The sequence below is a fragment of the Sander vitreus genome, chromosome 12, assembly GCF_031162955.1.
Source record: "Sander vitreus isolate 19-12246 chromosome 12, sanVit1, whole genome shotgun sequence".
Classification (NCBI taxonomy): domain Eukaryota; kingdom Metazoa; phylum Chordata; class Actinopteri; order Perciformes; family Percidae; genus Sander; species Sander vitreus.
The window spans coordinates 27301324-27414721 of NC_135866.1; the positions used below are offsets into that span (position 1 = coordinate 27301324).

At 41.4% G+C, this 113398-nt stretch overlaps 2 protein-coding genes across 2 annotated transcripts; one reads left to right on the forward strand and one right to left on the reverse strand.

Annotated features, from left to right (window-relative positions):
* Nucleotides 1–9148: 9148 nt before the first annotated feature.
* LOC144527103 (E3 ubiquitin-protein ligase TRIM39-like) lies at nucleotides 9149–12141 on the forward strand. Its single transcript, XM_078264988.1, has 2 exons — nucleotides 9149–9241; nucleotides 9468–12141. The coding sequence occupies exon 2, from the start codon at nucleotides 9477–9479 to the stop codon at nucleotides 11115–11117; it is 1641 nt and encodes a 546-aa protein (XP_078121114.1). The 5' UTR covers nucleotides 9149–9241; nucleotides 9468–9476; the 3' UTR covers nucleotides 11118–12141.
* Nucleotides 12142–18690: 6549 nt separating this feature from the next.
* Nucleotides 18691–105980, reverse strand: LOC144526312 (cadherin-18-like). The gene is made up of 11 exons (XM_078263720.1): nucleotides 105060–105980; nucleotides 79293–79587; nucleotides 74765–74884; nucleotides 51792–51959; nucleotides 50830–51017; nucleotides 45283–45536; nucleotides 41438–41574; nucleotides 29276–29400; nucleotides 21872–21986; nucleotides 20217–20486; nucleotides 18691–19349 (listed from the first exon to the last, which is right to left on the reverse strand). The coding sequence occupies exons 1-11, from the start codon at nucleotides 105978–105980 to the stop codon at nucleotides 18691–18693; spliced, it is 3252 nt and encodes a 1083-aa protein (XP_078119846.1).
* Between the last annotated feature and the right edge of the window lie 7418 nt (nucleotides 105981–113398).

Genomic DNA, 113398 nt, shown 5'->3' on the forward strand with positions numbered 1-113398 from the left:
AATTGTGATGGTTATGTACTGAGCAGGAAGTTTTTTCAGTGCAACTTTCAAATTCATAAACTCTCTAGTATACAGACAATTGTCTACATTTTTACTTCTCCATTGACATATCTGTGATGGGATTACAGTCCCCAGTCAGTCATGCTCTATATGTATGTATTATTGTATGTATATGTACAGTATGGTAATGTATTGGGGCTTCTTCAAAGAAGCAGTGAACAGCAGGGCAGTGGAGTTGTCCTACTGCTGGACTGACACACTGACACTGTAATGGATCACAGTTCATGCATGAACTCTGACAGCATCGCAGCAACGAATCCAGCAGCCTTGCAGCAGCAGCACTTTGAGCACACTGAGGACACACATTAAATCCCTCTCCACTTTTCTAACTGCAGTTTGGAATATGCATATATTAACATTGCTAAGCACATGAGACAGAGTTCATATTTGTCTCCCTAATTTGAGTATTTGTATGTTAAATATATGCCTGAAAAAAAAGGACTAGTCTGAGGCAGGCAGCATGAATAGACAATGTGTAAATGCCAGCCAAGCCCATTATTTCAAATGTCACATGCATTTCACATTTCCTCTGATCATTATGCTGCGTTCACATCATTTCGTACAGACCTTCGCTATGAGCAACCGAGTGGGACACACCGTTCTATCAGCATCTCAGCTTTTGTCAGAGATATCAGCAATAATATATCCCACGCGGCAGAAAGAACTGTGTCAGTAAATCTGTGGCAAAGTGGCTACAAATCCACTATCACTGGCAGTTAACCTACATCTGAATAAAATCCAGTGTTAACACCATCCATCTTATTTTAAAGGAAGCTTTACACTATTAATGTGTATGTGGTTATTGACAGCATCGTCTTACAGGAGTTTCTCCCATTTTTCTGACTTTGCATTAATCTAGCATTAGTCCTGAAAAAACATTTTAACAACGTGCATATCGAAACAGCAGAGAACTTAAACTTCTCTTAAACATGTTTAAGTTCTCTGCTGATGATCTTAGTGTTATTCTGCTGTAAATGGCATGCAGATAAGATACGTTCTGCTGCTCATCGATTTAATTATACAATGTATTGCTTTACTGCCGTGTTTAGCAGTCACTGCGATTAATATATAAATGATAAAACATATCTGCGTTGCAAACAAGCAGAGCCAGTTTGGGTGAAGAATTCGGTCACTTTGTCTGTTTTTCTGAAACATGTCAGAGGCAGTACTGTGTTAGTCGAAAACTACATTTGACTGTTAAGAGTATTTTTATGCTGGGAATTAAGAGGGACTGTTCAAATGTTCCTGACACAGCAGATACTGACACGATAACATTGTTTTCTTTATATGACATAACACTTCAGGTAAGTCCTCTTCTGGGGAACTAAAAAGTCAGTAAAATACTGTAGAAAGCTCTTTGAACAGGAGTAAAGACATTACAGATACAGTATATATCACTGCAACCCAGGTTATGTTACGTTGCCTTTGGTTATCTAACGTAAAGCATTGTTAGGTTAAGTATGTTTTCTTGTTTTTTTTTAAAGAGCTGCATACATGGACCTTACCTTTGCTGGAGCTATTTCCTGTCTGCTCAGGAGGTTTGTCCTCCAGGACTGAAGGTTGTGTCTGTCCACTCAATCCGTGCCCTAATCCATCGGAGGACGCCTGGCTCTGGCTCTGGGCTGGTATGGGTCTATGGACCAGGTTTCCCTCACTGCCTGCCCTCATCAGCCTTTCTCCAATCCGCAGCATGCATGAGCGATTACTCTGCGGATCCTTTCTTGAGCTGGGGCTCTTAGACCCCGCTGATCCGGGTCGACCCAGGCGTGGGGAGGACTTGGACATCTTCCCTGCTGGGCTGAGCAGAGCACCGGTTAGATACTCCAGGGTTAGTCTGGTCCCTCGTTCCCTAGTCCCTCTTTTCTTCTCTGTGTGTTTCTTCTGCTTCTTATTTCTCCTCCTGCTGCTGCTGTTCTTCTTTCTGTCCCTTTTTGTTTCTTGCCTGCTTCTCTTTTGTCTCTTATTTCTTCCTCTTATGTATTGAGGAGTATTGAAGAATTATTTTGCATCTTTCAGGTTTTGTCATCCAACTGGTGAGAGTTTTTTTTAAGAGTCCTTGCAGTTATCGTCTTCTTCTAGCTCCTGCCCCTGTTTCAGTGTGTGGATGTTCTTCTTCTGAAGTGTGTGTGTGTGTGTGTGTGTGTGTGTGTGTGTGTGTGTGTGTGTGTGATGGTATCTTAGTTTCGTCAAGTTGTCAAGTTTGTCTCTTCAGTCTCTCTTCTAACCTCTTAATGTCCTGTGCTCATCTGTTATTTCTGCCTTACATTGCACAATGCTGTTCTCCAGTCAGTCTCTTTCCTTTTGTCCTTTCTTCTTCGTCCCTTTCCAGACCGTGGTACCTCTGTACCACAGGACTGTCCCTCCGTTTGCGGCAGTGATCAGTGTTCACTGTATTATTCCCTGTCTTTCTCCCACTGCCTCTCTGTCAGCAGTAAGCTCCCTCTGTGCCTAAACTCCTCTGGGAGAGCTCTCCGTCTCACTACACACACACACACACACACACACACACACACACACACACACACACGCTCTCACTCACTCACTCTCTCTCTCTCTCTCTGCCACCTCCATTTCTCTCCCTCTCTTTCCCATCCAACTTTGAAATCATCGTTTCCTTTTTTAATTCCCCCTCTGCACTCTGTTCTCTCTAACTTTCACCTCTCTTGACTCAGTTGTATCAACATGAAATGCCGTTCACATGTTGGCTCTGCTGTTGTCAGTTTACACCATGCTAGTCTCACATTGCCAGACCTATCACCACAGTGCTGTGGAGTAAGGTCTGGCTCTTCCACACATACATTTTGGAATAGGAAAAACAATGCTCTGGGTTGTTTGCATTTCTTTAAACCAATCACAGTCGACTTGGGCGGCGCTAAGCTCTGCATGCAGCGACTGTGGCTCTGCTAAATAGTCTTGGGAAGGAACTTGTTTTGGTGGAAAATTTGCACCTCGCAAAAGAAAACGCCACATACAATATTACATGAAGTTAACACAATACAGTAACGTGAGCTATTTAAATTAGCTCGATACATGGTAAAACGTCATTTTCTCTTACCAGTGTATCGCCATGTGTATAACAACTAGTTAGAGTTAGAGTCCCAGTTAGAGAGTAAATGCCGTAAACATATTTCGTGTAAATCTTTACAATCATTCGCCTGGAAGAACCAAGCAGACCGGAGTAACTTAGTATTTGAAGTAATGCAGTAATGCATGAAGTGTGCATTTAGTTTCCATGCTTAGTTAGTGAGTAAATCTACTGAAATGGCCACCACACCATAATAGAGAAGTGTGATGTGTAAGATGAGGATGCAGAGGTTAACTCCTGTACATCATGGCTGTAAAAATCAAATGGAATCTGTACTTCTTTGCTAAGTGAAAACTTGCACGCAAGGGGAGGATCATGCCTCTTTTTCAAATCATTTTGGAGGGTCATAGGAAAATTATTACTGACGAGGGGAGGGTCAAGTCTTTTTAGGTTAGAGGCCACAAAACTCCTTAATTAAATAAGTCCCTTATTGCACAATCCAAATTTTCTTGAAAACTTGCCATTTTCAGCTCGTGATTTGCTAGATTGAAGTTTGTTGTTGTTTTCCGAAGGGATTTTGAGAAAGGCAACACACAGAAAGTGGAAGGTGAGAAGCCTGATCCACTGGGTCAGAAACTGTCAATTTTGCTTTCATCCGGACACCATTTTCTACTTTCTTCCATTCCTCTCTCATTCCTCATTGTCCAATAAGTGATCTTGGTGTTGCCTGGCTGTTGCAGAACGTTGAGAACACAGTTTATAAAAGTTGCAGTTTACTGCTGTGTATTTATATCTATAATTATAGTGTACAAGTTGTTTACATTTGGATTATGCCTTTAAATTGTGTGAGCAAGATTCTTACATTGCGCAAACAATGTGTGTATCCTGTGTGAGAATGTCACCAATAAGAAAACTATGTTCAGAAATGTGTTAGAAGTGATAAGTTCAGATTCAAGTGATCACTTGGATTCAAGTTTAACCTGGGTGACCTGACAATGGAGGAGTTGCTATTTTTTAAGTTTCACTCCTGATTCATAACCACATGCAGTCTGGAATAAAATACAAAGCTAAAACGCTACATCTGACTCCCGTGTTGTTTGTATGGAGTTTGACTGGCTGTCTAGTTGAAGTTACGACACTTTGGGGAGGACAATAGATCAGTTCATACCAACTTCATAGATTGAAGTTGGTAGTTCAGACACAAAGGTTGGAGCCTAACAAGGTTGATTTGCATGTGGTACGTGATCCTGTGATTCTCACGTAGCTGCCATGCAAGGTAAGTGAAAAATACCTAGTGAAAAATATCAGTACATGCCTTGCAAATGTATGCATGAATGGCTGTGTCTCAAACTGCCTACTTGCAGACTTCAAACACTTAGTTTTAAGCATATAGTATAGATAAAGCAAAAAGTCAGTGCACTGAAAGTACGCGGAGGACCCCCTAAAAATGGCAAAAAGTTCAGTGTGGAATGATGGACAGTACGCGCACTAAATGGGCACCATCTTGACTACAAAGCGGAAAGGGGAGGGACCAGGGACGTCAACCGGCAACGGATTGGATGAACGTGTCACGTGGCTCTGGCTTCTCCCGGATTTCACAACCGAGCATAATGGCGGCTCGTTCAGAATACGATCTCATATTTTACGAAAACATTTGGTTACATTCAAGCCATTGCCAAATGGTACAGTTGATACAAAGCTAATTTAGACTATGAGCTCCACACAACTCTCTCTGTATTTCTCAGTATGGCTATGTTCAGAAGATTGTGTTGTCCGACGAATTTTGCATGCAGGAAATCAAGTGAAAACCCTCCGTGTTCTCCTTGGTTACAAGCAACTGCATGGAGGAGAGGTGGGGCGCGATCACTGAAGGCTTGTATCATGTGGACGCGCTGACAGTTCTGTTGTCATTACTTAGAATTCCTCATGGGGGCGACAGAAACTACGCACTATAGCTTTAAGCTATGTGATGGAGCATTTCACCTCAAATACATGTAATGGAGGCTATTCACACACAGACACATAATGGAAATTTCTACCTCACAGACAGGTGTGATGGAGGCTCCTTACACACAGACTCCAGTGACTGCATCTGCCCAACATGCTTCACCTGCCAGAGATGTATGAGTTTGACTAGCTGCACTCTCCAACAACAGCGTTCACAGTGGTCAACTCCCCTGCTGCACTGACTGAAACCCAAACAGCGGAGTCCAACCACTTGGCCTTGTCCGGAGTACTCAATTTCGGTGGTGGAGCTTCTTGATCCCCATACTTTCTCAGAACAGCTTCAGCAGCTCTCCTCTCTAAACACAAAAACGTTCACTTTACTACATTTCAATCAAGGACAATCAAGTCTCAAGTTTGAAGAAAGCAACACAGCAACAAAATATTTTATTTTTTAACGTACCCATCTCAAAATCAGTTCAACTATACACTATTTGTAATATTTACAGCTTCACCTGTTTCTTTTTGCTTTAACCAGAGTAATACAGTGTGCAGCAGGAAGAGATACGCTTATGAATATTCAGGTCTTAGTGGGCTAAAATATTTGGTGTGTTGGTGTCCTGTCCTCAGCAGTAGCCTATATATCTCTGCTTCTACAAACTGGGAAAGTGCTGACTGTTGTCTACTGTTGGTAAAATTGAAGTGTAGTGTTTAACACAATAAAGCCAGCAGTGTTTTACAAAGAATAATTTTTTTTTAAATGCCTAAGTCTTTATCCTCAAATGGAACTAAGTTTAAAGTAAATGTACCAGACTAACAGCTCTCTGTATGTCCTTGGCCTCCCTTTATTGGTAAAATACAGTTACACAAACTGAGGGGGTAAATGAAATAAGGGAGCCATCTAGTGTTGAAATGTAGCATGCATTTGTCTCTAAGTATTGTAGAAAGGGTGGTCCTCACTTTGAATGCACATTTACTCGGTCCTCACCTTGCTGCCGTTACAGGAGCGTGTTTGTTTGTGTGTGTGTTTTTGTTTAAGTGTGTAAAACTACTCTGTTAAAGTTAGAGATTGACACCAGAAGAGCAGAGCCATGGTGGGCAGAGTAGATCTAATAACGTTGCTTGTGAAACAATGCCTGGAAAATGTATTAAATGAGCTGGTTTGACCATGCAGATGGAAGAAGTATTCACTAGTTCAGAACACATGACATTCTTGTATTTACTTTCTTGCTCCCGCCCAGACACATCTGACAAATCATGTGGTTTGTAGCGATGCTACATGTGATGCTATGTTACAGGGTAGAGGGTAATAAGGGCTACTGCAACTATGACAAACTGGAAACCACCTGTGCAAAAAAGGCCAGTATATGTAATGCAGCGCTAATGAGTAAAAGTGAAAACAGGTGAGAGAGTAGGCAGGGATGGCCAGGTAATTGCTGTTGAGGAAAGTGGGAACAGGTGTGTAGATGTCAGGTGACTAGAACTGGTAAAAAAGTCTGAAGCTGGGGGTTTTTAATGTAACTTTTGTTATCCAACCACGCCAGGATGCATTACCCATAGAGTATCATGACACTTTGTACCAGAAAGTTTCAAATCATTAGCTTGGGGTGATATTGGCTACTTAAATAAAATCAGAGGTTTATGCAATCTCCATCTTTATTTGCCCCTGTTATTTGGATGATTACAGAATTAAGGATTAAGTTGAGTGGTTCGAAACATTTAAATATCAATAATGACACAGATTTCATTTGCAGTATCCCACTTACTGTACCCTATCCCATGATATTGCAGGTTTTGACATTTAGGATTTTGTGTCTATTGTGGTCATGACATTAATGTCAATCAATTAACTTGTGTATCTTAACTCTTTACTTTTTTCTACCTGGCCTTTCAGGTATTTTCCATTAATAACCCATAAAGGGACTCTTAAGTTTTTCTTTCACTTACAGTATCAGCACACAATGACAAGATAAACTTTGACATTGAAAATTACACTTTTTCCTCATAAGAATTGGTTGCATCAACATATTTAACTACTTAATTGTTAAATCATAGTTCAAGTTATACAGTTAATTATTCTTAAACTTTTATACATTTTTTTAAATTTTTTTTTTTTTTACTGTTCAGATTTCACAATCCTAGCTGCAGGTTTTGAACATCAATCACCATTGGAACATGTAGTTATGATTGTTTTTTAGCTGATAAATGCAGAAAAGAAACATCCTCCCTTTGAGTATATGTGCAGGGTTATTTCAAAGAAAATCATTGCTCATTTTGTTGCATAACAACTATTGAAGATAACCTTAACCTTTTCGTTCTGACTCCAGTGATGATAGCATACCGATCGTCTGAATCCACCCTTTGTACAGGGGCAGGTATAAAAACCTGACACACACTGCCTGTCATCACTTGAGATTGAACCGGCATTCCTCACACAGGCTGCTTGCACAATTTGCAGTGACAAGCAGTGCATTCATAGTCTCTGGGTTGGAAAACTCCAGGAACCTAGGATAGCATCTTTATTACATATTTAATAATCCTTTTTTTTTCTAAGGCTGTTGACTTAAATGAAGCAGGCAACAGTTAGTTAATAACAGTTCCTGTCAGTGTAATCTGTGTGGACCTTCAGTAGCGTTCAGTGAGCTTCCTGAGGTGGTTGATCTTCCTCTCATCTTCATCATCAACAACATCATGACCATTAGCATCGCTCTGATCTGGGCAGTAGTGGTGGGATTCTGCTGCCTTTTAATGGCTTGCTGTGGGGATACGATGCAGGTAAGACTACACATAGGACACGTAGGATGCAATTAGTCATTCTTTGTAGTTTAAGTTCCTATAATTTACATACACAGTGTGTCTGAAACATTTAACATTAATAGGAATCTCCTTTATTTAAACCAACATGTTTTTTTTCCACACTATACATGATGCACGTGGACACTTATGTAACCATTATTATGTAGCCACTGTGAATGACATACGTATGTATGCAGTGTGCGCTAATCAAACAAAAGCTTTTATACAGATGTTTTTTTTGGAACGCTTTTGATTCACAAATGTGTCAGTGCTCAGCTGCTGTGGTCAAACTGTAGTCAGATTGATTAAATTGGAGATGAGTTTCTAATGTAAAAATATATGTTACAAAGAGTTTTGTTTACAAGAGTGTCATAATGACATTCAGGCTGGCTGGTATAACAACTAAGGGCTGGATTACCAACTGGGCAAAGCAGGCAAATGCCAAGTGGCCCCCAGAAAATTGTATTTTTACTAACATTTTTGATGCTATCATGTCATTCTGTTGATTGTATGAAAAATCATATGAAACATGCATTTGCTGTTTTGCAAACTGAAATATAGTTTGGTGTATGTTTCTCTATTGCCTATGTCAGGCGTTGCCCCTCTCCTTCTGCTCTGTGTGTTACCCTTCGCTTCGGGATGCAACAACAAACTTACTAGCAACTAGCAAGCCACATACTGAAAAGGACTAATTGGAAAGACTTTGGATCGAACAATAAGGCAGGCCTGCTTGGTTCTTTCAGGGAATGATTGTAAAGATTTACAGTTTTTTTTTACAGCATTTACTATCTAACTGGAACGTTTTAGGATGGATTAAGTACACACGGCATTAAGAGCAAATGACATTTAATCATGTATCCAGCTAATTTAAATAGCTCATGTTACTGTATTGTGTGAACAGTTAATATTGTACGTGGTGTTTTCTTTTGCGGCATGCACATTTTCCACCAAAACAAGTTCCTTCCAGAGCCACCTTCGCTGTGATTATACAAAGCGTGTCTTTCTCCTATCCCAGGGACCTTACTCTGCAGCACTGTGGAGATAAGTCTGGCAATGCAAGACTACTTATTGCTAAAAGTGTGCCTTGGAAAATACAAACTGAAACTCTATAAATCCCTGCCCTGCAGTGTTAAGGCACTTGTCCTGTCAAGAACATAGTAATGTGACAAAAACAGAACTAACACAAATGAGGAAGACATAACTGAATGACACATACTCACACTCAGAGTTCAGGGGGAAGGAGAGGCAGCAGTTCCGGAAAGAGTGGGTATGACAAAGAAACTCATTTCCTTGTTTACGATTAAGTAGCTCAGAGCACTTGGTGAACTGCATTCAACATGAGTCTCTGTGTTTGAGGATTTAAAACAAATTCATCAGGATCATCAGGCTTTTCTCCTCCAACATTTACTCATACAGGTAAAGTCAATTGTATTAAATTATATTTATTTAGTGCCATAGCACACCCATGAACTGTACTGACATTAAAATATAGTATGTACTGTTAAAACATTTACATGAAGTCTGCCATGAAAAAGATGTTTATCAAGTATACCAATAATCCGATTTATATTTTAAAGATTGTAAAATAATGGTGTAATGTGTAGTAGATGCGTAGTAATGTTACTTTCACTTTTGTTCTCAGTGTATCGCCATGTCAGGTACCAGCTGTCTGCTGTCTGAGGAGCAGTTTTTGTGCTGCATCTGTCTGGATGTTTTCACTAATCCAGTCACTATACCATGTGGACACAACTTCTGCAAAAACTGTATCACACAGCACTGGACTATTAACAGTTTTCAGTGCCAGTGTCCCATGTGTAAAAAACAATTTAAAACACGACCTGAGCTGTCTGTCAACACTTTCATAAATGAGATGGCTGCTGAGTTCAGGCAATCAGCTGTAAAGAAAAGCAGCGGGGAAGTTGCCAAACCAGGAGAAGTCCCCTGTGACTTCTGTACTGGAACCAAACTGAAGGCTGTGATGTCATGCTTAACGTGTCGCGCCTCCTACTGCAGTGCTCATCTAAGTCCTCATATAACACCTGGCCCACTGAAAAGACATTCCCTGACTCATCCTGTGGAGAACATGGACGCCAGGGTGTGTACGCAGCACAATAAAACACTGGAGCTGTTCTGTAAAACTGACCAGACGTGTGTATGCTCGGACTGCACTGTTTCAGAACACATGGCACACAATATTGCTTCTCTGAAAGACGAATATGAAGCAAAGAAGGCCGACCTGGAGCAGGAAGAGGCTGAAATCCAGCAGATGATTCAGGACAGAAAGCTCAAGATCCAGAAAAACGAACGCTTAAAAATGCACAGTGAGAAAGATGCAGAGAGAGAGATCGCAGACGGTGTTCGTACCTTCACCGTTCTGATCCAGAAGGCCGAGAGAGACTTGAACGAGCTTATTGAGAAGATTCAAGAGAGGCAGAAGACGACAGAAGAACAGGCCGACGGCTATATCAAAGAACTGGAACAAGAAATTCATGCACTTAGGAAGAGAACGGCTGAGGTGCAGCAGCTCTCGCGTATTCAAGACCATCTTCACTTCCTCCAGAGCTTCACATCCATGGACGCTGCTCTGTGCACCAAGAACTGGACAGAAGTCAGCATCCGTCCGCTGTCATACGAGGGGACTGTGTTGAAAGCTGTGGCTGTGCTGGAGGAGGTGATCAGCACAGAGAAGAACCAGCTGCTTCATGGGGCCAGGCTGAAGAGGGTCCAGCATTACGCTGCGGATGTGATTCTTGAACACCGCACAGCTAATCCCTGGCTCATCCTGTCCGATGATGGGAAACAAGTCATGTGTGGTGAGGTGAGGAGAGACCTACCAGACAACCCGGAGAGATTTTCTCTTTACGTCATCGTCTTGGCACGGCAGAGCATCTCCTTTGGAAGATTTTACTACGAGGTTCAGGTTACAGGGAAGACTGACTGGACTCTGGGAGTGGTCAAAGTGTCAGTGGACAGGAAGGGAACAATCCCACTAAGTCCTTTGAGTGGCTACTGGGCTGTGGCTTTGAGGAACGTAAATGATTACCTCAGTCTTTCTACCCCCGTTGTCAGACTCAGTCTAAACTCGAGTCCTCAGAAGGTGGGGGTGTTTGTGAGCTACGAGGAGGGTCTGGTCTCCTTTTATGATGTGGATGCTGCAGTTCATCTCTACTCCTTCACCGACTGCTGCTTCACCGAGGCGCTCTGTCCCTTCTTCAGTCCGGGTCTTCATCACGGTGGCACCAACTCCACCCCTCTGACGATTTCACCTGTCAGCCCTACCGATTTGATCTGATCAGTAATTTAGAAAGAAAAAAAATGATGTCATGTGTCATCAAAGGATCAAAGTGGCATAAACAGACAAACAACAAGAAAACAGAACCAAAATTCACAATCCTCTTTTTAAAATTGTTACGGTGAAGGCGTAACAATACTCACTCATTCAGCAGGCTACTGGAGTCATGTTTTCGTTTAATATTCACTTTGAGTTGGTCTGGTATGGGGGGTGGAGGAGTCTATTTTTTAGGATAGCAAGGAATTGCCCTTTTAAATGTTTCTTGGCCTGGATTTATATTTTATTCCATTCTCCATGCTGTCTCTGTGTGACAGCTTAGCAGGACCACTATGTCAGTTTTAAGGAACAGGATAGATGTGGATCTTAGTTTTTGGTGATTAAACGTCTCTGCAGAGAGTATCGGTTTTCTGTAGCCATTGGCATCTTCTCTTTATTTTGCAGAAATAACAACTACTGTTAAAGATGCTCTAAGCGATGTCACACGTTTTTTAGGCTACAACATTTTTTTGTCACATACAGAAAACATCTCCTCACTATCTGCTAGCTGCCTGTCCCCTGAACACACTGTAAAAAAAACGAGGTCTCTGTAGACAGCCCAGGCTCCACAGACAGCCAACAAAAACAAACTGTGCCAACCTGCACCACCAAACATAACAAACAGGGTTCCAGGCAATAACTGACAAGAAGGATTTGGGGGTAGGGGTTGGGGGGGTTAGTGCGCGGAAGAGAGGGGAAGGGGACGGGATGAAGAGGAGGGAGGGGCGGGCTAGCCTCCGTTTTGTTTGACAATACTTCGAACGTCAACAAGAAGTGACGTCACCCAACATCGCTTAGAGCACCTTAAGTTATATTTTTCATACATCGTTACTAGGGGTAACGTTACTTTACTGTTTTTATCAATGATTAACCCTAAATATTTTTGGATGCGGTATGGATACGGGTTACAGCAAAACAGAGCGAAAGCAAAAAATGCAGAAAATCCATGTTATGTACTTCTTTACAAATAAAATAAATATCAGACTGACTGGCTGACATGTGATGATACTTTTAGAAAATGAGTTTTTTTAAATGTCTCATATATATATATATATATATATATAATTGGTGAAGATTCACGTACAATTTAAATTAAATAAAACATGTTGGTTGTTTACAGTTTGGAATGTTATGATCAGGTCATTAAAGGATAAATTAGTCAGCCAGGTGCCTTAATGTACAGTGGAACCATTTTGGGCTGCTGTAATCATTCCTACTGTTCATGCTGGCTGTTAGGGTATCCTTTTGTGAAAGGGGGACAACATCCACAGTTCTTGTTCTGTACAAAAATGTTCATGGATGCACAGCTGGATCCGGAACTGAACTGCTGCTGCTCTGGGCTTTAATACAAAATACCTCTTGTGCCCATCCTGGGCGTTGCGTTTTAACCCAAACCTAACCCTAACCATAACTTTTCATGACAAAAACCGAATGACACTTATTAAAAGAAGCGTTATGTCATAAATGCTTATGACTTGTTTATGTTTATGACACATTCATTACAGTGTCATGTCACTCTTATTATCAGTCTTAGATACCTTCAAGTAAAGTGTAACCGAATAATTAGTAAGACTAGTTGTAATTTTGTAAAAAGTCACAATATTGAAAAAAGTCATATTTTGAGAATTAAGTGTAATCAAACTGGGATACTACATAATGTGATTATTGTTATCCTGTTCATCAAATGTCCTTAGTAGGACATTCTTACCTGCTGAACTCCGGTCAAGTTGCTGACATTTGTCTGTGTGCATTTGATCTGAAGACACCGTCACACCCTCATAACTACGGTGTCCAAGTGTAAGAATACATCAGGTTGGCATCAAAACCAGTCTAACATGTGGCAGAAGCCCAATTTGTATCAGGATAATTACACAGCAAATGATACAGTTCTACTGTCAGTCAGTGGTGGAAGAAGTATCCAGATCTTTTACTTAAGTAAAAGTACTAATAGCACACTTAATAAAAGATCTTTTTACAAGTAAAAGTCCTGCATTGAAAATGTTACTTAAGTAAAAGTATGTAAGTATCAACAGGAAAATGTACTTAAAGTATTACAAATTAAAAGTGCTCAAATTAAAAGTGCTCAATGACATTTTAGAAACTGGAAAGATAAAAAGCTTAAAGTATCAAAAAGAGCGTTTAAAGTGCCCCCCCCCCCCCAAAAAAAAGAAAAAGAAAAAAAAAGAAGGTTGAAAGTGTCAAGAAAAAGTTCAAAAATGAAAAATCCTCACATTTTAGAAACTGGAAACAATCAAAACAGTTCTTGCAATTAATCAAGTGTTTAATCGGCTAATCATTTCAGCTGGATGTCTAGGCCTATAATATATTGTTGGGTAGTTTAATTTATAATAGTAGTAACTAAAGCTGTCGGATTAAAGTAGCGGAGTAAAAAGTACAATATTTCTCTCTGAAATGTAGTAGATGTAGAAAGTAGCATGGAAAAAAAGGCTCAAGTAAAGTACACGTACCTCAACATTTGTACTTAAGTACAGTACAAGTGAACTTAGTTACATTCCACCACTGCTGTCATTCCACTACACTAATCATGATTCTCATGCAGGCAGACACACAAGATGTTCAAGAGATTTGTTGGACACTGCCACAGTTTTCTTTTCCTGCCGTAGATCACCTTGCTTCTTTATGCTGAAGTATACCTGAAACATGTTGACATGAGACCACGTGATCCTGTTTCTTAGTATTTGCTGCCATCTTGTGGCTGCAGACACCTACAGCTGCAGTAGAACAACATGGTTACATTTGCATTCAACCAAAATGAAAAGCAGCTTTTGTTCGTGTACTGCGGATGTGAATTTGCACCAGGGGATCGATCTATCCATTGATCTGAAAGGCTCTGCAATTTTGTTTTATACGAGGCTATATGTCTCCACTACTGTGAAAAAATAAATAAAATCAATAGTGTGGATAAAACGACTTAAGACAGCCCTTATCCCATATCACGATATCCAAAATGAAGCCTCATATTGCCCAGCCCTAGTGGTAGGGCATCCACACCATCAGCCAATGGGTGAAGAAGAAGAAGCCGGTAGTCGATGTCTGGTTGGTACTGCCGACGGTGCCTACAACAGAAAACAGGTGTTTTGCTCATCTCACCTGGCTGGCAACCAGAACGAAGCTGCAGCTCCAGAACTGAACTGAGTTATTTGTAACTTACTAACAAGCGAGGATTGAATGAAGAGAATTGGGATGTTGCACAGAGAGAGACAGACTAAGTTGGACTTGCTTTGTAAAACAGGCCCAAGAAAACAGAAGGGAATTAACTGATGAATGAACACTCTTATCAGATGCATACTCACATATACATATATCATTTGTAATGAGAACGTTATGGTAGCTCTGGTTTGTGCCTTTGTTCCTTTTTCAAATGGTGAAAACCGAGCAAAATGAAACCCCAGCAGATGCTGGTTGAAAGTGTTGATGAGGATCATTAGTGGCTCCATTTACTGTGTCTGGCAAGGGAACACTGGCTTTTTGCAATCCCATCTGTAAGTGCGATGGTTAAAGCTGGTATTTGCAGTTTACCCTGCGATGCCCTTTAAATGCTGTCTTCACTCAGAACCCCAATTACATTTGCGATGAATTATTCATATTTTTTAGCCCTGCTATTACACCAGCCACGCTGAGCCCTCAGTTTGAGGTCTCTGTTGTTTTTAAAGACAGTAAGAGCATCAATACACCTATTTACTTCTTGAATAAAAAAACAGCACACCCAAGGATGGTGTTCATAATTGGTTGTGTGATGTTCGAACCTTTTTTTTCGCCTTTATCTAAGGAAGTGTAAACCAGCAACCCCCTAAAAATAGGCAAGCGAGCATTCTCCGCTAAACGTGAGATAAAAGAAAATGCTGCATGAAGCCAAATCAGTGAAGAGCTGATGCGGTCATTTTTCATGTTTTACATGCACCAAACATATTTCTAAAAGGCTGAATAGCGCTGTGTTAAATAGCTCAGCTAATTCAAAATAACAACCCCGTAATAGAAACTGTATTAATCATTGGAAAAGCTTTACAAAAGACTCACAGTGATTTATGTATGTCTCTTATTGGACCTCCAGCAATGAGATATGTAGGCACACCGACAGGCAAACAGGAAGTATTTTTCTTGTAATTATTGGCTTCAAATGCCTCGGAGTGCAGCTTTTGCATTGAGGGATTTGAAAATCTGCCGCTCTATGGTGTTTTTTGCCCCCAATGGCTCCTTCCAGGCAGCGCTGCCTGGAAGGCACTAGGATTAGGCACTGGTTATGGTTAGGGTTAAGGTTAAGGTTAGGGTTAGGTGTCTTGAAGTCAACGGTCGCAACGCTGCCTTGAAGTCAATTAGGCAATGGTTATGGTTATGGTTAGGGTTAAGTGCCTTGGAGGCAGCGGTCACAGCGCTGCCTGGAAGGAGCCGTTGGGGGCAAAAAACACCATAGAGCGGCAGATTTACAAATCCCTCAATGCAAAAGCTGCACTCCGAGGCATTTGAAGCCAATAATTACAAGAAAAATACTCCTGTTGCCCTAATTAAAACACTTTTTGGGTTCTTTGTGTGAGGTATTTCTTTCCCTTTGGAAGTTGGAGCACTGGAAAAGAAAGAGAAATGGAAAAAAGCAAGTAGAAGAGTGTTTTGTTTTGGTTGTTTTTTTGTAGAGACAGCGGAGGTTCAGAGAAAAGATATATTAATCACAATACGTAATGAGAATCCCCAAATGGCCATCTGCTGCATCAGACCTAATAAAAGAAACTAAGTCAAAAGTTTGGCACTGTTCAAGGATAGCACATATGTATCTAAAACCAATCAAAGCACATGATCAAACCATTTTCTGAAATCACTGATCTTTTTATTCACCGATAAAAATATACACCAGGGAAAATAGGCTTCATTTCCTCCATCTTCCTGATTATTCCTCAGTCAACTTAGTCATTCATTTCCACTCTGAAAACATCTGAAAAGGTACAGTCCTTTCATTGATTTTAACCCATTGAAAATATGCATACTGAAATAATTTCCATAGATTCACAGAAGTCAGCCAGGTTAAGAAAGAGGAGGGGTGGGAGGGGGGGGGTCATGTCTTGTCTTGCATTTGGCATTAAATGATCTAGATTATAAACTTCACTTGACAGCTACAGTATGTTTCCATCCACTTGTCGATCGAATGATCTGAAGTTTGCTAAAAACAAAGTGTGTTTCAATCCATTTAAACTGAATAAATACCTATTCATAATGACGTCACATGATGTTTTGCGATCAAATTGGTATATCAAATTGATTTGAGACATTTTAAGGTGTTTCCATTCATTTTCGCACTGAATTGCTCAACATTCAAGCAAACATCTGCGAACAAAGTTTTGCTAGCCAAAATGGATCATGCCGTCTACCTACAAATGATTCGGTAACACTTTACTTGAAGGTATCTACATAAGAGTGACATGACACTGTCTAACTCTAACCCTAACCATAACTTGTCATGACAAAAACCGAATGACACTTACTAAAATAAGCGTTATGTCATAAACGTTTATGTTTATGACCCGTTCATTACAGTGTCCTGTCACTCTTATGTAGATACCTTCAAGTAAAGTGTAACCAATGATTCATATTGGGCAAGTTGTAATAGTGCTTATGTGCCAGTTGATAGCAACATATCAAGCTATAATAAGGCGACGACGCTGTCAAAACATTGCTATGATGATGCAGATGCACGTAAAGGCCAGACGACAAAGATTTTTGCCATCTAAAATAGCCGTTATATTTCGTTCGTAAATGCAATTTAAAAAAGTCTCCTCGTTTCGTCCAGTTATATCTGTCTTTGTTGGCAAAGAAAGCGCAAATACGTGGCAGAAATAAATAAAACTTCTTTGTTTTATGGCCGGTTGCAACCATAAAATGACCTAAAACGTAATCGCAACTTATTATTTAGTCCGCAAATAACGTTTCCTCATTTACAGATTAAGAGAAAATCCGATGTGATCAAACGTACAAACTTTGTGTCGATATTCATGAAATTCACTGTTAATTTACTGTTTCCATAAAGCATTCGATATTACATAATTTGCATTAAAACGTGTGGATGGAAACATGGCTAGTGTTACCAATAGCCTTTTTTTCCACTGCAGGGACTTATTAAATAAAACATAATGGGTTCTGCTTAATGTTCTGGCACAGTTCAGACAATCATGTCATCGTTGTCTCTTGAGGGTGTCGCCTGCTGTTCCAATTGTAAAGCCCCTTGACGCAAATTTGTGGTTTGTGATATTACGCTACGTAAATAATATTGCTAGAATTGTCAAGAGTGACAACAACAAACAAAGAATTTCCCCCTCTCTCTCCCCAACTGATCGCACCCAGAGTCAGGTTCTGTTTGAGCTTTCTGTCTGTTAAAAGGAAGTTTTTCCTCGACGCTGTCTCATGCTCTTGGAGAAATTGTTGGGTCTCTGTAAATTATAGTGTGGTCTTAACCTACTCAATATAGAAAGTGTACTGAGACAACTTCTGTTGTGATTTGACAGTATAATATTGTATATCTGAAACGTCCAAGTTTCTAAAACACAGCGGAACGTGAAGGAACCTTGTACCAAAGCCTCAAATGAACCTAACTGATGTGCCCCCTCTTTATTACCTGTTTTAAGTTCGTTGGAGCCTTTCAACTGTGTTTTGGAAGGTTTGTGAATAATGTAGTAGAATAGTTTTAATGACGAATTTCCTGCTGGTGATACAAGATAAGAAGAAAAGCTGCAATAAGACTGTGGTGACAGACAGTGGGTGAGAACTCTGTGGTCAATAGAAAATCTATGCTTGAATTGTGGAGAACGAGTATAGTTTCTGTTTATAATAGTGTAGGTTAGGGGTTGTTAAGCTGCAAACATTTTTAAGGTTCTATGACCTTACAGAATGAGTTAATAATTTAACAATAATCAGGGCAGGGCCTGTAGCTTTCTTTGACCTTTAGAACATCTACAACTTGTGCACCTTCCATTGCAGCCATCAGTTTTCTCTAGATCTTTCTTTGTTATTTTATGAATAAGAAATAAATACAACTCCCCATATGTTCCCATATTTCAAGCCAATGGATGATTGGTGATATGACCCGCGAACAGTGGGTCATCATGTTCCAAGCCAATTTGGTATACAGCCCTGGGTTTTGTAAATGTTTTAGCAACCGTGAAGATCAAGGCTAGAATCCTTTGGGCCACGGAATAGCTGTACCTTTTCAACTAACACACACAACAAGCAGAGCAGGGGGAGAACCCCATTAGCTCACCTGTCATGTTAAAACTCTGGTCTTCTGTCAGAGTGTATTTTGTCCCACACTTTAGCAATGCACTTGAGCTAGGATTTTTTTCTCCCAAAATCTCCCTTCAGCCTCTGTGTTCTTCTCTCCTGTTACAAATAAATGGCTTTTCTTATCCTCTGATTTCACATGATATCACAGTTCCCATTTGCCAGCTTTTTGCGGCAGTCATTTTGCATCCCCGCACCCATGTTTAATCCGTTTCAGCAAATCTGGCCAAAGGAAAAAACCTTCTGATGGAAATCTTTAGGTGGCAGGGTTAGCTTGACCTGCAGCCAGCTGCACTCGTTCCAGTGTTTGCATCTCTGGCTCCCAGTCTTCCAAGAAGGCATAGTTTAGTTCGGGCACTGCCGCATTTAGGCCCAAAGAGCTGACTGAGCCGGCCAAGGACCCACGGCCTTCATAGGCGTACGTTTGAAGCGAGTCATACGGTGGGCCCCGTGTGTCAGAGTCCGCTTCGGCCACCTTCTGTTGGATGATCTGCTGAATGATGTCCTGACCGTCTAGCAGAAGCGAAGGCGCCGACTGGCTGATCTCTCGCGGAACGCAGTCAATGACAAACCAGGTAGTTTCCAACTCCGGGCTGTATTTCCCGCGATCTAACTCCCGTGCTTTCCTCCTCACCACCATAATCCCCTCCTCGCCATCCTCGATCGTGTCCTCCTCGATCTCATCCTCCTCTCCGTATGGGCTTGGCCCATGGCCAAGGTAGGTGTGGAACCTCCTGCGAGGCTCGGAGGCTTTGGGATTTCGAAGTGCGGCAATGTCAAAGGCCTCCGTGTCTTCCTCTCCGCCTCCCTCGTCGTCATAGGTTACCACGTTTTCTCTGATGTCCTCTTCAGAGAGAATCAACGGCTCTTTGCTTGCTTTCTTGTTTCGCAGCTGGGTGAATAGCATCACTATGGCTAGAAGGAAGTGAGAAGGAGAGGTAAAAGGGAAGAAAGAAAGGATAAAGGGCAAAGAGACATACACACAGAGAGTAAGAGAGAAAACCAAGGACATCCAATGTACTTTATTCATGGCAAGCTGTTTGAGAGATATTTCAAGACAATGTGTCACAGTCTACTCAACGTTCTTTCTGTTTGGGAGCTAATGAATCAGCTTTCATGTTTAGGTACTACACACTAATGTACTACTTATTGAAAAGACTGATTGGGAAATCCTCAATACAAGAATAGTTCCATTTAAAACACAAATAGAACAAATAAATGTGTTTTATATCATAACAAAAGTACTAAATCAGATGCATTACGTACTGTGATGGAATCAGGTTTGTCCAATGAGAGGAATACATTTTAACCTTTTTAAAACCGTGATGAACATTGAAGAATTTCCAACTTTGGCAAAGACAACACATAGACTGCACCAATTTTTACTGGGATTGTCTACAACGTCTACACATAGGGCATTAAACCCCTCAAATGAGTAGAATTTTAACAAAAAAATGTATATGTATAGACATATAAACGTAATCCCTCTCAATCATCCCTTATGACCCATTAGAAGAGTGTGTTAGTGTTCCGGACGTTTATGGGCGTCAGGCTTTGGCCAGTGGGTGAGTAGGCCCTAGCCAAAGCGCATAGGGTGGCACAGATTTAAACCTGGGTTGTCACATTTTCATGCAATAAGAATCATTTTTAAATAATAATTTTGTGTTATTATATAACACAAAATTCTACACATAGGGTCTTTAATCAGTGGTACTTCCATTTCCAAGCATTTTATATCTTTATTGGAAATACAAGACACAGACTTTTCACCCACATACTTACCTAATAATATGACAATACAAAGCAATATGGCTACAAAAGCCCCAGTGCTGAGACCAGCCGAAGACAGGAAAGCCTGGGCCTGACAGACATTGTTGCTGTTGCGCTCCCTGGTGTTCCTTTGACACACACACACCCTGAGGGAGAGTGTAGCGGTGCTGCTCAGAGGAGGCTCCCCGCCGTCAGCCACGACCAACACCAGGCTGAAGAATTCCGGGTCTCTGTCCTGGCTGAAGCCCTCACGCCGATGAGATATTATACTGGCAGTGTTGTCTGGGGGACAGTGAGGACAGGGTGGTGCAGGAAGGAGGTAGGTGATAGGGAGGATGGTACGAGAAAGGTGAAGGAGACAAAACAGCACATTAAGCAAGTACAGTAAAACACACTTGTTGAATAAGCTAACTCGGTCTATACAGGTAATATTCTTTATGATCGTGGATCCATCCACATGACAATGTAGAGACAAGGGCCTAGGTTTCATTTTAACATTGGGAGGACACACTAAGGGGTTCCTCCGGGTCCTCAGGAAACTTTGAACGTCATATCTGACTTGATTATCATCGGCCCGAAATCCCTCACAAAGGACACCTATAACTTCGGTCTCCTTGTCAACAACTCCACCCTGTCTCCATCCCCACACATCCGTAACCTCAGAGTCATCTTCGACAGCAACCTCACTTTTGAAAATCACATCCACCAAATAACCAGAACTGTCTCTTCCACCTCAAAAACACTGCCTGTCTCTGCCCATCACTCACCTTCTCTGCTGCCGAAACTTTGATTCACACCTTCATCACTTCCAGAATCGACTACTGCAACAGCATCCTCTACGGTTCACCTGCAACAGCCTTAAATAAACTCCAGTACATCCAAAACTCTGCTGCGGAGCAGAGGAGTGTCTGGCTAGTCCACATAGCATTCCGCGATGGGAGAAAAATGTGCTCTAGTTTATTGGCATTTCTTTAAACCAATCACAATCATCTTGGGCGCTCCGATTGGACAGATAGTCTAGCTAGCTGTCTGGATCTACCCTGCAGAGATCTGAGGAGCAGTTAGCCATAGTCCTCGTAAATCCACCGGAGTTTAGAATTCCAACACAAAGAAAGCGGAAGGAAACGGACATTGGCGAAAAGACATGCATTTGGCGGAATTTCCTTTGGCACCGGAGCAATCCCGGACGTGGAACGTCGAGAATATAGACTAACTGTTCCCCAACGCATCCAGTTTAAAGTCCTCCTCCTCACCCACAAAGCCCTCCATAACCAGGCTCCTTCTCTGACGCAAACCTCCTCTCCCCACCACTCAGGGCCACGCACCGTACCTGGGGTGACAGAGCTTTCACCATCGCAGCCCCCTCCATCAGGAACTCCCTACCCATACACATCTGGGACTGTACTGACCTGGACACTTCAAATCACTCATTCAGATTAGCTTTCCACCTGCATTAGTCACATATTATCTACTGTTAGTTACTGGTTTCATGTGTTGCTTTGATTGCTTCGTCTGTTTTTTAATGTGCTGGTTTTACTGCAAAGTGTCTTTGAGTACCATGTAAAGCGCTATATAAATAAAAATACATGTATTATCAGTTCCTGCATTCTGATGAATTTGTATGCATATTATGGATGTGGATATTTGTGTGCTCGCTAGAGTCTTACCTCCGTTGTCCTTCAGAGTAAAATTTGGATTGGCAGGAAGCTCAGCAGGCACATAGAAGGAAAACCTTCCATTTGCAAAGTTGTCAAGATCTGCTGCTCGGACGGTCTGAATCACCTGATGGAGAAAAACAGAAGAGATGTGAAGGAACAAAAACAAAAACAAAGGGCAACCGAGAAGACAAGAAATGCAAATGGAGATACATGATGGAAACAAAAGCCAGCAAGAAACGAAGAGGCTGAGAATAAATTATTTGTTTGAAATTCTCCAATGCACACAGTCTGAGTTGGCAGGAAACATCATCAGTAACCCTAATCAAATCCCTGATGTTCTCCTTCCTTTTCTCATCCTCATATCCTTTATCCCTTGCAAAACAGATCCTTGATCTAAATAGGTCTTACCTGGTTAAATATAGGTTGAATTAAAAAAAATGATATCCTTCTGAACCGTCACATATTGTTTCATTAATGTGGAATAAAGTTTTTTTTTTTATGGGCGTTGACCTTTAAGGTGCAAACTGCTTATTAATCAGCTGTTGAGTTGAGAGACTGGCAACCTCTGTGAAGTGTTTAATGGCGGGTTGTTTTGCCAAAACAATGCAACTTTTTTTCTAACCGAGAACAAAGAAAAAGGACATTTGTATGCAGTGGCCAAAAATAAAGACGGAGACGATTTAGAACCGAGGCGCCTCAACTCAGAGTAGTTTCCTGTATCTGTGTTGCGTTGGCTCTGCCACTGCCACGCCTCTTTAGGAGACTAGCGGCAGGTCCTGACTGTACTGATTCCAACGGGAGAAGTTAACGTGAACACACATTATGAGCGATTCTTTCGCCCTGTAGTTTTTTTTTTTTTTTAACAAGCCACATATCTGCAGAACATTCTGACACTAAAATGGAACGACAGAAGGACACATCAGGAGAAAATTAACTTTGTTTGAGACCTGTTTCTGTCTCAGGAACAAACTCTCGCCAGATCTGGCAACACAGATAAGCTAACGTCTAACAAGACTAATCTCCGTGATGCTAAATATATTTTTTTTTAGCTGTGTAAACTTCTAAAGTTAGCAAAAGAGAATATTTGTTAATTAAACAAATATATATTTTTATCCATCCACACTTGAAATGCTCTTTCTTTAGTATAGAGGATCTTTGCTTTGGATCAACAGCTCTACTACAAGAGGTTCTCCCGCTGTGTTTGGGGGAGTGTCAGCATCCTTGCTGTTACAGTATACAGCGGTTAAGTTAACATTGCTGTTCATAAGGTGGGACCAGCTATTCTCATTTCAGTGACAAGCCGCTCCTACAAGTTTTGCTTTAGCGATCTCAGCCTCGCTGCATCGACAACCAAACGACAGAGACGGAAATGTGCAGCGGAATGCCAGATGTTTGTGAATGTGTTGCTGCCCATGGTGTTACCAGATCCAGTTGGGACCAGAGCCAGACCTGGAAGATACTTGTTAAAAATCCACCAGAGCCTCAGACCAAAGCAAGAGACTTGGGGCCCTATTTTAACAACCTAAGCGCATGGCGTGTCCAAATCCACTTCCGTTTGATGTTATTATATTCTTCTAATCTATTAAGAAGATGTAGAGTAAACAGATCGCCGGTGCAACACAGATGTCTTCTTAAGTTATAGTTTTTTATTTTTTAAGGTGCATAACAGTGACTAACGTTTCGATGTAAAGTTACATCTTCATCAGAGTCCTTGGAGAGAATGGGCAGTGAAGCCCTTGATAAGAATCATCAACAGTTGTGATTGTGCGTAAAGGGAGCGTTGGCTACCTGAAGATACACCCAGAACAACCAAGGTGCTACACTCATTACATCAGTCACTAAAGGGCAAACGACCACAAACAGGTCAAGAGTGATTAAAAAGAATATTGATAGATAACAAGCATAAAATGTTCACAATACAATGTGAGTAAAGAAATGTTTGTACGCTTATTACTCTTTTGGATCAATATGTTTTGTGTGTTTAGTTAGTAAAATTTGATGAAGACAAGAAATGTATAACAATTTCAATACTTCTATTAATTATTATGGTCTATTGAGTGACATAACCTTTTAGCTTAGGTTGTACTGATTTTTGGTATATGACGCATTTGACGATACTCCAAGAAATGACCAAAAATACCAATTTAGGCACTGGTGGACCATTTCTATTGCAGAGTTTAAAGGGTTAAGGAATAACATATTAAGGAAGTACATGTTATGTCTCCCATGTCCTGGGCTGGGCAGAAACACCTTAAATGGTAATAAAGTTACACACTATGGTACAGCTACAGCCATAGGCGTAGATTTCGGGGGGTGGGGTGGGGTGCAGGGGATTTGTCCCCCTCAAAAAATATTAAAGATAACCCACTGCCCAAAAAGAGGTAAAAAATAACCATTTAGGGGGGCTCAAAACACAATTTATATCCTTCTTAGAGCTGCTTCTTAGGGTTGTGTTTCTCCAAAAGTTGAATCCGTCTTAACGTTTTTACAGCATTGAAGAAAAATACAAAACACGAATATTCGAATCCCAAAATGTAATATCGAACGACTACCCAACAAAGTAATATCTGAATAGTCGGATATTCGGATCCAGCCCTACTTCTTACTATTAAATATTTGTTTTCCAACAATTTCAGACAGGAAATGAAGTGTTTGACACTGCAAAGGTTTTGGGGGACGACCCCCAGACCCCCCCGGTTATAATGTCCTCTCCCCAACGTTGGGACTAAACCTACGCCCTTGGTTAACCAGCTAAAGCTAGAATATTAGTTAAACTCCTTGACAATGACTCTGTGCCATTCCGACAAGCTTTAGGCTTGGGGATAGTTGAGTGTGACTCCACATCATACTCCTATTCAGACTTACAATTTATTTGAGTAGCTTTTTGCAATATCCACTTCATAAAGGATTGACTATAAAGTCCAGCTCTACTGTCTGACACGTTGTTGTATAAACACAATAATTCTCTATGAAATTCAAGTCTGCCGGCAGTGTGGAACACTGGCATGCAACATCACTGCGGTAAGTAATGTCTTGCACTCCCATGAGAGCTGATGCCATATGGTCGACAGCTAGCACAGATGAGTCCATATGTCCTTGACTGAATAACTAAGATGAAGATATTTTCAGATGCCCTATCATTTCTCACATTTTTTACAGTCATGTGTTTTTCACTTATGACTTATATCTAAACTTTACTCAAGCAGCATCCAGCCCTTCTTGTTTGCTGTGCAGGTGAAGACAAAGAGCAATGTCTGTTGTACAATGAGGATGATAGATGTGGTGACGCTTCTCTTCTTAGAGGACAGTTCTGCTAAATGTCTTCAGAAGCAGAACTAAATGACACTTGCTACATTTGCAAGATCACAGCAGGATTCCAATTAATACTATAGCTTTAATGCAGTGTCTTTGTCAGGTGAACATCAATATGAACAAAAAACAGGCTATATATATATATATATATATATACCAAGAGCGGCAGCTCCACCTACAGTTAGGAGATGACTTGATACAAAATAACGTCCCTATCAATACACTGAGAAAACACACAACGAGAACATAAAAGACATGGAATAAACATTTCAGAGGGATGACGCTATTTATGTATTTATTATTTATTTAAGCACCAGTCTGGATATGGATAATTGTCCTTGACTATGTTCTAAGTTTATTTTTTACTGAAGCTTCTGACTTAAACCTGAATATAATACATTCTTTTTGTCTTCTGACTTCATGTGACAGTGGAAAATGGGAGGCTTGCTCACCGAATGCACAGATTGCCTTTATATCATTGTAAATGGTAACATAATCCCTAAACATTTTGATCTATGTTATATACCCAGTGTTCTTTTCAGAAAACAGAAAATCTGCCATTTGTTAACAGTAATCACAGCACAGACTGCATTTAAAATAACACTATCCCACTCCTCTGCAGGTACTACAGACTGTTTCTAACATGCAAGAAGCAAGTAAAAAAACAACAGTGTGCTCTGGGCCCTTAGGGTTGTATCTTCTCCATGCACTTAGCACAGCAAACATGAAATGAGTATACGTTTTGTATGCCCCACAACCTAAATAGCCCGTCTCATCGTTTTGCAATCAATAATGTAAATGTAGCACACATGTAGCAACTCCCCAGAGTCCCCAGATGTAGCAGAAAAAAATTGTCATGCCAGATTGACGTGCCATGCATAGCATCAATCTGTTGCAATGCCAGCAAAAAAAATGAATCCTCCCGCGACATAAACTGTGTTAGCATGTGTTGTCTGTTGCCTGAAGCCAAGTTAAATGATTACTCATTCATGCACAGTCACACACTTACATTTGCATAAAAAGCAGAGAAAGTGGTGGACAGATAATAAGAGAGTGCAATATCTATAATATGACAGATGAGAGTGTGTGATATGTGTGGTTGGTGTGTGTGTGTGTGCGTGCGTGCGTACATGGTGGCAGCCGTTGCTATGATGCAGATCTGTGCCTTCGCGCTTCGCAAAGAAAAAAGTGTTTTATCATACCTGGTTCAGAATTGGTCGTGCTGTGGAGCAGAGAGGGGCTGGCAGTGTGTGTGTGTGTGTGTGTGGGGGGGGATGTTTAACTTTAATATGATCGTCTCTGCTGCTATCTGGCCCAGCAGAGGAAGCATCAGCACGCTCCACAGTCTGAATGATTTATGGGTTCAAGAAGCTGCAAAGTCTGCAGCTCAGCTGATAAATCCCCCACTGATGGTGTCAGACACACAACAAAAAGGCTACAGATCAACATGAATGTAAACGTGTGTGTGTGCGTGCGTGCGTGCGTATGTGTGTATGTGTGTGTGTGTGTGTGTGTGTGTGTGTGAGTGTGTGTGAGAGGATGAATGTGTTAAGTGGTGTATAACATTTGTTTCATGTGCCTGTGTTTGAATGCTGAACATCAGGTTATATTCACATTTTTAGGTTTAATTTGCAATTGGCAATTCAGTTCTGTGGCGATGTCAACATGACCTGTAGTGTTTCTTTCGATTGGTGTATAATGGGCAACAACTCTGTGAGTGATAGGACTAAACAGGGAAGACTTTAAGGTACAGTGGGTAACTTTCATAAAAATAGCTTTTTTTTTTGTCATATTTGCTCAAGCCGTCACTATATCCAATGTACAGTACTACATGAATCACGTTCCTCTGCTCCTAATGGCATAAGGAAAGGATGAGGACGTTTTTGACCAATGGCTGGAGCACACTTTCTCATATTGCAGCTAAACAGTAAAATGGGTTTCAAAAAAACATTTGAGGGGAGAAAGAGACAATGCAGCAACGGAGTCTTGATTCATATTTGAATCAGCGCTGCCTAATTTGACCGCAGTTCACGAGCAGTCACTGACACTGCGTGAGAGACTCCTCGGCTCTGATTGGTTGTTAATCTTTGGGCGCGGTGGAAACTTGCAAATGCCATTAGGAGCACTAGGGGGAGGCAGAGGATCATGATTTTGTTCTTACACAGATTATCTGTCTAATGTGCTACTGTCAGGATAAAGGGTAACTATTTACTTGAAGGTATCTACAGAGTGACATGACACTGTCATGACACAGTCATGACACATGAACCCTAACCCTATGAATTGTTTATAATTTTTATGACACGTTCATGACAGTGTCATGTCACTCTTATGTAGATACCTTCAAGTAAAGTGTAACCGGATAAAGTGACAACAGTTTTAATACAATATTTATTTTTAATACAATATTTAGACCTAAAAGCAAAAGAAGATAAAGATGCTGAACTTTAAAGAGACTGAAACTAGCGGAGAGCAACACTGCCACAGCACTTTGGGTTAGCGCTATTTTATGTCACAGGGATCATTAGCATTTATGTGTGGCTCAAAATAAGATAAGCGTCAAGTTTTATGGATGCCAGCCTTTCGACACGTTCCGTGCTACTAGGGGATTACATGATTCCAGTGGTCCCAGAATTCAGCTGGGGAAAAGGGTCAGAGGAGAAGGGAGAACAGCAGGGAAAAGGAAGAATATAGTGTTTTTGGGCTTCTTTTTGCCTTATAGTCTTCTTTCAAGGGAGTGTGGGGTCTGAGGCTTAATGGTGCTAAACTTCACTCCTGCCATCAATAAAACTCTATTTTCATTCTCTTTTACTGAATGAATACGGCTTGCTTCAACTTATTCTCCCATGTTTGGAAGTTGGGCTCCCTCAGTTGCTGAAAGATACCAAACACCCGACTCATAGATGGCAATCATTTTATAAAAAGCGTCCTATTGTTCCATTACGTTAGTTAAGCATAACCCCTGGAACACACCGCACGATCAAGCACCGCGAAAGCTGTAAAGCGTAGATTCGAGCCTGATCCCCACCTGACTGTTCATACCAGACGATCCTTCGCCTCTCCACTCCACAAAACGCCTCTCTCTCTCTCTCTCTCTCTCTCCCCCAGTGAGTGTTTTGGGTTGATACCGGTACCGATACCAATACTGTGACTTCGATACCGGTTCCTAAACAATACCAATTTTATAAAACAAAAAGAAATTACAACATTATGGCACATATCTTTATTTATTTTTCAGCCCTGTCTCTGTGCGTAACGTAGAGTTTTTCCTGCGGGTCTCTACGACATGTAATGTAAGACAGCCAATCACAAGCATTATTAGATCTTGGTAGAAGCATGCTGCGTGCTTATTGGCTCACTGACGCTGATGAGATTTACTCCTTTAGTATTGAAATTTGGTATTGAATGACGAGGCATTATTAGATACTCGATACTTTAGAGGCAAACCGGTCAGTGCCTTTAAAGTATTAATGTGTGTGTGTGTGTGTCACTCCGTCTGTCTGCCATGTGCCTAATCGCGTGATTTGTCAAAATCACCATAAACCTGGGTGTTTTATTTTGAAATTTGGTTTATTTTGTAAAGTATCCTGCACTGTGGCCTTCCTGTATGTGATTACCGCGGAAGAAACAGACTAGATGCTTAAACAATTGCTGTAGCGCGCAGGCTGGCACGCAGGCTGGCGCGCAGGCTGGCGCGGCCACTCTGGCAGCCGGTGTGGCCGGACAGATTGGATAACATGGGTGCCAAAATGAAAATAGCTCTGCTTCACGGCTATTCGCGGCGCTTCAGCGTGCTGGGTGTGTTTCTGGTGTAACATATCAATACATGTACATTTGATTTTGCACTGAAAACCTTTGTTTGCAAAGTTCGCAGGTCAGTGGAGGTCCTGTGAAATTGTAAATGTAAAATTGAAATCACCATTTCTACAGTATCATGACTTCTTCTCTTGTTTGGTAATGAGATGTCTTCTACTAGTGTACTGCTTTTCTCAAAAGTTTTTTGTTAATCCAATTTTAAGTCCATGACATCATTATCCAGTTGCGACTTAAACACCCACAGACTTTCTTTTGTTCTCCTATGCTGGAGCATTAGCAACCCACCTGTCCATTTTTGGTGCTCTCACACACGATGACGGCACTGTTGCCCCTGGAGATGGCTGGAATGTTGTCATTGACGTCCAGGACCTGGATGGTGACTGGGACGTGACTCACCATACGAGGGTTATCTAAAAATGTTCAAAAGAAACACATTTATTTGCTTCAGTATCTTTGTATTTCCAAAGAAAAGACAGATTCATTGTTTTTCCTACCGACAGAGTAACAACATTACTATATTTGCACTGTCAGAGTCTGTTTGTGCTTCAACCATAAGTAATTAAGTTGGCAACATGGTTAAATGGTTTCTTTTTTTTGGATTGCTTTAATGGTTTATTGCTGTTAATTACCACTATGTTGAGCTGTAGCACATAAAATAGAAATAATAAAAGTCCAGTTAAGAGAGATGGATTAAGGGTCTGTGGCTGTGTTGTAGTCATTAAAAATGCATTTATCCTCAAAATTATTTCATGCCTATATTTCCCATACAGTGTCTACCCAGCTCGATCTGCTCTGTTCAAAGTCGTGGTGCCGTCAAAAATAGACTAGGCTTGTATTTTAGGCGGAGCAGACCGGAGAATTGTTTCTGGGACGCTTCTGAAATGCGCCCGGTGGAATCCCAACCCTGTCTCCAGTGGTTGTGACAGGGTTCCTGAAAAATAATCATCCAACGAGTCATCCAGTGGAGATTTACCGGCGGGTAAACGAGGACCTCCAGGTACTGCCGCCATTCAGTACAGAAAATCGGCAAACTTTCCCTTAACGTTAGCGGTAGCTAGCTAGCTAGCTTGGTTGGCAGAACGCTACACAATTAACTTTGATGACGTAACAGTGAGTGAAACACAATGAGAGGGTCAAAGTTTCAGATGAAAACACGGGAAACACCCAAAAACAAGTTCACAGCTATTTTAACGTACACAGCGCCATGGTTAGCATTGTTTAGACCCTACCATGATTAACAGGTCGGCGTCTAGCCACGCCCTGCTTCATTGTCTATTTTGAAATAAATGGGACCATAATTTACAAAATGAACACCTAAAAACAAGTTTAGGTCTATTTTAATGTAAACAGGGTTAGCATTGCTAAGCCTCTGTCATGATTGAAAGGTCATGAATTTGCTCCTCCCCCCAATATTTAAATATTATTTCAGCTGTAAATAAGCTGAAAGTAAAGAAAAACTGAGGAAATGCCAGACATTATTACAGTTCATTTCCATGAATGTCTGTAGCAAATCTGATATCTGGAGGGGGGGGGGCTTCCCCTTTAAAAAAACTAAAAAACAATTGCAGTACTGGTTCCGTTATCAGAATTGGATAGTCATCATGGAAACGTTAATTGGTCAAAATTGGCAGAACAGGCAGTACAGTACTCTGACAGTATTCTGATCCAATGGAAAGCACTCTAGCCCAATGGAATGGAGGGGGGGGGCTTCTAGCCTTCCTGATGGAATTTATGCTATAGTTTCATTAGCTGTGCAGTTTGCCATAAAGTTCAGCCAACTTTGTGACTCTATAAAGCTGTCCAAGTTAACTCAGCACCTCACTCAGACTGCCTTTACACAATCTGAACATTAAACAGGTGCCAGAAAGAGGGAGTAAAAGTTCAATTAATCAAACCGTATGAATCAATAACTGACAGTTCTCTCCAGCAAAATAACAATAATAACCAAGATCTCATCCGTCAATTTTCTCTTCCTTTCTCATTGTGCTGTTGCATCTCATATTAATTTTTGCTGGCAGAGTTGTGGTTCTGTAACTTCCATTTGTTTGTTCAATAATAATAATAATAATAATAATAATAATTTATATATTATTAATCCCGCAAGGGAAATTACAATGTTTTTACCCTGTTGTTATTATTATACACTAGGGCTGAAACGATTCTTCGAGTAACTCGAATAATTCAATTACTAAAAATCCTCGATGCAAAATTCTTTGCCGCGAAGCTTCGTTTAATCAATGTAACCAACGCTGTACGGCTCACTGTGTTTCTGCACGGATGATTATTACTAGCGCACAATGGGCTGACGCTGGACACAAGACTGACGGCGCAGATTACAAAATGAAGGAAGACAGTGAAAATAGTGAGGGGTTAAGAGAAGAGACAGGCACGAGAAAACGACAGAAAGTTTGGGATCATTTTAAGCTTAAACTTAGCTGCTGCCGGAGACAAACCAGCCCCTCCCCCCTGGAGCGGTTAACCTCATGGCTACTTAATATGCACGTGAATGACGTCACCGGACCATGCTGGCCTGCATTCTTTATTCTTTCTCCTCACTCAGTATTAGCCTTCTTAAAATGTGTCCCCCTGAACAGTGTAGTTGAATAGCCCTGCTGTAAGCTTTGTACAGTCACATTTAGTGCTTAGTGAACAGCTCTTTTGCATATCCAGTGCAAAAAGCCACAGGCAAGAAAGGGAAGGGGGCGAAAAAGATTTACATTTGGGCCACCAAAAATGTACTTTTGCCAACAGAATAAGGGGCTTGGTGGCTCATGCGGCCCGTGCTTAAAAATATTAGCATCTATCCCTGTTATTGTATGCAATTTAGGCAATAAAAAAGGTTGCTTCTTGTATATTTGCTATTGCTGTTCACTGTAAAAGTATTTCTTATCTGATTACTCAATGAAATAATTGGGTAGAATACTTGATTTGATGGGGTGCCCATGGAAAGGCACCCCAAGCAGTGGGGGGTTTGGTGTCTTGCTCAAGAGCACCTTGGCAGTGCGGAGGAAGTGAACTGGCAGCTACCAATCCACCACCATACTTTGGTCTGTATGGGTACTTGAACCAGCAACCCTGCGGGTCTCAACCCAACTCCCTACTGACTGAGCTACTGCTACCCGTTCAGCTGTCACATTCAATATCTCACACACCACAGAACAGATCCTATTGGTGACACACAGTTGAGTAAAACATTTGACCACAACACTGCCACAACAAGGACTTTAATATTGGATATTTGATGCTTGAAAACTCTTTACTTTAGCCTAATTGAATTCTGCAAGTACAGATTTAATTTGATCGTAACCTCTGAAGCGTGTAGGAATGCGTGTTGGATTTTTAAAAAGAGAGATGGACTGGAATTCCCAAAGCCAGATAAAAGAGCTGAATTATCTTTGTATTCCCAGTGGATCGGGATTAGAGTTTGTTCCCTGATTACCATGGCCAGATTAACCTGTCCTGTCCTGTCCTGTCCGGTATTGGGGCACCGGGGACTCCTGTTGCCTGGCCTTTGGTCCTTACCTGAAGATAAAGATATAATAATAGAAGGCTAGTGTCTGTGAACTTCCAAATAGCATTGCCTAAATGCCTAAAGAGCTGTACATAATTTGGGAAAACATGATGGTTAGATAGAAACATGCTATTTTTTTTTTTTTTAGCTTTTTTCAAAGTTTTTGACCTTTTTTAGGCGTGTTTTTTTTTTTAAACAAACTTCGTGGCACTTTGGTCAACGTTTTTGTCGCTTCTTTGGCACTTTTTTTTTCAGTTTTAGATGCTTTTTGTCAGATTTTTTTTCTGCGTTTGACACTTTTTTACGCTTTTGTTAACACTTTTTTTCGACTTTTTTTTACATACTGTTGTGTACCTAATTGTTCTCTATCTGTCTTTCATCTGTCTCTCAATTATCTCAGAATGAGACAGACACAGACACAGAAATGGCACATCCTAAGTAAAGCTCATTGTGGGACTGGCTCTAGTGGCTGTAATTCTGCACCAAGGCTGAATTTCAAGAAAAGAGACTTCAGATCCAGTATTAGGGGACCACTAAGGTCTATATAAAAGAGACTTCAGAGACCCAGGCAGGAATAGCCTGCCTGGGTCTCTAAGATCTGTCACTTCTTTGCACTCCCTTCAAAACATCGCTCTTTACTTACTTGCATAACTACGTACTTGCAAACTGTTGCTGCTCATGTATGACTGGACTTTTGTTTTATATACCCAAATGTTTTGGATACTTTTTGTCCTTTCCTTTTATTTATGTGTATACATGTGAGTATGGGTGTAGGTGTGCGTATGTATATTATGTATGTATGTATATATATGTATGCATATGTGTATGTATGAGCTAAATGTTGTGTGCCTCTTAATACTGCAATATGTTTTATGCACAGATTTGTTTTCAATAAGGAGTCGGTGGGGCAGGTAGAGTAGGCGAGACGGGATGAGAGAGCTTTAGCGATGTGCTGTATTGTCTTTGTCTTATGTCTCGAGGACCCCCTCGAAAACGAGATGCTTCACCTCAAGGGGTTCTCCTCCTAACAATACATTTCAAATTTAAATTTGAAAAAGGAAACATTGGCAGTTCAAAAAAAGTTTGATTCATCTGAAAAGTTTCCAGAATGAATATAACACACTTTTATGTTTTGTGTTCTGATGTGTTTTTTCAATGATTTCATGTCCGTCTTTTTTCAGTGACGTTAGCGAATATGTGTTAGCTAACGTTAGCACTCTGCCAAAGCTCTGTAAAAAAAAAAAGGTCAAGAAATTAGGAGGCTGCCGGCTGGTCACGTGACGACGGGTAGTCATGTGACACCGGCTGGCTACAAGCTCCATGACGCCGAGCAGCAGTTGCTAGTTGTTTAAGCCGTTACCGAGCTTCGCGACGCTACGGACCACAGTTGTATCAGCGGCAGTTAGTAGATGTGTTTAGCCGAAAATGGGTGATATTGAGCCGGGTTCAGAGCACCGCGAGCTGCTGCTCGTTTCGGCAGATATTACGGTTAAATTCAGTCCACAAAATATGAGCAATTTGCCGTAAAGAAAGTTAAGATTAGGCACCAAAACGACTAGTTAATATTAGGAAAAAGGTCGTGGTTTGGATTAAAACACTCTGAAGGAACATGCATTTCCTGGGTGAATCTCTTTGGTTTTCCCTGGGAAGTGAACTCTGCTCCCTGGCTTGAAAGTCCTGTGTTTTAACACCCACCCATCCTTGCCGACCTCCTGCCTACATGGCCAGCTGTATTCCTATACATCAGCCGTCAATGTGGTGCAAACGGCAAAAAAAAACCAACGTGGAATGCATACAAATTACAGTGCTTAACATTTCGTAGCTTTTCGACAAATGGTTCAGAAGAACAGGCTGCTCATGAACAGGCCACTTTTGACCCTTTAGACAACAGGAGGTTTAAACTTACACTCTAAGAAATATCCGTGTATTTACAGTTGTATGACTGTATATTTGAACAGAAATTGTCCGTAGAACATGCTTCACAGTCATATTTCAGTTTATTTACATTTCAAATTGCATTATGGGACCTTTATCTGTGCTCTGACAACTAACGTCGTGAGCTACTCACAGCGCCATTATCGTAAATTATTAACCAGATTAGCGAGAGTCCAAAGCGCCCAAAAAAAGTGTCTAAAGCATAAAAAAGCATCATAGATCAAAATGTTTTAAAGAAAGTGTTGAAAAAAAGCTCTAATAATTGAAGAACGGACTTAATTTCATAAATAACAGAATAACAGAACAGCTTTGTCTCAGAGAATTTTAGATTAATGTTTTGTATTTAAACTGTAGCTACACACTTCTATTTTTAATTACGGGACAAAGTCCAGGTAATGAGCTATTTTACCGATTTATTTCTTAGAGTGTAAGTAATTGGATAGTAAACTTGTTTGAAATCCACGTTTCATAATCTGTCCTATATGTCCATCTCTCGCATCTATTCCCTCCCTGTCATCTCTCTTCGTCGAACTCTCTCTCTGTGCTTTGCTTTGCTGGGCTCCTCTCAGCTCATCCTATTAGAGGAGGCTTATAGAGTGTATCTGGGGAGCTGCTGAAGGATAGGCATTTTCTGATCAGAGCTAAGAGTAATAGGCAGGGGTGAAGGTCAGATACCATATCTGAAAAAATCTTTCTTCTGTCTGCTTTACTTCACCAGAGAGCTGAACTTCTTTTCATCCAGTCTCACCTGCAGACAGAATGACGATGGCCTTTGCTCCGGACCTCCTGCTATAAGCCACTGCAAAGCAGATATATCACTCTGCTAACTTTATTTAATGAGAGAGCAGAGAAGGAGATCTGCAGGTGTAGACTGAGAAATAGACACATCATGGGTGTCGGAGCCAATATATGAGGGTGGAATATATCGCTCTCACTTTTTAAAGCTCCGGCTAGCTCTTATATTAACTTTGGGTACATTGGCAGGACACACACACACACACACACACACATATATATATATATTTATTAGGGCTGTCAAACAATTAATTTTTTCTTAATCGTGATTAATCGCTGAATTTTAAAGTGCTCATATTATGCTAATTTATAGGTTTATAATTGTATTTAGAGGTTATGTCAGACTAGGTTTACATGGTTTAATTTTCAAAAAACACCATATTTGTGTTGTACTGCACAGTGCTGCAGCTCCTCTTTTCACCCTGTGTGTTGAGCTCTCTGTTTTAGCTACAGAGTGAGACATCTCACTGCTGTTCCATCTTGTTGGGAGTCGCACATGCGCAGTACCTAGGTAAGGACTACTAGCCAGTCAGAAGCAGAGTATGAGGGCGTGCCCTGACAGTAGCTAGGTAAGGACTACTAGCCAGTCAGAAGCAGAGTATGAGGGCGTGCCCTGACAGTAGCTAGGTAAGGACTACTAGCCAGTCAGAAGCAGAGTATGAGGGCGTGCCCTGACAGTAGCTAGGTAAGGACTACTAGCCAGTCAGAAGCAGAGTATGAGGGCGTGCCCTGACAGTACCTAGGTAAGGACTACTAGCCAGTCAGAAGCAGAGTATGAGGGCGTGCCCTGACAGTAGCTAGGTAAGGACTACTAGCCAGTCAGAAGCAGAGTATGAGGGCGTGCCCTGACAGTAGCTAGGTAAGGACTACTAGCCAGTCAGAAGTAGAGTATGAGGGCGTGCCCTGACAGTAGCTAGGTAAGGACTACTAGCCAGTCAGAAGCAGAGTATGAGGGCGTGCCATGCTAGCAGCTAGGCGAGCATTATAACGTGTGTTACAAAGTGACCACGTTTGTCTCTGAAGTAAAGGCTGGACTACAATAGAGCTGTTTGGAGCAGTTTGTGAACAGTGTTTTCTGTTGGAGATGGTAAGTCCCTTTGGGGGGGACTTTGGGCTTTTTCACTTTGTAAACCTATAACGTGCACAAAAAAGTTATATAACAAAAGGAGGGAAAAAGCATAATATGAGCACTTTAATAGTTAATCGTGATTAATTGCATGTTTTATCACATGATTAAAATTCAACAACTGTTTTTAAGGCTGTATTATCAATGTAAATCACTTATTACAGTGTATCTTGATTGGGAATCAAATGAATGCAAATAAAGTTACTTTATGAACTTGACTTTTAGATTTATTTGATTATTTCAAATCAAAAGATGTGCAACAAGACTGAGGTAACACAATCAATATCTTCAGAAATATAGCTTGCCTTAAGCTTTCTTTTTTTAAATGTAAAAATAAATTATACAGCAAAAGTGCATGCACAAGATGTCAAGATGGTCTGCAGTTAGTTGCCACCCATTTTGCAAGCGCTTCAGTTAATTCTTTCGATTTGGTTTCATCCACAGGTCTGTGGCGACTTGCATCTCCAAAATAGTGCTTTGCCTGAGTCCGCTAGCATCAACCTGATTAGCCGGACTAGCTGCATGCTTAGCTCGTAGATGGCAGCTTAAACCTGAAGTGCTTCGGTGATATTTTAATTCCATTTCACACAAGGTGCATATTGCTTTTGACTTGTCAACGGAGCCGTCTGGGAGTTTTAAAAAGGGCCATTTAGGACTGTGCTGTTCATCTCCATGGCTGCAGCAGGATGTAGGAAGTGTCTGTGGCAGCTTGACAACAATAAAAGGTGCCTCAAAGGGAAAAAATAGTAGCAGCCAAAGATTCAAGAGCGTAGCAAAGATTATTTGGTAACAGCACCAGTGATGGTGTAAAATAAATAATCTTTAACACAATTATAACGTGTTATGTCTTTAATCTCATCGCGATTCATGTGTTAATGCTGACAGCCCTATGTGTGTGTGTATATATATATATATATATATAAAAAATGTTATGTGTGTATCCTTGTGGGACTGCAATCATGAAAATCATAAATTATACGTTGTGTGTGTCAGATGTTTGTTGGGTGACCATACAGATGTTTTTTTATGTTTGTGTCTTTTAATGTTATCTGTTGTCTGTTGGAGCAGACGATGCAAGAACATTTACTGTGTGAACAGACAATAAAGTGTTATATTATCTTATAATTACTTTATTCTTTGTCACTGACAGCGTCTTACCACTTCCACCTGCCGTTTTGAAACGATAAACCGCTCTGACGACTGGCCCATGGTAGTGAGTGACACAAAGCGCCAGGGGATCGGTTAATGCCACTGTACCACTAGATCACATTAGCGATAATCTGACCTGGACTCACCACACCGACACCATCACAAAGACTGCCAGACAGCGGCTCTTCAACGTGGACCATGGAGAGTATCGTGACCAGCGCTGCGAAGGAAGGTCTGGGAGAAAAACGTGCTCTAGTTTATTGGCATTTCTTTAAACCAATCACAATGCAAGTGCCGGATGGTGCCTCTGCAAAAGTAAGTGTGAGTGTTGCGATTTCGGTTTCATATTGCATATCGTTACAGCCCTGGTGATTATTCATTACAAAAGTACTCGTAGGGACAATATAATCTGCAAGTCGGGCAGCAAGACACTCCACTTCTGAGACGCTGCCGGTGTGGTTTGGCGCGTGGCGGAGGTGGCAACAAAACCAGAACGCAGCACAGACGCACCCAGTGGAAAATCGGGGTAAGAATTTCATTGCCAGCGACTATTTCTGGTATAGCTGGTATGTTCTATAAGAACTGTATAAGAACCTTAAACCTTATATTATGCGTCTTTGCTAGCCTTGCTCTGTCTGCTGGTGAGCCAGCACCTCACTAGAACAGATTTTAGTTTTGCTTCTCTATCTCTAAACATCAACATGTCAAGAAGATTGACTGAAAATAAGGGATGATGGCTTTTTAAGTTCCCACTGACTAACCTCTTCTCTCATTAAGACAAACTTTAGTATTGAGATTAATTTCACACTGGTTCACATGAGGAGAGATACACTGGAGTAACATCTTTGATTCTTAAATGATATGGTAGGTGTCCCTCCCGCACAGGAGGTTTGGATCTTAGATTAATCCCCAAAGACTCAGCATCAGGGTGACTGAGCCGCCTGACATTTATGAATGCCCCCGCTCAGTCCATTACTCACACTATTGCGCAGTAAAGGCCAGGAGAAAGGATAATTGGCAAGATCAGCATTGACGGGAGAGAAATAAGAGCAGAGGATCAAGAATAAATCACTGATGGGAGTATTCCACAGATGCATTCAGCACAATCTCATCTCATCTCATCTATGCAGAGGTCCTCTCAGATCCCTAAATGTGTCTTAAAGTGTATTCCACAGAAATTTACAGAATTAAGTAGCCTTCTAAAATGTCCTTAATCTTCTTTTTATGTAATTTGTTTTTGAGGCCAAGCAAGGCTTCAAAAACAAATGAAAATATAATCTGTGAAGCAATTAATCTGCGCTGGCTGAGTACATATGTAGACTTGTTATTAATATGTTGCATACCGTACATATGGATTATTTTTCTTGCAAATGCGTAAGTGCATTTGAGTTATTTAAGCCTATGTAAAAATATGTACATGTCTGCAGAACAGCACAGTTGGGTATATTTCATTGCCAATATAATGCATAATATATATATATATATATAAATAAATAAAAGAGCTGTCAGTCTTCCTCTATAATACCATTCAACTTTCCTTTGTTATTTCTTTAATATTCCAATAATATTTGAATATTTAATGTTCAAATGCAGCCTGTTAAACATGAATAGTATTGATTGTTTTACTATACAAATTATATTCGACTTTCGGAATTCGTTCCAACAGCCCTAAAACATACACACAAACAGTGGTAGAACCAGTATTCAAATCCTTTACTTCAATAAAAGTAATAGAATAGAATATGTTTCATTATCATTGGACAGCAGCTGTCCAATGAAATTTTTCTGCAACTCACCCTCAGTGATACACAAATAAAATGACAAGTACCCTTATAAGGCATGAGACGCCGAATAAAAATAAATATAATAAATATAAAAAAGTCAGATATTGCACATTTGTATTCGCAGAAAGACGTTATGCATTATGTGTTAGGGTTCAGTTCCTTTATGGCACATGGGTAGAAACTGTTCATAAGTCTAGATGTGCGGGCCTTCATGGACCTGTATCGCTTCCCAGAGGGCAGCAGGGTGAAAAGGTGATTGGCTGGCTGGGAAGAATCCTTTGTGATGCCTTTGGCCCGACGCAAAGATCAAGCCCTGTCACTGTCTTCTAGGGTGGGTAGTTGTGTGTTTATGATGCCCTGTGCAGTTTTAATGACTCTCTGTAGCACCTTCCTGTCAGCCACACTGCAGCTAGCAAACCACACCAGGATGCCATGAGAGAGGATACTCTCCACAGAGCATCGGTAGAAGGACAGCAACAGCTGCTGTGCAAGATTTGCTCACCGCAGGGTCCTCAGGAAATATAGCCGCTTCTGAGCCTTCTTGACCAGAGAGGTGATGTTCATAGTCTATGTCAGGTCCTGGGAGATGTACCCAGGAACTTGAAGCCAGTGACTCTCTCCACCATGTCTCCTTTGATGTAAAGAGGAGCAGGTTCCTCTGTCCTCCTCCTTAAGTCAATAATCAGCTCTTTTGTTTTGGTGGAGTTAAGTGCCAGGTTATTGTCAGTGCAGCCAGTTTTTGAACTTCAATCCTGTAGGAGGACTCGTCGTTGTTCTGTATGAGCCCCACCATAGTCGTATCGTCTGCAAACTTGATGATCCGGTTTGTGCTATGGGTCGGTGTGCAGTCATAGGTGTACAGTGTGTACAGGATGGGACTCAGCACACAACCTTGAGGTGCTCCAGTGTTGAGTGTCAGGAATGGGGAATGATAGGACCCTAACCTGACAGTCTGTGGCCGGTCTGTTAAGAAGTCCCTGATCCATTTGCAGGTGTTGGTCACGCAGTTTGTCCACCATTCTGCTGGGAATGATCACGTTGAATACAGAAGTAAAGTCTGCAAACAGCACCCTCACATATGAGCCGGGGCTCTCCAGGTGAGTCAGAGCAGAATGCAGAGCTGTGTTGATGACGTCCTCTGTCAACCTGTTGGCCCTGTATGCTAACTGATGTTGGTCCAGTGTGGGCGGGAGTGAAGACTTGATGTGGGCCAGGACCAGCCTCTCAAAACATTTCATCACAGTTGAAGTGAGAGCAACAGGTCGATAGTCGTTCAGGCTGGTGATGGATATTTCTTTGGGAAGAGGCACGATGGTGGCAGTCTTGAAGCATCTTGGGACAGTGCATGTTGACAGAGAGAGATTAAAGATATCACTTAATACCTCCGCCAGCTGATCTGCACAGTCCCGCAGCACTCTTCCTGGGATGCCATCTGGGCCAGCAGCTTTCCTGGGGTTAACACTGCGGAGTACTCTCCTGACTTCCTCTGTGCTCACAGGGGGTGCCAGGTCATTGGTGTTCGCTCTGAGTGCAGGCGCAAGCTCCACTTCAGACAACTCAAAGCGGGCAAAAAAGTGGTTGAGCTCCTCAGCTAACGAGTTGCTGCTGTTGCTGGTGGTTGGGCCCTTGTTACCCTTATAGTTGGTGGGTTGCTGAATACCCTGCCAAATGCGAATGGTTTTGTCATTGACTGCATTCTTTGCTGGTCTATGCCAAAAGCATTGCATCTATCAACGTTTTCCCTTCAATATGTTGGACAGGCTTTAAAGAGAGATTACTGAAAGTAGAATGATTAAAGGCTGAAATTGGCTTCTTCGGTCATCATCTGCTTCACATTACATTCATTTGGCAAACACTCTTGTCTAACAGACCATAAAATAAGTGCGTCAACCTCGATCAAGAGCTAGATTTAATGAAACATTGGCAGTGCAACCCTCATCTGAAAACATCTGAGAGCGTGTTCATTGGTATAGTATACGTGCTTAGGTTACCTTAAGGGCACATACAGGGGCGAAGGATGAATGGACAGATATCTTTTGGATGTGTAGCTGGAGGGACAAATAAATGGATGCCATGCTAAAGGATGGATACGCAAAAAAAACAGATGGCGACAGCTTGTATCTGCTCTGCTGTTACTTTGAACTTACCAACCTCTGCAGCCATCACAGTGATGTTATGCCACGCAGTCTCCTCCCGGTCCAGAACCTGAGTAGTCCTGATGATGCCGCTGTTCACCCCGACGGTGAAATGCAATGGTCTTTCCTCTCCGTTTTCTATAAAATACCTGTGATACAGAACATTGGGATTGGTTGTAAATCAGGAGCTGCAGAATTGTTGTTACGGCCGCCGCTGGCACCCTCTCTTTTGTGTAACCCTTTTAGTGTCTTGTATGCAGTATGACAAGGGGGATGTGTGGCTCCCAGCTCTTGGAATGGTTCCAGAGACAGTTTAGAACTGAGACGCCCCAACTCAGAGTAGTTCCCTGTATCTGTGTTGTGTTGGCTCCGCTACTGTCACACCTCTTTAGGAGACTAGCGGCAGGTCCTGACTGTATTGAATCCAATGGGAGAAGTGAACGAGAACACAGGTTATGACCGATTTCTTCACCCCATAGTCAAAGTACATTTTGGACCACATTTTTACAAGCCACATATCTCCTGAACATTCTGACACTAAAATGGCATTTTTCAGACGGACACATCGGGGGAATGTCTTTGTCTGAGACCTGTTTCTGTCTCAGGACCGGACTCCAGCGAGATCTTGCAACACAGATAAGCTAACGCCCTAACAAAACAAATTTGGTAATGCTAAATATTAGGGGTGGGAATCACCAGAGGCCTTATGATACGATACCATCATGATACGATATTATTGTGATTTTAAACATACTGCAATATTCTGCGATATATTGCTATTTAATACCTTTTTTCCAACTTCACATTTTTCACATTATCTGTTTTATCTAAAAAGTACATACATTTCTTTTTGTTCACCTCACTTCAATTTTATTGCTGCAGACCAACACATATATAATAATAGATCGATACTTGGCGCCTGCGTATCGATACAGTATTGCCATGGAAAATATCGCGAAACTATGCTGTATCGAATTTTTTCCCCCCACCCCTACTAAATATGTCTTTTAGCTGTGTAAATACCTAATGTTAGCAAAAGAAAGTATTAATAAATTGAACAAATAGAACTTTCATCCATCTACACGACCGTTCACTACACTTTCAAACGAGGCCACACCCATTTAGGAGAGAGGAAGTGTTTACCGTTTCATACCATTGGCGCGGCTTGAAATACGCTATCTTTAGCATAGAGGATCTTTGATGGCAGCTGTGATTCACCATGATCAGTTTGCCAGCGTGCCACTTGTTACCTGTTATTCAGAACTAGTGAAAGTGAATTGAAACTGAGGTATTCGCAAGCTACCTGGGTACTGGGCTGGGTTTAAAAACTGATACACGTTACACACACACAAGTTCACTTGTTTAACCACACTAGGTGCAGGGCTGCTGATCTTACTGTTCTTTTTTTGTAAGCTTAATTGTGAGGTTTTAGTTCTATGTTTGGTTTCCTTTAGACAAAGTAAATTGTAGCTCTTGTTTTAAGAATTATCTTTTAGTTACAGTAGGGACAGCACCCTCCAGCCCTTTCTCTCTGTAGTCTGCCTCACTTATTTTTGTTTTGTATGCAACTATTTAAACTCTTGTTAAAGGGGAACTATGCATTTTTTTTATTTACAGCTTCGGAGTCATTGGAATGGTTATATGACTTTTTTCAGGTTGAACGGTGGTCGTCTCGCTTCCCCCTAGCGCAGTGGTTCTCAAAACTTTTTTCAATAATGTACCCCATTTGAATTGTGTTTTTGAGCCAAGTACCCCCTGACCAGCGATAAATTTACCAAACAGCCATGTAACTGAAAAACATTTAAATGCTAATGAAAAAAGGCAACAAAAACTTAAAAGAACTCCGTAAAAACTTGGAAAAAGTCGAGTAGGAAGGAAGTAAGGCAAGAATAGGTGGAAAATAGTATCAAAAACTTAGAAAACAGTGACAAAAACTTTGTAAAAAAGACAGAAAAAAAGGAAGGAAGGAAGGAAGGCAAGAACAGGTTGAAAATAGTGACAAAAAGCAACAAAAACGTTTAAAACATTTTACAAAAAAAAAAAAATGCTCACGTACCCCCTGCAGTCCTCCAAAGTACCCCCATTTGAGAAACACTGCCCTAGCGCCTGTGAGCGGTAAAACCACCCTTGCAACTTTGGGCCGGCCAGCCGCCGGCCTCAGTGTCAGGAAGTATCACGTGATATCAGGTCTCGTGATGTAACGAATTGCTTCACTGCACTGCACACATACACGCCACTACACACCCCCATCCAGGAACCGGCTAGCTATGAGAACAAGGTAGTGATGGAGTTTTTCACACTATCGTCATAGCCGAGCCGGCAAAAATGAAGCAGAAAGCTAGGAAAGCATTGTTGGAGGAACAGAGAAAGAGGAAACGGAAGACTGACCGAGGGAGGAGTCAGCTTCTTTGAAAACAAATGCACATGACCAGAGGGAGAAGATGGGAGGGGGGAGAGTCGCCAACGAGTTTTTACGACAGCGTTGCCAAATATCTACTCCGAAGCTGTAGGTGGAGCTCTATAGAGAAACCTGCGAGCACAAAGCGAGAAAACAGTAAAGAAATTGCCAAAACGGCATAGCGCCCCTTTAAATAATTTACCAAAAACACCTGATATTATCAGAACAGTGTGAAAACCAAGGCACTCTTACTGAAGAAAAAGTTTTCAGCAGAACACAGGCCTCCTTCAGGGTGACTCACACCTGGTTTTATGTTGCTTCCTTTTACCATTTCGAGCTGGGTTGCAACAAAGTGCAATAAGAATATAATTCAAAGGGACACTGGGTTGGTCAGTCCACAACCTGCTATCCCAGAATGGTGCTAACCATAGCCCTTGGACATTGAGAGTCTCACTGCTGTCAACGAGCCAGAGCAGTGCTCTTCTTCCTCTATAGCCCAGTTCAGATCTAAGATTCGCGACTAGACGAGTTGAAACTTGCAGCCTGCCGGTTGACCAATGACCAATGCGACGAGACGTGTATCATCTCCATAGCAACAACTCTTTGTACTTCTGCCTAACTTCCGACTTTCAGGCATTTTTGTAGCTGGATATATCATTTGTAGCTCCTAAATATGAATTTGGATAACCCTAGTGATAGTGAGACGCTTGCTACGGTTGCATTTCTAATGATGAATTGGCGAAAAAAAACGTTTTATTTATTTATGTGATTTCCTGCTTAGTTCTAACGCCACTCCCTCTCTTCAGTCACTCTCTTGGCGCACTCGACCACATACTGTGCTCGTGGGCGCTCGTTGAGCCTCCGTCTAAAACTCTGCCCTTTTGTCCAGTTGACAGTTTGTAACATAGAAATAAAATGGATTATGGAAATTAAGCATTTTATTTCTATAGTTTGTTGCTGACTTTACAAGCTGTATTTGCTATCTATTGGCTGTTGAAAGAGGTGACGTCACTTACGTGTTAAAACTGAGACGGGCCGGTTCACGCAACTTTTCCCTGCAACGTTTTAAAACTGTTTTGTCTTGCCGCAAATGTTTGGTCTGAACTTGGCTTAATGGACCGGCTGGAGGTCTGATGGACCTGGGCTAAAAGTGAGAGAAAGCAGCGCTGTGCCCCCGCTGCAGAACATATGCCAAGGGAGACATAAGCAGATAAGTGAGGGAAATGTAGTATTTTCAGAAAAGTGTGGTTTTTGCAAAGCAGTACAATTTTTCAGTGGACCTGCTGTACATGCCGGAGGCACAAACTGTGACAGCTCTAACACAACTGCAAAGTCTCTTTAGTTGTAGAGACACCTGAAGCCCAAAACCTACAGACATACAGTACGCATGCAGGAAAACCTACACACACACACACACACACACACACACACACATCTCCTCACTGACTGTTTCCTTTACCTGACAGCGCTGTTGGTGCTATCAGGGTCCACGGCGGTTACAGTGCCAACCTGGGTGCCGGCAGGTGAGTTCTCATATATGTCCATAATGTAGTAGTCCATGGAGAAGACAGGAGGCTCATCCACATCACCCACAATGACTCGCAGCGATGTAGAATCCTTAAATGGCCCCAGGTGGGAGAAGCGGGGGTCTGGATGAGTGTTGGAGCCTTCGATGTTGAGCGTGTGAACCTTTCTCTTCTCATAGTTTAGAGGCTGGGGAGGAGACAGAACAAACATTTATCTTACTAAAGGACACATTCAGGACAATGCGTTTTTATTTGGGGGATAACGGGCTGTCGGACAAATGCCAATTTGGTCCAGTGTGACATGTTTTTGGACTATTGGGGCTTCGGAATGAGCTGAGCTTGAGCTGTCAGAACAAGGGCTCGGCACCAGTTTCAGATTGTGTTTTGACCACCAACACAATAATAACCAACACCAAAATAACGGATGAATGTTCAAATGAAGCTTAATGAATCATTGGTTGTATTTTGAGATACAAGTTTTACAAATAAGGATGAATTGCACAATGGTTAACATGCTGTCACTCCATGTTTTAGTCTGTTAAGTACAACATATATACATAACACATTTTTCTGACACCAGTTATGAGTCTGTGTGTCCATTTAGCTGGTATAACAACTACTGCATCAAATTATTTTTTATTATATTTTTGAAAGTGATAATTTCAGGCTTTTAATCTGAACGGTGGATGGCATTTCTGGAAGTCTTATTTCCAAATTTCCACTAAACCGTATGCTCAGTTTAGCAATCTATTCACACAGTTGATTAATCTGTGTGCACACTTGGTTTAGCAATTCATGTGCACAGATTTCTGTGCCAATATTGCGCTCTACCATGACCCGTAAAGGCCTTTGTACATTCATGAATGCAAATGGAGGGCCCTGTCTTGCACCCAGCACAGCTCAGCACAAAGCCCGATGCAAGTGTCTTTGCTAGTTTAAGACCGACACAGTTGTCAGCTTCCCGTTGAGCACCCACGTCGTTTAAATAGCAAATGCACCTGCGCCCATGGGCGTGCTGGTCTTACAGGGAGGTGTGTTCAGGTGCATTCTTGGCGTATTGCTATCTTGAGGAAGCAGAAAGTGATCGCGCCATTGACCAACAGAAACCTGGTCTAAAGTCTAACGCATTCATTGTTATTTTAACAGCGCATTAGTAAAATGCACGCACACTCTGCTTGTTAAACACACAGGGACATGCAGCAGCACACAAACATGCAAAAGATTAAAAATAAAAATATTACAATGTGAAATAGTATTATTGTGTATATCTATATATTTTATATTAGATGTTATTCTGGTTACGGTCGATTTTACTTCACGCAAGCAGATCAGTTTCTTCTCCTGAAAATCTCTCCTTCCTGCTCAGCAAATCCACCATCATAACAGCAATGCACCAAGGTCCAAACACGCCTGGCTTTTAAAGGGAATAGGAGATGACACTCTGATTGGTTTATTGCATGTGACGCCCAAAACACAACTATGATTAATTAAGACACTAAGTACAACCCTTTTGAACCATGCGCCTGGCGCACGGACCCTTTTTTTTGCCATTAAACTAGCAAAAGTGGATTTATACACGCTCCAAACGCACCTGCGCCAGGCGCTCCACGGCGTGCGCTTAGATTGTTAAAATACGGCATGGATGTGTGTGTGTGTGTGTGTGTGTGTGTGAGATAGAGGCAATTTGTAAAGCACTTTGGATAAAAGCTGCTATATAAATGCAACCATTCACAATAACCTAAAAAACATCTGCATCTTTGCATTCATATCCTGTTGAAGCATTGAATGTTCTCATAGTGCTTTGGCCATGGGAATCGCCAGCTGTTAATGGTTTCTAACAAAGAAATATCCACAGCAATGAATGCCTAAGAACACACATTGATTACTCTTCCCAAAAAAAGTGAGACATCCCCAGAATACAAAGTCTTACAATATGCTGACAAAAGCAAACTTCAAACATTTGGGGGAAAAGGAGAAAAATAATTCTGGACTTCCCTTCCTCTGTTCTCAAGTTTGTTGCAGCTGGAGAAGAGGTACAAAGAAAAATCAAAACCACTTTTAACTTGTGGCTCCGAAAAAACCCAGCAATGCTCACTCCTGCTGAGCGCAGGTGTCCCTGTTGTCACAGTTTAAAGGCTGCTGGGGCAAATCAGACACACCCGAGCACGTTTGGCTAAAGCTAGGAGTACCGGCCATGCATGCTGGATTTCATCCAATTCCTGTACAGTTCATTACAGCATGTTTGAAAAGAGGCAGAAAACTATTCAAACTGTGAAGGCAAAATATTATTTTGTGACACTTTGCACCTGATAAAACTAGTGCAGGTGCCTGTAGTATGAGTTGCTCAACAACATCAACTCTCTTTTTGTGTGTGCTTAGGATAGTAATTCAATATAATTAAGTTCTGTGCTAAAAAGTGCAGCAATGGTTACACAGACTGTGTAACACAGTCTAGGAAGCACTGCATAGCCAAATCAAACCTGTGACTCTGTGAATCAATAGAGAGCATGGACGTTAGCGTGTTGCTCGCAGCAAAGCTGATTTATTTCTGAAACAATTGCATACAGTTCCCATACATTCACAATGTCTCCATTAGCTCTCTGATAAAAGTGCATGTTAAAATGATAATGAAACGACTCGAAAACTAAAATAAATAAATGGTGTAAGCAAACCGATGATAAATATGAAACAGTCTGACGGAAAATAAATGCACATGAATTCAAATGATTTAATACATCTGTTAAAATGATGAAAACTAAACATGTAGCCTTTTCAACCTACTACACTAGTGGTGTTTTTCATTTTGTTCCCCTGCCTGATTACTGTTGCAAACGATAAAACAGAATACAGCTGTGTCACGATTGACAACTGGAGAGGAGGCTTCTCAAGTTCACAATTTGTCTTTATTAACAAAAATAACACCAAAATATACTCAAACCAAAATACAAAAACAAGATATTAAACTGAGGCAAACAAACACGGCAACCTCACAGCAAGCTGCCGAGATTCTTAAGCCTTCTTCTCCTGAAGCCCTTCTTAACTCGGGCTCCCCTAATTAGAACCTACCACCTGCACAGGTGATTATAGGGAGAGCTATCCTGAGCAAGTTTCTCACAACATCATTACAATTGGATAGATCAGTTACTGCCAACATTACTATTTATACATATATGTGCACCCACTACAATAGGCACCCCAAATATTATAAACATGCCATTTACTGCAGCACTAGCTTACCTATTGTTCTTCACCTTAGGATTGCCCAGCCCCTCCATACAGAAAGGACCCAATGTGGCAAACCTGCATCCACTCTCCCTGATTAAGCTGGTGAGCAGCTGAGCTACCCCCCCCACATCACAGGCAGAACCATAGCAAAACGCTATGAACCCATAAAACCTGCTGAACAGGCCTATGTCAAATAATAAAGTAAGGGACCGTTCGGTATTTATGGAATGGACCAGCCGTGCCGCGATTGGCGATTGATTATTACCCAGTAAGCTTTGCTGAATGGTCTCAATGTTTTATTGTTTTATTTCAGGTGAGTACTAGTTAATTAAAGGAGTAACTTAGTATTTGATGTAATGCAGAAAGTGTGCATTTAGTTTCCATGCTTATTCTGTTTCCACAACAATGTTAGTGAGTAAATCTACTGAAATGGCCCCCACACCATAACAGTGGGGTGTGATGTGTACGATGAGAAAGCAGAGGTTAAGTCACATATCTCTTTGCTGTAAAAAAAACAATGGGCTTCTGTATGTTTGCCAATTGCAAACCAGTACAGAAGTCATCAATAAAATGTTGGGGAGGCTCATGCCTCTTTTCCCATTTATTTTGGAGGGTCATAGAACATGTATTGCTAGCAAAGGGAGGGTCAAGTCTATTTTGACGAAAGATCCCAAAACTCCTCCGGTGGCCCCTTAAATATATAACGAACAGTCCCTAACGAACTAAAACATACCAACATTCCAGTGAAATTAAGAATTAAGCAGACACCAAACAGTATTCATTTTGGGAACAGGGCCTAGTGAAAAGGGAGAAAGGCAGCCTTTTCACAAGCTGTCTCACAGCATAATGCCTCCTGAATTATCATATGACAGGTTGCTGACAAGCAACGTAGCATTTTTTATCAACACAGTGCCTACTTCACAGAAAACGCCACATTGCACCGCTATCCGCCCTGTCTCAAGGTCCGATTCACAAACGATATCGTGCTAATGATATCACAGCGCAAACACATAAAGTTTTGCAGTTGAGTGCAATTTGCCCTTTATTTTTGCGTCTGATCGCAATACTCCATGTGGCAACGTATAAATGTTCCACAAAAAAAACAAAAACAAAGAACACAGTCGGCAGAACAATGGCAGAGAGAAAAAGAAAAATGACATTTTCAGAGCGCGAGCTACAGCTCCTGACCGACAAGCTGCGGAGGAATTCCTCAAAACTTCAGCCAAGGAACTTTAAAGGTTACAGAAAGTATCTCAGTCTGTCAGTGCTGTTGCTGTTACAGTATAGCAGTGCCGTTTAGGGTGTATTACACGATTTTCTTTTTGTCTTGTGCAGGTTTAGCTGTCTATGCTTTTTACAATGCTTTTTGTGAATTCACCTGACAGAGTATGAAAACATCCACTTCATGTGCATGGATTTTTATGCCAACTCTCCTCCTGCCACATCACTCCTGACGGGCTTTGTACATAGATGAGCTCCTGCAACCAGTAAGGGACTCAGCAGGTAATACTTCTCCTCATTTGTCAAGTTTCTACTTGCCATAAGCATAAAGCTATGACTTGAATGGCAGCGATTGCTCGCCGGGGTCGCGGCGCCTCCAGAAAGCAGCGCAGACGTGCCCGGTGGAAAATAAGGGTGAGAACGGAAACAGCAGCGCTCAGCTTTTGAGACAAAGAGGACTGCTGCAACAGGTGAAGGCATGGCTGAAAACCCGAAGAAGCACCCACCAAATGTTTGTTTGAAATGTTCGAAATGTTGTCAGTGATTGTACTGCTAAGAAAAGACCTACACTTTCAGCAGAACGCAGAAAATCGGCTTAGAAATATAGTTACTATTGGATAGGATAGAACAACCCAATGTAATTCTGCTAAATAAAACATAATTTCAGTGTAGTGACGAGCCAATCACAGCCCATCTTGAGACAAAGCAGCGTGTTGAATTGCAAATGCAGTGTGTTCCAAGCACTAATGTCAAGACATAGTTGCATTCTGGCATTTCTGTGGGGAAAAAAACACACCTAGATCTTTGATGATACATCAGTGATACATTAAGGTACACTGGCCAACTGGGCTAACCTTGACAGCATTAGATGACTAAATGAAAGCACAAGCCAGAGAAAAAAGCTTCATCGTGTTCTTGGCCACTACAGTGTCCCTCACAGCCGCTCTTGAAACTGCAGCTCAAACTTGAAACACATTACATAATTGCATAAGCCTCAACGTTGGCCTGTGTGTTGTGATCTCTGACTCATATACCTGCTTGAGGGAAATGATTCCCTCCCTGCGGTCAGCATCGGTGGTGATGGTGAAGAAGGCTGCTGCGTCGGCATTAGTGATGCTGTAGGTCATCTCAGCGTTCTGCTTCTCATCTTCATCGCTGGCTCTGATCCGACCCACGGCCTTCCCTACTGGAGCCAGCTCTGCTACATACAGCTGGTAGCTCTCTGCAACAGCGACGCAACATTTCATTATATGATTTTCATTATACCTTTTAATGATATTCAGTGCTTTTTACATGCAGTTTGAAATGTTCTCTCGTTTGTTTTCTTTAGATTTGGACTTATAACAGACCAGGATAAAAAAAAAAAAGGTGTGTTCTGAAGCATAGAGTGTGAACTGAAGAAGAGTAACTTTTTAGAGAGGGGTAAGCAGCGTACAAACAGATTGTCAACATATGTCAACGCATGCGCAGTGTGCATATCCATTATTTAGAATAATAATCTCAGTCTGTCAGTGGAAAAAAATGTGAGCTCAGGAGTTCTGCTCTAGGAATATCACAGCATCATGAAACTAAATCCAGAATCTATACACCTAGATCATTCAGAAAAAAAATCGGAGCCATTTTCAGAAAATAGTGCTTTTAAGGCATTAGTCAAAATCGCATACATCTCTAATTTATACTGCAATACTGCATATTGGACATATCTGCTTTTCCATAGATAAATATCTGATTTCATTTGTTTTACCACCTCACCTTTGCAGTAATGACCCTGTGGCTAAGCATTAAAGTAAGTTTTCTCAGGACTGTTGGTGTCGTTCTAGTTACATAATTCAGTGTTTCCCTTAACGGTGACGGTCTGAAATGATGTTAAAATGTTAGCACAGTAGAATAACATTTAAAAAAATGACGTTAAAAGGGTGCCAGGCACCCCTAAAGCCCTGATCCCAGAATCGCTGCCTGGTCAGAAACAAACTGGTGTGTGAGAGGGATCTCCTACTCTGTGGAAACTTTGGCGGGTTGTCATTGATGTCGGTGAGGGTGATGTTGACGGTAGTAGATCCAGACAGTCCTCCGACCGAGCCAGCCATATCTTTGGCCTGGATCACCACAACATAGTGGTCCCTGGTCTCACGGTCCAAGTTGGACATCGCTGTACGGATGATACCTGAGGTAGAGATGAGGAGAGAAGAAATATATGTAATGCAGTTTTAATTAAACAGGGACAATGCGTAATTAAACATTAACCATGTATAAGAACAAGTAGATACATTGCACCAGTTTGTAGCACAATTGCTATTTTCCGCCCAAAGTCCCTGGACAGGTAGGTTAAACAATAATAATCAATGCAAGTGAAGCACAAAACATCAGAGCATACAATTTTACAAACACATTTATACCTAATAATACAAAGTTGTACAAAGTTGCATCAATACAATTATCACTGGCTCAATTGTTCCCATTTCCTAAAACCACACACACACACACACACACACACACACACACACACACACACACACACACACACACACACACACACACGCCTATGTTACCAACAGTGGACTATCAGGCTACACTGACCAAGTGTGGACTTCTATTTCTGGTCATTTAAAAAATACAAAAATAGAAAAAAACATTTACTTTAAAGATCTTATTACTGAAAATAGGATTTTTTAAAATGTTTTTTAAAGAAATTGCCAAGAGGGGACTTGCATCCCTAAGCGATGTCTGCATATTAAAGAGGGGAGCTCCATATACTGAAGTGAAACTGTCTGTGCCCATTCTTTCAATGATTGTTTGTTTACAGCAAATACTTAGTTTATTTCAAAACATTGATAAGTCAACTTTATTCAAACATTTCTCTGTTATACAAATATTAAGAAATAATCAGGCCACTTAAAGAGAATAAATTATGTTTTACCTGCAAATCAGAAGTAACTTGACAGCATGCACTTATATCAAGGACAGAAGTATTAGCAACAACATTGATTTTATCAGGTTCATTTATATATAATATACTTTTAACGTTACATTTTAAAGCGCCCATATTATGCTCATTTTCAGGTTCATAATTGTATTTTAAGGTTGTACCAGAATAGGGTTACATGGTTTAATTTTCAAAAATCACCATATTTTTGTTGTACTGCACCGCTCTCTCTCACTGCTGCAGATCCTCTTTTTCACCTGGTCTCTGTTTTAGCTACAGAGTGAGACCTCTTTTCTTCTTCTTCTTCTGTACTATCTTTGATTGCACTTGCACATGTGCAGTAGCTCAGATGTAGATCATGTCAGCTAGCTAGCTCCATAGACAGTAAAAGAAAGGCTGTTTCTCCAACTTCGGTCAGTTACAAGGCAGGATTAGCTGGGAGACTTCTAAATGAGGGCGCACATGGAAGTAGTTCTTTTGTAGATTATGGTGAACTTGTGTGTGTTGTAGCAGTGCTTTGCTATTGAGAACGAGGTAGCATGCTAGCGTTAGCATTAGCTTTAGCATGCTAACGCTAACGCTACGAGCTAACAGTTGCGGCTAGCCAGCTCGTTTCGGCTTGTGACGTCACAAGCCGTGCCGATTTTGAACAGCTCACCCAGAGACTGAAGGCAGGACACATTCAGAAACCGTATCTCACTCTAAACAGCATGGATGGATTTTTTTCAAAGTTTGTATGCATGTGGAAGCACCAGAGACACAAAAGAACACCCCAAATCCCAGAAAAAGTGTTTTTTTCATAATATGGGCACTTTAAAGAGTAGCATACATTTTAAGTTCATTTTTACTTTTTCTTTAGTTATTGAGAAATGAATGTGTAGTGTGCCTTCCACTTCCACTTCCACACAAACTCTCAGTTCCAGTTCCAGTTAAAAAGAGTTAGTTGACCATATTATGAAAACACAAATACAAAAACACCTACAGAATCAATTGTTTCAGTGACTGCCCCAGAACGACATATGGTTATGTTAATAACCCTAACCCTAACCCCACTAACCCTAACCCAAACCAAGGCTTTTTTTTTTTTTTTTCAGGAATTCAACTGTCTGTCATGTAAACCCGAAAATACAAATACAAAATCATTAAAATCATGAACTCAACTGTCATTATGAAAGAAATAAAACAACGTTTTTGCTGTTTAGCTACGTGTTCATCGGGTCCCGGGACATCAGCCTGAGCCTCCATTTCAACAATGAATGAATGAATGAATGAATGAAAAATAGCAATGCGTGTTATCAAAATTCACGCCTAGCCGCCTAAATAGGGCCTACGTACTGTTGCAGCCAATGAGCAGCCGACGGGAGCTGGCTGCAGGACGACTCAATCACCATGAACAGTTTTTAATGTTCTATCAGACTTTGCTCTAATTTTCGGGACAATTAGGGCAGGATTCCGGATTCGGGACAACTGCTTGGATTTCGGACTGTCCCGAATTTTTTGGGACGTCTGGTCACCCTAGTGTAGACTGTAGCCGTGTTGGATGTGCTAGTGCACTATTTCCGTGATAGGGAACGGTTTCGAACACAGCTTGTGATTGATGGACCTCTTCCTGAGTCTCTTGTTAGCTTTGTTGCACTTGTTAGAGCAGGACAGATGACAGATTTACCATTCTCATTGGTAGATGAAGATTTGTGACCTAATAAATTCCCATCTAAGCTCCGGCCCGCTTTCAACCCGCAGAGGTCTAATCAGCCACAATAACTGAAAGCGCCTGTGTGGGTGTTCAGAGCCTTTAAATAAGTGGCTGTAAATGCTACCATGCCAACGAAAGGTCCCCTAACCATAACACATTTTCTTTTTCACCCAAACCATGTTTTAATGTGATGGCAAAACACAAGCATGCGTGCCCACACACACACACACACACACACACACACACACACACACACACACACACACACTCTCTTGCACTCTGAAATAAAATAATCAATCATGTGGTGTAGATTGCATGTTTGCCAGTGTCCTTTCACACTTTCGACACTCTCACAAACTGAAAATCAAATTGATTTGAGACCCATATATTTATGCCAGTCTATTTCTTTCATACATTATTCATACTGTAGTTGTGCTTGCTGTCTGGTTCTTGAAACATGTCTTCCTGCAGGACATCATCAGCTCTCAATTACATACCTTCCTCTCTCTAATTTGATTTACATTTTTTATTTTTGTACAGCAACAAAGAATAGCCTCTGTTCCCTACAGTGTTACTATATTACAGTACATACATGCACATTATTAAAGTGAATAAATAAATACGTGAATGTATAATAAAACTAATTCATCCTCCGTGTGCAATTTTTATTGCAATTTTTATTTCAGAATTATTGTTATTGTTATTATTAGTTTTGCATAATTACCTCATAATAGGCAATATTTTGTGCACTATCCCTTGCTGCTTTGACGTTGTGAATTTCCATGTTGTGGGATTAATGAAGGATTTCGAATCTTGAATATGGCATTATCCAGAAAAAGCTCGAGTCAGAAACCGGCATGATTAAGACATGGCCTATAAACATTTAGAAATTGTATGTAAGCTTTACAGTTGGAATTCAAGATTCAAGATTTCCTTCTGTCTGTTCCACAGGTTAGAACTGAGCTGGGGAAAAAGGTGTTCCCTCTACATGGAACAAGTTCCAGAAATCCATGAAACTTACTGAGCTGGTCTCATTGGTCGCTTTTAAGAGGATGCTGATTGACTTGGAGGCAGCCACATCTGGCTGTAGATGTTTTGCCTGATGTGTTGAGGATTGTGGATGACTCTGAGGGATTTGCTGTTTCAGTTGTTTTATGTTTTTAGTGTTTTTGCAACCCGTTCTCACTCCGAAAACTAATACGGACGTTTGGACAGTGGCTGTCAGCGTTTGTGTTTGTGTATGTAGTTTTCAGTGGAGGAATGTAACTTGGTACATTTACTCAAGTACTGCACAAATTTGAGGTATTTACGTAAATAAGGGTTGTACAGTCTATTGCTGCTGGAACAACCTCTGGGAGCGTTTCTCGGGGAAGGACAGTCTCAATGTGACCTTATCTGACTGCAGGCCTCTGGATCACCAGGCTACGGTGAACTGAAACTTTACTGAAGTAAAATCTGTCGTGTTTTGGTAATACAGGATGGTAAGGTTCCCACAAAAAGTGTAGCATGGGGGGGGTGGTCATGGCCACCTTAATCTAGCACTGTTCCCACCCATTTCTAAAGCAAAGTGAACCAAGAAGCCCGAACCATTAAAATAAACAAACATTTGCCGGTGAAAACAACACATTCTCACTCCCATCGCCTCAAAAAGAGATGCTTGGTCAGGCGCCTTTGGCATTTGTTATTGAAGCAAAATGTCTCCTTTGGCGTCATATTTAGACGCGCTTGGTCGGGACGTACATTTAACTGACATGTGGCACAAGAACGGGACAGTTAAGTTTAGGAAAAAATCGTGGGTGGGGTTACAAAATGTACATTTTCAGTGACATGCGGGACAAGAACGGGACATAAATACCGGTCTCCTGGGTGAAAGTCTTGTGTTGTTTGACCCATCCACCACCCCAACTTACCTCCTTACGCGAATTTTCGGTCTTCCATACTACTACCGTTGTCGCTTTTAATACTATGTCATGTTACAGCGCCTATGCCATTGACCAAGCGTCAGTATTTCACAAGTTGGAAGTGAGAAAAAAAGCAAATTAAATGGATACTTAAAACTATTTAATCTGGGCGCCTGGGTAGCTCTCCTGGTAGAGCGTGCGCCCATTTATAGAGGTTCACTCCTCTCTCTCCCCTTTCCATGTCTGCAGCTGTCCTATAAACCTAAAGGTCTAAATGCCCAAAAAATAATCTTTAAAACTATTTAATCCTTCCTTTTCTCTTTCTCTTGGATTATTTCCAGTCAGAGGCCTGCACAGAGTGTGTAACAGCCTTGTTCCACATACAGTCACCTGTTTTTAGGCCTTGGGCGTTGCCCTATGGACCCTGGCGTGATCCAGAGAGTCTGGTGTGCAGATGGTGTCTGGTGTGCACCATTTGTCACTGATGGCCTTGTGGCTATTGGCTAATGCTACTGTTGTTTTTGCCTCACAAGGTAAGGTACTTAGAGGACCATTCTGGTGGTTGCACTTTGCTATAGTGATGTCAGCCTGTTACTATGGTGGGTATAATGTTATTATAACTGATAGAAATGATTGTCATATATTAGTTCAACGTTGTAATAAACAGGAAGTATTCTTTAATGACAATTTTTAAGTGGAATCCACAATATGATTTACTACAATAAGGCCTCCTCCTTAACACCAACTGAGCTTGAGATTGAGAGCAAAATACACACATTCATATCCAACTCCATTCCTGTTTTGTTTTAATTTTGGTGTGTGTGATTTTGTGGCTATGTGCAGCAATCAGAAGTAACCTCAAGTTAGTGTAAGTCTAGGCCTGCACTGTTAGAAAAGTCCGTAGACATACGGGCTAATATACTGTGTTATTATGAAGGAATTTTTCGAAATGGACTTTTCACACGTGTGTTTCTGTATTTTGATTTTTGGATTAACAGAAATGTCCGTTTAAAAAGGTACAAAGGATACACTGAAAACCTACAGAAGTTTCCATTTTTGGATTAACAGAAATGTCTGTAAACTTAACGGAAAAGGTACTGGTCATTTTTTTGCCAAGACATTATCTGTTTACAGATTTTTATTCTTATAGTGTGAAGGAGTGAAGACTGGTCAAAATGACTTCACTTTGCAAACTGTCCACACTTAGAAGGTCTGAACCTAAACTGGTACTAACAAGGACAGAATTCCCACAACACACACACACACACACACACACACACACACACATACACACAGCGCTCCCGCATGAGATGCAGACAGCCTGGGGGCTCTGCTCCACTGCATTACTCGCTTCAGAGGCTAACAAAGCAGAGAGCCATCTGGCCTTATCAGCCCCTTTAGACTGAGCAGGGAGATACAGCGCAGGCTGGACAGGACAGCACACATTATGCACCTGTATCAAAGAGAGTGACCGGAGGAGAGACACATATAGACTAACTGAGTGTGTGTGAGAGAGAGAGAGAGAGAGAGAGAGAGAGCAAAAGGAAGTAGAGAGTTTGAAAATGAGTGGAGGGGACTGGCGTGAGAAAGGGTAAAATATACATTCTTAGAACACTTTCCCATTTGAGTAACAGAACTACACGAAAATATATTGTTAGTTGGTAATAGTAATAGTAGTAGTCGGTACAATGGCAGTCTGGCATTGCCAGACCTTCCTCCACAGCGCTGCGGAGGAAGGTCTGACTAGTCTACACAGCATTCCAGGATGGGAGAAAAACATGCTCTGGTGTATTGGCATTTCTTTAAACCAATCACAATCGTTGTGGGCGCCTCACGGAGCAACGGTGCCTCTCCAAAATAGTCTCGGGGAGGAACTTGTTTTGGTGGAACGTGTGTACGTTCAAAAGTTGTTTGAACTTATCTTCATAAATCCACCGGAGTTTAAAATTCCAACACAAAGGTGGTGTAAAGGAGAGCTTTGCCGTCAGACACCAGTAAAACAGAGGCTGACTCTCATGTCTCTTATTTGATAACTCCTCGCCTGAATCGGAAGTTATTCTGGCCCTCCTTCGTGAAGGCCGTCTCAAAGCTCTTGTTCCTGCCCCGAGGAGCGAGGATGGAGGAGGGATCTCTGAGGAGCTATGACTGAGGATACACAAGAGCAGCCTTCCCAGAAGCCTTGCAGCTGAAGGAGTTACTAACTCTCATCCCTCTAAAAAAAACACATTTCCTCTCTCCTCGCATGATTTCCTTGCATCTCTCCTGTGCTTCCTCGGTGGGATGGACTAAGACGCGACGAAGGGAAGCGAGTGAAGGAAACAGGGATGCAATTTAAAGACATGAGACGTACCTAATGTAAATCCCACATTTGGTTGAGGTTAGATCAAACCATAAGCACAGCTGATAGGGATCTATATCTCTCTGCCATTTATATACCCCCAGTAGATTCACCTTATTTTGAGGAAGACATGTTTGATGAATAGAACAGTACAGAACAGTTGAATTGAACAGAGAGAGAGAGAGGGGACACAATTTTGAAAACAAGTGTTAAAGGGATGGAGGCAGAGATTAACTGTCAGAAACACAATCGTCACAATTTCAGACTCTTGGAATTAGTTTTTTACTTGGTTTTAGTTTTCTTTTGAAGGCCATAACCAAACGTTTCGAGCCACTGTTGAATTTGATTCGAAGGGGCGTGCTGAAACGTAATGTCTTCAGTCTTTTTGACAGAATGACACAAAACTGGACTCCACCAGCAGAAATCCAATGGACCTTGAGCTGTGCACATTCCCCCACTCGCGTCATGCTGAAATGAGAACAGCCCAAATAATACAATGGTTGCTAGTCAGGGAGATCTATTTGATTTTGCATTTTCCCCATTAAAGGTCACTTGGCATTATAAATGCAGCTTTCTTCTGCATGCCCTCGTATCATTTTTCACTGTAACCCCTCGCACACAGACACATGAGAGTAATAGAGGGCAGATAAGAGGATACTTTTTCTCTGCTTTAGCTCGGAGAGAGAGACAGATCAGAAAGCAAAGGGGAGGGAAGCTCAGCATACTTATTAGGGTTCAACTGATGTTTCTGCATTCAAGCTCAAGCTATCGTCTGCACTAGTCTTTAGTATCACATTTTTACAGTGATCCTTCAGCTTCTTTTCACCTGGTTATTTTTTCATGAAATTTAGGCCACTGCTAGTGATACGAGAAAAATAAAATGAATAATCAAGGATATTTTGTGTAGAGTGTAACAGGAAGTAGTCAAGAAACAGAAGGCTGGGTGTGATCAAATGATTATTAGCAAAAGTATGTAGTTGTAACAAATATAACACTATATTACATTGCATTGTATTAATTCTATCACTATATAATCATATTAGTGTGTACATAATTTACAGTATACTGCACGCCAAATCATACACTAAATATATACTCTAATATATGGATATAAGCGTGGGTGGGTGGTATCGAACTTGGCCACACACGTGACACCAAATGAATAATAATGTTACTCCGTAACAGATGGATGTGTAAACAAGCAACTGTTGGCAAACAAGTTCACCATAGCAACTCAAAAGATAAATTCTAATGTGTTGTTTACAACTTGTTTCCGTTGCCACAACAATAAAGTATTGCAGCTTCATTCAAACAGTTATTTATCTGTCCTTACTTCTTAGTACGGGGGCCCTAAGAGCTACAATAGACACAACACAAGCAAATAAAGAAAGAGCCAACGTTAGGTAGCAGCACACTGGCATGTGATGACTACTTTCAGCATGCAGCTGCTGAGTGGGCTTACACTACATATATATATATATATATATATATATATATATATATATATATATATATATATATATATATATATATATATAAATCAATGGGTACAGGTGTTATTACATGTCAGACGTCGCTGGGGTGTGTTGCCCTGTAAACCAGTAGTATGCTTCAAATGAAGTGTTTGTCAGTTCAATAGCCATCGTATGAAACTCTTCTCGAACACCTTCTGTCAACTTTAGTAACTCTACCACTTGTGTCCAACTCAAGGCCCGCGGCCCAAATCCGGCCCCTCGCAAACTTTGATCCGGTCCGAGCATCGATATAGGTTCATAATAAATTTTGGCCATACTAGTTTTTGTCGCTTTTTTTACGACATTCTTGGCGCTTTTTTTTTTCTCGAAATGTTTGCCCCTATAGCCAACATTTAGAAGGTTTCTTTTCAGTAAATATGGCAGACTGAGCAGTTTGATCCTCCATACTGTACTGAGGGGACAGGACTGCAGTGCTGAGATTAACTTTCATTGATGTGGTTTCTGCACATGGTCAAGCTAGACATAAACTGTTAAATTCTGTCACATAGTCCAGAGTATATTACAGTCACATGTAATTGGAGTTGTAATAACAAGTTCAGTGCCCGTTCAAAACATGCCACATGTTACATTTAACTGACGTAGCAGATTCCGATTCTACTCGCACGATATCACAATTAAAAAAATGCATTATTATGTATTAACACTATCCAGCATTAAAAAGTAGAGTAGATGTGTGCATGTCCTAAATAAATAAATGTATTTGGCAACCTAAACCACTGATTGGTAGAAGAGGGATTTAACCGGTGGCCAGGGCCTTAGGCCATGGTTTAGAAATGAGTGAGGTCCAGCATTCTTTCTTTCAATTTAGCTTATTTACTGCAATCCTGTGTGTGTGTGTGTGTGTGTGTGTGTGTGTGTGTGTGCGCGTGTGCGTGTGTCAGTTTTGACAGCAAGGCCCGTAGGAGTGAAAGACCATGAGTGAAACAGACTAGACATGAGTGCTCGAGTGTGTGGGTGAGGTGTAAATACCTTATCCATGACCAGGTTTCGTCCCTGGTCTTGCCTGATAGCATAGTGTGCCTATGAAAAGGGATGTGCAGCAAAAGCATCTAGTGGAAGGCTTTCTTTCTGCCATCTTTCTCTTTCCGTAGGAGCTCAGATTTTCTTTGAAGACTGCCCATTCAAGGAAAATCAATCAAATCTCCCCACCACCTGGACTTTATATAATAAAAATATGGTAAAAACATGGTTAAACTCTTACTAGTGTATCGCCGTGTGTTGTGCTACAACAATCCTTTCATATCGGTCCCACACCGTCCCAGTTGGAGAGTAAATGCCATAAACATATTCTTTGTAACTATATACCATATATATCATTCACAGAAAGAACCAAGCGGGCCTGCCTTGTTACACCGTCCAATTATTCTTCAAAACTTTCCATTTTCAGTGTGTTCAGCTTGCTAGCTCGAAGGTTTTTGCTTCCCGTAGGAAAGAGATTTTGAGAACGGCAACACACAGAGAGCCCGGAAACGTAAGACTTGTCAATACAAGCAACATAGTCATTTGAAATAATAATAAAAAAAAAAAAAATTGATTAGCATGGCTTTATGGTAATCTTATCAGAGGTAAACATACTCATTATGCAGAAGGGCCCCTGTTAAATTGACAAATTGTTGTATCTGTTCCAGGTGGTGCTTAGACGACTAAACTACTTTGCTTTGACCTATTATGTAATGTTGGGAAGCTGAATTAAAAGAAATGTTGTACTCGATGAGCTTATCACATTTTGTTGGACACTATTGGAGTAAAAAGGCACAATAATAGCTACGGAAATATAAAGTACATTAACATTCTACTTAAGTACTTGACTTTAGAACTTACCAACTTTCCATCTTTGATTTTTCTAAGCTCAACACTGCATCTACAGAGGAGGAGGACGGACCAGTATATTGCACAATATGTCTGTTTTCTTCCAGCAAAGAGCAGAAGGACGGCAAGAGCGAGGAAGAGAAAAAAAAAAGAGGTACTTTATACTAAAAGGGTCCCCCTACACACACGCACGCACGCACACACGTACGCATACACGCACACAGCCGTTTTGTCACTCTGAATGTTTGGCTTTCATCCTGTGATTCTCTCCACTTCAGAAAAGCCAAGGTTAGCCATCATTTTCTCTCCTGATAATTCATGTGCTCATACAAGCATGAAGGCACCGAGCCGGCGCCTCCGTTCCAAGGCCACCAGAGAGCTGCACAAACAGGAAATGACTGTATGATATCAGCATGGCACAGATAAGCGCAAGAAAGAATGGCTGTTTGGTGCAGCTTATAACAACAATATTCATGGGGTGTCATTGTTTTATTCAAAGAGAGAGAGACACCGAGTCGATGCACCTGCTTGGAGTCTTTTTGTATCCCCTGATTAAATAAGCTATGAGAGAAAACAAGAAATATATAGAGGACGGTTATGAGTTTTTACTTCATACCCAAGGGAGGGTAGAGCCTTTTAATTTTTTTATTTTCATCCACCTAAATATATTATCTTTTTTATTTTTATAAAGTTACATAAAAAAGAAGGCTTTGCGCCATGGGTCATAAAGGTGCGTTTTGCCGAATACCATGTGAGGACAACAATTACTTCCCTGCGTCAGGGCTTGATTTTCCTAGTAACTAATAGGACAAACAAATAGAGTCAGATCTACATGGTTATTAGTGATTGAACATTATCTCTCCACAGACACCGACAGCAGAACTGCAGTGAAGTTGCGTGTCGTAATATGGAAGGTCAGCATAACGCATTGCCAACTAGTTCTTTTTGCTGATGTTTAATAAAACATGTGGACTCAGGCTATTTACAGTCTGGAACATTGATATGATCAGTTCATCGAGCATCAGCATGCATGTGGTCTTCACACACTTTACAAGATAACTGAAATGTTGTGGTGTGTCCCACGTATCCACAGCAAAATGTACGGCTCGGTCTCTTCTCGCAATAAACCTGAACTCCGTTGTCCAGCCGAGCTAACAAGGCTGCAAGATTTGCTCACAATGTTGAGTGCAATTTGGTGTGGTTACTGGTTACGACACCTGCGCTGTTTTACGGGCCACGCAACCTACGGCACTCGTGTCCGGTTATCTGTCTTTGAATGCGGCGACCTGCACGTTTCTGACGCAGCACCCTATGGAAAGCCAAAAGGGTCGCAGTAATTCAATAATTCGTCACAATTCTCACAACGTTTTGAACGCCGTTTTTGGCGCCACCACACGTCTATTAAACACCACCAGGTGTCTAGTAAACGTCACCAGGCGTGTGACGTCACCAGGCGTTTAATAAACGCCACCAGATGCTTATTAGACACCTGGTGGCATTTTGATAATCAACTCCGCCCTGTGGTTTTCACAGCCAATAGATTTGAACTCTAATCACCCAATCAGTAAAGAAGAAGGTCAGGCCACACTAATCAAGCACGGCTCTCCTTTGCAGCTTGTTTGTCAAGCACAAGAAAATGCACAACTTTGTAGTATTTGTTAGTTTTGTATTGCCAGGCATCAGTAGGCACTGGCTGCTCATACTTTATTTAATCAATCCCAATAATCAAAAAGAGTGGAGAGGAGCTATTTTCATTATTACCTGCTTAAATTGAATAAGCACTGTCACACTAAAAACTGACTAAACGCTGTCACACCTAATGGCATCACATTTGCCTTTTATTGTACATTTTATCTGGATCTGTTGTTAAAATGGTTTCAGATATGGTGATATTTGCAATATACTCTTAATTTAACTACTAAGTACCAAAGAGTAGCCTACCAGAAAACTCTGAAAATCTTATTGACAAAAAGGATTAATAGTTTCTGTAAAGTACATGCAACAATACAATCTAAATAGCAGTTTGGCTTATTTATTTACAAACAACAAAATGCTCATTTGGTACAATTTTAGACAGTCACAGCTGTCTTGCATACAGTCAGTTAAAAAAAAAGTAGTTATATCTCAATAAAAACTAAATTAGGATTATAATGGCAGCACAAGGCACTATCACCATTTATTTTAATTCCAGTAAGCTGAGTTGACCCGAAGATGGCTAGATATATGAATTCTTTCCATCTACTTTCATATCTTTATGCAAACAACACCCACCAGCGCACTACATATAGCAACTAAATGAAACACACGTGTCATACTTCATTTGACTTATCACATCACTAGGTGGGATTTAAAAACATGTCACCTTTCAGGAGAGTTACCTTGACACAGGAACAGCAGGTGTCAGATCCCTGAACACATTCAAATACTATGGTTTATGATCTTGACTCAATTGGACATTAAGTTGTAATAATAAATCATTATAAGCATTTTAATTTATATTTATTCCACGCATTACTAAAAATGTCAAGCTGAAAAATGTCCTGACAAACACAAAAGCATGACAGATATAAAAAATGAGATTTATTAAATAACATCAAGAATTCAGCAGCACTAGGGTCCAAGTAGTCCTTTGTGCAAAGTTTCTGGTCCACGCGACGTCACAGTGCTTTACTGTCACCATTTTTGTGTCTGGTCAAAGCTAGGGGACCTACGTCATATCAACCACAATAACTAGAAGAGACGGATACGCGATACACACAAGAGAATACGTGGAACAAATAGTTTTTGATTTAACTCCGTAATGTTAACCAGCCGTTAGCCCTTAACGAACAACTTGCTGGTTAACATTACTAGCATGATCAATCTAGACTTAACCACCACCAAAATAACACGGTTGATAATTGATGACTTGCATGTCCTGTTATTACATACATTTGTTTTTCTTCAAGTGCCATATCTTGGTGTCATTCACCTATCCTGCAACAGCGTATTGATGGGCATCTGTACTCTTGACGTACTCCAGTGTATGGGGATGGACTAATTCGCGTTAAATCAATCCGTGCCAAATTTCGGTACCTGAGCTTCTCTGTCCTCCTTGCCTGTGTCAGAGAGCGGGGTTTAGCGTACACACACACACATACACACACACACATACACACACACACACACACACACACACACACACACACTGCACTGCAGACGGAGTGAAAGCTACGTCGCCTTTGCAGTTTAACACTGAAATGCCAGTAAAGTGGACACAAGTGTGGCTACAGTTTTCAAAATTTAGGCAGACAGCGTTTGTTGCACTATAACTTACTGGCTAGATGGTGATGCAGTCAATGTTACATATTTCAACATATAATGATGTGTAGAAATAAAAACTAAAATAACACCCAATGTGAATACTATTTTCTTTAGGCTACTCAAACAAGCTGCAAAGGAGAGCCGTGCTTGATTAGTGTGGCCTGACCTTCTTCTTTACTGATTGGGTGATTAGAGTTCAAATCTATTGGCTGTGAAAACCACAGGGCGGAGTTGATTATCAAAATGCCACCAGGTGTCTAATAAGCATCTGGTGGCGTTTATTAAACGCCTGGTGACGTCACACGCCTGGTGACGTTTACTAGACACCTGGTGGTGTTTAATAGACGTGTGGTGGCGTTTATTAAACGGCAGGTGGCCCCAAAAACGGCGTTCAAAACGCAGTGAGAATTGTGACCCTTTTGGCTTTCCATAGAATGCCTCTAGAGGCAGCCGTCTGCAGCAGGCTACCGCCGTCTATTTGGAAAATAATACCTCTGCTGTGTATTTCATCTTGTGTGTTTCTGAGCCAGATGCTGGATATACCAACATTACAACCAAACAATCATTCATTTCCCTGGAGTAAACAAACACGAGCGGATATCCTACATGATCCGCGTTGCAACTCAAATTGTGTACGTTTTTCATACTAACGTATGACACTTATAACGTTACCTCCGATAATTAAATCCATGCTTTAAAGCAACATTATTTTACAACAAAAGTAGTTTATGGTGTATCCACGACGTTCCACTTCCGGGAACGCTCCGTTACCGGCCCGGAAATTCCACAGGATGTCCCAGTTTTTCGTCCGGATGTCCGTTACCTTCAGCTTTCTTTGTGTGGATTTATGAGGACTACACAGCAACACAGGGTCTGGCAAAGCGAGACTACAACGAAAGCAACTATTTTAACCTACCTAAATAACTTTATAATTGCGGTGGTCAAAGCAAGCGATTAATACGCCTGTTACTGTAGGACTCACTGCCACCGTGAGTTCTCGCTGCACAAACAAAGACACGACAGTCCGCTTTATATTCTCAAATCTGCTCACACACACACAGTCCAAAAATACATATATTGCTTCACCAAATATCTACTGCTGTGGCAGCTGCCAATTCAAGTACTTCAAGTATTTCAAGTAGAGTGAGACCCCATCTTTCCCTCTCAGTTGCATGTGTAGAACAGCCAATAGGAATGCTCTCTCTCTGAAATGACCTTTGATTGGCCAAAGTCTCTCATCGCGGGCCAAATTTTCTAAAGCCTGAAAACAGAGCCAAGAGGAGGTACAGAATTCTGGCTTTCTCTCAGACCACTTGAATTACAAAATGCTGAACGATTATTATTGAATGTTTGTCTAACGACGCGAAAAAAATAAATTGCCTTACCCCAGCATTAATGCACATTTAGTAATCAGTGAACTGAATTATTTAGTAGTGTCCAGAAAAGAGAGAAATAAATCTGGGGAAGGTCTTGTTTGTGTTTTGTTTTTACAAAGTGAAACATAAGGTTGAGCTCAGCTCCCCACCCAAGCTATTTTAGTACAGTCCCCTAAAATAGATTGCAAAAGTCTCGCCCACTCCTCCTTCACCCTGTCTCCTCCTTTTCTATTCCATTCCTCTTCTCCCATCACAGGTTCCTGCCCCACACCTCTTCCTCTCTCTTCTTACTTCCCCTTCCTCCATCGCCTCCCCTCTTCTCCCACTGATGTCAGGTAAATTCCAGCAAACATGTTGTCTTGGGCTCCCACCTGCCTGCACCACTAAGTTCATCTGTCAACCGACTCTTGTTAAACAAGCCTTCAGCATTCAGCAGCTAGCCTCCGGGACAGACTGGCTGTTGAGTGGGTGGCCAAAGCCTAGAATTAATTTCCTGTCTCTCTCCGTGTGTGTGTGTGTGTGTGTGTGTGTGTGTGTGTGTGTGTGTGTGTGTATAGCATAAAAGGGGAACTGTCATGCTAATCATATTGCTCAAGATGAAGAGCAGGTGAGAGTCCTATGTTGAATTTTAAAGCTGCCGTGGGCAAGATTTTAATATAAAAAATCCAATTGTCCTTAGGACGAAATGTTGCTGCGAGAGGGAGTAGCATCCCATCGTTAATGATTTAAGCACAACAGATTCCCTCTCTTTGCTCGAATTACACTCCAATGTCCGTATGGTCACTAAGACAAACTCTGCTCCACGAAGGATGATTTTGATGAGATTTTTGAATGTACTTGTGGGAGCGGCGCTGTTAAAGGTACACTGTGTAGGAATTTCTCCCATCTAGCGGTGAAATTGTATTTTGCATTGAAACGAATAGTGCCCTCTAGCGCCTCGCTTTTTCAAATGCGTGTTGCAACTACAGTAGCTGTTATGTACCAAGAAGTCTTCCAATATTCGCTTTTTTGGCGACGAGGATTCCTTCTCCTGCGGCTCGGCGTAAGTATGATCCTCCGTTATGAACTAAAGTGCAGTGCAGGATTTCAAAGTTGCCGGGGCTGTGACAAGCGCCTCTCACTGATCTCCTTCTCCGTTTCAGCTGGTCTCAGTCACGTGACGCTGGCTCTGAACGAAAACGCATCGTGGATTAGCTAGACCGGTAGGCTAGTGCTTTATGTCCCTCTCAGTGATTATAGTTTTTCAAAATTGCGGACATTGGACTTGCCCGTGCAATGTAAATACAGATAAGAAATTCTTCACTTACGAGGATAAGTCAGATCATTGGCAGAGGTCATTTTACACCAATGAGGACATATTTATGAATGAAGACATTGATTTTTAGCTAATAAAATACTTAAAACACTACACAGTGTACCTTTAAGAGAGACAGCGCAGGGTGGGAGAGAACAAATTTCACTAATGTTAGCTGTGAAACTCCATTAAGGCTATTTTATTCACTTTAAAGGTTGGATGAAGTGAATGTTTTCTCTAACACAGATGATGCTGTTTCATTAATAAATTAGTCATGACAAAAGATTTTTCCATGAATCCTCTAAGTTAGCGATTATAAAATTAGCTTGTTTGGTAGCTTGTTTAATAGCTTGTTGGATAGTTAGTTAGCTAGCTTGCTAATTCCATTAACATCCTTTCACTGGTTACAGAAATTGAGCCGACTGGCTAGCTAGTTAGTTAGCTTGCTTGCTTGCTAGGGGGTTCAGTTCTCAGTTCAGCGTCATCTGTGTTAGAGAAAAGAATCACTTCATCAGATTTTTAAAGTGAATATAATAGTTTGCCAGCCTACTTACTGGAGTTCCACAACAACACATATTCTCTACAACTGTACTATTTTGTATGTATTATCTGTGTCCCCTTCAAAAATTGCTCTTATTGTCCCACCCAACTGTTGGATGAAATTTACGCCCATGCATCTGCCACTCAGACTGCCTCCTAAACACGTGCCGGAAAAATAGCCAGAGCCACCAGAGTGGGAGGGGTCATTACACCCACCCATCCGTTCACCTCTGCTTCAGCTGTTTGTGCTTGTTGGCTGCCAATGGCCTATACGCACTTGACAAGGAGGAGGGGGTGGGCTTGTAATCGGTTATAGTTCTTAGACCTTGCCACATGCTTCTGAGGTTTCCCACTCTTGGAATTGTAGCTCCACTTTCTTCCCTTACTCCCATTTTGCCTCCTTTACTGCTCTTCTCACATCGTAGTCCGCAGCTTTATAATTTTGACTGCAGTCCTATTTGTGGGCAGCAGTGCGTGTGTTTATGGCATCCCAGATGGTTCCTGTAATGCATAGTTTCTGGTTGTGGAATTACGTAACTGTAGTTTTGGGTACAGTTACATAATTAGTTACATAAAATTAAATCTACCACAGACTCAGTGAATCCATTGATATCATTTGTGGCCTCTGATTGGCTTGACCATTTCCTGACCTCACGTGTCACTGGGGGGCATGCACCGAAGTTCATTTACATACTACGATCTCAGCAAGCTGGCCGCATGGTCGTTTTTTAATGGCGTACAGCAGTGATCTTGAGTGTGGAGTCCCCTAGTCACAAGGCAATCTCAATAACGTCCTGAACAAAATCCCACAAGGGTTTGGCCTAAACTGTACAGTACATGCAATGTTTTACAGCAGATGGCTATAAAGATGTCCATTCATTTGCAACTATCTGAATTCCGCTGTTTTGACACCAAGGTTCTGTGTTGACATTTCATTAATCCAGCCACCTGCCAGCCTGAGCACTCTGCACCATGTTAAACAGCATGTTAGCATTCAGCCGCTGGAACGCACGCACACGCACACGCGCACGCACACACACACACACACACACACACACACACGCAAACACACACAGGATAATTATTTATCAAAGAATGGACAAAATCAATGAAGACTGTTCACAACAGTGTCTTTTTAAAAGAGTTGGGAGTCAAGTTAAGTTAAGTTAAGCAATCAGTAGCTTTTCTTCTTATCTCTGGTCAGGCCCGGCGTCTCCTCCACATTATGAGTTCTGCCCTCAGGGATACATCCTGTGCTCTTTGCAAGGTCACTCAGCTTTCATGATTAACACATGAAATACAGAAATACTAAAACAGAAATACTAAAACAGCAGTTTGGATGCAAATGGTTTAACAAAGAAACTGAAGCAAAACCGTTCTAAGCATACTTTTTCACACACACACACACACACACACACACGCACACACACGCACACACACACACACACACACACACACACACACACACACATTGAGGAAGGTGTACAAGAAGAGAGAGAAAAATGGTTAGAAAAGTCTAGCGACAGATACAGATTATGAAGCAGCATCTTCTATCTGCGGTCTAGTTTCATATTTGATCAATTGTATTCAAACTGAAAGAGATTAATGGAGGTGAAGCTGACAATAAATTGCAAGGCCAGTGCTTCACTGTTGTACCTGTGTATGTGAGGGAGGTTATCTGGCTCTCTGAACACTCGTGTGCACGTGCTCTCGCGGCTGACCTTGCCTACTGGGAGTCTCTATAGACCACCTAGATGAGGACATTAACTGTGTCTGACTTTGCCTTGGACTCCTAATGGATTCTACCCTCCTCTCCCCCCCCAGAAATAGCACAAGTTCTTCAAAAAAGACAGCAAATCACAAAATCCCTCCAGGTGAGAAGCAATCCTCTGCTGACAAGGATACAGCAGAGCAAAGAGAATATTGGGAGGAGGATGAGGGAAGAGCAGAGGGACATTGGAGAATATGGTGTATTAGGAAACAAGGTAGAGGAAGGCAGACATGTTTGTGGCGAGAAAAGGGGAAGACAGCCAGTGCTGTGCCCATTCAGGCTGAGCTTTTCCATTATCTACCCTCCCAGCAGGGGAAATATCCACACTCTAAGAACTAAATTCATAAAACAACAAGTACAACCCTTTTTAAATGACTGTACTGTGTATTATTCAAATACACTGTAATACAGTACTGTATATAAAATGTGCTTACCGTACTGTAGCTTAAAACAGTATTGTGCTGTCAAAATTACTGTGCATTTCTACATTTTGGTTAAAAAAAGAAACTGTAGAATATCAATGCCGAACTGGTAGCAGAGTTTGAAAACAAACATATTCATAAAATATGTATCATGGGAGTCAAGTAAATAGAATACCATAGTTTAAAATGTTGTCATGTATCCAAAGACCCAATATGAACACTGTAAGCTGTCTACTTGATTACTATAAACTAAATATTCATACAGCATTTGTATAGGAATGATTCTGCACCAAGCTTTTTGATCCATGTAAGCGGTTGATTACTGAAACCGTGGTCATTGTAGGGGGTTTCCACTGTATGTGTACTCATACTTGGTCAATAAAGATAAAGCTGATTCTATGAACCTTGTATTTTCTGTGTGCACTGTGTTGCCAGGTGCTATATTTTTCATATTCCTGCAGATGACTGTCCCAGCACAGCTGCAGTGACAAATACAGAACAGCAACAATCAGTAGGACTTGTTTACACAGGTTATGCCTTCTAACAGGCACTATAGGCCCAGGGATGGGTATTTTTTTAAGGGATTTTCCTTCTGGCAGAAATAATGAAAGTAAATGTTTTGTTGCTGCTTTACTAGAAATAAACTGCATATGAGGATTATCTACTAAAAGCTACAGATAATAAGTTACAAAGCTCCAAATTGGGGCTATTTATTTGCATTTTGTGCCAATGTTTAGAGCTAGACAGGGATAGAGCTGTAATCGGGCCTTAAATGTTAGGCCCGACAAGGCCCCGAGCCCGACAAGTACATTTTGATTGACAGCTTTTACAAACATTACAGCCCGACATTATATCAATTATATCAGCTCTTCTGCCTTTTCTCAAGAATGAGTCATTTATAAAAAAAATTTTTTAACATAATTTATTCATGACTAACGTATGCTATAGGCCACTTGGAAGTTGGAACAAAGAAATAAAATAATTCCTCCAGAGGCCAGCCTCCGTCTCACCTCCTCAGCATCCATTTTCGCGCTAATCGAAACGCATCACCTGACCGCTCATTTACCGCGCAACCCGGAGAGCAAGCCCGAGCCCGTGTAAAATGACCCGTCGGGTTTGGGCAAAGATCTTCAGCTCTAGACAGGGAGAGTTAGTTAGAGGGAGGTTATGAGTAGGTGCACTTAGGGCTGGGTATCGTTCAAAAATTTCCGATACTGGTACCAATACTAATACTGTGACTTTGATACCGGTTCCTGAAATCCATTTTAACAAAAACATATTACAACATTATGGCACAAATCTGTGTGTAATGAAGAGTTTTTCCTGCGTGTTTCTACGACGTGTAACGTTAGACAGCCAATCACAAGCATTATTAGATCTCGGTAGAAGCATGCTGCGTGCTTATTGGCTCACTGACGCTGATGCGATTTACTCCTTAGGTATTGAAATTGGGTATTTAACGACGAGGCATTTTTCGATACTCGATACTAAGGAGGCAATTCAGTGGGTGCCTAAAAAGTATTGAATTTGGTACCCAGCCCTAGGTGCACTAATGCTCCCCAGATAATACCAGAACAGCAAACATGTGACTATACAGTAATAACATTAACAATCGCCCTGTTGTATTCAAGTGCCCCAGTAAGCCATGACAGCGTGCCAGCATTCACAATACCAGGACTCAGGAACTGAGCAGCAAAATGGAATTCAGTCATAATTTCTTTTTAATATTTACACCTGTGCTATTCCTACTGTCACGTGTCAAAATGTCTTCTGTCAAAAAGGCTTATTATTTTTTTGCCAAGTGATCATACTCGTCATACTCGAGGTTGACTTGTCAAGTTACCCTGGGCATACTTAGCATACCTATTCAAGTCAGGGGAGAGTTAGTTTCGCATTGCCAGACCTTCCTCCACAGCGCTGCGGAGGAGGGTCTGGCTAGTCCAATCACAATCGTCTTGGGCTGTGATAAGCTAAAAGCAGTTAACCATAGTCCTCATAAATTGAATGGAGTTTAGAATGCCAACACAAAGAAAACAGAAGGTGAGGGACATTCGGTGGAATTTCCGGCGGCAACGGAGCAATCCCAGAAATGAAACGCTGTCGATCTAGACTAAGGAAGAGGGGCTGCTGTGACATTGGTACAGCAACAAATTTCCACAGAAAATTCCACAAACTACAGATTCCATTCTGAGAGTGAAGGTGTTATATTATTTATCATAATCTATTATGCCAGAAGCATCAATTGGAAATCCAATAAGTGCTGCTTTAATATAAATGAAATTCTGCAAAACTTAAAAATAAATGGATTCACTTTAAGGCTGTCTCATTGTCTTTGTAGGAAACACACACACACACACACACACACACACACACACACACACGTGCGCACACACACACACACACACACACACACACACACACACACACACACACACACACACACACACACACACACACACACACACACACAGTGTAGCTTGTGTACTGAAACCTTGTTCCTTTCTCTAGCTAATTCCATTCACATTGAGTGGAATATGCTTTGAAAAGCACTCTTACTGAAGACACTTTGATACTCTCTGTACACTGACTCTACAAGGCTTTTTTTATTCTCTCATGTCTATAATGGACACATTGTCATGTCTGGGAAAGCTTTTGTGTGGGACAGACAGAGACGGAGGGGGTTGTTTCATACAGAGCCTCTTTTCTAAATTCTTTCTGCTCCGACATGTCAAGTTCTCCGCTGCGTTGCAAATCATTTGGACAAAGTAACACTCAAAGGCCATTATTGATAACAGTAGGAAAATATATCAATTTCATCTTTAATTAAAAGATGTGTAATGCTTCCTTATCCTTACACGTCCCACTGTGTGTGGATTAAAAACTGCAGTGTGTCAAACTGTAGCATATCATTCAATTTGAGGAGAGTAGAAGTGGAAAGCAGTCCCCTGATGAGGCAGAACAGTAAGTATGACACGTGCAAATCCAGTTTCCTATGGAAGGAGCAACAGGAATAAAATAATTCTGAAATATACTGTAGATTACAAGATATAGACTCACCCTGATCCAAGGCTTTGTAAACTACATATCATTGTGCTGGATGGCTATCTTTATATTTCAGTCACTGATCTACTCATGTATGTATTATGGGAAGAATGTTAAAAATACAAACTTGAGCCTTGCGTTGTCTTCCTGTCGACCATGAACTTGTTTGCGCTTTTTTGTCACTTTTTCCTACGTTTTTGTTTAGATGACATCGTACCTCATTTTTGAGTAAAAAAGAAGAAGCTGAAATGATGAATTATTTTGACTAATAGATAAGATCAGAGGATGTTGAGTGGATCACAGACTGGTATTATGTCAAAGTTAAGTCAGGACACTGTTTTGAAACCATTTAAAACTTTTTTTAAGTAATGTATGAATATTATGGAGCATGGTGGAGGCCGTCGTTTGAACGTCCCCTTAAAGACCTGGCTGCGCTGCTGAAAGCAGTTCACAGGAACTCACCGGCTGCATCATCAAACACTATGCGAAAAGGTTCATTCCAGCTGTCCTAAACAGTTAATGGACTCAGACAACAAAGTAAAAACCACAGTGCCGTCCTTGGATTTTGGCATCATTAGCTTGATTACAGCACTCCATGTGCAAGGTGATCCATAGCTACCTTTGTTTAAACTTTTCTTGGGCAGCAGCGGGGGCGATTCCAGGATTTTTTAATTGGGGTGGCAAAGGGGGGGGACCAATAATCAGTCGGGGGAGGGGGCATTTTATCAGAATACAGCATAGAAAATGTGCTTAGAAATATAGGAAATATTAGATAGATATAGTATAGAACAACATAATGTAATTCTGCTAAATAACATATCACATTCATTATTAGTTTCACTTGTTTTCATTTTAAACAAATCGTATATCCGAATACAATACACATTGTGTAAAGGCTCAGTCTGCCACTTAAAAAAAATAAAATAAATGAAAATCCAGGTGGGGGCCTGTGCCCCCCTTCGAGCCCCGCCCCTGGGCAGTGGGTAAAATGTGTTTAAAGTGAAGCCAGAAGCAGTTTGTACCTGTCTTGGGGTCCACAGAGAAGTAGGGCTGTCCCTCCAGGATGCTGTAAACTATCTTGGCGCTGTTTCCGTACGTCGGATCATCTGCATCTGAGGCTGTCACTTGCAGAACTGACGTTCCTGCAGAGGGAAGGGAACAAATAATAAGTGATCAGATGGTCAATAGTAGAAAGCACTGACCACCACAAAGACATAAAGGGAGGAAGTGTTCGTGAATTCTGACCAGTTCTAAATGGACACATTTTTAATACTTTTATTACTACTTACCTATAGCAATATATATATATATATATATATATATATGCTATATATAGCAATACTTTACCTTGGAACTTGTAGTTTAAAAAAAAAAAATCTCATGGCAAAAATGTCTCATTATTGTGGCCAGTTTGATCTATGGATCATAATCGCTTTCACAGTTCCATACTTCTTCTCCATAACAATCAAGCAAAATCCATCTGCTGATAAAGATCATGATATGCGGTTTAAAGCCATGGAAAAAGCTAGTAAATCCGCCTTGAGTTAAGATTATTTTGTCGAAAAGCAAGTATACTGTTTGTACTTAATCTAAACCTCTATTGTCGTTCCTTGACATGGCATTATAGCTTTCATTAAATCAACTGCATTAAACGTGGCTCTGGTCTTAACATCTAATCTGTAGCTCTTGTTACACACATTCGATCCCAAGCAAGCCCAAACACTAAACATAATGTTACTGTCACTGTCGGTGCACTAGGCTCTAATTAGAATCTGCAATGGAAACCAAGCCATAACAGTATGAAAATATCTTGTTTCTCTGTAAATGTGACACTCTAAATGTTTACTACGATCTGCAGTAAAACACAGTGTGTGTTGTCAGCAGTGCTCGTGTAAAGAGCCACAGCCCATTAGCCTGGCCATGTAGCAGCAGACAGGAAAAGCCAAAGCTTTTATCCATCTCATTCATCTTCATATACCTGCGGTGTGTTTGTTCTCATGGCAAAGGCAGCGCCAAATGTTCAGGTAATGTTAAAATAACATCCCTGGAGGGTTTTAAACCTTACCAAACTAATGCATTATCTTTGTAAATAACCAACAATTTAATTATCGTGTTTTTGTTTTTTGTGGAACATAATCATGAGACAAGTTGTGAGAAAACTGAGATACATCTCTGTACTAACACTATACTACTGTAACCATTCACACACACACCATATATATATGCATACATAGAAAACTAATGGACAGTGTCTATGTTTCGCACTGCTCATACATGATCCTATGTATTAGGGATCGACCAATACTAGTTTATCAAGGCCGATATCGATACTGATTATTAGTAGTTAATGAAACCAATAGCCGATATTTGGAACCGATATTCATTTACAGTAAAAATTAAACTCTTTAAGCCAAGATATCCATAATCAGTCTATCCCTAGTTAGATCCTTCACTCTTACTTCCAAGTGTACTTTATATTATAAAAATGCCCTGTCAGTAATAAAAAGTTACATATTACAGACAGTACATTATTGTATTTCTATTACTGATGCCTTACAGGCAAGGTTGGTAACTCTTTCCAATGTACACTTTTTTAAAATAATGTTTGAAATGGACTTTACACCCCGACAGCAATAAATAACTCATGGGCTCTGAAAAGATTCGTCATCTGTAGCTTCTGCAATCCTGTAAAAACGCTCACCAATCACTGTCTCGCGGTCCGTTTGGAAAGAACCAATGAAATGCCTTCCGTTAACCTACAAATTAATCCCTGCCCTAACCCCCAGGTACCTACAGTATTAGGGGTGTTGAAATTCATCATTGCATCGATGCATCGCGATGCAGTCATCGACGATTCTGCATCGATGCAGTGACAGACCACAGCCGACCATTGCCTTGTGTCTGTTGTGTTCAGACTCCGCCACATTCAATCAGTGTCTTTTTTAAGAGCAGATGCAATAAAAACGGGAGTTCATACATGCCTGACTGCTTGAATTTGTTGAGGAAAACCATGTGTAGCAATATCTAATACATATGAGGAAGTGGCACATCGTGGCACATCGTGATGCATCGGGATATCGAATTGTATCGAATCGTTGACAGGATAATCCTAATCGAATTGAATTTTGAGACCAGTGAAGATTCACACCCCTAGTACCTATCAGACCTCCCCCAATCCTCCACCCTGTCCCAGAACCTCTGGTCCTTCGGGGACGGAGCCTTCACTGTGGCAGCCCCGACCACATGAAGTAATCCCTTAAAAAGGTAGTGGTGTGCGATACTGCAATTGTGGTATTGATCAAGTGACAAAGTGAATACAGGGCCAATGTCGCTGATACCGATACCTTTTAATAATTAAGGAGGAGGAATTTTCATGAACTTTAGCCTAAGTGTTTTTGTGATTTTACATTTGGATTATTGATAAGTTAAAACCATCCATCCATCCATCCATCTTCATCCGCTTATCCGGGGTCGGGTCGCGGGGGTAGCAGCTCCAGCAGGGGACCCCAAACTTCCCTTTCCCGGGCCACATTAACCAGCTCCGACTGGGGGATCCCGAGGCATTCCCAGGCCAGGTTAGAGATATAATCCCTCCACCTAGTCCTGGGTCTTCCCCGAGGCCTCCTCCCAGCTGGACGTGCCTGGAACACCTCCCTAGGGAGGCGCCCAGGGGGCATCCTTACCAGATGCCCGAACCACCTCAACTGGCTCCTTTCGACGCAAAGGAGCAGCGGCTCTACTCCGAGCTCCTCACGGATAACTGAGCTTCTCACCCTATCTCTAAGGGAGACGCCAGCTACCCTCCTGAGGAAACCCATTTCGGCCGCTTATACCCTGGATCTTGTTCTTTCGGTCATGACCCAGCCTTCATGACCATAGGTGAGGGTAGGAACAAAAACTGACCCTACCTGGAGAAGGCAAGCAAGGACAGAATTTTCATGTCATTGTAAAAATTTGTTATGTTACCACTGTATCTTTCAGCCTTTTTACAAATTATACAGCTTGCCGTTGTTTCATTTTCGGCCTGAAAATATAGCCAGACGGCGCTCCTCTTCCTCTCTGCCGTTCTTCTGCTCCGTCTCTGTGCTGCTTGTGTGTGTGCGCTGCTGGCCGCCGCCATGCCTGGCTGCTTGCTTGCTTGTTTGCTTGGCGCCGCTGAGTCACGTGGCGGTACAACATCAAATCACACTGCTCCGAGCTGCGACAGGACTTGACCACTTTAACGCAACGGCACTTACACAGACAAAGACAGCCAGGTCGCCTCTGTGATGAAACCGCAGCAGTGCACACTGGAGAGAAACTGAAACTAAAGTATTGATCTTGAACTGGTATTGATCAATATCAATACCAACGTTGGTATCAATATTATCGATATTTGGATCGATCCACCCACCACTATTAAAAGGCTTTTTCTGAACACAGAAGCACTATTAGATATAGGAATATAAATGACCCAGTAGCAACACATTTTCTTCAATTCAACCACCCTATTTCGTCTTTCGGATATATTGGGATTGAACAGGCGACCCTCCCCCCAAAAGGAGGTAATTTAGATGTATTACTTTCTAGGAGGGAACATTATTGGATCCACTGGTTAAACCCCATGTGGATTAAATATTGACTATGATTTAAAGTGTTTTTATAATGCGCCCTAAATTATGGGATTATGTATTGGATGTTTAGTCAAAGTTGATGATGTTCATTTAGAACTGATGGTTTAACCTTTGCTATATATCTATTAGAATTCTTTCAATATAAATGTATTTTTAAACATTTCAATATATGAAATTGAAATCTTTGTACATAGTGTTGAAGATAGGTTGTGGTAATATCAATGTTTTTTTTTTACCCCAATGATGCTCGAAACGTTGTCAGAATAAATAGAGATAGCATATGATGCCAGAGGGTGCAACACCTTTTTCTTATTTTCAATCCCTTAAAAGGGGCCAGAAAAATCCAAATTATTGTTATTAGTTGAGTCAATTCCTGGTATTTGATACTGTGCATGCCGACTCATTATCACGGCTTACAAGAACACTTGACGGGGCCATTGTTAATTATTAGTTACACCACGTGTGTCAAACTCAAGGCTCGGGGGCCAAATCCGGGCCCTTTACAAGTTTTGATCCGGCCTGCATATCAATTGTAGCCTGGGAAAACCCTCACGAACTTCCGGCAAATTTGAGATTTGCTCTGCAAGTCAGTCTGGCCAAGAGCCCATTTCCAATTTTTCCAAATCGAGGCACCAATCACAACCGTTGAGGCGGGCTTTACCCGATGACGACAGCGCAGTAGAAGACTGCTTTTAAAAAGGTAATCATTGTTTAGCTTGATTTGTTAAATTCTCTGATGTCGAAGTAACTAAGTAACTTTTTTAGGGCTTTATGTGGACCAAACTGTAAGTGAGAAGACTAAATAAGACATGCAATAATACAGTCAAGATATTTGACCTTTTTTCAAAGGTGTGACCCCCCTGAGTTACACCTTTGTGTTCCCACTAACTCATTGTCTGTTATCAGAAAAAAGAAGCATGTAAGGCTCCTGGCTTACCAACATCAGATATCTCAGGCACAGATGCTAAAAACGGTCCATCAGGGAATGTTGGAGCATTGTCATTAACATCCTGGACCTTGATGATGAACTCTGACTCTGCCTCCAGGGAGCGGTTGGTCTGCCGGTCAATGGCCCTTGCATGTAGGACATACTGGGACTTCCTCTCACGGTCCAGGCTCTTTGCTGCGTGGATGTCGCCCGTTGTTTCGTCAATGAGGAAGATAGACCCGGCCCCCTCGCCAGACAGGATGTAGCTCACAGAACCATCACCCTTGTCAGAGTTGGAGTGGAGCTGGAGATGTAAGAGGGAGAAAATGAGTGAGGGAGGGAGCAGTAAAGTGTCCAACAAGTACGTGATTCAGAGTAAGTGTCAGGATGAGTGGTCAGCTAATGGAGAGGAGCAGGCTCAGAGAGAGGCACAGCTATCCAATCAGGGAAGGAGACGTTGAAGTTACTAAGATGATGAGAGAGAGAAGTACCAGCAAAAGAACTATTTTTTAGTAGTATTTTAGTATCATTGTAAGGTGTAAATCAGACTATGTGTGGCTAGCTGTGTGTGCTGTAGACTTCATTCAATGAAATGCTACCAGGTTAATAGCATAAATGTTGAATGTCTTATCTCAGATTATCCTTGACAGTAGTCTCACATTGCCAGACCTTCCTCCACAGTGCTGCTGAGGAGGATCTGGCTAGTCCACACAGCATTCTGGGATGGGAGAAACACGTGCTCTGGTTTATTGGCATTTCAATCACAATTGTTACAGGCGGTTTTAAGCTCCAGACGGAGCCACTGTGACAAACATGTGTACGTTCAAAGGTTGTAGTCACTCATAAATTGAACAGAGCTAGAACGCCAACACAAAGAAAGCGGAAGGTGATGGACATCCGAGTTGAACGTCGTGGATATAGGCTACCTTGACAGTATTGCCGGATTCAGACTGGCCGATATCAGCTCGATAAAAGCCCAGCGAACTCCGCTCCCCAACATGAAAGCCCTGTGTTGTTGACCCACCAACCCACCCCGACCTCCTGCCTTTGTGGCCCACAGTGTTCTTATACAGCAGCGGTCATTGCGGTGCATACAGCAAACAAATACGTGGAATGCTTACGAATTAAAATGCTTCACTTTTCATAGCTATATGTACGTATGGCTCATGAGAACAATGCAGAACCATATCATCAATCAGGCTTTACACCTCTCTCCACCCAACACGCTTCTAGCTTAATCCAAAAGCACTTTTGCGTTTGGTTGTGTGGATTTGTTATTTGATTGTTGAATATTATTCAGGCCATGAGGAACAAGGTGAATCTGCTTAAAATCTGAAGCCTCCTCACACCCTGCTTTCCAAAACGTTATTTGAGGGAACAAAGAGTCAAAGGAGGCAACTCTAGACACAGTCGGCACCGTAAAATGAAACCGAAACAGACAACACGACGCAACGAGCTGCAGGGAGTGAAAGAGGCATTGCCAGTATGAGCTTGAACAAAGCAGCAGTGTAAAGACAAAGGAAATCCATCTCCCTGGCACAAAATAAAACATTTAAAACAAAAAATAAGAGGAGACAGGAGAAGACAACGCAAAGAGGGGAGGAGGATAAAAATACAACAGCACCGTTGTGTGTTACTAAGCAGCAGCTGGTGAGGAAGGAGCATCGACTGACATTTTGAGGCTAAAGTATTTCCCCCTGTGCATGTCTCTCCAGCTAGAAGAACAAAGGCTGGTGAGGGTGTGAAATATGAATCAAAAAGCATGTGGGCGGGCAGGAAGCAACGGTTATTAATTTAAACAGGTTAATTCCCTTCTGGTGGGATTTAAAAGGACATGCTACACTAAGCTCCGTCACTAATCATGAGAGCACAGACATGATAAGGTGGTTTCACTCTGATTCGATATACTTTATCCAGTTTGTATGACATCAGTGCATCGTTCTGTCAACGAATAATGAGCAAGTGTGAAGAGGCTTTTCTGTGTGGAGTTCCAGGTTGTGTGGGTTTTCTCATGTCTTTGTCATAGAGCAGTGCGGTCCTCAGAACTGGACTTGGTCCCCAGGCATTGTCCTCAGGGGCGGAGCGATGTGGTGGCTTCTGGGGCTCCAACCCTGAATGTTTTTCTCAAAAGCCCCGAATCTTTTAGGGTTTTAAAAAAAGAACTTCAACTTTGTATCATTTCCCCCTCAGTCTCTCTCACTGGAGCGGAAAATCAATGGAGCAGGAGTTCTGGGAACTCTACTAAAAATAGGTTCCAAGATTAGTAATGCTGTTTACGCCAAATTCCTACCCTACCCATGTTATGTAGCCTGACTTGAAAAAAGGTACACTGGGGTGTCTGGGTTGCTCACCTGGTAGAGCGTGCGCCCCATGTACAGAGGCTCAGTCCTCGCTGCAGCGGGCGTGGGTTCGGTTTGGACCTGCGGCCCTTTGCTGCATGTAGTTGCCCCTCTCTCTCCCCTTTCATGTCCTAAACTGACTAAAATGCCAAAACATAATCTTAAAAATAAATTGGAAAATAATTAAAGCTGCAAGCAGCAATGAAAGGGTCCCCTCAGCACGTTGGTGGTACTGGCGGGATGACGGTTGCCTGTAACACTTCCTAGAGAACACGCACTAATTATCCGTACATGATGTTGCTGTATATCATGTGTAGAACACACCATGAAAAAATGTCAGGGAAATCGGATGATGTTTGTCACATAAAGCTGACTTCCTGTTGCCAGCAGGTGGAGCTATGAACATGACTTAATATCGGCATGTAGATGTCTCCAGGTCTGGACTCTTATCCAGCATGTGAAGTTACAACAGCTACCTGTGTTATGGCGAAACGCACATAATGGCCGCCATTCCACATCCACGCCACGCAACGTGGATGTCTTGACATGCTGCTGACCCATTTTGAGCAGGATCTGTTGAATCCTCTAGGAGGAGTTTCAGAAAGTCCCATACCTGTAAAGGGCCTAAAATGGCGTGTTGTTACATGAAAATTCCATCGCACTTTAAGGTGGGGGGAATTATACCAACCAAAAACGTGCTCGGGCCCTAAAAAAAATAAAAAATATAGAAACATCAGAAATTACGTTTGCCTCTCTTTAGGTGGAAGGAGTGAAAATGTGTCATCCTCTGCATTTGCTGTGTTCTGGTTCCAGAATGATGAAGACAGCTGGAGAACAATTAAATACAAAATAGGATGCAACGATGCATTTCTATTACGCCGTAATGGGTACCTAAGCAATAAGTAAAATAAGTGTGCTAAAGATAAAACATATTGTGTGACGTGAGTGACGAACATGAACTCGCGGAGGTGATTCCATTGCATAAAAGGTTGCAACAGCAATTTGGGGTGCTATTGGACCGGTTTCGACTGGAGCAAGTGGGAAACAGAAGCCGAATAAAAGAAAGTAGACAGGATTGTGTCTGTCAAATGTCAGATCATTTCTTGGTGGGGCTATTGTTATTCCTGGTGGAGCTGTAGCCCCATCTAACCTCACATATGAGGTTTAACAAATGTTTTGAAAATCCATTTTTATCGGCTCAGAAAGAATATGAATGCAAAACTCTAGAATTCCTTCCTTTCCTGCGCGACCTGCAAATTGATGTTCATGCCACCACTGATAAGATACAACATAAGCAAGTAAAAATGCCAGCCTTCTATCAGAACATATTTCAAAGGTCTTATCATGGACAAGTATCAGTGTAGCTCCGTCTGTTCATCATAACCACATTCCAAATCCTATCAGAAACATGCTGCTGCATTTCCGCGGAAAAGCAAGAGGCAACGAGATGGAGAGAGATAGAGAGAGAGAGAGAGAGAGAGAGAGAGAGAGAGAGAGAGAGAGAGAGAAATAGGTCCCAGATGTGAGTATGTATTTCTGTGAAGAGCTAAATGAATGCATTACATGCATACATTAAACAGATATCAGCCTTCAACAGCTTGTCAGACGGAGAGCGTCAGACTGATGATGCCATGTTTGGCTACGGCGCCACGCTTACCAAGAAACCTGAGCACAAACAGGATCCCGCCTGAAAACACACACACACACACACACACACACACACACACACACACACACACACACACACACACACACACACACACACACACTCGCCTGGCAAAACATCAAGCACACAAACAGACAGGCGCGCACACACACGCGCACACACACACACACACACACACACACACACACACACACACACACGCTCTCTTTCATATTGATCTCTCCAACACACACAGACTGACAGTCTCTCACATATGCAGAGTATGTAGACAGGGTGCAGATGCAGTGCCGGAGAGCAGGGCCGTACGCAGGGTTTTTAAAAGGCCGAGGTCCAAACAAATTGCGATTGCTAGGGGGGTCCGGGGGCATGCTCGTTGTTGACATGCCGTGATCAGAAGACCACTGTGTTGAGCAACAATTGTGTAGTAACGACAAGATAATGCACTGCACCATTCAGTTAAAAGATCTGAATAGGACTTCCAAACCTTTATGACTTTGAAGTTCACAACAACAACAACAACTTTGTCTGACAGTATCTCATATTGTATATCTACAGAGCCCCTAAAGGGACATGTGGGATTATTATTTTTCTTGTGCGACAGGGTACTTTCTGGTGCACACGAGAAACCAATCTAAGGCTAGCAAAATTATGCTAACGGAGTACTGCTAACGTTATGTGGTTAATATTTCACATCCACAGCATGGCTTATCATCTGTAAGTTTGTTGATGCCACTATCGGGTACATTTGGTTGCGTTTCCAGGAAGATGAATACCTCCTCCTCGGCAGCCATTCTGACTGCTACTCAGATTGGATACCTTCTAGTGAGCTCGGGAAAGTATCTAGTGCGAACGAGAGAAGAAAAAAAAATCCCCATGTCCCTTTAGGGGCTCCGATTGTATCAGCCTACAAATTTTGGGTAGCGAAAAAAAAAACATTCTTTTTTTTTTTTTTTTACTTTTCCTGTTTGCTAGCAGACAGAATTGAGGAACCTTTACACAATACAAGTTAATGGAGAGCGAAGAGTTGTTTTCTCCTCCAGTGGGGGCGGGACATGAATGCGCTCTGTCTCTATAGCCTGTTTTACAGTTCTGCGGAGGCTCCGTGCAGAGCTTTCGCTGTAGCCTACGTAAGTGGCCTGATGTTTGTACTTGTGCGCCGGTGTGTGCGTCGAGCAGGCATGTGTGTGTGTGTGTGTGTGTGGGGGGAGTGGGTGATAGAGCGAAGAGAAGTGAGAGACTGACGACGATTAGCTCCGGAGCGAGTACCGACTCTAGAGTCATAATGAGAGAAACAAAGTGTCTCCCCTGTGTTTTCTGACCACGGTGGGAAATCTGTAGCAGGAAAAGTTAACCCTCTCCTTGATTTCATGTTGTTTATGGAGAAGGAGAATCAGGAAATGACTCGAGGGAAATGCAACCCTACCATGCCTATCAGCCAACGGCCGAGCGATGTGCGTTGCTGCGACGTGTAGTTACATTTTTTCGAGAGGTGCACGTCAGGCTACAGCGTAGGGTCCGGCGTAGACGCAGAGGGGTCTGCGGGGGTACGCTGTTGATTCTACGCACAACCATAAAACGGCCTTATTGGTCTTCCAAATTCCACTTTAATGACTTTGAAAACGACAGTACAGTATCTCATATTGTGTGTCAGCCTACACTGTAATAAAGTGTAGGCTGAAGGCTAAAGTGTGTTTTGACAGTGCTCTCTTATTGTCCTTATTCTGGGAACATTCACTCGGAAGTTATTGAAGGGCTCAGTAAATAGCAGACTGGGAAAAAACATGCGGCAGTTATTAACACAATATGAAAGCAGCCTCGGTAACGTCTACCTTCAATTCAAGCTGATCACCTGAAGAGAGATCACAATGTGTACAGTACATCAATCCCATTTCAAGCAGCTGATTTCTGAAAATGTGTGTGAAAATGTGTGTTCGTTGTCTAGTTCTAAATGGCACACAGAGAAGTTGGGTTATTTATATCTCTGTATAAATGATAAATACTGGTTGCTGATTACTGCATTCATATGTAAGGCGCAGTGTTGTTTAAAAGAAATCAAACCAGGCCTGTTGTAATTCCCAGGGCGTTGAATACAGACGCTTTTTCACAAAGCACCCTTGAAACGCACCAGGCTTCTACTTTTCTTTTTTTTTCTTTTTTTTACTGTAAATCCAATCATCATTGTAGATCTCATACAGTAGCTCATATTTGCAGAAGACTCATGCAGAAAGCCAAATACATCACACACAGTCATTAAATCAATCACTAAGGTAAATTGTTAAAGCAAACACCCATACATCAAAATAATAGACCTGCATAATTCAAAAAGTAACAGCCTACAGGGACTGGTGGAGGGGGCGTGAGAAGAATTCATTCGGGTGAGTGAAGGTGGATGACTTAAGCCTAAAAGTGGATCCGGCGATCCATTTACTGTACCCAGTAAGAGCGTGCGCCCCATGCGGGCTGAGTCCTTGGCAGCGGCCTAGGTTCGAATACAACCTGCGGCCCTTTGCTGCGTGTCATCCCCTCTCTTTCTCTCCCCCTTTCCTGTCTATCCACTGTCACTATTGAATAAAGGGAAAAGCCCCAAAACATTATCTTTAAAAAAATAAAAAATAAATAAAAAGCACGGCGTTATTATGAGTTGTTGAGTTAGGGGGGGAAACTTTATAAACTTTGTGTAAGGTTACATCAAATTTGTAATAATTCGTGCCCTGTTGTAAATTGCATGATCTTATTTCCTTTTTTTGTGTAAACATCATTGTCAGTTATGTACCGCTGCAGACAAAGTCAGCTGATGAGCGACGCACACACAGTTATTTCCTACTCTATATCATTAATTTACCTCCGTATTGAATTTATTTTCGTGTAGTTCTCGTGATTAACACAGCTTTCATGGACAGATTAGATGGGTATAATCATAAAAAAATAAGTATAGAGGTGTCCATCAGCTTTATGATTGATCCCAACTTGCTTGTCATCTTGCAGACAAAGCATGACTACAAATCTTCATCATTCATTCTTCATCGTTGTTATTTTGACAAACTTTTGATCAGTTTATTGTAATTAAATCCCAGCGAAATCTGTTCATTTTGGGTTCGTACCGCTGTTGTTGTAGTGTGCTTGTAGTCTAGCGGAAAGACGTGACAAAGCATGAATTCAGACTTTTTACAAATTGGTATCATGTTGTAAGTATTTTGGCATCCTTTTGATCTGTTTATAGCTATTCAATCACAGCAAAATGTGTACTTCAAGTAGTGCCGGACTAGAAGACGGACTTTGGTCGTGAATTTCACCGAGCTGTGTGCTCCTCCGGATGATGTTATGAACCCAGACACGCCTTTGGTTTTCCAACGTATCTGGGACTTCCACAACAAGTACAAAGCAGCAGTATTGGTTAATTGTGCCATGGTTGATGACGGAAAACGTTGGTGCCTAACAGCTGTACAGCGATGCATCTCGCAAGGCAACAATTTGCTTAATTTTAGTGTGACAGCTGCCAGTTTGTTGGAATTCAGGTTTGATAGAGTAAGCAGACTAATGGCTTTTGAGAATGAATTGTTAGGTGTGATAAACAGATGTAAGATAGTCACAGCATCTTTCATCAGTTGATGTGTGTTGTGTTGGAGCAACCCGTTCTTACTCCCAACTCGTGAAAATACTGACGCTTGGTCAGTGTCTCTCAGTGTCAGATATCAATGCAAAAATCACCCTTTAGCGTCTGTATGGAACGCACCGGGCATAGCAGTACCTTGACCACGGCGCTGTAAGATGAGGTTCTATTAAGAGAATCAACGGTAGTATAAAAAACCACGCAAGGATTTAGGTTGGGGTGGTGGATGGGTCAAACAACACAAGACTTTCTCCCAGGAGACCAGGCTTCGTGTCCTGTTCTTGTTCCGCGCGTCACTAAAATGTACATTTTGTAACCCCACCCACGATCTTTTCCTATTTCCTGAACATAACTGTCCTGCTCTTGTGCCGCATGTCAGTTAAATGTATATCCCGACCCAGACCGCCAACAAGTAACGCCAATAGTCCCAAACCCAGAGGGTCATAAAGTGACACTAAGAGTCCCAACCAAGCCTGTCTTAATATGACGCCAAAGGACTAGACGCAAACCTGAGCACAGAGCGTAAAAATAGTGAATCCAAGGGTCCCGACCCAGAGTGTTGCAGAGTGACACCAAGAGTCCCGACCAAGCGCTGTCTAAATATGATGCTAAAGGAGACTTTTTGTGTCAATAACAAACACCAAAGGCACCTGACCAAGCGTCGCTTCTTGACGCAATGGGAGTGAGAACGTGTTGGGTGAAGAAGTCAATGTACGTAAAGTAATGTATGTATGGCTTGTCTTACAAAACTGTCTTAAAGGCAAGTGTCCCAACAATTACTCGCAAGTCGTAATGTCTCTAAATGCTATATACAAACATAAATCATGAGAGGCCTAACCCACGGCAAAAAAGCAAACAAAACATCAGACTTTAACATGGAAGAATACATTTGGTCTCTGCTCCTCCTAATAGTCAATGGTTGTTTTTTTTAACGATGACCACAAACAGAACCAAGCCTGTTGTGACAACCGTGGCCATGAAGGATTTTACCCTGTAGTCTGTTTTATCCAAAGTCAAGTTTTTCAGCCATTCCAATTAAAGATGCATTGTTGTTTTTTCAAGCAATGTGTCCTTAACTGATAACTTTGGCTTTCTGCCAATCAGCCTTTTATGACAGGTAAGTCTTTACTGCAGTCTATCATATGCTCACTGCAGCTGAAAGATGAAAAGACAAGGATTAAGACAAAGATGGCCATGTACTGTACACAAACATTAATGCACACAGATGTTGCGCAGGGATTCATTTAGTAAATTGAGTCTACAGGAGTGCGTTTAACCATGCTGTTGGGTACAGTGAGAAGAGCAGTAAAGGAGTGGGACCAGAGAAAAGCTTGTCTCGCATTTGCCAGACCTTCCTCCACAGCGCCTTGGAGGAGGGTCTGGCTAGTCCACACAGCATTCCCGGGATGGGAGAAAAACGTGCTCTGGTTTATTGGCATTTCTTTAAACCAATCACAATGATCTTGGACGGTGTTAAGCGCCGGACAGAGCCTTGGTGCCGCTGCAAAATAGCCTCGGAAAAGAACTTGTTTTGATGGAACATGTGTACGATGTGTTTTAGTCGTGCAACAGAAAACTCAGATTGGACAGATAGTCTAGCTAGCTGTCTGGATTTACCCTGCAGAGATCTGAGGAGCAGTTAACCATAGTCCTCAGAAATCCAACGGAGTTTAGAATGCCAACACAAAGAAAGCAGAAGGTGACGGACATCCGGCCGAAAAGAGGGACATCCGGCAGAATATCAAGCGACACCGGAGCAATCCCGGGAGTGGTACTTCGTGGATATAGACTAAAGAAAAGCTAACTGGGCATGATTTTTTTGAACAAGACTACATGTAGGCATTCCTAGTGATGGCTGGCAACCAGAGGTAGAATGCGTACTAAAAGTAAAAGTACTGTTACTCAAAAGGAATTTAAATTTAATTCATTTTTTAATTGTCAACTTATACACAAGTGAAACATCAGCAACAAGAGCCCTTATGTCCAAACCAACAAAACATTCAATTTCTATAGAATGCACTTTGCAGCCTGTGCAGACAACTGATTATCAGTTATAGTTGAGTTATAGTTAATAATGATACTACAGTGCAGCCTTACTAAAATTAACCAGAAAAGAGACAAAACTCAAGACAATGAAACATGCAACAAGCAGTATTAGGCTAATTTTAATAGCCTGACAGACACAGAAAACAACAGACAGAGAGAAAAACACCAACAGACAGAAAAACACCAACAGACAGAAAAACACCAACAGACAGAAAACACCAACAGACAAAAAACACCAACACATACAGAAAAGCTACAAAAGACAGAATACTCCCGACAGAGAGATGCATAAATGGGTTGCATCACAAATCCACACTGACACTCATAAAGTGAGTCAGAGTATTGCAGAGAGAGGAAGAGAGATGTGATGCATTCAGAGCTGGATGTAGGTCTTTTGATTCTTTGACAGCCTAATGGCTAAGGATAGCTCCTGACTGATGTTTGCCACAGGGCAACAAACACACACACACACACACACACACACACACACACACACGCACACACACACACACACATTATTAAACCAATTAAAGCCTTTCATTGTATCTCTTAGGATGCCCATTAGCTGTAAGCGAAGCAGCAGCTATTCTTCCTGGGGTCCACGCAAGGGAGGGCAGGGCAGGACAGTGAGGGGAAGATGGGTCTGCTTGCTCAACATAAAGATTGAGCTATGCGCAACTAAAATTGTTCAAAATCTAATGATGAAATCATTTGAAACTGATATTGCAAAACAATGTAAACATTATTTATCCCGGAGGGTGGCGGCAGCAATGTGCTTATTCTGTCGGAAATCCAAAGAAAAAGAAGAAATACGTCATCCCTGGGGAACATAATCAAACGGTTATATTAAATAACACAAATAACAGATAGGAGTGTTTACATGGACATGACTCTCAGCAGACAGACGATCAGAGCAGAGAGGAAATTAGCAGTCAAGGTGGTTGTTCAAGCTACAGTAGGTGTAGTAGGTGGACCACATTTTGCCCTGATGACACACACACACACACACACACACACACACACACACACACCGTTTGCATAACCGTGATACTCACGTCCATGTAAACACAAGATTCAAACATGCAAGCTACATAGTTTCAGTGATAGCAGCATCCGTAGCAACCGCCATAGCAGTGACAGAATCTTCGCAATAACTAAAAAACTACATATTGTGCAAATTCATTGAACGATGAAGATGAAAATAAAATGCCCATTTCTCTCCAGAAATTAGCATTAGTTAGAAAGTTATCAGAACACAATGCTGAAACTATCTTAAAAGATTGGCTGAAGTGGTTTCCTGCGCCTGAAATCAGCTGTTCTTATCATAATTGACGTGTATGAGGGAGTGCGCTCAGACACAGAGCACATTTTCAATGAGTATTGTCACATCATGATCATATCAGTATGTTCGGGTCATGAAAATATTATGCTGAAGCTTTCTGTGAAACCTACACCATACAGAAACAGATTGTGGTTTTTATGCATACATTCTATACAGCAAAACGGCTGAAGGAGACACGCCTCTATTTAGACCGTGTATTCTGTCCCTGAAAGCTGCGTTATTAAACCCAACTGCATGAAAATGAAAGCAATACGGAGGGAAATTAATGATATACAGTAAGAAATATCAAATATCTGAGCAGCTAACTTTATCTGCAGTGGTACGGTCTGAGTATCATTCCATCATTCAATTATTTCATTCAATTCGGAAACAATACAATTGGCAATTCAGTGTCTCTCAACCCTTTGTTGAACAGAGAGGGTCATCTAATGGGCTCAGAAATAGAAGAAAATAGTTAATGAATCTTCATTTGGCCATCACTACTCACAGCACTGAAAAACGACATTAAAAACAAAACAGAACAGTTTTCTTGTAATCCACAGAACAAAAAATTTCTTTATCAGAAAGTAGTTACTGACAAAAAACTGAAAATGTTTTTTTTTACAACATCGGTTACTCTTTAAACTTGTGCATGAGCAGTTCTTAAATTCCAAAATATGACAAAGAGCTACAATGTGAAATGCAAAGACATGGGATTTGCATTCAAGATCACAGCTTGCTACCATTAGCTCACAATAAATGCCAGTAGATTAAAGAACTGTACATATGTTCACTTACTTGAAAGGTTATCTGTCAGGAAGTAAGGTTTCCTTAATAGGTGAGAAAAAAAACAACAGTGGAAATGATTTTAATTTAAACTTTTAGGGAGTTCCACTGCCCAAATGCTAATAACAGTAAAGCTCAGTGGTCACTTCCCAAAGTTTCTGGCAGTATATGACTGGCAGTTTATCCGTTTTTTTAGAGTACAGTATGTGGACTGAGCTGAAAACAAATGCTTCAAACAAAGGCCATTTGAAGGCGCCTCTTCCCTCTGCACGAGTGTCATTCCACATGAAGTCACACTCATAGCTCTGGAGGCCACTTAGTATTAAGGCATTGGGTATAAATAAACAGGTAAACTGTGGGGAACACTCGCCACAATAGGCAGGGAACTGTCATCACCATGGATACCAATAGATACTTTCACTCAGCTCAGCTGTTTAGCTGTATTATGGGCTGCAACAAACCTTGTGGCTAACAAAAACAAAAGGGGTCTTCCAAAAGGTGCCCCCCACTGGGTGTTCCCTCCGCCGTCCTAACAGCCACAGACTAACCCTTCATTTTCACCGTACACTTCTGCTTCCAATGTTGCTGCATCATTTCTTCAGCACCTCGCTAACATTTAGATTCACAGCCTTTGCTAAAAAATGGCGGCACTCAAATTCAGCTGTGCTATTCGACAGAGAGCATTGCTGTAAAGTGTGGTGGTAAATCATAGCTCTGAAGGTGTGTTTTTACATGCAGTGAGTGAGTGTTAATTAGGTTTACTTGCAGGGCTGGACTGGGGTAAAAAAAATCAGCCCTGGACTTACGAGACCCATACCAGTCCACCAAAATAGTCCGGACACCAACCATCCTTGCACTACCCTTGAACACATGTACATACCAGCAGGGTTCAACATTGGTAGAATGGTAGATTTGCTTGACTCACTAGCCAAAAAAAAGGGTACAATTCAGCCCATTCAGCCCACACAAATAGACCGGCCCACCAGGAAATCTCCCGGTACTCCCGATGGCCAATCCATGCCTGCTCAATTGTACAATCTAAATCAATCCAATCCAATAAATCTGCAGTAAATCCCACTTTTGTCAATGTGTATGTTTGTAGGTTTCCAAATGTATCAAAAAATGTATTGGGATTTCCAGAAAATCTGCAAAAGACACTGCATTCACTTCCATTCCATTCTCTACTGTTGTATATTTAGGACTGGGCACATCGAGATAAATAGTTGATGGTGCTATTTCAGTTGTGTGCCATTAAAACATTGCAGAAGAAGATTGAGCAACGAGTTGACAAAATTAAAAGAGAAAAGCATGTGAAAAACATGATGGCAATATGGCATGTCTATTTGTTTCATGTATTCATTTGAGGAAAGTTACAGTCTCCTCATCGCTCCACACATATCTGATGTTTCTCTTCGGCTGATGTTAAACCACTTCACGTACGTCAGGATTTATTTATTATTAAGTCTGTTTCCACTGAACAACATTTGGCATCTACGTTTTTTTATACCAGATTTGCCAGATTTTGAAAAAAACAACATCCCTGATTCTGCTGCATTAATTTAGTTCCTGTTCAGAACTGTCCATTCTGAATCGGACAATATTACAGAAGTGCATTTAAACTCAGTGGAGTATTGTTTTAAACACAAACATGTCAAAGTTGTTTTTTTCAGCCTCTATCTGTTTACATTTTGACAAAATTTAAAAATGAAAAGTCAAACTGCATTGGAAATTTGCAAGATGGCGCCGCAGATGGCAGTCTCGATACTGTGTCTCTGGTACTTGTTCATTTTTTGTTTATTTGTTCAGTTTTCAGCTCTCCCTATCTGGTCACATTCACCAGGGAGGAACTTTTAACCCAACTACTTTGCTCTAGTTAAACTTTTTCACCGTTCACCGTGGCTGTGGCTCAGGTGGTAGAGCGGTCATCTACCAATTGGAAGGTCGGTTTCATTCCCTGGCCCTGCAGTCCCATGTGTCCTTGGGCAAGATACTGAACCCTTAATAGCTCCCAATGCTGAGCCATCGATGTGTGAATGTTTATCTGATGAGCAGGTGGCACCTTGTATGGCAGCCTCGGCCACCAGTGTATGAATGTGTGTGTGTGTGTGTGTGTGTGTGTGTGTGTGTGTGTGTGTGTGTGTGTGTGTGTGAATGGTACCTAAACTGTTTAAAAGCACTTTGAATAGTCGCCAAGGCTAGGAAAGTGCTATATAAATGCAGTCCATTCACATTTAAGGCTCACACCTTTCAGGGAGGAATATGTGTCCCCATCAATGTTGAAATGACACCTATGCCCTAGGTTTTACCAGCTGTTACTTTCCCAGATGTTTGTGGACATCTGGCCAGGGATTTGACCTCCAACCCAGAGATATTCAACAGGGGGTCCATGACCCCTAGAGGGCCCTCCGAGTTAGTGCAGGGGGCCCCCAAATTATGTTAAAAAATATTTTTTCATTTTTTCAAAAATGAAAATGTCTGAAAATATACAATAATATGAATCCAGCATATTATAGCAAATATGAATTGGCCTATTTGTAAAAAAAAATAAAATAAATTAAGATAAGCTTACTATAAGTAAAGTAGCCACTATGGTAGCCATACAGTTACGATTAAGGATACACTGTGCCTTCCACATATATGTTTAACATTAAAACTGGCCTAAACATAACCATACCACAGTCATACTTTATTTTCCAAGACCACCATATTTCCCTTACTTTAACCATACCATAGCTGCCATGCTGGCGAAGAACATAATCTGGGGTTTTGCAGAAACATTCAGTATCAACATTCTGTTCTAGTGATAGGGTTGTATTTTAGAGGCAATTACACAGCTTCTATAATATGACTGATAGCTATGCTTGTAAACTGTAATCGCTTAGATTCAGCAAGCCAACTATTTCTACACATCCTCCACAACCAAAGACTGCAAACATGTGACACTGTGAACTGCAGATCCTGATTAGAACAAACCTTCTGTATCCTCGGCTGTACTAACCCCAAATTAAAGCACACTGCTTGATGGAAAGGTCAATTCTACAGCAGCGATGCAGCCATCTGACAAGATCAGTCCCAGTTGGGCAGGGAGAGGATGGATTAGTAAGGGAGGGTGTGTGACTGTGTGTGTGTGTCTGTGTGTGTGTGGTAATGGCCATGTTTGTAGTTATAAATGTAGTGAGGGTGATTGGATTGGCAGCTGTGTTTCCTTGATACCTTCCCATGTTAATGGGTTTACATGAAGCTTAAAGATGTAATTGACTCTCCCTGTTATCATGGACAAACCAGTTAACAGAGCATTCTTGCCTCTTGACTGAGCAATGACAGCTAGCTTTAACAACAGCATTTCTACCAAATGGTGTTCCCAATTGTGAGTACTGCTACAGTATTTAGAGTTTGGCAAGACAGTGATACCAAAAGGGAAAACAGGAAGATATGTAATCTGTTTAATTTTGGAGAGAGCCTGGAATCTTAACCAAGCTTCTCATAAAATGTGATGAGCTTACACAAGTTTTTCTTTTCCATTTATGATGTCTACATGTGTCAACACCAAACCAGATTACTGACTAACCATTTTAAGGGGAACTCTCGCTACAGCAGAGGAGCTGGAGGGTTGACAGGGAGCTCCCATGGTATGTGACAAATGAAGGCCTGCATGTGTGAGGAAAAAGATCTTGGAGAGCAAGGAGGGTCTCTGCATTAATTCATAATGAATGCGCTATAACTAATTAAGGGAATGACACGGGATGCAGTTTGTGGTGGGATTTTTTGCTACCAGTACCTTTCTCTTTTCATTTTTTTATCGACAACTTTTGCTGATGGAAAACCAAAAAATAATGAGTCGAACAAAAGTAGTGCCGTGCTGTGTCATGCAGTGGAAATGCCTTAAATCTGCATCCTATCTAATTTCCAGCAGGGGGCGACTCCACTAGTTGCAAAAAGAAGTCAGTTTCTGTAGAAGTCAATGGGTAAATGACCCTACTTCTCATTTGATTTATTACCTCAGTAAGCATTTTCCTAATGGGTTTATGGTCTCAATTGCTACTTTTAAGTCATCACTGACTACGTTTACATACACATAATATTCCTTTGTTTTCCTTATTCCGAAAAAGACGATATTCTGACCAAGCTGTTTACATGGCTAATTAAAGTGAATAAAAACTAATATTCCCGTTTACATGTAGCCGTACAAAATAAGATTTTTTTAGAAGTTTACCAGCGGTGGCGGACTTGTTGGACCGTGCGAACACTGTGTCCCTCTTCCCTTCAACCAGCTTCTTGAAAAGGTCGCCGTAGCGATGAGTGCGCATATCCAAAATCCTGTTGATATCCAAGTCTTTGATAATGTTTAAAAGTTGCTGTGTTTCTCCTTCTTATCGGGTCTGCAGCCTTGGTCTACAGTGGCCCATTGGTTAATTTTCTTTATTGGCACTGGCCTGACCCAATCAAATCCAGGAACCCCCTTCCCACTCTGGGCCGCAAATTCAAGAATCCCACAATGGCCACGCCTCATGGCCCTGAGACACAAGCTATAGTAGTTATGCTGGAAGTTTAGCATCCACGAACCACCAAAGCGCAAGGGAGGTGCAGAGAAATTACGGGAGAAAAAGATTAAGAATCTACAGGCGGATTAATCAAAATGTGCATAAATGTCGGACATGTTTGGGGCTGTAGTAGCTGCTTCAACATCAGCATCACCTGAAGCCGAGGAGGAGGAGAGGTGGCTGGCTATACAGAGAAGCAGAAACAACATCATGACAGGGAAGAAGCCGAGGAGGAGAGTGACCATGACAGGGCTGTGGGAGCGAGTGAGGAAAAGATGGAAGAGAGAGTAGATGACGATGTGGTAAGGAGTAGGCAAATTAAAAGGTACTCTCAGGAATCAAAACCCCATACAGGAAGAGAGGGAGGCTGTGTGTGTGTGCGTGTGCGTGTGTGTGTGCGTTATGTGCGCCTCACGTCATAACAACTATAAGTAGTTAAAGTTAGCAGCTGTCAGGTAACCTAACTGTTTAAGCTTACAGTGAAAATGCTAGCGGTTGGCCTGTTGGGTAGCTAAAAAGTCAGTGTGATCTATAAAATCAGTGTTGATACAAGCATCAGTGTTCCTTGAATTGCTTAATTAGCTTCTTTTGTATTGGTGCTCTTTTCCAGGGCATATACTACTCTCAGCTTTATTGTAGCTTTTGGGAAGGGTTTGGGTTATGGTTATGGTATTTAGCAGACACTTTTGTCCAAAGTGACAAAATATGAATCTTACAATAGTTAAAATGAACAGTAAACCGTTTTTAAAGTTGCTAAGCCAATATTAAGCAAAATAGTAATAATAACAATAATGGCAATATAATATCAAATATCAATAATAAAAAATAATAAAAATACCATAAATATACAAATCATAACTCTAAGAATGAATGAATTATTTAAGGGTAAGATCAACAGATAAGTCTTGAGACCCCTCTTGAAGGACCCAAAACGATCACATGAATGCAAAACACTAGGCGACTCATATCATAGAATGCACGCATATTTTAAGAGGACTGTCTGCAGGGAATGTGTCTGACCAATCACGGTGGGTGTGGGCCGCCTGGGCCAAAAATGCCAGGGCCAATTTTTTGTCCCAGTCCAGCCCTGGTCATATTCGGAATAAAAGTGGAATATTGGTGTACATCCACTACAGTCTATGGTCCCCGCAAACCACCAAAACCGACCACCAAAACCGACCACCAAAGCGGCGGGCGTCACAGTATAAGCAGGCAGCTTGGAGGGGAGAATGAATCAGCTGGCCTGTGTAAATTGTGCTTCGATCAGTGCACACCTTCCCAAGACGATACACAACGCATGAACCAAAAATGTAATGTGCCATATAACCATTACAATGAGCTAAACGAGTGTAACACCCTGTAGAGCTACAGAGTTGGTGATATTTCTCTATGGGTCTATCACTAGAAACCAGAGATGTTCACAAGTCATTTGTTGCAAGTCCAAGTCAAGTCTCAAGTCTTTGAGGGGCAAGTTCAAGTCAAGTCTCAAGTCTTTTGCCACAAGTCCAAGTCAAGTCTCAAGTCTCTGGCCATCTGATCTGTCCCTAACACTGTATTGTTAAATCTTATGAATTCAATGCATGTCCTGTAGCTACCATCCATACAGTATCAAAATCAGTTGTAGGATAATGTTATGGGGTCTACTTAACACATCCCTCTAGCCCTCTGACCTGGTGAAATATTAACCTAAGTCTGTCACATCATATGGATACAACTATAAAGATACAATGTGCCTGTTCCCAGCATTAGCACAACACTTTGAGATGGTTAGCTTGTTACCTGTGGTGATATATGCTAAATGTAACGTCTCTTTCACTCAAAAAAATGTCTAATGTCGAAGTGGAAATCAAGAGAATAGTGGCAGCGCCACACCAGTTACAGAACAACATGCATCTCAGTGTCAGTCCAAATTACGCACAATAAGCAGTTTGAACTCACTGATGTAATGCCATTTATTTATTTTCTAAGTGTTAGTAGGGTCAGTGAAACTGAGTCCAGCGCGAGGGAGATCCGACTCAGAGGAGGAGAGGTTAGTGAGGCCAGCGTCTCCACGGCAGGTGACAGTGCGCACGGATCCGCTGCGCCACGCATGGATGAAATAATGAAATAGTAAATAGGACTAACAGCAACAGAATTATGTGCAGAATTAAGACAGTCAAGACGGCCCAGTGTTTGGTGGACCGGGTACACCTTGTTCACTTAATAGCCTACAAATCATCCACGGGATCATTTACGCATCACATGAGTTTGCCCCCCCGACACAGCGTTTGTTCCTGGGGAGATGGATCCGTGCGTCCCGTCTCCTGTGCGCCATGGATGTCTGAGCCTCAGCAACCACTAACTAGAAGATACAATGTGCCTGTTCCCAGCATTAGCACTTAGCATTAACACTTTGCGATGGTTAGCTTGTTACCTGTGACGACATATGCTAAATGTAACGTCTCTTTTCACATTAGCGTGTGTGACTGACCTATCTGGGTGTGTTTTGAGATGCCTGATGAAGTCCGACGTTGTTGATCCGGCATCATTTATCTTGGTGCCACACACCTAGCATGTAGCTGTTAGCTTACTGCCTCTGTTTACCAAGTTATTGAAAGCAAATCTAATGACAAAAGGCACAACTCCAGGAGGATTTGGTGTCGCCATCGGCAATGCATTTTTTGATATGTGAGTGTGCGCACATAGGCGCGTTACGTTACGTTGCACATTATGGCAAAGGGCAGGGGACATACAGCTCGTCATACGTTTCCCCAACGTCTATATGCGCCAATAAAAGAAAATAGAAATACATGAATACATTTTGATTTAAAAAGCAATAATTGCATGAAAACAGGTTGTTGACGAGTCTCGAAGCTCGAGTCCGAGTCAAGTCGGAAGTCAGCTGTTTGTGCGACTTAAGATCTGCTAGAAACAACCACTTTCACATTGCATTGTCATTTGATTCACTGTTAATATACAGTATAAAGCTAATACTGATTAAAGCAGGTTTAAAATGTTGCCTTCCAGACCAACACTACTGTTAAATTGTGTCTACTTTCGTGTTCATAATAGAATCATTCTCTTGATATACACCTTGTTTCTGTAACTTCTGGCCACAAAAACGTTTGTGTATTTTGTAACATCACTTAACAACGTACTGTAAGTGAAACCCAGGCATATCTAAATGAAAGATAGCTGAGTTAATGTTAGTACGTATGAATACAGACACCATTATAGGGCATTTGACTCTAAAGGTCAGCATTTATCAGCTGGTTTAAATCTGCTGCTGTGGCTGGCTGCCTCTGGTATCCTCCGTCCATGGGAGAAGATTTAGTTAGATAATCACACAGAAACTGTAGCCTCTGTCTTATTACCTCTTATTGCACCTTAAAGAACAAAGAAATGTTGACCTTACCTCAAGCACTGCAAAGGCAATAACGAAAGCAAGGCAACTAAGTGAATAAAGACACATTCATGGTGTGAACCGAGTTGTCAAGAAGATCTGCCTAGATGAGCAGGTGCTGGTATTTATTATCTGGGCTACCTGGTCTCCCAAGAGGCTAGTGTCACAAGACATTTCCAATAAATCTCTTCAGGTGGGCAGCCAGACCCAGTCATGCGTGAGGAAAAGCCTAACATTTGATTGACAGAACATGGAGGGTTTTAAAGGGAATAACCAGATGGGATAGGTCCACAGCTACCTGGCACGTTTCTCTTTGTATGTTTTGCTTCATCACTTGTCCACTTGTCAGAATCAGAATACTTTATTGATTCCTCAGGGAAATTATTTAGTTGCAGTTGCTCACAGTCACATTCAAGGTAAAATAAGAGTAAGAAAAGAGCAAGTCAATAAGTGATGGCACTGGAGGAAGAGGGATCAAAAGCTGGAATGAAGAGGGATACCAGGAGATAGAGTGAAAGCGAGGAGTCATGTGTTAGCATTCAGAAGAAACTTACTAACCTAAAGGTGTCTTTATACACAACTCCAGCAAGTCTTTTTTCATTTTCATCTCTACGTTCCAGTTCTCCTTCCACCTATTGCCTCACTTCATCTCCTCTCCTTTCATCATCCCTTCTCCCCTCTCCTCTCTTAACCTCACGTCATCTTCACTCCTCTCTTTTTCTTGCTTTGCCTTTCATCACCCCTCCTTTCCTTTTAATCCCTTAGGTTTTCTCACCTTCTAATCATCTAACCAACACTCCTCTCTGCTCCTGGTCTTCACTTCTACTCCCCTTTCATTCCTTTGCTTGGCCTATTGGAGTGTGCACACTGACTGGGTGTTCAGACCAAAAATGTTTAAAAAAAAGAATGCAAGGAGCTGCGATGGTAGGGAGTGTTGCTTCAGGTACCAATGACACAATTAAATCAAATGCAATAAGGCTGGTCAGCATAATGGATCCATAACTAATAAAGCGTATCAGCTAAAAGGTAACAATTACAACAAAGACTTATTGACTGGGTATGTAGGATCTAAGACTCTTGAATGGTAAGATATCAAAGAATTAGAATCAGCTTTATCAACTAAGTGTGTGTACACATACAAGGAATTTGACTCGTGTTTTCATTGCTCTCAATACACTTACACAGACATGGACACACTAAGAACAAGGACAACAAAGCTGAAAGGAAGAGCAAAAAACTGAACAATTAACAAAGAGCAAAAGTACTAGAGTGCAACACCAAGACTGCCATTCGTGGCTCCATCTTGCACACTATCAATCGGCCTGTTGACGATACTTCAGTCCTCAGACCTTCAACGGTTTAAATTTAACGTGATGAAGGTTTGTGTACTGAAAAAGTAATCATGAATTAAGTACAACGTTGTAAGTGATGAACAGGAATGCTCTTAAAACATGGCATTTCACCCAGATGGGCATGGTTTTGCGGGACGCAGCAGCGCACACTTCTGCAGTCTCGTGTCCACTTTAGGGAACTCTGCGACCATCAGCCCGTGCTCTGAGTACACGTTCATACTTTATATGATAACATGCAGGCACCCCCTGTAAGAATGCAGAACACAAATCCTAAATTATTTTGCTATAATGAAAATGCACCATTTCGTCCTGTTTGAGAAACTACAGAGACATTTTTAAAGATTTACATCTTGGGGCTTAGTAACACAGATAGGGAAGTGAAAGGGTATTGAGAGACAAGCACATTGTTGGTTTTAGTCTTCTCATGGGATTTGTTGACCACAGAAAAAATACAGATAAAGGTGGCCTTATCCTTTAGGTAAAGGTCAAGTCTTAAGTTCACATATTTTTCACTTAAATATGACTTGAGTCCAATTCTCAAGTTACCAGCTCTGGAGCTGATCACATAGTACTGCTACCATCAATAAACTATACTTTAGTTTTGCTTTGTTACACAACTTTGTGATCATAAAATATCGTATTATATAGTTTTATATCGCATATCGCATAGTCTTATTTAAGAACATTGAGCTACTGCTAATACTAGAACACTGGGCTCCCAGAATTAGAGTTTAGATTCTCTGCCCAAGCCCGAGCCCGACCTGAGCCGGGCCGTTATTTTCCACCACTATCCTCGGGCCATTTTTTTAATCATTACTTTATTAGCCTAATTGGGTGGGGAGAAAGCTATGCCATAATCAGAAATATTTAGGCCAAAAGTAACAAATGTCAGATGCCAGACACAGCACCCCTCCTTAACTCTGCTTCTCTTCATTGATGTTGGATTCATCTAACAACGCTTTGTAGGCTGGCTAGGTTTGCCTTGGACCAGCTCTTAGTTTTGCTGCTATAGTTTTAGACTGCCGGGGGACTTCCTTTGACACACTGAGCTCCTCTCTCTTTCCATCTTGTTACTAACATAGTTCCGGGGAGCGTCTTCCCCGGAGTCCTTGGCTTGCAGATTTCCTTGGATTGGGGTGGCACCTAAATCACGTTTGCAGCTTCTGCGGTAGTCTTGCTCAATGCCTTGCACTGCTACTACTAATATTTCTAGTCATAGTTCTATTATCCTTATTGTTACTATAATTGCGTCTGTTGCGTCTAGTTCTACTCTATCTGCAAAGTTTCCTGAGATAACTTCTGTTATGATTTGACACTATAAATAAAATGTAATTGAGCAAAAAGGTTATGCTTGTTCACTGTTAAACAACAGACAGAGAAATTGATAAATGAAAACTTGTGAGTCCAGCTGTTTAAAAAGCAAACTCAGCAGAGTAACCAGTGTGCTACAAGAAGACATGTAGCAATGTTTCTTTAGTTCAGGTGTCTTTGCAAAAATTACCTGAAAACACTAGTGTGGACACTCCTCGCTTTAACATTTAGCTGGCTTAGTGTTTCATTCTATTTCCTACTCCTAGCTCCGTATTCTCTTTGCTTCAACTCTCAATTCTACTCATATTTTTGCCTCTGCTTTCCTCTTTGCTCCTCTATACTAGTATTTACTCACCTTACCTCACCTGTGCTTTTCTACCGCCTTCCTTAGAGGAGAATAGCCCTCTCAACTGAGGTGTCTGTCAACGTCAATGCACACTATATGAGTTTCTGTGCACCTGTGTGTGTGCATGTGTTTTTTAAAGTGGGTGCCGGGCCTGCACTTTCAACCTCCCTGCTGTTATGCTCAGAGCAATCAATAGGAAGCGAGGCTTCATCACAGTGAGAAAAACCTAGCTCAGCTGTCACAGCACCCTACAAAACAATGACTCAGTGTGCCCCGGGGAGCTCCGTTAGTGTGAGCGTACTCCCGCTATGTCTTCATGTGTGCGTTTTTGCACCTTAAGCACATCTCTTTCCACCTTCAGTGAGCCAGCCACATAACTCTCATGCCCTAACACACACGCATGCAAAGACACATACGCACTGAAAACCCTGGGGGTCAAGTCCTCACCTACATTAAGAGTGCAGTGTCAATGTCACGCAATGTCACTGTCAGAGCAGATTAGACAAGCCTCATTGCATTCATGCACCCCAACTGGCCACTGGACAGGCCAACCACTGGCCACTCTAGCCACCGTACTACACACACACACACACACACACACACACACACACACACACACACACACACACACACACACAATAGTAATCCTTAAACATCCATGCTGTTTTGAGTGAGATACAGGTTTCTGAATGTGTCCTGCCTTCAGTCTCTGGGTGAGCTGTTCAAAATCTGCACGGCTTTCTACGTAACTAGCCGAGACGAGGGGCCTAACCGTTAGCATGCTAGCTTGTTCTCAATGGCAAAACACTGCTACAACACACACAAATTCACCCTAATCTACAAAATAAATCGTATAGAACTATTTACATGTCCCTGTTCTGCAGGTATTCCACGCAAAGTCGGAAGTGCGCCCTCGTTTAGAAGAAGTCTCCCAGCTAATCCTGCCTTGTACAGGCAGAAGTTGGAGAAACAGCTAGCTAGCTCATGTAATCCTTACCTAGCTACTGCGCATGTGCGACTGACAACAAAGATGTTACAGAAGTTGCGAAGTCTCACTCTGTAGCTAAAACAGAGACCTGAACACAGTGTAAAAAGAAGAGCTGGTAAAATATGGTGTTTTTTGAAAATTAAACCATGTAAACCTATTCTGATACAATCTCAAATTACAATTATGAACCTGAAAATGAGCATAATAAGGCCACTTTAAACAGCACCTTAACACCCCGTTTAAGCTTTAACAAGCCCCTTTAACATGTTCAAAACTGCATTGGAAAAAGACATAGTCCACAACCCCACCCAACAGTGACAATTGCAACATAAAAAAAACATAATAAAATCTACTCAAGAACGATTAGCCCATTTGGGTTAACGGTAAGATTCCTGTTTACCAGGTTGCTCTGTACCTTATCATGAATGCAAACGTCAACATATTTAATAGTAAGATGGTAGCAGTAACAGCAGTAACACAGAGACGGGCTCGGGCATGGTTCGAACTCATGGGGTGAGCAGTACCGGAGCAAAACTTAAATGGGAATGGGAAGAGGGAGATAAGCCGACACTCAAACTTTTGTGACGTCCAAGCAAAAATATTTTGATTCCAAAACACTTAAAGTCATGAGCAATATTATTTTACAATCTTAGAAGCATCCAGGCAGAAAAGCAGTTTGAGTAGAGGTATTACATGGAAGCCACCTGCAGTAAACAACCACCTTTCAATGCAATGTATGTATGCCTTTGTTTTCATTGTATAGAAAGGTGTGCCATCTATCCCACCCACTGAACAGCTGTGGGTGGACAGAAAGCAAGCTGCATTAGATTGATTGTACATCCATAAAACTGAAATCCGAGATGTTGATATGGTGCCAGACCTTATCACCAAAAAATGTTTTGAATCAAATGTAAAATGTATAATTTGTGTTTGAGGTTTGTATTGTAAAATGATCCCAATGCAGATTTCTCTGAGTGGAAGTGAAACACATGCACCTCTCTTATTGAGATTACAAGCATATGAAGTAAAATCTGTTTCTCCAGTAAAATGCGCTTAGCTATATGATCAGAGATGGGTCCTACAGTATATAGTTATTTCCACTAACTGGATTACGAACCCTTTAAATGTCTTCTACAGCTCACGAACATGTATAACTGAACACACATGTTGGCAACTTCATTACACTTGGTACAATGGAGTTTTCAATGGCTATAAAAAGACTGACATTTGCCAGGATAAGCCATTCTATCTGAGCACCACACATGCTTCATGGTTTTTTTACATTCATATTCATAATGTTTTGTAGAAAGCAGGACTAAATCCCTCCCTTGGATTCACACATAAAGAGACTTCCCTAGGTTGATTATACTGGATAATAGGTTTAGGCATATTTGCTTGATTCCTCTGAGGCTGGTCTCTAACTGTTTTCCTGCTGAAGAATATTCAACATTTTCCACTTCATCTTGCAGTTTTGCAGTTATTTGCATTTTTGGAAGAAAAGCTTCTACGACGAAAATGTCTGAAATAACAATTAAACCTCAATCAAACCGCTGAAGGTTTGTGTTTTCCATACAAGTTCAATGTCTGTATGTAAAAAGTATCCTACTTTAAAAATGTACTGAATATTGTTGAAATTCTATGGAAATGTACGTTTATTTGATTATTATTTGATTTATTTGATGGACCTTTGCTGGAAGGTATATGTCTTTGTATATAGCATGTTAAAGTACTTAGAATAGGGGGAGATACAGTATAAGTAACATCTCATATAGTAAAGGAGCTTAACATCTATATACACAAAACAGTTTGAACTGGAGGGCATTGTTTCACTGTTAAGTAGAAAAACAGAAGAGTCTGTATTTGTTCCCAAGTTAGTAATTATTTCTACAAGACATGAACGAGTAAGCTTAGTAAATGTCATTGATCAAGTAATTACTCCATAAAAAGGCATTAAACAAACAATAACTCATGCTCTCTGTAATCACATGCTCAGAAAAGACAGAAAGAGGCTACAGAAAACAAAGTGGATTCTTTTGAATGTGTGGATTTATGAACTGCGTTGGAATATAAACAGTAAAGATATCTTACCTTTCCAACGTACTGAGGTTCAGGTCCGATGTGTTCCTCCAGAACAAAGAACTGGTTCCAGATCCAGCCTCTCTTGGGCCGATGGGGGTAATCCTTGTCTGTCTCCAGCAACTTGGTCTCGTTCCTCTGTACTCTGATGGATGCTCTGGAGTTTGGGTTGATCTTGGAGTCAGATTTGGCATTTGTATTTATTCCTGAAGGTCGAAATTTTGAATGGGCTTTAGGATTGGATCGTGAAGCCGGGCTGGCATTGTAGTAGGTGCTGGGGTTCATTGTACCAGATGACTCAGACGTTTGATTAGGACTAGGTAGTGAAGATAATTTATTGTTGGGGACTGACTCCGAATTGGTCTTAAGTCCGGTTACTACCTTAGAGTTGGAAAATGCCTGGGGCTTTGCCTGCAACAGTGATCCAAGCCTTGGTTTTGGTTTGGTTTTTGATGATTGCTTGGGATTGTTTAAGGTATTTCTTGCCACCTGATCACAATTTGATTTGCATGCCAACTCATGCCTTGAATTAGAACTCTGTTTGGGCGCATGCTGTAGCTTGAGTCTACTGTTGGAGCTTGATGTAACAGGGAAGATTGCCAATGGAAAGTTTGTGTTGACCCTATGGTTGTCAGTAAGATAGGACATGGTGTCAAGCCTAGGCCTTAACTGAGACTTGCTCCAGAGGTTCTTGCCGGAGCTTGAGAGATGGCTGGGATTCAGTGAAGCCATACGTTTTTCAGGACTGGAGCTTGGCAGCAGGGTTGGTTCAGGTAGTGACTTGAGACGAGGATTAGGGTACGGGCTGGGGTTGGGGTTAGTGTGGGGGCTCAGATCGACCCGGATCCCATAACAACTCTGGGAGACAACACATAGGAAGACCACCAGAGGACAAAGACAGGAAATTGCAGCCACGCCAGCTGGATCTCTCATTGTAAAGAAAGAACGGTCCGGAAATCTTCCCCTCTCACTTCCACTGTGTCATAACACTGTGGGCATACACAAACACTTGTACACACCCACAATTACACTCAAACACACAGGTGTACAGTTCTTTTCAGAGTGCAGACTAGCCAGGAGTGTCCACATGGTGCGGTCCAAAGAATCATATCGTACAGTTCCATCAAAAAAATGAAAAATGTTTTTTGTTTGGACATGAGATGTTTCTTAATATGTCATGGTTTTCTTTCTCCCATCATTGTTCAAACAGCTGAGGACCATTTGGATTATTTTGGAAGTCTATATACTTGTAGTGAACTCCATGGCAAACTTTTGCTTCAACACTTTCAACTATGGCCAAAAGCTGAAGTCCTTTTCCTTCATATTGAAATTAGAAAGGCAAAAGCTGATTGTTGGGTCAGAGGCTCATCCAAAGGTCTGCACTTCCTGAAACAGAAAAGATGAAATTCATGATCAAAGTTGTTTTTTGTTTTTTTTTAACTGACAAGGACAAAAAAGAACAAAGCCACAATACAAATTGACTGACTCTGCCTGGACACAGTAATTTACAGTGGCACACTCTTTGGAAATCTATCTGATAGTGCAATTATTCATATACGGCTACTTTCAAGAACATTGTACCTCAGCAAAGCTGCTTTAAATAAACAATTTCTGAAAACACTGTTTTTCAGAATGGAGATCTGTTTTGTCAATGTAGACCAAATGTCAACGCCAAGCTCTGATTAAAGACAATTTTGTCGATTTAGCTTAAGCCTATTAAATTTAAGCTCAGTGCTAATTGCCAGATTGAACCAGATGAGAGATCTTTGTAATCACTTTCCAAAAGTACACAGATGGGAGTGTGTACTCAGTTTATGTGTTGTTTTGCAAATGACCACACAAAAAGGACTTTTGGAATATATGCTTTCAAGTGCAGTTTTAGCAGATGGTCTACAGTAGGGTTGTTCAGTGTTGAGTTTTACATTGTGATCAACAATGTACCGTAAGCAATCGTAATACTGATTCATACAAGACCAAGGGTGTGCTGTTGAAGTTCTGATGCCTGTGTAAATGATACTGAAATGTATGTGTTTATTTGCATTTGTACCATTTGAGGATGGAATTTCACATGATAAATATCAAGGGAATTATGTGGACTAGACACTGATACAATCCAGTCATAAAAATACATTCCAGCAGTTTACAATTTTTGTTTTCCAATACAAAAAAACAGAAAGGTAATGAAAACAATCATGTGCACTCCCTATTAATCCCCAATGCCCTCTGTTATAGAGATACAATTTCTAATTCAAAGGACCAGGAAAGGTCTAAACATGATAGTAAAAGGTTTTTGAATCTGTGCTAACAGGAGGAAGAACAATCCCAAAACAAGTTGACAGATTCTGTTATCACCAAACTTTTACAATTCATTATGAACATAAACATCTGTGCCAAATTCCATGGCAATCTATTGAATAGTAGTCAAGACATCAATCAACCAAAGAACCAAAAAGTCTCAACCTTATGGTGCCATTAAGAGTCAGAGAATTGCCGACGTCATTAGCATACATCCTCTGGGAACCATGAATGTCTGTATCAAATGTGCCAATCCATTAAATAGATGTTGAGGTATTTTACTGGATATTTAAAAAACTTTAACCTGCTGGTGATACTTGATGGAAGGTCTGGGGATTACCCAAATCATTAGGATTTATCTTTGAAGACCTTGAATATCTGTGCAAAATTTTAATTCTTGGTCAGCCTTGAGTGAAAGTCAGAGGATACATCATCTTGGAACCATGACATTTGTAGAAAATGTATTCAAAATAGTTAAGATATTTTAGTCTGAAGGGGTAGATTGACACAACGATCATTGCTATCCATAAAGCAGCAAATGCATGCAGCACGTGTTACTTAAATTGTCTCCCAAAATCAATATGTTCATGTTAATAATGTCATGTTAATGTTACAACCCACTCCACCTCCGGAGCCACAATTCAAGCACAGAGAGCCTGACTTCTCCCACACTTCCCCATCTCGCCACACTCTGTAGTCACACACACACACACACACACACACACACACACACACACACACACACACACACACACACACACACACACACACACAGGTTTCAACACTGTTACATTGCAAGGACTGACAACCGCTTCTGCAGTTCCCTCATTCTTTACCCTCTGAAGTGTTTCGAACAACACACTGTTTTAGGACAACCTGTATAATGTTACTTCACATTCTAAATGTTAAATATATTCCCACACCCTACCCAAAATCTGTGGAGGAACACAACAAATAAATAGCTCTACGTGCGTGCCTTCTTATCAAAAGCGAACAGTATGACGAGACTCACTGATCTGGCCCTTAGAATTACATTTAAAAGAGAGAGAAACTACTGTGAAAGATAAACGCAATTTATTACACCATGCCTTGATTATAATTGATTTTTTAAAAAAATTTTTACAAAACCACATTCTATCACAAAAACAATGAGCATTTATACTAATAAATCTGATGGTAAATCAGCGGTAAATGGCAAATAGTAACCATATGTGAAGAGTTGATTCGTAGAAACAGATAAAAACCATTCTAAAAATGAATAAACAGCAATTTGAATGATATTCCCTGGATTGGACGCAAACAAAACCTCTCAATAACCCAAAAAATTCCCTTTGGTCTTACAGCCCACTAGTCCGACGTCCCTTTGTTTCGAAAAAATAAACCCTCTGCTCCGACATCCCATTGTTCCGACCATATAGGGTTATGGTGAAGGTTAAGGTTAGGGTTAGGGACAATTATTTATAATATTTCTTTATGAGTTTTACCTTTTTTAAAATTTTAAGTTATGGGAGGTGATCCACAAAAGCCTATATGGTCGGAACAATGGGATGTCAGAGCAGAGGGTTTATTTTTTTTCGAAACAAAGGGACGACAGACTAGTGGGCTGTAGGACCAAAGGGAATTTTTCAGGTTATTGAGAGGTCGGAACAATGGAGCGTCGAAGAAATGACATGGCACCGACAAACTATCAGTTTATCTGTGAGTTACACACACTATTTACTGACTCTTCCCGCCTTCTGCATACTTAATCATCCACTTGCATGTGAAAGCAAGATCTTTTCATTAAGCCATACTTTAATTTTGTATTGTTAGAAGGAACACATTTGCATACTTTAAGCAGAAAATGCAACTTGAGAACAACAGCAACAAACACAAGCTTCAGCTCCTCCTGCCAAAGAATGTGCTTGGTCTGACAATTGAACAACGCTGCCAACACTCGAGCCCGCGAGCCCGTTTGGCTTGTTTGGTATTTTCTGTCCTTATTGACTGCATGCGCTGCACATGAAGCCTGCAGGATTTATTTGCATTATCTTCAATCTAAACACTCCTGTCACCTGCCAGAGCTGCACCAGCTTCATCTACAAGCAAAACAGAAACAATATGCAAGTGATACATGTTTCATCAGGGATGGAGCCCGGCTGAGGAAACTTCTGCTGAAATGATTATGTACATAGCTGGAAGTTAAAGGTCTGAAGGAGTACGAGACTGTAAAAAGTTTGGTAAACACTGATTTAGAATGAAATGATTACATTTACTTTACGCACTGGGGATGTTTTGTTTTTTTGGTGCGATTGTTTCGAATGTCAATATATTTTTTCAAACTGTTTTTGTCACTAGTACTTTCACAAAGAACGTGAATAATAGTGGTGATAAAGCAATGCCATTTTTTTTTAAACAAGGTTGATTGGTAACATGAATTTCAACCAAACCAAAATTATTTATTATTTTTATTCAGCAACTCAACAGTGATGTCTGTCATGTAAACCCGAAAATACAAATCAAATAAAAACTTTTTCGAACCATAGACTCTGTAGACTACAAACTGTATTACTCTTTTTTAACCTTCTATAATATATAATCTTATATATATATATATATATATATAAGATTATTTTTTGGGCATTTTGGCCTTTAATCGATAGGACAGCTGTAGACAGGAAAGGGGGGAGAGAGAGAGGGGTAAGACATGCAGCAAGGGGCCGCAGGTCGGAATCGAATCCTGGGCCGCTGCTGGAAAGACTGAGCATTGGTACATGGGGTGCGCGCTCTACCAGGTAAGCTACAAGGGCGCCCCTAGTCTACATGCACGATGTTCCACTTCCAGGATTGCTCCAGTGCCGCCTGAAATTCCTCCGGATATCCGTTACCTTCCGCTTTCTTTTTGTTGGCATTCTAAACTCTGGTGGATTTGTGAGGACTATGGTTAACTGCTCCTCAGATCTCTGCAGGGTAAATCCAGACAACTAGCTAGACTATCTGTCCAATCTGGGTTTTCTGTTAAACAACTTTTGAACGTACACATTATACATTCCACCGAAACAAGTTCATTCCTGAAGCTATTTTACAGGCTCTGTTGGCGCCTGACGCCCCTCATGACTATGACATGATTGTGATTGGTGTAAAGAAATGCCGATAAACCAGAGCACGTTTTTCACCCATCCCAGAATGCTGTGTGGACGAGCCAGACTTGGGCGCCCCCAGTCTTTCTTTTCTTACCTTTCACAATAAAATCCCTAGACGTACAGTATAACCTACACTGCGTACTGTTTACAAGAGGGATTTCAATTCACTCAAGAGTATTTCGCTAAAAGGAAACTCAATAAATAGCTTACAGTAACTTAGTGTTAGTTTTTACTGCTTTGCCATCCCGACCGTGGTCGGACAGCACAGGGGAAGAAGGGGCTTGACCATAGGGCTGCAGTCTCCGTAGCTAACCCCCGTCACTCCACTCACCAGCCTGGGGAAACAAGACAGAACACCTCCGGTGGTCTTGATGAGCTGCAGTATTTATTTGTGCTCACACTGCAGACTCTAGCTACTGTACATTCACTCTATATCTTCGCCTCTAAACGCTCTCCTCTGTTCCGATCACTTTCTCTTGTCCGCTCACACCGCATCTCCCGTCACTTTCTCGCTCTCGCTCTTCAGCAGCGCCCCCAGAAGGACATCAAACTGTCTCACCGACATGGTAGATAAGCTGGCGCAAAATTTCAAAACTTTTATTGAAAACCGTCGCAAATTCGCATTGCTGCCAGTCTGAATAGTTTTAATGCAAAATATTCACAGCCGATTATTTCGCATTTTTGTGTCGATTATTCGTCACGCCCCCCCGGTGTGTACCGGCCTAATAGGAGCATCTCCTTGTGCACATTAAAATAAATGTTGGGAGTTTGGATTTTGAAATTAATTTGCTTATTCTTGTGACTATTATGAGGTAGGCCTACATTCTATTACTGATATAAGTCCCCGAAAACAAATGTTATTAGTAGGGAAATACTGACATGTTTTCTTTTAAGCATACAACAACAGCTAATATACCATGTATATGATAAGTGTGCTCATTGTATCTAACAGTTTAGATTTAAGAATATACATAAATTAGAACTCTATTAAATATTAAAGCATGCTTTCCTGTCTGTCTGGGTGAACACATTATCTCTAAAAGATAACACGACTTTCAACAAGTTATGCTATTTTCCCTTTAATGGCTGCCATTCTGTCCGAGCCTATACATGTCCCCCTTGTGAATGCACAGAACTGCCGAATTACTGCAATTACGTGAATGAATTTGACATTTCAGGGGCCAAACTGCCTTTTCTGTACATGAAGTTCAATTTGAAGCTTCAATGATCTAATGGGCTCTAATAAGAGAACTCTCCATGGATTATTAATTTAAGAGAAAGGGCAATATAAAAACATTAGTAGGGTCACATTTTGTAACTCTGTTTGGACACAGTCTTTCCCTAATCGTAAGGTGCCCTGTGGAGTTTTCTTGTAGAATAACAAAGTTTGTTCATTCCTTTGTCATATAACATTTCTCATTATTTACATCCATGTATACTTGCTCAAAGTATCAGTAGTAACAGTTAAAGTATAATTGGGATTACATAATCACATTACCAAAAATAAATAACCATAATACCAGATTATATATATAATAGTAACATTTCATGGATTACTTGATTACATTTCTGACAATGTCTTTAAAATATGCTAATATAGAGTTTTTATTCCTTTTTATTTACATCGCAAATGGAAGATTAACATTTCTGGTAGCTCACGTGGTTGAGCATGCGCCCCCATATGCTGAGGCTTAGTCCTTACCGCAGGTTCGAGTCTGCCCCTAGCTCTTAGCTGCATGCCATCCCTCCCTCTCTCTTCCTCCTTCCTGTCTGTCGCTTACGGTAGTTTTCTACACACACACGGGAGAGCCTCATTTCCCAAAATCTCGCATTGGCAGACCTTCCTTCACAACGCTGCAGAGGAGGGTCTGGCTAGTCCACACAGCATTCCGGGATGGGGGGAAAAACATGCTCTGATTTAATGGTATTTCTTTAAACTAATCAACCTTCAAAAGGTTGTTTTAGTCGTGCAACAGAAAACTCAGATTGGACTGATAGTCTAACTAGCTGTCTGGTTTTACCCTGCAGAGATCTGAGGAGCAGTTAACCATAGTCCACCGGAGTTTAGAATGCCAACATAAAGAAAGTGGAAGGTAACGGCCAACCGGCCGAAATGAGCGACATCCGGCGGAATTTCTGGCGGCACCTGAACAAAATCCCGGAAGTAAAACGTCGATATAGACTACATTTCCCATGACAAAGCCCGCCAGACTACAGCCCTTATTTGAACTACCTAAGCGCATGGCGTGAAGTGCCTGGCGCAGGTGCGTTTAGGGCGTGTACAAATCCACTTTTGCTAGTTTAACGGCAGAAAAAAGGGTCCGTGCGCCAGGCGCATAGTTCAAAAGGGTTGTACTTAGTGTCTTAATTGATCATAGGTGTGTTTTGGGCATAACATGCAATAAACCAATCAGAGTGTCATCTCCTATTCCCTTTAAAAGCCAGGCGCGTTTGGACCTTGGCGCATTGCTATTATGATGGCTAAGCAGGAAGGAGAGATTTTCAGGAGAAGAAACTGATCTGCACACGCCAAGAATGCACCTGAACACACCTCCCTGTAAGACCAGCACGCCCATGGGCGCAGGTGCATTTGTTATTTAAACGACGTGGGCGCTGGACGGGAAGTTGACAACTGCGTCGGTCTTAAACTAGCAAAGACACTGGCGTCGGGCTTTGCGCTGCGCCGGGTGGAAGATAGGATCCTACGTCACATCCACACGGGAAAGGGTCTGTCGGTAACATAAGTCATGGAAAATGAGAACCGTGCAAGTTTTCCTTTTGTATCAAGCAGCATAAAGTTGTAGCATTTACATTGCACGTCCTGCGATGTGACTATTGCACACGTGCACATCGCAATGTCGGCGCTGAAACGATATAACGTGTCATCCTAGTTGCTAGCCTGTAACATGGGACAATCAGCCTTCTAATGGCCTC

What these genes read in the sequence shown, in the direction of transcription:
- LOC144527103 (XM_078264988.1), top strand. Translation starts at nt 9,477, where the DNA reads ATGTCAGGTACCAGCTGTCTGCTGTCTGAGGAGCAGTTTTTGTGCTGC.
- LOC144526312 (XM_078263720.1), bottom strand. Translation starts at nt 105,980, where the DNA reads ATGAGAGATCCAGCTGGCGTGGCTGCAATTTCCTGTCTTTGTCCTCTG. An exon ending in GCCTGAGATATCTGATGTTG is followed by an intron (nt 74,885 to 79,292) that starts GTAAGCCAGGAG and finishes TTCCCTCTGCAG; the next exon opens with GAACGTCAGTTCTGCAAGTG. An exon ending in AGCACCAACAGCGCTGTCAG is followed by an intron (nt 41,575 to 45,282) that starts GTAAAGGAAACA and finishes TCTGTATCACAG; the next exon opens with GTATTTTATAGAAAACGGAG.